This window comes from Leptonychotes weddellii, chromosome 13 (assembly GCF_054177405.1).
Source record: "Leptonychotes weddellii isolate Sample4059 chromosome 13, ASM5417740v2, whole genome shotgun sequence".
In the NCBI taxonomy this organism is placed as follows: domain Eukaryota; kingdom Metazoa; phylum Chordata; class Mammalia; order Carnivora; family Phocidae; genus Leptonychotes; species Leptonychotes weddellii.
In genome coordinates this window covers 4,186,885-4,308,856 of record NC_138381.1, presented here as the reverse complement: position 1 = coordinate 4,308,856, position 121,972 = coordinate 4,186,885, and the positions used below count along the sequence as shown (strand labels likewise).

At 45.2% G+C, this 121,972-nt stretch overlaps 2 protein-coding genes across 2 annotated transcripts; one reads left to right on the top strand and one right to left on the bottom strand.

The window, feature by feature from the left end:
• Positions 1-935: 935 nt before the first annotated feature.
• On the top strand, positions 936-74,528 carry C13H18orf63 (chromosome 13 C18orf63 homolog). Its single transcript, XM_081802509.1, has 14 exons — positions 936-1,069; positions 2,816-2,894; positions 5,141-5,197; positions 7,766-7,877; positions 8,478-8,519; positions 10,064-10,140; positions 15,834-15,943; positions 16,773-16,869; positions 16,983-17,068; positions 18,506-18,689; positions 26,619-27,638; positions 60,302-60,356; positions 64,305-64,409; positions 74,344-74,528. Exons 1-14 carry the CDS (start codon positions 936-938, stop codon positions 74,526-74,528), a joined length of 2,343 nt encoding a protein of 780 aa, XP_081658635.1.
• A 7,776-nt stretch (positions 74,529-82,304) lies between these two features.
• On the bottom strand, positions 82,305-101,670 carry DIPK1C (divergent protein kinase domain 1C). Its single transcript, XM_081800969.1, has 4 exons — positions 101,470-101,670; positions 93,206-93,889; positions 89,024-89,188; positions 82,305-86,205 (listed from the first exon to the last, which is right to left on the bottom strand). The coding sequence occupies exons 1-4, from the start codon at positions 101,668-101,670 to the stop codon at positions 85,987-85,989; spliced, it is 1,269 nt and encodes a 422-aa protein (XP_081657095.1). The 3' UTR covers positions 82,305-85,986.
• Positions 101,671-121,972: the final 20,302 nt, after the last annotated feature.

Below are 121,972 nucleotides of genomic sequence, written 5' to 3'. Positions count from 1 at the left end.
AAAAAAAAGAATAGCCAGGAACTTTAAAAGAGTTTATTAAATAAAGACAATGGAATAGAAATATATCTAGTATCTAGATCAGAGTAGGCATTTAATAAATAGTAGCTCATTTTTGTATTATTGTACTCAAATTATTTTACTTATGATATAGAACTTCAGGCTTGTAATTCTACATTATCTTTTTGGAATGATGAAAATTTTCTAATATGTATTGTGATGATTGCATAACTGTGATACTAAAAACCATTGAATTTGATAATATAAAAAAAGTGAATTGGGGCGCCCAGGTGGCTCAGTCGTTAAGCGTCTGCCTTCGGCTCAGGTCATGGTCCCAGGGTCTTGGGATCGAGCCCCACATTGGGCTCCCTGCTCGGGGGAAAGCCTGCTTCTCCCTCTCTCCCACTTGTGTTCCCTCTCTCACTATGTCTCTCTCAAATAAATAAATAAAATCTTAAAAAAAAAAAAGTGAATTGGAGGTTATTTGTATTACATCTTAATAAAATTTGTAACAAAAAGTTCTAGCAGGTTAAACAATTCTTTTTTAATTAAAGATTTTATTTATTTAGACAGAGTATGTGTAGGGGAGAAAGGGGGTCAGAGGGAGAGAGCGTCTCAAGCAGACTCCCCACTGAGTGCAGAGCCCGGCTTGGGCTAGATCTCACAACCCTAAGATCATGACCTGAGCCAAAATCAAGAGTCAGTCGCTCAACCAACTGAGCCACCCAGGCTAAACAAGTCTTAAGGGCAAAATGTTAGTGATATTTAAATGCTAAAGTCTGCTAATTTGTTTTTATTGTCTTATTCTAACACAATATCAAATATTCTGTGGTGGGTTGGTATTAAAACCCTTTTGATAAGATAGTTTACTACCATTTTATTGCTGTTTGTTTATTTTTAAAGGCCTGATAGCTGAGACATTCAGTCAACAGGAAAATATGAATGATTCTAGGCAGCAATCACTGTTCTTCATCACACCTCCAGATTTACACAAACTCTGTGCTGTCAGGATAATACTGAGTAATGAGGTGGCAGATACTGAGATTAGGAGTATACAAATGAAGATGTGCAGGTAAAAAATCCATTCTATAAGGCTTTCTAAGTTTTTGAGATCTTTAAGAGCTGTTTCAGAAGTAGCTCCTTTAAAACAAAATACTCTCATTTAATGTGTGTATATAATTTTAAATACAGGAATTCAGTTTTGTTCTGACCAGGTATATTGGATTATATTTAGGGAAGGACTTAAAATATTTGAGCTTGAATGTCACGTTATTCAGTTTTTATATTTGTGACTTCTTGTGTGATCTTTTTAATTTAAATTTTTTTACGGACATTGATAAATCAGGTTCGCAAAAACTTAGAGGTAGAAATTAATAAATACATATTTACTGAGTACCTACTGTTTATGGACACTTTAGGAGATACTGTAAACATTTTAGATTAACACAGTTTCTTATTTTGTGGGTCAACATAAGATGATTTCTGAAGAGTATTTCTCCAAGAGCTGTTTTGAAATGTCTGACCCAAGATACTCTTTGAAAAACAGCTTGATTGAAGCCTAAAGTATAACTCCATGATTGCTAAGAACCCACCATGTATTAGTCCCTTAAATTGTTTGAGTCACTCAAAGAAGGACTCTTAGAATACAGGTTATATCTGTAACTGAATTTCTTGGAGAGGAACAAACACAAGATTGCTAGGAGCCAGAAATAAGGAAAACACTCTTGGGGTGTCTTCCCATTTTGCTCTTATTTACAAAAGTTTTCTTCTCCCCAATGTATATTTTCCCAATAAAGTACATCCGGGAGCCTGTACCCTTTGTGTTAAGGTATCATTTGATACCTATTGGACATTTACCTGTGACTCCTTTTGGAAACAAGTGAGTGGAAAACCTGAGATTTTCTGCTGTTTACCCTCAATTTGAGGGTGGCCATAGCCACAGAGTGAGGTGTCTTGATTCACTGTCCCAGTAACTGACAGAGGCTGGAATAGATTGAGGAGAGGCTTAGCTATGTTAGACAAAAGCAGGCCTTGCAAAACCAAGTACCTGCTGCACCTGGTTCTGGACCAGTGTTCTGACCAGAAACAGACTGGCCCATCTTACTTTTTGAGGTAACCCCTCCCCGCCACACACACTCTTATTTTTTAAAGTTTGTTTTCTTGATATTAATTTTGAAATTTTTCATGTGTTTTATCCACCTTTTCCTTGATCTTTGAAACAAAATTCTTGATGATAATTTGAATTGTAAATTTTGTTGTGAGTTCATTTGGCTGTTGAATGCTAAAATGAAACCACCACTCACTTCATTTAGGTTTGGAAAAAATTTCCTTTTTGAAGGAAAAGCATCTAGTCAGTAGTTCTAACATTGAAGTAGTTGATAACTTCACTGATAGATGAATCCTTAGAGTCTTGCCTCCAGTACCTCCGGACTACCACTTAAAAAAAGGAAAACAGAAGTTAGAAGAGCTGGATTCTTAACAATATTTAGACATCTTCAAATCTCTATTTGGACAGAAATGGAGTTTTAAATGAAGAATTTAGGTTCACGGCTGAAAGAGATTGGGAAACTAAGATGCAGGGACAATATTCATATCAATATCTGAAAGCTTGAAACAGTCTTAAATCTTGGCTGAGTGGCTAAATGTTCAAGTTACCATGTTAAGCGTGGGGAGGGATACAGAAGTCTATATAACACAATCCTTCCCTAGAAAAAATGTAAACTTTTGAATAGAACTAAGTAATTTTCAAATTGTTCTGATAAAGTAAAATCAGACAGAGGGCAAGTCCACTTTAAAATTATACATTTCATCTCCACAGGCAATTGCTGTATTTACACCAAGATATTCTTACATCACCTGTGCCTGGAATATTAAGCCAAATTTGGGTAGTGATGGCGGTTAGTATTTTAAAATTTTATGAAGTATTATTACTTATTATTGGGAGCAATATTGATAAACAATAATTCAAGTTTTAATTTTAGCTCAAATTGAAGGTGGTTTCTGAAGCCAAATTACCTTATGTTGTAGTTTGAACCATTTATAGACTTTAACTTTGATACACCTGAGGTTTAAAATTCGTTTTTGTGGTTCTAATTTAATATTTAGCTTTTTGTCACAAAGGCTAAGATAAAGACTATTAATGAATAGTAAAATTATAGCATAATTTTAAGATAGCATGGGCTTAATCTTTTCTTAATATTTTATTCTTTAAAATTCCACTTAATATAAAGGAAGAAGTTTCCTATCCCAATGTATCTCCAATTGTTTTTAAAGAATTTAGATCAATGGTTTATTTATTTTAAACTTGGTATTTCTCTTCTTCTTTTTTTCCCCCAAATATTTATTTATCTATTTGAGAGAGGGAGCGTGCATGCACTTGCACATACACACACAGAGGGAGAAGGAGAAGCAGACTCCCCACTGAGTAGGGAGCCCAACATGGGGCTTGATCTCAGGACCCTGGGATCATGACCTGAGCCAAAGGCAGATCCTTAACTGACTGAGCCACCCAGGCCCCCTGACAGTTCTTTTTTTTTAATTTGGAAATTATATTTAAAAAAAATTTTAAGGGCATCTGCATGGCTCAGTCAGTTAAGCGTCTACCTCCGGCCCAGGTCATGATCCTGGGGTTGAGTCCCACATCGGGCTCCTTGCTCAGCAGGGAGCTGGCTTCTCCCTCTGCCTGCTGCTCCCACTGCTTGTGCATGTGTTCTCTCTCTCTCTCTAACAAATAAATAAATAGTCTTTAAAAAAAATTAAAAATTAAAAAAAACAAAATAAAAAAATTTACACATAATAAAATTACGAGAAACAAATTTCCCAGTGCTGTATGTCCCTGGGAATAATAATGAAATGCCAAAAATCTTTATAAAAATTATATTATCCTGAGATTTTTGTCAAAAATCTTTCTGAAAATCCTCATATTCTGAGAATTTAGATCTTCAGAATTCAGTGAAATGAACATTTATTAATACTAACAAGCCATCAAAAAATCTTTAGTTCCTTTATTTTTCTTCTATGTTATATGGTTATATATTCATCTTTTATTTTCTCATTCTTGATATCATTTTTAAGAAAGATAAGCTGTTGACGGACAAGTAAATACTACTACCTCTTATTTGTATTCTTCTCTACCTGCAAATCTTTATGGAACAAGGACATTGTTTCAGAGTTCTAGTAAATTCAAGCATCCTAATCTTAGCAAGAATATTAAAAGAAAAGTAGCCATCTAAAAATGTGTTTTGCTTTCTTACAAAGATATTACATACTATAAATTTTTTGAAAATATTTAAAGTAGAAAATTGGATTTTTATACATAGTATTTTGAAACTTGCCTTTCATTTCTCCTTGAACAGCCTCTCCTGGATGTTCTGTTTCAATACGTATATCTTATTCATTGTTAAGGCTGTCAAATATTTCATTGTATGGGTGTATAATAATTAATATTTTCTAATGCACATCTGAGTTTCTAGTTGTACTACTACAAGACTTCAGAAAGCATCATTGAAATTATATCATTTTTATTTGGTAGTTTCTATGATTTAAATTCCTAGAAGTGCGATTGCAGTACATTTTGAACTAAAATCTAGGTAATGCTAAATTATTCTCTGAAAAGCTTGTACTAGATAGCATTTTAATAGTGTACTGAGAGAATCTGTATTTCCACATTCTCATAAACACTGGGTATTAACAACCTTTACATATCTGCCAGTCTGTTAGGTTAAAAAATAATATCTTCTTTGATTTCTGTTTCTTTAATTGATTAGTTGAAGCACCTTGGTCTTTTGAACTTTCTCTTGAGGTTACATTTGTGTCCGTTTTCCTTATTCGTGTCTAGAAACTTATTATTAAGAAAGGTGTTAAATATTATATGAAATTTATTAGCCTTTTCCTTTTCTACATTCATGTCACTCTCAGAAAGGCTTTTCCTCATTTTGAGAATGTACCCACAGATTCTATTTTAGGGAGAGAATGATTATCACTTGCTTCTCCAAGGAATAGAAGCTGTTAGGATGATAGCCTGATGATGGGTTGGCTGCTGTATGTTTAAATGTTTAAATTCTTTATGTATTGCATTATTTAATAATATATTTGTGTTAAGTAATTTTTATAAATGTGGATTTTTGTTGATTTGTTGTTATAGATACCATTTTATAAAGCTGGAAAACTTAATGCCTGTATTGAAAAATATGGAGCTAAGGTAAGTTTTTAAAAGGATAATAACTGCAAATACTATTTATAATGATTTTGTATTCAACTTCTTTTGTCAGCAAACAAAAATTAAAATATCTTTCTCATATGATATTGCTTTGCATGTAAAAGAACCACCTTTTTAGTTTTTAGAGTTTGTATAGAATTTTTATTTCTTCCGTAAATACTTAGTAAAATTCACCAATCAAATTATCTGGGCCTGGCATTTTCCTTGTGGGAAGGTTTTTGACTACAATTTCAATGTCTTTAATAGATGATAGAACTATTCAAATTATCTATTTCAAGGAATTTGTCCATTTCACCTAACTTGTTATATTTATTGACATAAAGTTGCTTGTAATACTCCCTTAATTTCCTTTGCTGTAGAATCTGTAGTTATGTCACCTGTCTCATTCCTGATATTGGTAATGTGTCTTGTCTTTTTTTTTCCTCCCTAATCAGTCTTGCTAGAGGCTTAGCAAGCTTATTGATTGCAAAAAACAAGCTTTTGGTTTGGTAGATTTTCTCTGTTGTTTTACTATTTTGTATCTCATTGCTTTTCATTTTCGTCTTTATTATTTACTTATGCTTACTTTGGGTTTACTTTGCTCTTCTTTTTTTAGTTTCTTAAGGTGGAAACTGAAGTCATTGATTCAAGAACATTCCTTTCTAATATAGATACATTTAGTGCTATAAATTTCCTCCTATGTATGTGTTTTGTTCTCATTTTCCTCAGTTCAAAATGCTTTCTAATTCCCCTTTGATTTCCTTTCTAACTGTGGGTTAGTTAGAAGTGTGTTATGTAGTTTCCACATATCCAGGGATTTTCCAAGGATCCTTCTATTGTTTTCTAATTTAATTGTGGTTAGAGAACATGTTTTATATAACTTGAATGTTTTTTAATTTATTGAGACTTGTTTTATGGCCCAGAATATTGTCTTCCTTAGTAAATATTCCTTGTCTAATTAAAAACAATGTGTATTCTGCTGTTGTGTCAAGTAGTCTATATATGTTAATTGGGTCACAGCAGTTGATAGTGTTGTTAAGCTACTATATTCTTATTTTCTATCTACCTTTTGTATCAATTATTGAGAAAACATGGTACAAAAGTTGCCCCTGTCTTTAGCTGCAGTGGTCAATGACCCCATCTTTGCCCTGAAAGACATCCAGGTCATGAATCAGGATGGTTATGGATTACAGAATTGCCCTACATTTCCTCCTTGTATGCCAAGGCTGAATGTATGCTGATACATTCTACTGTATCTGGGTTAATGCCTCAGTCCAAGCCGAAAGTCAATACAGAATCAAGGAGAAAACAATTTGGCTTTCTAAGGAAGATCCTGATAGTTTATGGGATTTGTTCAGCTGTTTAGGCCTGGGGAGACCCTGGGTTCATGTTTGAGGTTAGTGTTACAGGTTGGCTTCATCCTGCTGCTTGAAGTCCTAGTGATAGCATCCTTAATTAAAATAGCTATGAAACAAATTGAACAGATTTGATCTTCTTCACTGCCAACAAATTAGTTACTTGTATCCTGGGAAAATTCACCAGAAACCAAAATAGTACAAAAATGAAGGGTGAATAATATTGGAAAACAATTCTCCTTGGCTCTCTCATTTCTCTGCATATCTTGCTAAAAGCAGCAATGGCAGCATTTTCTTTTGGACTATATTTGTAAGGATATTTGTATAGAAGAAAACCTTGTTCTTTCCCTAGCCCTGGGTATTTTCCGTACATGCATGTGGCTAATCCATACTCAGCTGAAGACTCAAGACGGACTCTGCTGATCTCAGAGTTCACTCTCTGTGCAGCTCTACCCCGTCTAATATTTTGCCCCCAAAACTAGCTCCCTTGGCCTCCTGGACTCTCAGCTGTCCCCTCAACTAAGGCAGCCCACTGACTCTTCCAGGGTTCTGCCTCCCTGCACCACAGCCTAGAAACCCTCTTTAATTGAGATGCTGGGGTGGGAGGTAATTGTAGGATTTCCATCTCTTAAGGATTGCTCTTCTTTCTTGCTAGATGTCCAGAGTCTTGTGAAATACCGTTTCATGTAACTTGCTCAGTTTTTTAGTTACCTCAAGTGGGAGGATAAATCTGGATCCTATTGCTTTTTATTAGTCAGAAGTAAAAGTCTTGATTTAAAAAAATTCTCTACCGGTAGAGATAGTGTGCTGGTTTCATGTGTGCACATGTAAGTAATTGTTTTCTGATGTTGAACTAGAGTGAACAACAATGAAAATTATAATACAGTTCTGGGCTGGTTTCCTCTGTGCAGAGCAGAATACAAAGTATAGTGTAGGGTCCTAGCACAGGAGCTCTAAAACTTCAGGCTTATTGGGACGGGATAAGGAGGAAGAATTTGGCCATTGTAGCATGATAGTCTTCATGGTTTCAAAGCGAGTATGTTTTAACAATAATTTAACTTTAGAACCAGATAGGATTAGCTGTAGTGATGACTATAACTGATATCCAAAATAACCCAGGTTTTTGGGTGGTGATCTAAACACACATTTTCTTTGAGTTTATAGGACATGCCAATTGCTGTAAATTTGTCTGTGTTTTGTTCTTTAATATGTTTAGGTAGAGGCTCCACAAAGAGTAATTCCTGTAATTCTTCAAAACTGCCTGTCATATTCACTCACAGCTAGACTTGCTCCAGCCTGGAATAAAACTGGCCATCTCTTGGTGCAAGGTGACTTTATATCTTTCAGTCATTGGGGGGTTTCTGAACTAGATTACTTCTATTCTGTGCATCTGTTTTAAATTTCAAGATACATTATTTTTAGGGAATAGTTTTTAAAGCATAGCCCCAGCTAAGCCTTCTCAGGCAAGTCCACAACAACATAAATGTCATCTTCTTACTTAGGATGATATCCAGAGGCCTGCTGATGTTTTTTCAAAGAATTTTTTAAAATTATGTAATACTTGATGTTTACAAAGGAATAAATATAAGTAATAGAGCATTATAATAAAAATGAATACAAATTACCAAAAATGGTTGGAACCAAAAGGCTATTCTGGATTTTGTGTTGAGGTCTGACGATTTTCTAAGTACTTGATGCCAGGAAATAAATGTTAGAAGGAAGAATTGGATATTTCTGTCCTTTTAATTGAAAAGATACTTTTTGAGTGGTTGTATTTTTTTCCCTGAACTGTCTTTAGATATTCCTTTGTGTAAAACTGCATTTTAAGGTATTTTCCTTAGCTTTGATAATTAAACATAAAAAGGTTGTATTTATTAAGCATGATTTATAAGTTATAATAATGTGGCATACCCTATGAATTTTTTAAGGGAGAGAATTTCTTTCTCAGATGGGAAAGCAAAGTGCTGTTGGTAAGTAAAAATGCATAAGTCAATAGATAAAACATTAATATGGTTAACAGTCATTAAAGAAAGCAATGTTACAAATTGTTGGGTTGTTACAATCTTGATGATTATCAGAATATAATCAGGTATTATTATAATCACAATTTTACCCAGGACATCATCTCTGGGTCACAATATATGTTCTTATTTATGAGAAAAAAAAATTTACTTCTCGTAATTGGAATAAAATCTATATTTTTAATTTCTCTACTTAATTGAAATTATTACTCTGAAGAAGTTAAATTCTGCAGGCATTTGTAATGTATAGCTTCCAGAGTCATTGAAAATTCTTTAGTACTGTTGTAAGTAAAAGATGTATTTCTTATGAGAACATAATTCTTCTTTTCCTTAAAAGAGAAAAAAAAAGATTGTCTAAAGAGACAAAGATGACCTAAAATACACAGTTTATAGTATGGTCTAATTCTTTTATTGATAAGCATGGCTATTCAAGTAGACCTGTTCCTAAACAGTAGTCCACAGATAGCAGACAAGTGGAAATCCTAAGACCAAGTAGACATTAATCAGTCATGGTAGCTTTCACCACAATTTGGGCATAGCCTTAAATCCTGAGCTAGCACTTATAATCCACAACTGTTTAATTTGAGTTGACTTTCAGGCTGAAGCCTATTTGCCCTCCTTGCACTAGTTTTAAGTTGGACACGGCAGTCACTGTGTTCTAGCTCTGGACAAATGGGTTGATTACAGAAATTCAGTTTCATCCCCAGACACTGTCAAGAGACTATAGCTGTCAGAGGTTAAAGATAAAAGTTTAGAAGAGAAAAATTCCTCACTCTTGTGTTAGAATTTTTCTTTTAGTTTTACCAAATGTAATATTCTATAGCAGAACTGATAAATTTTAAGTGTATAGCTCATTGGATTTTCACAGACTAAACATATCCTCATAACCAGTTCTCAAATCAAGAAACAGAACATTACCAGGACCCCAGGAATCCCCTCATGCTTTCTTTCAGGTACTACCCCTTCCCAAGATAACCACTCTCTGACTTATATAAGTAATTCTAATTATGAGAAAGCAAGGTAGAAGCCTTGGGGCTCTGTGAGATCTGTATTGTATCTGCTGGTATATTGATGAGCATTTGTTAGGAAAAGACTATGAAGTTAGGAGCTTGGCATGGCACCTCTCCCGATTTAAGAAGACAGTGTCCATTTTTCACATGTAAATAGAAATCAGGCTTGTAAAAGGTACTTGTTGAATTGTTCTAACTGTGGGATGTCTCATTGTTCTTATTGTAACCTTGCCCTGTGGCCCCCCAATACATACATGCCCATATATACATGTTGTTTCAGGCCTCTGTCTCATCTGCAGACTCTCAAACATTATATGGTGATTTTTTTTTTAAATTTACCATGTGAGGAAAAAATACATATTCTTAATTGAGTTTCTAATGTGAATAAATAAAGTTAAGGTTATTTTTTGTTACTTAAAATATTAACTTAATAAAATGGAGTAATAATTCCAGAAAATTCACAGTTAAATATTTTATTTTCAGTATTAGACATCAATGTAACTGAAAGTCAAGTTTGTCTAAGTATAGAAGCTTACACAATCAGACTGCCATTACCTGAGGTACCACATATTTTGATTTCTATAATTAACTTTGCTATATTTACTATATACTTTATTACCAACATGCTAGTAGGCTTTAATTTTTAACAAGAGTGGTAAGAAGGGTTTTTTATTATAAAAATCCATATTATTAAATGCTTGATATGTTGATACTGTTCCAAATCTGTTTACTCAAAGAAAACGTCAGTTTAACACAGTTTTTTTAAAATTTTTTAAAAGATTTTATTTATTTGAGAGAGAGCATGAGCAGAGGGGAGGGGCAGAAGGAGAGGGAGAAGCAGACTCCCCACTGAGCAGGGAACCTGACTCAGGGCTCCACCCTAGGACCCCAAGATCATGACCTGAGCTGAAGGCAGATGCTTAGCCAACTGAGCCACCCAGGTGCCCCTGACACAGATTTAATCATATTATTCTCTTGCTCAAAAATCTTTTTAAATGGCAGTGGAGAGTCTCCACAACCCTGCCCTGCCTCAGCACTTACTTCTGGCCTCTTTTCTTACCTCCAAATATTAAAAACACAATTTCAGCTCATACTAAATGTAATATCCCCTTGTTAACATTCTGGGAGCATTTCTTGTATTTGTAAAAAAAATACGTAACACTGTTTGCCTTCTTAGAAGGATATGTCTTTTATTTTACTAATTCCCATAGCACCCAGCATAGAAACTTACACATTAATAGTAACTCAATAAATATTGTTTTCCTTCTTCTGTGACAGTGGTTCTCAGTAGAGGGGGGTGGAGAAGGAAATGAATGACTTTGTTCCCCATGAGTCATTTGGTAAAGTCTGAGGAAAAATTTGGTTATGACAAAGGGGGAGGGGTATTTAGTGGTTTGAGGCTAGGTATGCTGCCTAAAAAAATCCTATAGCGCTCAGGACAGCAACCCCACCTCCACCCCAACAAAGAGTTATCCAGCCTGAAGTGTCAGTGGTGTCCGTGTTGAGACAGATGACTCCTCCTTTGCTTAGAGTGACCCTCTCATTAGCTATACATCCTGCCCATCCTTTAAGGGCCAGCTCCGATGCTATTCCATTCATATTTCTCTTTAATTTTTTTGATTCCCTGCTATGTTGAGGCAATAGACAAGTCAAAAATAAATAGGCTCTACTATCTGGCCCTCAGGAATTGTATAAGCCAGTAGGGAAAATGACCTGCATAAAAATAAATGGAATGGACAGCATGACATGAATATCTTGTACTGCTGAGGAACCTTTCTAAGGCTTGGACCCACTGTGACCTCCCAGCCTCTTTTAAACCTTCATTCTGTACTGCACCATGCTCATATACTTAGGTGTATGTTTAGAATTATACTCATTTTTATATCCCCAGTTTACCTTAGAATAAACTTCTTAAGGACTAATACCATGTCTTACTGTCCTTTGAATTTTCTGCAGTTGAGACTTGTGCTTTATATATCTGAGTTTTGAATCAATTAGAGATTGACAAAGAAGAATAAGACATATAGAGATCAGAATACCGTCTTTATTACTAGGATGAGAATATAATTTATGGTCCCAAATGGATACTTTTGAGAGTGAAAGGGACAGTAACCTAAGGGGATACTGGCCCAACATATATGAACTGGGGTATGATAAAAATAAAATCAATTAAAATTGTATTTATTGAATTTATTGTACATAAAAGAATAGTTTGTGAACCAAGAGTCTTCAAACTAACAGTGTAATGAAAGTTGGAAGGGTGTTGTTGCAGGACAGTTTATATAAAGAATATGTAGAAGCTATTTTATCTTTATAATGATTCATTATAGTAATGGGGTTTTCCAGATGACAGGGGATTAGTTAAAACTGATTGTCTTACTCTGTTTTGGAAAACAGTTTAAGCTTTATTTATGATTTTAAGAGGCATTTACAAGAAATAATCGAAGTTAAGTTTCAGTTGTGTTATAGAATGAGCTGGATTAGGTTTTACTTATGTGCTTAACTGGTTTTGTCTGCTTACGGGATTTTCAAGTTTGGTCTTCATTTTATTTATTTTAATAGATATATGGTCACACTGTTTATTATGGAAAAAAAAAACAGTTGTTAGAGAATGTGTCCTATCTGAACCGTAGAATTAGGTAGATTCCCCGCTACTTGTGGGAGTAATGGAAACCCACAGGCTCCCTTGAGAGATCAGGCACCGTTCCCCATATGACAGGATGCAGTACAGTACCTTGTGCCAGCAGGCCAGTTCCCAAGAGGAAGAAGGAATTGTCCCAGTTTTATCAGCCAGATAAGTCACCTGATCTACCCTAGGGAGGAATGAGTGGAAGGGCAGAGAGACATCAGGAGTATGTGTTAGAGCTTTCTCAACATGGAAGCAAACACCAGAAATGGAGAAGATGTACTCCTATCTTCTACTCAACATTATATACTCAGTACACACTTACTCTATTCATTTAAATTGATTTCCTAAATTATAATCGATAATCAGCTCCTCCAAATCTCACTTTACCTAAATTTTTGATATGGCATTTTTCATGTTCTGACTGTTATAAAAATTAATTTCATACATGTCTATGTTCCTATTAAGTTGTGATCTCTTTGAGAGTCTAGTTTTTGCCTTATTCATCTTTGTTCCCCAAATAGACTAAAAGATAATTGCATTGAATTTTCCCTTTATCAAAATCTAGTATTGGTTATAGGTCTGGTGGGGGGAATAAAAGTGAGGAGGAGGATGTTTACCCTTTCTCTCCTTTCCAGTTTATCTTCTACACTTTCATTCCCCTTAAGTAAGCTGGGACAGAGGTTAAGTAACTTGCTCTAGGTCATAAAGGTAGTAAGAAAGTGATTTAGGATTTAAAAGTTTTTCTTTTGACTCTGTTCTTTCTGCTACACTGCATTATACTTCCTTCACCTAGCCTTAGGTTTCTTGACTCAAATTTGTACATCCCACAGAGCCTGACAGGAGTAGATATTTATTATGTACTGAAAAAAGTAACAACAGTGTTCGATAATATAATACCAAACTAAGTATCATAAGAACCACATGACTTTAGGAGTTCAGAAAAAAAGGAGATGTTTGAGAGAATTCATATTTGAAACCTTGGAACTGTGACATTATTTTCTACCCTTTCCTTCTTGAAATCATATCCTTTTTTGATTTCTCTGAAACTGCTTTATCCAGAATTTCCTACCACTCATTCATGGTTTTTCCTCTCTTACTGCACCTTAAATGTTGCTGTTCCCTAGGGTTCCAACTCTTCCAGTGGTAAGCCTATACACTTACTTCCCAAATATTCTTGTATAATAGCAATTTGTCCTTTCTCAGGTATTTTCACATGAATGTACTGATGATACTCTGTCTCGGTTATGCCTGAAACTGAATTATTTGTCACCCTCACTAGCCCCAACTCTGTTCTTCCTTGTATTTGCTCTTGGTTACTGGCATCAATAGCCAATAAGTTAACCAGCTACCAATTGCGGAGTTATCCTTGGATCTCACTCCCTCCATCTAATCAGCCATTAATAGCCTACCTTGGTCTCTGAAATCTCTTCCTCTCTCTCCATTTCTGCTGCTCTAATTAAACTCTCTTCTTTTGCCTGAACTATTAAAATGGATTCCATATTGGCCTTCTTTTTATTTTTTTATTTTTTTTTAAAGATTTTTTTATTTATTTATCTGAGAGAGAGAATGGGAGACAGAGAGCATGAGACAGGGAGGATCAGAGGGAGAAGAAGACTCCCTGCTGAGCAGGGAGTCCGATGGGGGACTTGATTCCGGGACTCCAGGATCATGACCTGAGCCGAAGGCAGTTGCTTAACCAACTGGGCCACCCAGGCGCCCCTTGGCCTTCTTTTTTCCAGCCTTTCCCCTTATTTATTCTCTAATTCTTCTTCACAGTATCAACAGAGTTCTTGTTCTAAAACAGATGGCCCCAACCTAAATATCTCTAGTATCTCAACATTGCCTAGAGCAAATAAAATCCAAATTCTTTAGCTTGGCATTATAAAGAAGAAGGTATATTTACTGAGTACCTTGTTAGTGCAGGTCTGTTCAGGAAAGGACACATTATAAATATTTGTTAAGTAAATACATGTAGGAGGTTAACTTTCTCTTGGGGCATATGGTGAACACTTGGGTAGTTAGCCAGTCTTCAAAAAAATCTATGTTGAGAAAAACCAATATAGACATTAAGTGCTGGTACCATGGAGATCTCTGCAGCAATTTGCTTGAATCTCTGAATAGTGTTGAAAATAGCCAGAAGGATATAAACTCAAGCTATGTAAGTGACTGTATATGAGAACCCATAAACTGAATATTTGGACATACCTACTCTCTCTGAATTCAATTTTAGGTTCTGTTTTCCCTCAAATATTCTATTTATTCACCTGCAGTCAGTCTTTCCTGACATTCACAGCCATCCCAGCACTGACTATCCTTTTCTTTTTTTTAGATTTTATTTATTTATTTGACAGAGAGAGAGAGCACGCACACACAAGCAGAAGGAGCAGCAGAGGGAGAGGGAGAAGCATGCTCCCCACTGAGCAAACAGCCCAACATGGGGCTGGATCCCAAGACCCTGGGATCATGACCAGAGTCAAAGGCAGACACTTAACTGGCTGAACCACCCAGGCACCCCATGACCATCCTTTTTCTTAGGTCACAAATTAGACAACATAGCTCTTAAGTACAGTATACCACCAGGCAAATTTTCTCCAGTGCACAGGACAGTATGAATCTTATTCATTCTGTCTTTGCTTTCTTACCTCACAACATAACCAGCAGTTCTTATCTTCCTATTCCTGCATTCATGTTTTTCTGCTCTGCCCTGCTCCCTCATTTCCATTAGTCTTAATAAATGCTATTAGAATTCAGGGAAGGATCAGTCACTGAAAGTAGAGGAGATGGGTCTAGCTCTAGGCCTGTAAGGCTCTTATTGGTAGAACTCATAAATCAGGGTAAGGGCAGTGCTTTAAGCAAGTGTATTGTTATTTATGACTTGTCTAGGCAATAAAAAAAATGGCCAGTTTAGTTGGAGTTTGTTGAAAAACAGTAGTAGAGAATGAAGTTAGAACATTATTTCCCAAAAGCTGTATGATGATAGGTTAAAAAGGGGATGAGGGATTATGAACCATTCTCTCTGATCCTAACACAGTATCCTCTTAGGAGGACATTAATACTTCAAGTCTCTCCTTTTCTTTGATTCACTGTATTAAAATGCCCCACAGGGTAAGAAAACCATAAGTGGAAAAGGATTGGTAAACTATCAGCTTAAATACCCTGCAGATAGGGCACCTGAGGACCAGAGGAAAAGCATTCCAGGAGATGGAAAAGGGATACAGAAGGAGAGTATTGGCTCTGTGCTCTCCTTTCCAAAGACCAAATAGAGGAACAACTCCCTAACTCATCCTCCATTAAAAAAAAAAAAAAATTAAGATACTGTTCTTACAAAATGTAAATACCTTCCTTTAGAAGGAATTCAACTTCCTATAAGCATAATCAAAAAGTTGAAAACCAGTTGAAATAAGTATGAGAGAGGTTCAGGGTTGGAAAATGAGAGAAAGCATGAAATACTAGATATATTGTACAGAGAGAAATAAGGAGAGCTGAAACACTGATTATGTAAAGTGTTATGTATCTCCAACTTAAACTAAGCCTTTAAAACTACTTTGTGATCGACTATGTGTTTCTTTTTGTTTGACAAATTCTTTTGAGGACTTACACATTAAATCTTATTTCTATTAAAAGCTAAGAGAATTTGGTATTTCTCAGAGTATTATAAAGGATTTTGATACTGACAAGAATGCTGTCATTGAAGGACATTCAATTTTAAGCAACTGGTGCTACGTTTTGCCAAGGTGAGATTTCAATTTGTATCATCTGGGATGGGTCCAAGTTATAGTTAGTTCTCTCTCATTTTGCTTCAGCAACGATGTATACAGAAGTATAAAGGAATTTTTGAAACTGAATTTTTTGAAAGTGATTTGTAACTTAAAAAATGTCATACAGAAGCCATCAATTTCCTGTATCAAATTACTAAAACAATTTTATTATACACTTACACTTTTGTTAAATATAGTCTTTACAAAAGTAAAATTTCCAGATACCTCATTATGAACCATTATATAATAATATATAATATAATAATGTAATAATATCATTAAAACCTTTTAAATTGTGCATATAATTAATGCTTCATTATCATTTGATAGGAACAGTTTTAAGTTTGAACTGTCTTTAGGGGAAAAAAATGGCTTGTTATTAATATAAATAGGACTACTGGAATGAAATTTTGAAAGAACTTTAAGTAACAGAATGTGCATAATAATTCAAAGCAGAGAAGAGAGGTAGGTAGGGAACATAGATTTGACTCTGATTCATTTAACTCTTAACAGAATTTTCCTTAAAGTTTAACAGTTACTAGGCATACTTCTGTATGGCAACATTTACTAAACGTTATTTTGTGTTTATAACTGGCACATTGCATTAATTCAATTTAGTTTTTCCTAACAATTCTGGTTGTTAAGATTTAATAAAATGGTGTACTTGGAACTAGGAGCAAATGATTAGTTTATTACTTATGTATTGATGTGGCTAAATCTTTTTGAGTATTCTCTAAATTAAATTATATAGTTAAATTATATCCAAGCACTGGCTCATGATATTTTATCAACTCATTTTTCATAGTATGAAAAGGGGACAAATAATAAGAATTCTTCACACCATACCCCCTGACTGTCCTTTTCACTCATATGAAGATTTCCAGATGCACTGGAATGACCTGGTAAGGAATAGAAATGTATATTATGTTAGAAGCTATTTGATTTTTGCTTCTTATAATTTAACCTAAGTTTAGCTTTCTCTTAAGAGAATTTCAGCTTTGTTCTTAATTTTTAGTATGGCTATAAACTTCCAGAAGATTGTGGAAATACTAAAATATACTGCAGCATCTACTTCAAAATGATAGGAGGAAAGATCTTCACATATCCTTTTACACACAACTTATAACAGAAGCCCCTTCCAACCTCATGATCCAGTCTTACTCCTGGCTCTGATGTTGTCCTCATTTTCAAACTTCTCTATGTCTAAATGAAACTGCGTTCCCCTCTACTTTTTTCCCCAGCTTGAATGTTTTTTGTTTTCCTTAGAACTTTATTTTTATTTGAGAATGAGCTTAATAATGATTATTTTTTTCTCTTAAGCACTATTGCAACAATTTAGGCAACAAAAGGAAATTTAGAGTAGATAGAAAAATGTTCACATGATTGCTACTAGACAGTAAGAAAATCTTAGGATTCTCCTTAGCCAAGTGCTCCCTCCAGTGGTATTTTGGATATTATTGAAAGGGTAAAATTAAAAGAATTAGTCTTTTTACAAAGATTTTTGTCTTTGGAAGATTATTTAATTTTACAGGCAAAATTTAGAGGATCTGACTTGCACTTAATGCACCCCAATGATTTAAGAAAATATCTGTCTTACCATTATTTTAAATAAGTTAATAATATGAGTGTTCAGGTGAAACTTTTCAATTACAATTGGTACTGATTTCACATTCCTGTGTCTGTGTTCTGACCTGCTGGAGTTTCAGATTGCAAGAAGGAAGAGTCATAGTGTTCTCTTTCTCCATGCTACACTTCCTAACCCAAATCTTAATATAAAATTGAGGTTGACAGGGATCAGCTACTCCCTCTCATTAGATGCAAAGACGTTATTCCAAGTCCTCAGAATATTTTTCTTCAGAAAAAGTAACTGCTTTTCTAAAAGAATTGCTTTTGGAGCTTGAATGCACTCTATATGTGTTGTTTCTTTGTATTGAATTTTTACAGCTTTTGGAGATGCAACCTCTCTATTGTTTACTATCAACACTTATTTTTGTGATCTCTAAAGGTCATAGTGTCTTTCTTATAAATTAGTTTTGAAATATCTTAGTCTGCCAGTCTATATAGAAAGCTCTATAAGAAGGACACAATGAGCAGTCTTGATTTTGAGTGTTAAAAGAGAATGAAGCAAGATCTCTGATAAAACACATTTTGCTTTGGAAAATATGAGATAAGCAATAAATGAAATAGGATTTATTTATGTGTGCCTTTTTAACAGTTAATATTGTAATACTTTTTTAATTCCATAGAAATTGCTATCTTGGGGCACCTGGATGGTGCAGTCAGTTAAGCGTCCAACTCTTGGCTTCAGCTCAGGTCATGATCTGTGTTGTGAGATCAAGCCCAGAGTCAGGCTCTGCACTCAGCATGGAGTCTGCTTGAGATTCTCTCTCCCTCTGCTCCTCCCCAACGTGTGTGTGTGTGTGTGTGTGTGTGTGTGTATGCATATGCATGCATTCTCTCTCTCTCAAATAAATCTTAAAAAGAAATTGCTATCTCTTAAGTACAAAAACTGTTCTACTATTCTTTAACATTGTTCAGATACCCTCTCAGCTGCATCAGAAGTCAGCCCATACAGTTCTTTCCAAGGGTAGATTTGGAAGGTGTGTTGAGAAGTTTCATTTCAGACTTAAAATCTAAACTGCCTCACATCTGTGGCTTTCCCATTAAGATGACAACTAAACCATGCTACTACACACAAGAACTAATGAAACCTCATATACAGGTAAGAGATTTCATGCCCTACTGAGCTCTCTAAGACATAGCATGCACCTATCTTGGATCTCTTGCTTTCTGTGAGGGACTGTCTAACCCATTGTACTAGAATTCTTTTCTCTCAGTTCAGTGTTTCCTTTAATGTTACTTGTTATTGTACTTGACCATTTATCACTGCCGTTTGTTGTCTTTTTTGTATTTATTGTGGCATTGTAGTAATAGTTGTTTACTGGTCTCTTCTAATTTGGCATGAGCTCCTGGAGGGCAGAGATCATATTCATTTTCTTATGCCAACTGCCTGGTACAAAATAGGTGTTCATGAAAAGTTTTTTTCAATGAATATATGATCTTATAGGGCAGTTTGGGAACATTTGTTCATACAAATCCAAGTTTACTTTGAACTGCCACTTCATTTGAGTCTGCTTGATCCAAAAAGCCTTTGTATAGTTCCATTTACATAAATTGAATTAATTCAATAACATTTTCCTTGTAAGATGATATGCTAAGTAAAATCTTACCAAAAAAAAGAAGCAGCAATTAAGCAATACTGATGAAGAAAATATGCTGGCCTATCTTCACACTCACTAGAATAAGATTTCTTTGTCAACAGATAATAAAATTGGAAGGGAGGTTTTGGAGAAACAAATATAAGGAATTTAATTTAAAATTTTCAACAGTGACCTTTCTTGTAAATGACAATTGTGTGTTTTCATAAAAGGGAAAGATAAAAGTTTGAACAATTTGAGCAGTTTGACTTGTAATATGAATTATATGAATATTTCTGTGTCTGCTTAATCTTTTTTCTTGACTAGGTCCTCTGTTTATTTTAGTTTCCACTGCTCCAATGATTTCAGCTTTCACATGGTGTTGACTTGCTATGGATTATGGCATTTTTTTCAGCTTTTGCTTCTGTGCTAATTGTTTCATTCTCTTTTTGATCCTCAACTAATATTAACCAGAGCCAGGATCTGACAGGCCCCATTCATCTTTTCAGGCCAGGCTATATCATCTGTCACCCAGCTAGTATTTGGATTTGCTATCCTTGCATCAAGGACACCTCATGTAAATGATATAAAAACATGGCAGCCTAGACAGACATCAGGGCCAATAGGCAAGGCCATTTCCTAAGAACAGAATGCGAGAGGTGCCTGGGTGACTCAGTCTGGTAAGCATCCAACTCTTGATTTCGGCTTAGGTCATGATCTCAGAGTTGTGAGATCGAGCCCCACATCAGGCTCGGTGTTCATCAAGGAGTGTGCTTGAGATTCTCTCTTCCTCTGCCCCTGCCCCTTGCTCTCTCTCTCTCTCTTTCTCTCTCTGGAATAAATGAATCTTTAAAAAAAAAAAAGAAAGAAAGAAAAAGAATGTGAGTGGACAAATTCCAACTGGCATCCTTATGATAATGAATCTTAAAGTTTTGCCCAGACATAACATTTTTAGTAGTTACTGGCCAAGTCCAAATCTGAGAATTTAGAAGTAAATACATCATTATATAATGCACTTTTATTGGATATATTTATCGAATACTTATTATTTCCAGCCCATGTCTGTTTTAGAAATAGTGAATCTGGACAATATACTTGTGCAAATTTGCTTCTTAAAGGTAAAATAACACTTAGTTGGAAATTCTGGTCTTTGTATTGCTCCTGACAATAAGAACTTATCCTACTCAGTTTTATTGAGTGCCTCTGTGTGCCAGCTTCTTTTACATGTATTATTTCATCTTAATCATCTTGGAATAAAGAATTGTTTTCCCACTTTTTGCAGAAGAAACTGAAGTTCAGAGCATCCAAGTAATTTAACCAAAGCCACACAGTTAAATACATTGCACAATTAGAACTGAAACCCAGAGGAAGATTCTTAGTCATGAAATTGGGAAAAGTTTAGATTTGTGTTTAAGAGCTTTGGTTATAGGAACCTATACTGTGTACATAATCTTAGGCAAGTTATTTCATCTCCTTGTGCTTGTTTTCTTGTAAAACAGGGCATGGTAGTGGTGGTAATAATAACATTTGTCACAAATTGGGCTCTCTAGGAAGCTGACTCTGGAGTCTAGTGCACATGATGTTTATTGGGGACTGAATTTGGAACACCTGTGGAAGGTGAAGATGGAAGAAGATGGGGTAAAGGGAGAAGTCATTAGCAAAGCAGGTACCAGGTAGCTTTGGCCAATCTTCCCAGGAGCTCTAAGGCTAAAACATCTCATCATGGTGGTTTTGCATTGTCCAAATAGCCAGGCCTTTATAATCCCTCCTTCATCTGTCATTGGATTTGGGCCACCCAGGGATAGGCATGTCCATAGGTGAGGTAGGTTTCTGGAACTAGGGCATCCCTGCAAGGGCCAGCTCCCAGCAGTGGGGGCAGCAGCCCTTTTGTGAAGGGGATCTGAGCAGCATGTCACTGCGTCCTTCACAGTACTTCACAGGGTGTTTTGTTTTTTGTTTTAGGATTAGATAATACCCAGAACAGTTCCTAGTACTTAGCTCATAGTAAATGTTAGTTCCTATTATTGCTGCACCACATGTTAGCTTTAAGATTCATGCAGCCTAAAAAGCGTAAGTTTAAAAAGCGAAAAGCAAATTGATCAGACTATTTAATAAAACTCAACCGACTTTTTAAAAAATTAAATTAGCAAGAGTGCTTAACCAAACTAGTTTTCTTTTTTAATTGATGGAAGTTCTCAAAGGTAAATAAATTAGTATAATAAACTCTCATATGTCTGTCATCTAGCTCTTCTTTGATGTAGTTTTTGGGTGGGGAGTAAACTGGAGTATTTTAAAAGAAACCCAAGATACGATGTTGTTTCATCTGTAAAGACTTCAGTATGCATCTCTATCTGACAGGAACTTTTAAAAATTATTTACAATAATTCCTTAATATTATCTAATACCAGTCCATATTCCAATTCCCTGTTTATCTCAAAGATTTAGGGGGCTTTGTTTAAATCGTAATCCAAGCAAGGTCCACACATTTTCATTTGGTTGTTATATCTTTTAGGTCTCTTTTATCCTATAACATTCCAAACCCCCTTCCTTTTTTATTTATGTCAGTTATTTGCTGGAAAAAGTGGACCATTTTCCCTGGAGAACATCCCATATTCTGGATCTGACTGTTGCTTTCTTGTGTCATGTCATTTGCAGTTAACATATTCTAAACCTCCTCTTTCCTACAAGCCTGTGGTTAGATCTAAGCTTAACTGAATTCTGGTTCAACTTTAATCAAGAAACACTCAGGTGGTGCAATACACAGAACCAGATTTTAATAGATAAAACACATTTAATCAGTCATTTTGGTCAATCCTCAAGTTTCATTTAATCATTACCTTAATTCTAGGACTCCATTAAATGACATCCATTCATCTAAATACATGATAAGGCTTTTGGTTTTCTTCTACAGTTTATGTTAATGTGCCAAGTTATGTTAAGATGTTTGTAAAGTTCTAGAAATTAAAAGTCAACTTAGCCACATTTGCCAGTGACACCTGGAACAATAATGGTAATAATGTAGTAAAATATAAGATTTTTGTTGAGTTATGACTTCATAAAGCTTTGGTTTGTTGACCATTTAAGTATTTTAGTTCCATGAATTATTTATCATCTCATCTGCTGTTTACATTGTCCTTTTTGTAGTCTTTTTATAAATTTTGAATATAAACCTAGAGGTTTCACCCTTTGGCTATTTACTATATTTTAGAAGTTGAAAGAATGAGTAAATAATACATCGACAGGCTACAGGGCAAAACAAGCCCTTGGAAGTTATTCTCATCAGATGTATGTTTCTGAGATAGATGAAGATGAAACAGGGTGTGAATATAAACATATTTCAGACACATATTCTACATAAGTTTTATGTCAGAATGCAAGTAATTCTATTCTCATCTAAATCTACCTAGATTGAGTTTTTCTTTTGGAATCTCAAGTAGTGGATATGTTGTTTAAAAGTTACTACAGTTTATAAAATGCAGGAGTCAAAAAAATGGCTTAGTTCTTGAATCCTTTTTTCATCAAATGGAAAAAAATCTATCTAAATATTTTAAGATGACCTAGTCACTTCTGATAAAACATCTCTTTGAGGTAGAATTTCATTTAAATTTAAGAATTGTTCTTCTCCCCATGATAGCATCTATGTGCAGGAAAAGGCTGTGTGGGGTGAGGGCATTTGGTGTATTTACCTAAAATGATCCAGGAGAATGAATGCCTTAAGCTGTTTCTGGACACCTACAAAGGTGGTGAGCTGGATACGTGGCTTCTGTTAACTCTGCAACTGAAAAACCAAAGACCTTAATAATTGAACTTTTCAGCGGAAACTGCAGAAGTGTGGCTTTACCTTATTTCTTCCTTCCAAATAATGTATGAGTATGTCTGATTAGTTGATCCTAAATTGCATCCTGAACCCTAACTGCAAAGGAAAAAATGTCCATTTTAGATTTCCAGGCACCAGTTTAGGAAGGAACACTAGATGGAGGGAAGAATGGATGTTGAACTTCAGTCCACCAATATCCATCACACAGTCACAGCTGGGTAATGCAGGGGAGAGAGGGGCATTCGTTTCTTGACCTGGATTGGTCTGATGTTGGTGGTATCTTGACGAAGATGACGTATAAGGTTTTCTTCTAAGCTCCCTTGTTCAGAAAGTCTTCAGAAGAACAGCTGCATCCCCTCTTCATTGTCTTCAGAAGTATATGTCAAACCCTGTTTTGGGTTGAATTGTGTCCTCCTTGTCCCATATTCATGTGTTGAAGCCCTAACTCCAAATGTCAGGATTTGACCTTGTTTGAAAAAGGATCATTGCATATGTAATTAGTTAAGATCAGGTCATACTGAAATACAGTGGGCCTCTAATCCAAGATGACTGGTATTGTTTATATAAAGGGGAAATTTGGAGACAGACACACGTGCAGGGATACCATCATGTGAATTTGAAGATGACCATCTATCTACAAGCCAAGAAGAGAGGCTTAAAACAGATACTTTCTTCATGGCTGCAATCCTACCAACACCTTGATTTTGGACTTTCGGCCTCCAGAACTTTGAGGCAATACATTTCTGTTGCTTAAGCCCCTCAATTATGATACTTGTTACAATAGCCCTATCAAACTAATACAAACCCATTTTTGATGAATGCTTTTTCATTCAGGTTAGCAAATCTCCAGGGGTTATAAACCAGCTCTTATTCATTAGTCAACCTCTGTATCCCTTCATTCAGGGTCATGAAACCTGGCTGGGTCTTCTGTGCCCTCTGAAAATTATGGGGAAGTAAAGTAAGGTGACTTCTTGCTTTACTGTCATGGATAAGCCTCCAACTTGAGAAATCTACAGACGAGAAGTGAGCCCTCCTCATCTGTTTTCAGCATCAACTCAAACCTCACCCAAGATTTTTCTTGGAGTCTTCCCATTTCTCCCAAGAATAGCCAGGGTGGGAGAAAGAATATTGTTCTCTATGATGACTTTGTATTGTGTCAACTTAAGTATGCCAGAAGTATATTTTTCTGAATTCCTTTCTCTACACAGTTCAGGCTTAGGGTGGCACGTGACTGGAGAGGTGGAAGTGAAGCAAGAACCATGTTTACACTTGGAAAGTGTATGTGAAGACTGAAAGACAACTCAGACCCCTGGGGATGTGCTATGGCACCTTGTTAGTTGGTGTGGAGTAGGAATTAGGCCATAGTTCCTTCATCTCCCACTGTATCTCCTCTTTAAGTCTCTCTAAAGCCCACATCAGGTTTTTGTGCACCCTCATTGCATAGTGCACCAGCCCTTCAGTAGGCCACCTGTATTGTGACATTGGAGGCTTGAGGGTGGTAAGAGATGACGTGGGTTCTGGCTAGAGGCAGCATGCTTTCTGACATGTACTCCCATTTTTCAAGATGGTCACAAGATTGTCCATCCACATGCCCTCATGACCAGTGACAACACTCATGCTATAGCGAGGTGTAGGGGTCTTTGTTCTCTCCTCCTGTGTTTGGGCAGGACTGTGACAGAGGTGATGCTGCATGACTTCCAAGACTAGGTTAGGTGGAAGTTGTCTCTCTCGGGACTCTTGCTCTGGGATCCCAGACCACATGAGGGGGCTGCCTGAAGTTAGTCCAGTTTACAGCCAGCATCCAGCATCACACGTGAGTGAGGAAGTGACACCAGCCCCAGGGTCCTCTCACTGCAGTCCCATGAGAGACTCTGAACTAAACCAGATCAGCTCCCAGAATTGTGAGAGAAAAGACCTAATTATTGTTTTGAACCACTAAGTTTTAGTGTGACTTATTCTGCTTAATAACTGGATCACTCACTTTTTCTTTGCCTATTTATAACTCTTATCTCTGAAAACTCTCTCCAGCTCTCCTCTCAACTCCACTCAACAACTGAACCTCCAGCAGTGGAGAGAGGCAAACCAGTTCTGGTTTGCACATTATTCCTAGCAATTTTAAAATTTTATTTCAAGTTGTGACTCTGTTTTTGATGCCAGAGGATGAGAAAAGAACTCCCTATCCCATGTTTCAGATTATTGTCACATGTCACTTTTATGGACTCTAGGACTCAATAGATATGTATTTTAAAAGACTATAAACACCTCCCATCAACAGGTGAATGGATCAACAAAATGTGGGATTTCTATATAGTGTAATATTATTCAGGCATAGAAAGAAAGGAAATTTTGACCCCTGCTACAACATGGATGAACCTTGAAAACATGCTGAGTGAAATAAGCCAGACACAAAAAGACAAATATTGTATAATTCCACTTATACAGGATATGTAGAGAGGGCAAATTCATAGACCTAGAGAGTAGAATAGAGGTTCCCGGGGGCTGCAAGGAGAGAAAACTGGAATTGTTGTTGAAGACTACTGAGTTTCTGTTTGGAATGAAGAAAAGGTGGTGGAAATGGGGATGGTTACACAACAGGAGTGCGTGCAATAAGGAATGTACTCAATGTCCCTGTACTGTATACTGAAAAATGGTCAAAATGGTAACTTTATGTTTTATCTATATTACCACAATTTTTTTAAAAAGACTAAACACTTGGCTGTCTTTGAGCTGTCTGGCTCTTTGCCGGTCTGACAGATTCTTGTTGAATAGCTACCAGGTACCAGCACTCTTTTAGGCAGTGAGAATACAAAATGATCAAAACACAGACAGCCAATGTCCTATAGTCAAAATCTTACTTATTCTTAAAGGCCTGCTATAGATGCAACCACCTCTTCCATTTATTTAATTTCTTAGAACAAGAATTTTGTAGTAACTGTGAATGATTTAAGAATGTGAAATAGAGGGGCACCTGGGTGGCTCAGTAGGTTGAGCATCCGACTCTTGGTTTCAGCTCAGGTCATGGGATAGAGCCCTACCTTGGGCAGCAGAGAGTATGCTTGGAAGCCTCTCCTGCTCCCTCTGCCCCTGCCCCTTCTTGTGCACTCGTGAGCTCTCTCTAAAATAAATCTTTTTTAAAATGTCAAGTATATAAGAATAAATACATCATGGTTCCTACCCTCAAAGAATCTAGTATCTACATAAGGTGATGGAACATGCATGCTGAAAGATAAGAACACCACCTTTTACTACTATTTTTTTGGTGACAAATACTGATAGCATATTCTTAGGAAGTTGAGGGGGGAAGAATGTAAAGAAGAGGGAAAGACATTCTGAACGAGAGCAGCATGGACCTCTTTGGAGGACAATGGGTAGCTAATTGTAGTTTTCACAGTTGATTTATATAGAATGTAGAACATATCTTCATCTAAAATATCTTGAAAGGCTGGTATCTTAAAAAGGATGCAAACCATAGAAGCGTACATGTTTCCTCAAGAAAGCTCATTGGTTTTTTGTTGTTGTTTTTTTCTGTTTTATAGTAGTGTTACTTTATATTCTTATTTTGATATTTTATATGTTATTTCTTTTCCATTAAGAACATTTTTACATTTTAAAAATTTCCTAATCTCTATCCTTTCAGGAAAACAAAGTCAAGGCACCTAATCTGACCACTAAACAAATGTTCAAGTTCTCTCTGACTCAGGGCCCTTCCACACGACCTGCTCTGGCTGAGCGTCTTTTACCATGTTCAGTAGTCATGGACCACAAGGTGGAGCATTCCGGCAGCCATCTGAAGAAGCCCTGGGTGTCCTCAACTCTGCACCTCCAGCAAGAAGCTCTCCAGAACAGAAAGAAATCCCTGTCTGACAAGACACCCGAAGTACATTTGGAAGTACCAAAGCCCAGCAGAGAAAAGATTCGAGTTCAAAGCACAAATTTTAGTTCCCAGAATAATATTGCCCCTCAATTCATACCAGTTTTCAAAAATCAGTCATTACAAAGGAACAAAAATATCTTAGAACCTGGCAACCTGAAAAGAAAACAGCATGTTATTACAGAATCTAAATTGTTTTCACTTAAAACTAGCATGATGCAAAATGACAAACTGAATTTAGATCCAGCTATTAGAAAAAGACTTAATCATAACATTCAGATGAATGCTAGAAATTTAAATCAGAAGACTTCTAGACTACAAGAAAAAAACACTGGGTCCTGTGAAAATATGATAAAATATCCCCCTTTTAATGGAGAATCATCAACTGTGAGTTTAAATGAAAGTAAACACCTGTCTAATAGTTTAGCATTTCAGATGTCAAATAACGGTTTAGGTGTAATAAACAGTGCTGTTGACTTCCAAGTGAATGGAAAACAACATTTAACAAACAAATATATAACACAAATTTTAGGAAAAGGCCACAAGTCACTAAAAATAAAAAAACAACCGCACATTTTTGAATCAGACACAGAAACGGAAGATCCCCACCTACTACAGCAACAATCAATAAATCAAACTATGAAAGTTGATGTAAATGACCACAAATTGATAAGCAAAACAGGCCACAGGTCTAAAAGAAAATTGTGTCAGGAATCTTCAAAAACTTCAAAGAGACCTCATTCCAATACTATCCATTATGGACAGTCCAGTTTCTCTAGGAACAAGGTAAAAAAATCTGGGGTATTTATCATATGGTAGGCCTTTCAAACCCCTAAAGATTTAAATGATTTTCCCCAGATCATCTAGAAACAATGAGAAACAGAGTATCTACCCTAACACAAGTGCAAGTATATACAGTTAATTTTAACCAAGTGTGATTCTTTAATCTGATTACAGATACATGATGTGGACAAATCAAAAGCTCAGAAACCTCTCATCCCTAAAGCTTAGAACATGGATGTGAAGGAAGGAAATGTCCACCAGGTAACTTAGGTGATACATTTTGATTTATTTTTTGTTACATTATCTGAATTGGTATTGCCATGTTTAGAGATCCCCAACCTCTTGGTAAGAAGGAGCTACTTTTAAATTACCTGAAGCCTTATAATCAGCAAGGAAATAGGAAATACTGGGAACAGTGCAGCCCTTGAATAAGGACTGTACACAGAATCTGTTGCGTATAGTAAAGGCCCCCACAGAGGGATGAGGTGGAGAAAGGTCCCGCAGCTGGCTGTCTCCCACACTGCTCTGTGGTCTTTGCAGACTAAAAAGAAGGCATAGCAGTAACAGACCGCCTAAAGATACAAGATTCCGCATCCACTAGAACATGTACCTTTGGGACTTTTACCCAAGATAATTAACCTTATATGATGTTTCAAAGGTTAATCACGAAGTTAAAATTTACTCCACAAAATTGCAGTGCTGGCTAAAGTGAAACTTGAGATTTAGCTGATAATGCTGAGTCCAAGGCACTGAATTCACAAACCATGCGTTTGGAAATTGCATTGTATTCCATTCTGCCATCTGTTTTATTCTAAGAACAAACATATTACTAAAATATCCACAAATACTTTTTTTGCATAGAATTACTGGAATATTTTCAAATTCCTGTGAACAGACTAGAAACATTTTCTTCTTTTCTCCTATAAATGCTGTTTCTTTCTGTAATAGAGTTTCAGCCTGATTTCAATTAACCAAAAGGTACTTAATTCTGTTCCTATTTTTTTAACTATCTTGTATTTCATGTAGTTTTTGACTACATTTTAATGCACTCAGTAGGTGGTTAAGGAAAAAGTGTGTGTGCTAGAATGCCTTAAAATTTTTCATTTTCATTTTAAAAAATCTATTCCAGATTTCATAATTTTTTAGAAGTATAACACTTTCCCACTTTGAACTACTTAAGATCTAAGATAATTTTTAAATTAAAAAAAATTATTCCATCACCTAGAAAGAATAGCATAATGAGAAAAATTATGGATATCTTTATTGGAAATAATTTCTGCCAAATGTAAAGTTAGTATATACCCCTGTAAAAAAATTTGAGTAATTACAAAACAGTTTCAAGAAAAAGTAAAAAACAAAAACAAAAACAAAATGCCTGTAATTCCTCTTTGCAGAGATAACCACTCTGCATATGGATGGACATTCACACACTCCTGTGAGCATGGAATCAGGCTCCATACACTGCTGGCGAACCTCCTTTATCACTTGACAGTTGTTATTTTCATGGGTGCATAGTATTTATTCCATGGCTTGTGGGTATATTAACTGTCACTACTGATTGACACTTAAGTTGTTCCCAACTTTTCACTGTGGCAACAGTATTGTACAAATGGTTTTGAACAGATATTTTTAAAATATCCAAGTGTATAGTAGTTTTGTTAGTTGAAAATACCTTTATTTTGCCCTTACTATTTTTATGGAGATTTCTTTGAATATATTATTTTTATTATTGAAGATTTCAAGCTTTACAACATATAGACAATAGTGTAAAGATCTTCTAAGTAGCCATCACCTAGCTTTAACAATTATTAATATTTTACCACTCTGTCTCACCTATTTCTCACAGATCCATTTTTTTACTATACTATTTAAGACAAATTCAGTACATCAGACAGTTCACCCATAAACACTTTAATATAGCTCTCTACCAGGCAAGGGATAGCATATTTTTAAAGAAAAAAAGAATATGTGTATGAATATATTACAATTTTTGGCCTATCTACAGTATCTTTACTAACTCACTAAATTTTACTTTAACATGTAAACTGTCAGAAAGCTCTGTTTCATAGAACAGCTAGGGCCTTCGGTCATACAACCAAAATAATGGCGTGAAGATTTATTTGTTCAGCATACGTATGTGCTCTGTGCCAGGCAGTGGACCAAGCACTGTGCTAGTGAAGTAACAAAAGTGCCATTGGCTGTGTAGTCTAGCCTCCAGCCAGCCCATTCTGGGTTCCCAGCAAAAATGTAGAAGTGTATGTGCAGTGAAGCAAATGCAACAATGACGTTTTGGTCTATATTACAAATAAATTATTGAGCTTACAAAAAGGGAGAAACAGAAATAGAGTTTCTCACCTAATTAGTATTATTCTGGCTTTCAAACATTTTAGATGTTTAATTTGCAAAATGTGATAGAATTGTTGTGTAAGATATTTAAAAGAAATACAAAATCCTCATTAATATTCTACTGAAATAATTCTTCATTAAATTTTTAAAAACCCAGCAGAGAGCTGAGTGTAAGTTGAACCTTGATTTTTTTTAATGTGATTCACTGTTTTTCCTACTTCACTAAATCATTGCAATTAAAGGCAAAAGTGAATACAAACTCTGCTTCAAAACTGTAAATACAGTTCTTGCTCTTGAAGTTGCACCTGGTTGATTAATTTACTGTAAGCATTTCTTTTTCCCAGAGTATTTCTATTTTGAAATATTTTGTCATTTTCAGAGGGAAACACAGCTGGTTTAAAGCCCATTTTGAGTGGGCCTTGTTCATTCTAAAACTGGTATGATAGATAACTAGTAGACTGCAATAAAAAAAAATGGTATGTCATGTTTGTGAGGCTGTGGTGACAATATTTGTTAATGAAAATACTGTGAATATCTTCATTAACATATTCTGTGAATATAGTATATATATTTGGTCACTCAGTCGTCACAACATGTACTTCCTTGAAACCAGTCTTTCCCTCTGCTCCGTGCATTCCTAGCTGCCTTCCTGCTACTATCCTCATACTTTAGGTAATAAAAGACTTACTTTATTATAAGACTAAGCAAAATAATTAAAAAGATAAATCCACTGCTTAGTGTGTAATATCTTCCAACTCTTTATATAAATAACCTTGCTAGCTCCTCCTCCACTCCATTAGTGTCTAAAACTAATTTATAGGATAGTATTTCATTTAGATAAATGTTAATCTACATGGCAAGCCTGCTTATGTTAGGATCAGTCTATTTTCTGGTGTAAAGTAGGTTTCTTTTTCATCTTACAGTATTTACCTTAATGAAAACTTAACACACAAAATATTTGTAATGTGTATATTTGATATATGTATATATGATATGTATGTACATATAATATGTACATATTGTATATATGTTTATATATATGATTTACTATAGAGATACATGAACAGATTGATTGATTGATTATTTACTATTTCATGTTCAGAGAAGAGGTTCCAGGCCAAATTGCTGTGCTCAGACTCACTGAAAAAATTAGTGAAAATTTTGGTTCATTTTAAAGATTATAATTTTGAAAGCCAGGATAATTCCAAATCTAATTAGGGAAAACTAAATTGCACTTCCTTGTTTAAGTTTTTGTTGATTTATATGCATTGTGGACACCACCCCACCCTGCCCTCAAATCATTCTTCATATTCCAATTGTATGTTAGTTTTAGAACCATTACAGTTTTAAACCATAAATAATTTTATGTTTGCCTATATGCAGAACCTTAAAAGATTAGCCATTTCATTTAAAAACCTATGGCAATATGCCAGAATTTATGCTAAGAATCATCTTCATAGAAATGTAAAAATGTTTTTCATGTACTATTTGTATTTTCAATTTCCCCACAGTATTTTTTGCTTACTATATTTGAACTTTTTCTATTTATATTTTTATATATTACTAAAATTATACATTATTACATATTTTCTTTGTATTTTTTGCTTACCATATAAAATACGTAAAATATATGGGTTTGTCAATGATTACTAACCAGTTCACTAACCAGTTTTTGCTCTCTTTTTCAAATTGCACATTATCTGGTGTTAATGCTGGAATTGACAATATATTGTATTTACTGATACTTAAGAATGGTCAGTATTTATAGCTGTTTAAAGATGTCATGATCATTATTTATTGATGCTCAAAATGTTCATGTTGTATCCTACATAGTGTCTTATTTTAAATAAGAAAATAAAGGTATTCAGATAGGTGTATTTTCATGTTTTGGAGAGACTACCTATAGGAATAGAAAGGCTTGGATAAATTCCAAACTGTTTTACATTTATGGTTCCATTTCTTCACGTGCATTTGCTACTGGAGCCATGTAAAGTAGTTAGGTCATCACCACTTCCCAGAACTTCTATTCTCAAAAGTTTCTTTTTCGTTTCATTCAACAGATACTTATTTAGTATCTACTACATGCCAAGCACTATTGTAGGTACTTGAGATACATCAGTGAACACTAACCTTGGGATATATCAGTGAACACTGAGAAGGACAGGTGATAAACATGACAAATAAATAATATAATGTATTAGAAAGTGACAAGTATAAGAAAAAGAAAAATAGGAAAAAGTAAGGGAGATGGTTAAGGTAGGCTTCCTTGAGCAAAGACCTGAAGGAGGTGAGCTCTCCAGGCATAAAGAGCAGGCTATGTATGTTCAAGAGACATCAGGGAGCCCAAAGTGGCTAGAGTAAAAAGAGCCAGAGGGGGGAGACCAGGTCAGATCTGATGATATTGGGCCTGTCAGCCATGGCGAAGACAGTCAGTTTTACACTGAGTGAGATGGGTTTGGGATCAGAGGGGTGACATTGTCTGACTTGGGTTTCAACAGGCTCATTCTGACTGCTGCATTGAGAACAGACTGAGGCTAGAGGAGAGCATGAGAGAAGAAATAGGGGGATCAGCCCAGAGGCTGTGCAGTCATCCAGGGAAAGATGGAAGTGGTGTGCCACCATGGCAGCTGCGGAAGAGATGAGTGGTCGATTCTGCGCATCTTGTGAAGGATACCATACACTGGAGGATTAGGGATTGAGAGAAAGAGGTGCTGAGGATGACTCCAAGGTGTTTGGCTTGATCACATCTCACTTGAGATGAAAAGGAGCGGGCCTGGCATTTCACAATGTGGAGGCCATTGATGACGAGCAACTCTATGGAGTGATGGAAGCAAAAGCCTGACTGGGTGAAGGGAGAAGGGAGAATTAGAAATCATGAGTGTAGACAGCTCTTTCGAGAAGTATCATCAGTGGACTTCTCTGAATCCTTGTTAATTACCCTTAACAATATTATCCTTTGATTATCCCCTTCTTGAAACCATATTTTCCCACAGCCTCCATAATCTTACATCTCTGGACACAAAGTTTCTATTTCTCTTACTGACTGGCATTGAGTACCCAAGGACTTTGAAGGATGAACAGTAGTTATGCCAGACACATTGGGACACAGGAGGAATGGGAGGAAGGGCATTCCGAAGAGAAATCAAATGAGAAAAGGCATGAAGAGGTACACATGTTTAGGAGCAGCGAATGCTGGTTCTTGCGTGGTTAGCTTGTGTTTCATATGGGGACCAGAATGACTGCAGACCAGGCCACAGTAGTAAAGAAGAGTTTTAGGCTGGGTAATTAAATCATGTGGAAGCTATTCCAGAAACCTAGTCCAGGCAGCAGAGAAAAGAAAATAAGACAGTACTGACCTACAAGTGGCCATCAGGGAAACTGGCTCTAGAGGTAGGGTCAGAGGTGAAGCTGGATTTTCAGTCTTGAACCACTGTAAGAAGAATGCCACTTTTTAAAAATACAGAAAATAGAGGCGTGGTGGGGAAAATATAACAGAAGATGGCTGATTCAGTCCATCGTGAACTGAGTTAGTGGCATTAGCAGAAGATAAAGATAGACCATAGAGACAGACAATAGACCAACAATATTAAAGCTCAGGGAAGTGGAGTTTGGGGTATCATTCACATAGAACTACTGAAGATGCGTGTGAGCGTAGGGAGTGAAGAGAAGGACATGAATGACAATTTTGAGGACACAGTATCGGTGTGTAAGGAATGGGGAAAGGGAGAATGTGCAGAGAAGAGCGGTCAGGATAAGGTCAGAAAGAGAGGTGAGGAGTCCCAGAGCCAAGGAAAGGAGAGCGCGGAGATGGCAAGGGCAGCATCAGTGCACTGGCCAGGAGTAGACCTGAGAGACAGCTTTGGTCTACAGTTCAAAGGGGAGATGGTCAGGTGCACAGGAAGCAAGTGCTGGGGTCCCTGCAGGAAGTCTGGCTGTGGAGGGAGGACCCACACACCCTGGTTTGAAGGGATGGCAAGATCAAAGGGACATTTGTGAACTGAAACAAAAGGATAAAACACTTCAGCCAAGAACAGATACCTGGTGAGAATGAATCAAATGGATAAGATTTTTCCATCTTAAGCTTTTCCTCTATAATTTTTTAAAATTCTGGAACCTACTTGCCAATATTAACAGAAAAATTCATAAACAGTTCATCATCTTAGCTTATTAGCTTTGTGTTGAAAAGGAATGTTCGTGATTGATTTTCTTAATATTGCATGTATCTTTCATTCTGTTTTCTGCCAGAGAAAATTTTCCTAGTTGACACACACACACACAAAAGGCATCAGTATTTTATTGTCTTCTACAAAGATCATCCTGGCTGTTACTATATATTCATTATATTATTAAATTTCTGAATTTATTCAAAGAATGTTTTGCTATTGACATTTATCCATGAAAGAAATTACATATATGCATAATATTTTTAAATTTTGTTCCACTAGCTTTTTTCCAGAGCATCGATGGGAATTATTTCTAGTTGGTAGCCTGTATTACTATATAAAAGTAGTAGAAATCTGCAGTTATAATTAAGGAGAAACTTGGCAAAACGTAACTGGTTCTGTGGTTTATTATATATCTACTTATCTTACCACTAAAATAATTTAGGAATAAAATATTTAAATCTCTGAAAAGCATGAGTTAAGCTGCCTTAAAATCCTGGGTGTACACTTAGAGGGAACATACATTAACATAATCATTTAGCTAAAATGAGTAATACAATGGAATTTTATAAACATACTGTTTTAAACCATTAAAAGTTTTATTTAAAAACATTTTTTCCCAAATCCATTCCTAGTTTTGCTCCATACCAATGTTGCCGTACTGAAATAAATAGACATGGGACTACTTGTGTGAAGCAGAGAGCCTCCCCTACCCTCTTCTTTCAGCTCTGCACTTGGTGAACTTGTTTTGGTCTGAGTCAGAATTTGAAAACTAACTTCCTCGATGAGTTCCTGTTTTCAATAATGGCAGGCTAGGTTATTTAGACTAAACCTGTCACAAAAAACCAATAATGATGGATACATTTTTTAAAGTTCATAGCAACATTCAAGAACCAAAATGACAGAAGGAATACCAGTATAAATGCTAAGAGAAAACCAGAAAAGTAAACAGAGAATTCAAAATTACTTTTGCTCTTAAGATATTTGATAACCCAGACTGGAAATGGAGCTGTGTTTTGATGATGTTGAAGAGTGAGGGGAACAGAAAGGTAAACCCTCATTGCCTGTCAAAGGCGGGGAGCCTACTGGAGATGCCCACCTCACTCTGCAGTAGACATGTTTTGCTGGGAACCTGAAGACTGTGCCCAAGGTGAAGGTACCATCAGCCACCACCCCCAAGTGCCTGGGGGGGTGGGGGTGGGTACACCGCCTTAGTGTGAGAAAAATAGGGGGAAAACATGAGCCCCAGTGAATCTCTGCCCATATTCACCAAGGTGATCCAAGAAAATTCAAACCAAGAGTTTAAAATAATATCAGAACTATAAAGGTGCCAGAAATATCAAAAACTTTAGGGAGGAAACAATGTTTTTGAATGGTATTAAAGAATATCAAAGTAAATGGAGGGCTGTACCATATTCATAGACTGGAAACTGGATAATGGAAAGATTCAGTTATGATTTTGAGCCACATTTCAACATGTTTGTTTTTAGAACTTGGTAAGTTTATTCTAAAATTGATATGGGTTTGCAGAAGTCACAAATAAAGACTCTTAACAGAAAAGAAGAGAGAGAACTTGCTCTCCAGATAACAAGATTTATACAAAGCTATGATAATTAAAACAATGTGGTATTGGTGTTCAGATTGACAAACTGCTGAAACAGAAGAGCCCAGTAGACTGTATATAAATAAGATTTCACACTGTTATTGTTCATAATGGCTCAAAGGCAATCTAAATGGCCATTATGAATCTTACTACCATGATAGAAATGAGATGTGAATGAGCTTCCATCCATGTGAAGTTTAAAAACAGGAAAAATTCAACCATGTTGTTTAAGGATTTTTCGCTATAATTTTTTACTCTTCCTTTCAATGTTGTTTAAAGGCTGCAATATATTAGACAAAGAAATCTTTGCTAATATAAGTGTTAATTCTCTGCAGACAACCATATACTCCTTAAAAATCACATAAGCAATATAAAGGTTTCTGCAACCTACATATGCCTCTTTTGGGAAAGAAGAGAAAGCAATGTATTGACAATTATTTGGAGATTTTAAAAATGGTTTTCTTACCAAACTTTATAGTAAATGAACCTATCAGAGCAGTGAACTCAAGTCAGATCAAGCAAAAGAACCATGTAAAAATTATAAAGAAAATCAAGGGAATTATTATTTAAAAATTCAGCATATTGGCGATTCATGAGGGAGAGAAGGGAGTATGGCTGGGGCAGGTAAATGGTAGGGCAGTCCTTCTGGGATACTAGCAATATCTGTTCTGTTTCTTGTCCCTGGGTGGTAGTTATACAGGCATTGACTTATTACTCATTAAACTGTACCTATATGTTTATATACTTTTCAGTATGTGTGTTATATTACACAGGGTTTTGTTCTTTAAAGAGAAAAATAAAATGGGAAAAAATAACCTTCACATAGTGTAGAATACTGAAGGGGCTTTCCTTTAGGGCCATAAGAAAGTAAACTGGGGCTGTAGGTCATAAGGATTGCGTTCTGACTATTCTCTGAAGGATGGCAGGTGCCCAGGACTCTCAGAATGAGCTGCTTTACAGAAATATATGTATGCGAGGTTGCAAGATAGCATAGTAGGAGGACCCTAGGCTCAAAAAAAAAAATCCCAACAGAGGCATCTGGGTTGAGTGGTAAGGGCAGAGGGCAACAAATCTGCAGCACTATAGCATGGAAATAAGTGGTCAAATCAGGTCAGATGCTTTGAAAAGTTTTAACTAGAAATGGTTAGTGTGAAAAGAGTGAATTGACCTTAGGTCTACAGTCATATTGCATGGTTTTTACTTTGTGGACCTCAGTTTTAAGATCAAGTCATGTGAGTTCTGAAAACAAAACAAAACAAACGAAAAAAAAAAAAACAGCCTATAATCTCTGCTTCCAACTTAGTTTTATTCAACCCTTATCCATGTAATGAGGATGCTGAGGGATCGTCCTGAGGAAAAAAGCAGGGAGGGAGGTCCCATGGCAGCTACGTGTGAGCAATATGAGTCTAAGGTATTATTTTTTTTATTTCATGGATTTGCTTCAGGGTTCAATATAAAGAACAACAGTGCATTAGAAAACCATTCCTTTATTAACTTGAAAAGCAAATATAAGTAACCATACTGTGGAATATAGAAAGTGTTACTAAGAAATAGCCAAGTCCCAGCGCATCTCGTAAACTTTAAAGAGAAGAGGGAAATGCCCCCCCCCCCCGCCAAAAGAACCACAAAACCTAAATTGTTAGGGAATGGGGTTTGGGGGGACAGAATTCACAATTACTGTCACTATTGCAAGTTGGAGGGGGAGAGTCGATGGGAAATGGACTTCAAAATTTCAGGAGCCTTATTAGAAACTTGCAGGATGCCTCCCTGTGATGCTCCCCTTCTGCTACTTCTGGCGCCCGTGGTCTCTTCCCACTGCCGAGCCACTCTCGAATCCCAGACACACAGAAACCATGAGAGAGAGAGATTCACGGTGGTTTTAAACCACTGAGTTTCGGGGCTAATGTGCTACACAGCAGTAGACGAGCAGTACAACGGCACAGTGTAGAAACGAGGACGAACAGCAGCGCTCACAGGCAACAGTGCTAGGCAAGCCCCTGAGAACATGAGTATGGAAGACATGAGCGGATACCTGTGCTGTGCTGTTGGGCTCACTGGCGTGCTCTCCATTTGTGTAGGAGGACAACCGTTCAAAGTGGAGCTGGGAGGCCTCGCCACCGGAGTCCGCCACCTGGGACGTCAGGACGTCTGTGTTTCCCAGTCTACCGCACGGTGGGAAATACTGATCTTTCTGTGCTGGGAGGTGACAGAGCACCAGGTCTTGGTCCCTGGTTAGCGAGTGTTTCCCACAGATGCTAGTTCCTCCGGGAAGCCTGCTAACCCCCTACACCAGGGTTGGTGCCCCTCCCTGGTACCCCGCGTTTCCCTCTCAGGGCACTTGTCAGCGTCGTAATGGCCCTTCTCCTCTCCCTGCCTTCTGCGAGGGCCGCGTGGCATTTCTGCCTTGGAAGCACGTGGGGGACGGGCGACACAGAGGGACCTGATCAACTGGCTAGTGATAAATGGAACACGCATGCAGCATTCTTTCTGCCGAACTGCATTGCTTCACGATTTTCAAGATTTTTTAAATGTGTGATATAAGAGAAGGATTTAGAAGACATGTTCACATGATCATTTTCATGGGTATTGGTGACCTCTGAACACATACGACCCTTCAAAACCTTTCCTCAAGTGAGCAGTTCTTCATCTTCTCTCTGCTTCACTGCCCCCTTGTAAACTCGCTCCCTTTAGACACTTCTCACCCCACTCAGTGAATCTCTAGATGGAGGGAGGGTTTGGCAGTGGTGCATGGAGCTTAGACATTGGCAAAAGCCCTTCAAGAACTGAGGAGTGTAGGAGGGGAATCCTTCCCCTTTCTCCTCTGCTTCCCTTGAGACTCACTCTTGGGTTAGGCCAAAATGCCCAAAAGTCCTCCCAGCTTAGAGCACCGAGACCTATTTGAGAAACCAGTGTAAGCTTCTCTCAGTTATCGGCAGAAAGACCTGTTCCCTCAGAGATCATGCCTGAGGCTTCCAGAGTCCATTCGGTGTTACCTCACCCAGGCCGCAAGATTGCTGTGTAGCTGCTGAGGGTGCCACAGGCCTGCCAGGGCCATCGATGCCAGTGCTGCCCACACAGTGCACGGCTCAGAAGTGCCCGTGAACTTCAGCGAGCGTGCTCCGGCACTCGGTATAAATGGCAGTTAATGATTATGACCCAGACTTTCATGGCATAGCTATAAAACAAAGAGCTTCTATGTTATAAAATTGAGCAAGCTCTGTGTTTCCCACAGCAATAAATTCAGCTTGCCTTTTTCCTCCTAAGAACTAGTTTTGGGACTTTGTAAACTAAAGTAAGCCACACTATATATGGGGCTGCTGGGATGAAACAAAGTATTTTTAGTCCTATTTCTCTTTAACCATATTTACCACATTTCATTACTTCTCTGCCTACTATTGCTCTGTGGTCCCTAAGGAAATAACTAGATGAAATTGAGAATAAAAACAACATAAAGTAGGATATTCAATACGCCAGGTTGCATATGCCAGTCGGGTCACACAACGATTACATTTAGCTCTGCTTAACCTGATTTCCAGTGCAGTTCAATCTTGGGGGCTAGGAGAAACAGAACGCTTCTTCCACAGTGTCAGAAAATAGTTATATTGAAACACACAATTTTGCGTGTCCCTGCCATATAAGAACATTGACACGCATCAGGCAGGTTCTCCTTTGAGAGATTACTGAACATTGTATTTGTGCCATCAACTTGACAGAGATTTTATTTGGCCCAAGAGCACATTAGCCCCGCGTTCCTGTCCACACACACGTACTACCTGTTGCATCTCCATGCTGTTGTGCTCGAGGAGCAGGTATAGAGCTCCATCTGGGTGTGGGGAGCCATGACATTTCTGACGGACAGCCCCGTTTACTCTAAGTCTCCCCAAACTTTCCGACTTTGAATGTATTGTCCCATTGTTTGAAAGGAGGCCCCAAAGTGTAAACCAACTATATAAGTCAGAAGGAAGAATTTTCAGACGTTTAAAGTTAATTATGTAACAAGACTGTGTAATTTCTTCCTGGGGAGATGGAGAATGGGATTTCCAAATCAAACTGGTTCACTTTTGTCTGGACTGGTTTTAATTAACTGGCCATTCTTCTGGAACGTGTGGAGATAGACCAGATGTCCTCGCAAGGTCCCTTCAAACCAGCCTGCTCTGTGCTGAATGACAGAATGTAAGAACAGAAAGAGATCTTGGCTGAGGAGTCCAGTTCCTTCAACTCAACAGTGAGGGAACCAAGATACACAGAGTGAGCATAGTTCACATTATTATTTTAATCCTAAGGAAAAAAATAATTCTGTTGCTCTACAGTCCCATCTTTAAAAAAAAAAAACTTTTTATTGTAAAAAATACCATTAATTCAAAAGCACATATAAAGTATACATGTGCAACTTAAAGATTAAAAATGAAACAAATATCCTACTGTCCAAGTTAAGGGACAACCTTACCAAACTTCAGAGGCTCCCTATGCACCCCTTGCTGCCCCCACAGAAGGGAGGTCATCATCTCCCTGAATACTTTGTTAATCATTCTCTTGCTTTTCTTTATAGTTTTACCACGTATGTGGCTATATCCCCACACAATATATTTGAAGGTTGTGTAGGTTAACTCAATGCTGTGTGCATTCTTATGCGACTTCTTTCTCTCATTCATCATCATGACCTGAGGTCCAACCATGCTGATGCCCTTGCCCTTGTTCATTTCTTTTCCTTTGCTGTACTATCCCATTGTATGAATATACCGTATTTTATCCATTCCACTGCTGACGGACTTTGGATTATTTCCAGTTGGCATTTTTCTTTGTTTTCCACTTGTTTTGTGTGTGATTTGCATATGTGCAAGTTTCTCAGACTCTGGAGTTAATATATGAAGGGAGAGCCAACTTTAAATTGTAAAGTGACATTTGAGGTGAGTCCTGGGTGGTAGGAAGGAGGCAGTCATGTGAAGATTGGGAGCAGAATGTTCCAAGGAGAAAGAACAACAAACACAAAGGCTCTAGGGTGGAAAATGGTGGCGTGGGAGAGGAAGAGCAAGACGGCCCAGGTGGCTAGGGTGTTAGAGCCCATGGGAGAGTGGTAAGAGGTGAGATCAAAGAGACAGCAGAGGCCAGGTGGTGAAGCAGTGGGAGGCTGGTAAAGAGGCCACTCTGGGGGATGTGTGGAGAATGGGTCACACTCGGACAAGACCTAAAGCCTGGAGAGCACTGAAGGGGCTGCCAGGTCATCCAGGCAAGACATGGTGAAGGCTTTAGAAAAGAAGAGAACCAGTGGAGATGGAGAGACAGGCTGAACTCAAAAATATTATGGAGATAGACAAATGAACTTCATAGTGGGTTGGATGTGAAAGTGAGAAAAAGAAATCAACTTGAGTCCTATATTTTTGTCTTGAAATACCAGTGAATCATCATGGGAGTTCCTGAGTTTCAGAAGAGAGGGGAAGGACGGAGCCATTTTGAAGAGATGGGGGAACTAAATGTTTTTGTTTTAGCAGTGTTAGGCTTGAGTTACCTAACGGACACCCAAGGGAAGTATATCAGGTAGGCAGTTAATCTGTGAATCTAGAGAAAGGTCTGACCTGGAGAGACATGTTTGCAGTCATTAGCATATCACTGGTAGTTAAAGTCCAGGGAGAAAATAAGATTACCCAGACAAAGTATAGAAGGGAAGAGGTCCGAGATCTGACCCTAAGGTACCCCCAACAGTTTTTGGACAAGCCGAAGAAGAGCCAGCAAAGAATGTGGAAGTCAGAGAACCATAAAGGATGGTGTCGTGGGAGCCAGGAGCTGGGACTGTCTCTGGAAGGAAGGTAGGCTCTACTGAATGGTGCCAACAAGTCAGGGACAGTGAGGACAGAGAAATGCATGAACAAGCAGAGATGGAAAAAGCAGTTTTCCTGGAGGGGCAGGGCCATACCCAACCAGAGCAGATGGAAGTGAATATGAGGTGAGGCAGTGGAGCTGAAGTCAGGATCGGATAAAGGGAAAGCAGTCAGCAACTGGAGCAGGGAGGGTCTGGCAGCTGGAAAGGGCATGGGGTGATGGGGGCTTTGCTTTGTGCAAGATGGAAGATATTAGAGAAAGTGTGCACACCGATGGCAAGGATTCTCAAGCAGGGAACACTGAGGTAGGAGGAGTGTCCTTGAGAAAGGAAGAGAGGATCCAAACACAAGAGGAGAAGCTGACCTGTGATTTAAGCAGAGGTGTCCATGAAGATTAATATTCAATGTGCTCAACACCAAGTAATTTATAACAGTAAAAACTAAAAGCCCACATGTTCGACAATAGGAGAAGAGTTTCTTGTAAGTTATAGCGTATCTGCAAAATGGCAGGTTACACAGATTGCTTCTTAGAGTCACATACGTAGACGCAAGTGATACACAAAAATGTACATTTGAATTTTGAGAAGGAAAATGTACATCTGTATTACATGTATAAAAACTTATGAAAGGAAATGCATCAGAACATCACCAGTGGTTACTTTGCATCCTGATTTGAGTGATCTTTCTTTTTTCTGTACCTTTTAAAAAATGTCCCAAGTGTTTATAATGAGCATGAATTATTTATATTATCAGGAAGAAGACAATTCATTTATTTTGAAAAATAGATGGAACAAGACATAGCATTTTCTCTTTTGGCCAGACATCCATTTCCTTTTGCCTGATATATACAAAAATATTGAAGGAGTGATACTGTTTAAATTTAGATTAATTCCACATTGGTTTTCCTTTTTTATTCTTATTTGTTGCATCTCCTCATGGTGTTAGGCATGTTTCACTCCGACATGTGCCAAGTTGTTGCTTATACTCTTTCTAGAGTGCTGGGCAATCGCCCAGATACTTCTAAATAGTCCTGCCAGGAAAGATGACAGGAATACTGCCAGGGAAGTCACCCGGCACCTTCGTGATGGGAAGATGACGAAGCGGGAGGGCCCTGGAGCCTTTTAGGGAATCCCAATAACTCATTTAATTGAGAAATGTGACTTCAAGCAGTTGAAGCCACGAGCAGATCAGCTTTCTGAATGCTGAATATTTAAGTAATTGCTGGAGCCAGAGTAAGTATATGTGTCCCAGGAACCATGCAGATTCCCAAATCTGACTGCAAGCTGTGATCCAAAAATCCTGACCTCATTGACCTGTAACCATAGACGTAGTGGTCATATTTCCACTTGAGTAGGCTTTCATTCATTTTCAAATATTTACATAGCACCTACAAGGCACAGAAGTTATGCTAGAAGCCAGATATGCAATATCAAATATAAAAGGCCTGGTTGCTGCCCCCCCATCCAGTGGGGAAGAGACACAATGCAACATGCTTTGAGGATGTGTTAAATGCTACCACAAAGGAAGCACTATGAGCTATCACGGAAGCGATAGCAGGAGCATGGCTTCCGGAAAGAAGGGAAGTTTAAGCTAGGATATTTCTGAGGGTGGGAATTAGTGGTGTGAACTGGAGGAAAGGGTGATGGGGGGGGCGGGGAATGTGTGTGTGAGAAGACCCAGAGGAAGGCACGAGAACTCCAAGGAGCCAGGGAAGATAAACAGGGCTATTACGCAAGGTAGGAAGAGCAGTGAGAGCAGCTGTAGAGGAGGGTCTGGAGATTTGGGTTGGAGGAAGGCAAGACTGGAGACGGGAGATCACTTAAGGGTCTGCAGTCGCATGATGTGGAGAAATAAACTGGTTAAGAAATATCCAGGAAGTAGAGCTGCCAGGACTTAGTGGTTAACTGATATAATGGAAGCTTAGATCACAGGTGTCAGATCTTTCTCTTTTCTAATATAAGCATTCAGTGCTATCCATGTCCCTCTAAGCACTGCTTTAGCTGCATCCCACAATTTTGACATGTTGTGTTTTCATCCTCATTCAGCTTAAAATACTTACAAATTCTATTTAGAAGCTTGTTTAATTTCCAAATATTTGTGACTTTTGCAGATCTCTTTCTGTCATTGTTTTCTAGTTTAATGCTACTGTGGTCATTCGTTTTAAATTTATTTACTGAGACTTGTTTTTTTATAGCCCAGGATATAGTCTCTGTTACTGTGCCTCCCAAGACCAGTTGATTCCCTTCCCTTTTTAAGCTGACCTCACCTTGCCTTACTTGACTTCTTTGTCTTCTTCTTCTTCAACAATCTCTCTCTAATACATAGGAGTGAAGAGAAGGTCAGGCCTGCATGCATTTCCTTTAGTCTGCGGATTTTTTCTCGACACTGCCTGTGAAGAACTATGCACCAATTCCACAAAAATAAGCAATAAAATATTGGCACATCATAGTCTAAATCCATATTTGGAAAAGAAAATTACTCTAAAGAATCACAGTCTGCAGAAATGAGACACTGAGCACAATAATTACAACCTTTACATTATAATGCGGAGTTTAGCCTCCATGGGGCAGAGCCACACGGTGCCAAACATCTCCTTCCCAGAAGGTCTCTCCCCATTAGGAGTGGCTTCCCAGAAGAAAAAGACATTCGGCTTCAAAAGCCAATTCAACCTCCTATCTCTTAAGATATTGCAGGAACTTTAGAATTTTAATTACCATTCTCTCTTCAATGAGGATATATACATATAACTTGATACCTGGTCTCCCCCAGCGGCACTGCCTTTTATTACTATTGTTCAGTGAGGAAGAGAATCATGTGTTGGGCTGGGAACATGAGCTGGGAATTGTGGATTCTGCTTTACCCGCCGTGAGTAGCTAGAACGTAAGCTTCTGAATGCACGTGGGTGCCTACTGATGTCTAATACCAGCTCCCGACCCCTCTACCTTCTGCTCTCCTCTAACCGCAGTGGGCCCTGGAAAGTGCTTGTTCAACTTGGTTCTCACAGCACTGTAATTCTGCTAAGGTCTGATACACTGGTCTCTGCAGAGAACTTGTTGCCGAGATGGGATCCTCTTTGATCGCATCAAAGTTGTCCTCGGGGAACACGGTACAGGTCCCTGCCTGCTGACCTATCAAAGGAGCAACTGATAAAACTAAGTGAGGAAATTCTGGAGTTGGTAGTTTAATTTCTCTAAGTCCTTAAAGTCACCAATTCCAGGGAATTTGGTAGTATTTAAAGGGAAGAAAACAAGGAGTTGTTTGGGTTTTGTTTTTTTTTCCCTGTCGTTCAGAACGTTGTCCTTGGAAGGAGGAAGTGGGATAGAACTGGGGCTATAAATGGGGTTAAGAAGTCATGTGGTAGCCTGCAGCAACTTTAATCGAGACCAGCTTGAAGGCACTTTTTATTCTCTGTTGAAGGTTATTTCTTCTTGGGGGTCTTAAAAACCATGAAGTCTACTCACACTCCTTAACTGGAAATTTCTAGCCACATCTGAGGAGATCACATGTGTTTCTGTGGACATCTTGAGAAGCTCTGTTCGAACCCTCACGTTTTATTTGATTTCTCCATCAGGCTCTAGTTTTGAATTCCACAAGTCCTGACTCAACCACAGCCCTAATGAGAGAAGATGTCCTGCATTCTCGAGCGTCCTTAGTATCGGGAACCTCCATGTCCCATGAGGCCTGCCAAGCCAGGGCAGCAGCTCAGCTTCTCCGAGAGTGACTGTCTGTCCCTGTCCTTAGGCCACCGCCCTGCCCCTGTCACATCAGGACCCAGCAGTCGGCAGCTGTCCGAGGTCATCAGGGCCCCAGCTGTCGCCACAGGGGACTTCTACAGTAGGGTCGTGCTCTGAATGTCCCTGTCCACCACATCACAGTGCAGGCTTCTTCACTGCAGTCTGCGCTTGTACCCCAGAAGCTTCTACTGGCCTGTTGAGCAGCCCACATCTGTTCCCCAGGTGGATCTGGTAGGTTGCATTTGAGGTAAGATGTGGGAGCCTGCACGGTTTCTTCTAAGATGATTACGTAGGAGAAATCCAGAAAAGAATGTTTTTAAGAAAGCAGTGGTGGAAATTACTGGAGAGGTGTGCCGTGGAGGCTGTTCCCCTCAGCCTCTGAGAGCAGAGGCATCCACCCCAAACGGTGGCAGTGTTGAGGCTGAGCAACCCCAAGCCAGTGCGAGGCTCCCAGCAGTGAGAGCACTGCCAGAGTTAGGTTTTCCGTAACCCAGTCACAAGAAAACGGGGTCTCTTCTGCAGAGTGTGTTTATGTGGGGAAAATAGGTTTGACTCACGGTACACGTAGTAGAGCCTTGTGAGTGGGTGTAGACAGCGGCGCTCGAGGAGGGTTGGGGACGGACGTTCTTCCTGGGCTGGTTGGGGGAGACCTGAGGGACAGGCCAAGGAAGGATGCTGGTAGCTTACAGGTCTCTTTGGGCACAGACAGTTCCAGGCTGACCCGAGTGGATACGCTGTGGGAGAGAAGGTGTGAAGGTGGGTTGGGGTCCAATTAGGGGGCCCTAAAGGGCTCCAGACTTCACTCAAGGCCGGATGCTGAGTGGTGGGCACTCGGTAACTTTGTGAAGTAAGTGGCAAGGGTAGAAGGAAGACACGCACCTCAGGTCCCCCTCCCCCACAGTCGTGAGGCCTCTCAGGATGTCAGTTCATAGTCTGCGGCTTTCCCTCTGGCCACTGAGAAGTAGACTTGACCCCTTTGCCAGTAAGAGATGGCAGTGAGGAAAATACAGATGTTTTCAACAGTGGGAGCCACCAGAACCATGGTCCCTGCTATCCCATACTCGTTCATTCAACAGATAACTGATCGAGGGCCTTCTGTGTACAAGGTGCTCTCAACACTGGTTCCTTAGGGAATCAGATCTCAGGTGAGAATGAACCTGAGGTGCAATCCAGGACCTCAAAAAAGGCCCTCGATAAACCCATGACTCGAGTGAGCTCCCAAAGCCACAAGAGGAACAGATGGAGTCTGGTGCCTCCTGCCCGTGGATGGAGAACACAGACAAGCCCGTGTCAGAGGCCAGTGAGGACACGCTTCGAAGCCGTGTCACGCTGGTGGTTCCTGGGACGGGAAGACGGTCGCTATGCTACATGACTGTCTTCCTTTGTGTTTTCAAATCCCAGAAACAGCACTGAATGGAACTGTTGGTGTTTGTTCCGACACGGGATCCAAGTAATTCCAAAACCTAAATCTCAGCCCCAGCCTGTCTGCAATCCCGTAGGTCTGTCATGATGGCTGTTTGACTGCAGAGCATCAACCCCTGAAAAGTCACCACGGATCACCCTCCTGACGGAGAATCAGACCACACGGGCAGTGCATGGTGAGTGTGAGTTCCTGCCTCGGAACCGTGTTCACACAAGGGCTAGCTATTTACGCGAGGTCACAATGTAAGTCGAGGAGTGCCGCCTTCCTTATTTCGGTGAACTAACCCAGGGAAGAAGGAAGAAAGAAGAAATGCTGCCCAAAGGGTCCTGAAAGCTGCAGGTTCGGCTCCTGGGAATAAAGTACTAGGAGGTGCCAGCGCCCGATGGCCCGTGAGCCAGGGCTCTGGCTGGCTTGGGGAGGGAGCTTGCAGGTGGGCGGAGGCCAGCCTCCCGCAGGTGTGGTTAGGAGCCGCTGATGATCAAAAACACTAGCTTGTCCTTTCACTTCTGGAACCAGGCTGGTGGCAGATTGCTTTAGACACAAATGGTGTCTACCCACTGTGCTGTCCAGTCCCCTCCCCACGGCTTAGCAGACTCCCTACTGACAGCTCTTAGGTCACCACAAGGTTTTGGAAAGTTTCATTTGGGCTCTTTAAGATGCAGTCATATCCATTTGAAGATATAAATCTCCTGTTTGATTGGCAGCCCCATCCTCCCACAGTGCAGGCTAGCATCACAGCCCCAGGGGGGTGCAGGGGGTGTGCGTGCGTGTGCGTGTGTGCATGTGTGTATGTACGTGTATTGCGGAGGGGTAGTGAGGGAAGTCGGGGGCAGGTTCTGCTCTTCCCCCACCTTTCCCCCTCCTGGCTTACCCTCTGAGAGGGGGTCAGGGACAAAGAGAGAAAGAGACAAAGAGACAAAGCCTGTGCCCCATGCCTGTCCTGCAGAGTGGCACCCCCCGCCCACCTTGGCTGGTCATAACAGCGCTGCAGCCCCTCCGGGGGTGGGGAGCTAATGGGCAGGCGACTGGCCAGTAACCCTGTGTGCCTAGCAGAGCCTGCTGAGACCCTGCCTCCATATAAAGGCACCCTTCTGATGCCTGGTGCGGTGGGTCCAGGCAAATGTACAGCTTTCTCCAGCCCCACCGTCTCTGCCTTTAGGAACTGGGACCTCAGGCCAGGGTATGATATTGCATATGTTTTTATATACAATGTAAATTGTATATAATCTAATACACAAGCATATAGCTTTGTCTAGTTCTGTAACTATATTATATATACCTGCCTCTTCACTCCTGTACCTTTGAGAATCTTTCCTCTTCACCAGAAATGTGTTTCTCCACGTGGCACCACTAAAAGCCAGCCCCGACGCCTCCCCCTTTTCCTCCTGCATGTCCTCTCACTTCCGTGGAACGTAATACACTGTCCCTCCCAGGCCGTCAGCTCCTCAAGGGCTGACGCTGCTCATACTTGATCGTTTTTGCCCCCAGCACCTGAGGAAATATTGAAAGAACTTCAGAAATCCTATAACGAATTGCCTTTAGATGTGTCGTTTCCTATTTGTGTTCATTCCACTGGCTGCACCAACTACCCCTTCCCTTCCATTGTTAGCTCTGCAGCCAGCACAGGCCCACTCACGGAGCGAAGGAACATGGGAAGGGACCATAAATGTGGCCTAGGTGACGGGAGCTGGAGGTGTGTCGGATGAAGGAGCTGCAGAGCCATCCCAGTCATCCAGTCACTTCTCTGTGTTGCCGGTGCCCTATGTTTGTATCTTTCTTATTAATCGAGATTGCAAATAAGACCTAGATAAATATGTCAGCCTGCACAAGGCAATGCCCATAAACTGTTTATCGATGGCCAGATACAAATTGCTTAGGGAGGCATTCAAATTCCTGGATACGAGAGCCTTAGATGTCATCCGCCCTTGGGCCTGCCTGGGACCAGTTTGGACGGAGGGGACGTGCTGCTTGAGGTGGCAGGCGTGCCCATGGGAACAGCTCAGGTTTTGATAAACGGGAGTCAGATGCAAAAGCAGATTCAGAGCCTGGGAAATCCGAGCATGGTTGAGGGAAATGGTGTTTACACGTAGCTTTGTGGGACACACCATGTCTACATGAGCCGAGGGGCATTTCCGCTGTACTGCTCTATTCCAGGTGGCCGAGAGGCTGGATGCACAAAACTCAGATGTGTAGACTTATTGTGTGTCCAGGCAGAAGAGGCCAGAAAACACCTTTCAGTTGCTGCTGATGAATGAACGGTATCTGCCTAGGGAATGCTCATCGGAGCATTGGCGCACCCAACACGAAGGCCGTTCCCCAAACCGGGGTGTTTGCTCTTCTTCAGTCAGATACAGTTTGAGAATCCCCAACAGAATATAACGACGGACTCTGACCTTCAGTCTAAAGATGCCGATGTGCAGGTGGAGCTCTGTGCACAGAGTTTGGGGAGCACCGACCCCTGTCTGCCGGAAAAGCAGTTGAGGGAACACAGCTGGGCTCTCTATTCAGGAACATCATTTATGATTTTCAAATGGACGGCAAATGGCTCCTAATAAAGTGTTTACAGAGTAGCTGATTTACTCAAGTAGCCGTGTGGTTTTAAAATCTGGAAGGCCTCTGGACAGGTGACAGATGACTTTGCCTGCCTGGATGGAGTGGGGTGACGTGAGGCAATAAAATAGAGACGTTTGTCTACAAGCAAACCCATGTCTTTCCCTGTTCTGCCATCCAGATGTGCTGACCCCTGGCACCCCGGTGAGCCTGAGGTTCTCTGCAGGGTGTGAACAGGCTGTCCTGCGAGGTGTGCACACCTGAGAGCCGGGTACACACCAGAGTGAAGATGAAAGGCCAAGACCATAGACTAGCTGCTCAATAAATATTTATTGAATTAATTATTATTGATTGATGAATTAATTATAACTTAGATAAGAAGACTGATGATTCCTCTTAGGTGTCAACTTGGCTAGGCTGTAGTCTCCAGTTACTTAATGAAACACTAAGTGTTGCTGTGAAGGTGTTTCGTAGATGTGGTTAACACTGACAATCAGTTGACTTTCAGCACAGCAGATTACCTTTGATAATGTCGATGGGCCTCACCCAATCAGTTGGAGGCCTTAAGAGCAAGACCAAGTTTCCCAGAAAAAAAGAAATCCTGCCTGAAGATGGTAACAACAACCCTGCCTGCATTTGCAGCCTTCCAGCCTCCTGCTGGATTTCAGACCCACCAGCCCCACAATCGCATAGGCCAGTTCCTTAGAATAAATCTCTGAATCCATACGTATGTTCTGCTTCTCTGGAGAACCCCACAGGTACAGAGATCCTCAGCCTTCCTCCTCCATGTCGCTCCTAGAACTAAGTCCCTCAGGCAAGAGATTGAAAAACACTTTTCCAGAGAAGCTGAGCAGCTCAAAGAAATTCCTAAACACAAATACTAGCATCACAGGTTCCCTGGTTCCAGAGCTCAGCAGGTCTCCCCACAATGAACCCTACATCCATAGAACCCACCCAGATCCTCAGAGCTTACCATTAGCTTCTCAGTCCCCAATCCTTAAATCTGAGGATCACCAGACATCTTCCCTCTGACATGAAAGAGAGACCAACACAGGAGACAACCAGGTGGAGTGAACAGAGACTCCGAGGAAGAAGAAAACTTCAGAAGTACTATCACTGGTATTCTCAATGAGATGATTGAACAAGATACTATTTTTCAAAAAAGGAAAACTCAGAGAATAACAACAAAAAAAGAACTTTTGGATATTAAGATATGACAGCAAGATGGAAAACTCAGTAGAAGTATTAGGAGGTAAAAGGAAATCTCCAGGATATAGAGCAAAAGGAAAAATATGGGGAAAAGGAGAGAAAAGGTAAGAAAAGAGAATTCTAAGTTCAGGAGACCTAATAACTGAAAAGAAAATGCAAAGAATATGTATAAGAGAGGAAATCATCAGAGAAATAATTCAAGAAAACTTCTGGAAGTACAAGACATGAGTTACCTGACTAGAAGGACCCACCGAGCACCCAATATAATAATTGATTCTTTTGCAATATTGGAAGCAAAAAAAAAAAAGAAAGAAAACCTGAAAATGTCCAGAGAAAAAAAATAGGTGGCATACACACAAGCAAGAATCAGAAAAGTATCACAGCTCAGCAGTGGAAGTTAGAAGGCAATGAAATAAATTTTCCAATATTCTGAAGGAAAATTAAATTTCCAATTTAGATGTCTGTGTTCAGCCAAACTGTCAACCATGCATCAGAGAGATCAAGATATTTTAGACACCCAAGGTGTAAAATAAATTAATTCCCGTGCTCCATTTCTTGGAAAGCTACTAGAAAATGTGCTTCCCCAAAACAAGAAAGTGGAAGATGGGGGACACAGGAAGTAAGAGACCCAGGACGGAAAGGCGCTGAGGAGAGTCTGCAGCGTACCAGCGAAGGGCAGGGGTGTTCACCTGGCCCAGAGGCACAGGCTTCCATCAGTCCTGGGCAGAGTAGAGGGGTGTCAGACACGCTCCGAAAGTGAAATCAGTGCTTCCACATGTCTTGAGAGGAGATTTGGACAGATGCAGAACAGTTTGAGGCTGAATTCATAATAAAAACATGAAAACCAAATAAGTAAAAAAAAAAAATGATTATAAAGTTCAAGGAAAACAGAACTTTGGACAGCAAATTGCTCATGGCTCATGGATTAATAAATATTCTTTAGTCATAGTAACGTAAATATTACACACTGACCTGAACAATATCACGATAGGCCAGTATTGGGGAGGGACATGCCTGCTCAGGTGCACTGTTAAATCCCAGGGCACCACGCACTCAGCTCTAGATCAACGTGGGGCTCCAGCCCCCGCGGGCAGAGGAGGAGGGACAGATCCCAACCCCAGGAGAACACAAAGGAAAGAAAAACGCTTCAAGTCTCTAACACACATCATATTTTCTCGTTAGACTTGGAAAACATTAGCCCAGTTCCAGATCTCTGGACATATTCTCAAGAAACATTGCTACTTCCATCTATTATAAGAGTTCCCGGGGAGAGCGTGATTGAGTACTTAGGATTCCAATTTATATATTATGGTCTCGTGTTTCCCAACTTGAAATACCACAGCTAATGTGTCAACATTAAAAATGCAGCACTCAAGGTATCTGCTAATGTTTAATTTAATCTTGCATTTCTCTGGCACCTGGAGAAATTAAGAGCCTGGGGAAAATAATGATTAGCATTTGTGACTTAGATCACCCTGCAATTGCAAAAAGCACTTTTAAGGTATTTATTTCTCAGCACCCCTCCGTGAGAAGATGGCTCTGCTCCAGACAAGTTAAGCAAGGTGATTCCCACAAATCACAAGGAGTATGTGAGGGAGAGCGGAATTCTCGCAACCTTCCATTCAGGTTCATCTGTGTGTGTAAAATTTAGGGGGCACTTCCTCAGCCCAAAACTGAGTATAACCCAGCATCAAGTGGTTACACTCTGCAGCCGTCCACGCCACTAGCAAGAGAAGGAAAACCTTCACCCAGGTAGACTTTCCCAGGTAGAATGTGCAAAACTCTTGTATTATTTTCCTCTGACACGATAAATCCTGTCTTCCTCATACTTTTACATCTCATTCTATAATATTAAAACAGTATTGTTTAGAAGGCTGTATTCTTTTAAATGGTACAGAGTGCCCTGCGCCGGAGGTGTGACCCTTTCTCCTCAGTTGTGCAGTCAAAGTAGCTGCTGGTCCAAGGGATGCCCTGGCAGGTCCCCAAAAGAGCACAACATAAGCGACAGTGTTTCTCAATCTCTTCTATTTTAAAAAGGGGAGGTAATGCTTAATATAAAAGGAATGCACTGCTAATTGTGAGATTTAATGTATCCTGTCCTTGAATCTCGGAGCTCAACCCTGGGAGGTGGCCCTGAAGATGACATGGGCTCCGGCAGGCCAGACCCCCTGACTGTCCTGTGGGGACTTGTCTGCTGGGGCGGGGACCGCAGCTCTCCCCGTGCCCCGTGATGCCGTTGGGCTGGTGCGGGGACCAGGGCGCTCACAACCTCTGGGCAGGCAGGGCCTTTCTCAGGTGACCTCAGGCAGTTGTAGAAGCAGCTAAGGCTGGCTTCTACCCTTACTCACTGCTATTGTCAGGCTCGGGGTTTGAACCATGGCGTGTGTGGGATTTCCCACCCCCACCCCCATATTTCTGTTCACTGTATTTGAAGTGATTAAGCAGAATCATTTAAGAGGGGGAAAAAGCTTTTAAGGTTAAAAAAGGAGAGACTGTGAACCACTTTGGATTTTGTTTTTAAAGAAAATTACTAAGCTTTAAAACTGTCACCTTTAAGACAGAACAGTGTCCACATACATTCCTGTTGAGAATCTCAGCTACCCAAGCAACGTGTTCTTTTTGTTTGTTTGTTTGTTTCCTAATCTTAAAATTCACATTTCCTAAACAACCAATGGGCTTATCTTGTGTTTCCAGCCACAGAGTTATGTAAAGGCTATTATTTTTCCGGGGAGGGAAGAGAACTATTAAAGAAGCCAGCCTAAAAGGGGAAAAAGCCAGCAGATTGCAGCAATGATTTGAAGTTCTAGCACATTTCTGTGCTTAAAATAATCCAGTTCCTGACTGCCCCACTTGCCGTGGAACCGCCTCCTCACTCCTGCCCACAGCTGCATCTGGGGACCAGAGCCAGAAGAAACGGGGCTCCTCTGTGAACAGCCCTCCTCATCCCTTTCCTCTGTAAGCTCTGGAGCTTTGTCAGGCAATCAAAAGACATAAAAATGAGGTGGAAGTTGATAATAGAGAAATCAAGATAAAAAACGAAGGCAGAGGGAGGGATGTGGGCTCTCTCGACAATGCTGCCATCAATCTGTAAGGGGAAAATCAGTGGCCAAGAGAAGCTTTTTATCAAACTTGGTCAATCAACAACACCTGACCACTAGATGAAGTGCCTGTGTTGGACTTGGGGGTGGGAGGGGCCGAAATTAGAAGCCGCAACACAGGACATGCCTCCAGGGTCTCATAGTGCACAGGGAGGGGTGAGAGACAGAATGATGGCCCCACAGTCCTAATTCCCAGAAGCTATGATATGTTACCTTACATGGCATACTTCGCAGATGTGATTGAGTTAATCTTAGGTGGGGACATTATCTAGGACTAAGGGGAAGAGGGAGGCAGGAGAGTGAGAGAAGACGTGAGGATGGGGCAGAGGGGAGAGAGAGATTTGAAGATGGCATGTTTCTGGCTTAAGAAAGAGGAAGGAGCCATGAGCCAAGGAATTGAGTGGCCTCTAGAAGCTGGAGAAAGCAAGGAAACGGGTTCTCCCCTAGAGCCTCTAGCAGGAACACGATCCTGCCAGCACCTTGATTTTAGCCCATTGGACCCATATCAGACTTCTCCACAACTGTAAGACAATTAGTCTGGGTTGTCTTAAGTGTGTAAGTGTGTGGTAAGCCATTAAGTGTGTGGTTATTTGCTACAGCAGCAGTTGGAAATTATACAGAAAGAGATGAAATCAGAGAGAAAATGTGAAACATCCTGAGTCTCCCCCACCCAGCCCTCGGCTGGGGCACCCCCCCTGAATCCCCCAGACGCAGCCCCTGACCAGAGCACCAGCATGAATCCCCCACACCCAGCCTGAGTCCTCCACACCCACATGCTGATCAGAGCCTGGGCACAATAATCTCTCCTTACCTGTAGCAGGGGGTCACTGACCTGGGTTCCCATTTGCAGTGTGAGCAGCCCTGCCCAAGGGTTTTCTTTGCCCCCAGGATGTGTAGTTGGCCCCTTCACTTCTGTTGTTGACCACTGGTCTTTAGGGACTCCAAAGGCCTTATGCTGGTCTGGATAGATTGGATAGTGTGGAAATCCTAGTACAGTTTTTCAGTCCCTCCCCCTCTGTGGAAATGGGATGTAAGAAATAGCTCCTCCAGTGGAGAACCCGCTTAGAATTCTCTGACGGGGGGCAGGGTGGGGGGTGTGCCTGGAGGGCTCAGTCAGTTAAGTGTCCAACCCTTGTTTTTTTTTTTTTTTTTTAAGATTTTATTTATTCATTTGAGACAGATGCATAGAAAGAGAGAGAGAGAGAGCATGAGCAGGGGGAGAGGGAGAAGCAGACTTCCCGCTGAGCCAGGAGCCCAACGTGGGGCTCGATCCCAGGACCCTGGGATCATGACCTGAGCCAAAGATAGATGCTTAACCATCTGAGCCACCGAGGTGCCCCCAACTCTTGGTTTTGGCTCAGGTCATGATCTCATGGGTGGTGAAATCAGGCCCTGCATCAGGCTCTGCCCTCATCGGGGAGTCTGCTTGAGATTCTCTCTCTCCCTCTGCTTCTCTCCCCGCTCTTTCTCTCTCTCTAAAATAAATATTTTTAAAAAAAAGAATTCTCTGTCGGGCTAGGCAAATAGGGTGTATACTGCACCCACATGGAGGTAACTGATTAGGTACAGAAAGATTTACGTACAAGAGACACTTTCCAATAATACTATGAACACTACATGTGGACAAGCCCTATATTAAGCATTTGGAACAGAAAAAGTTGATTTAAAGCCATTCCCTGAATGAGCCAAAAATAATTGCCCAAGAGGCTTGGGATAAAGCCAATGAAAGCACAGAGCAAAGCCCACAAAAAACACATGAAGCCTAGACACACATTAGCTTCAAAATTTGTAGCTTACAGACCAATTGAAGTTGGTCCTCCTGTCCTGCACCCTATTTAGAAATAAACCAAAGAGGAGGTGATATATAGCCCCCCAAGTACAGGTCAAGAGGAGTGAAGAACTCCCAGTGGCTCAGGGCATAACCTTGGTACAGCCGATTCTTTATGTGGCAAATACGTAGCAGACTTATTTACTCTGCAGGCTGCAGTGGCAGGTGTGGCCACAAGGAAGGGGGCCAGGGGGATTGAGTAGAACTCTGCGCATCAGAGTGCTGTGCTGGGCAGTGGGGATACGCAGATGCATACAGCGTTCTGCATGAACACTGATGAACCCCACCATGTGAGCAGGAGGTAGGAAGTGAAGTGGCTACAAAGATAGAAGTAATTAATTATAATCTCAAATATGGAAGAGTGACTCGATGCCCCAGGGGACATACTTGGTGAGCAATGGGTGGTCTTGTCTTACTCAGCAGATGACTAAGCTAGAGTGTGCAGGTTGACAAAACTTTGAGTGGGTTGGGGAAGAGAAAGGTTGGTTAAGCTTAAGAGGAGATTTGGAGGGATTGGGGAAGAATAGGGATGAAACCACTGCTATAGGGAAAAGAATCTTGGAGAAAGAACAGAACTGTTCTAAAGGGATTTTACAAATTCATGTGATTTGCAATATAACATCCTTCTCCAGTGTTCAGTAAAATGAACATTATTCATCCATGCTTCTGGAATTTGTGGGAGAATTTTTGGGGCAAGGTTATGCAAGTGTACCACTTAACATTCAAATTGGGCTGCATATAATGGAAATATCCAAAATAATAGTGGCTTAACTGACATAATATGTATTCCTCTCTTATGTGAAGGAAGTCCATAAGCAGTCAAAGGCTGGCCCATGATGGCCCATGACAGGTCTATGACAATAAGTTCCAACCACCTTGAAGTTTTATGCTTCACTATCCAAGCAATGGCTTCCATACTCAAGAACACCTTATTATCCAGAATAGCTGCTGGACCTCCAGTCATCATGTAAGCTTTCCAGGCAGCTGGAACTAGGAAGGTGGGAAGGGCCAAAAATGTGCACCAACTTTCTTAATAAAATTAGGATTCTATTATTAAGGAAGAAGAGAATGGCCGTTGCAGACCAGCTGAGCGGTCTCTGATGGAGTGGAGTGAAGCAAAAGCAAGCATGGCTGTGAGTTACTAACCTAACAAAGCTGCAGTGAGGAGATACAGAAAGGTCTATGAACCATAGAGGCAAGTGGGGCGGATTCTGGCTGGGCAAGTGCTGAGGGGTTCCCAAGGAGCTCCTGCTGGAATTGAGTCTTAAGGCATGAACAAAAGTCTGCAGGCGAAAGAAGGGGCATTGCAACAGAGGAAACAGGACAACCACACTGTTCAGACTCACACGCCTCAGGCTGTGATTCCTCCTGGGCGCATCTCTGGAAGGGGAGACCCATCACTATAGCACACCAGCTCTACAGCAGGGCTCTCAGAAGTGACCAGCAGCCCTCTCCGCCCAGCTCTGCAGGGTCCGGAGCTCTCGCTGCCTGCCCCTCGTCCTCTCCTCACCTCCATCATTGCCGCCGCTCTTCTTCTGAAAAGGGGATAGCTCCCATTTTTCACTCCCAGCCACATCTGGAAGTTCTGCCCCCAAGTGATCATGGATTCGAACCAGCCTTCTCAGTGGAGCCCACAGACCCTGGCTACCAAAGGACCTTCAATTCCAAAAATTAGGCTCTATGTGTATGAAATAAATCTTTGTTTTTTGTTTTTGAATTTTGGGGGTGTATTTTTCTGTTTTGTTTGGCATGAGGCACAGCAGCAATATCTCTGCCCTCTGATTCAGACGTAGTCTTGTGTCCCAAGCCCAGCTAGAAGGCAACTGTCTCCGGGAGAAGCCTGTCCAGGAAACTGAGAAGTCCGTCTACCCTGAGTTGCGTGTTGGAAAAATACTGCATCTCTGCTTTCTGGTCTGCAATTCTTTTACTCTAGTAAAATACACATGACATAAAATTTACCCTTTGAACCACCTGGAGTGTATAATTCATTGGCATTCAGTATACTCACAATGTGCATCCCCGCTACCTAGTTCCAGAACTTTTTCATCACCCCCAAATAAAACCCCTACCCATTCAGCAGTCACTCCCCATCTCGCTCCCCCCCACACACCCACTGATGTGCTCTCTGTCCCCCTGGATTTGCCAGCTCTGGACATGTCCCATAGAGGCATCTTTATGACACGTGGCCTTTGGTACCTGGCTTCTGTCACACGGCACATTCTCAAGGTTCCTCCGAATGGTAGCATGTGCAGTGCCTCATTCCCTCTGATGGCCAAGTGACACTGCACTGTGTGGAGAGCCAGCTGGTGTTCATCTGTCCACCTGCTGATGGACATTTTGGTTGTTTCTGCCTCACGGCAATCATGAGTCTCACTGCTATGAACATCCGTGTGCAAGTATTTGTTTGAACGTCTGTTTCCAATTCTTTTCAGTATGTACCCCGGAGTGGAATTGCTGGGGCATCTGGTCACTCTGTCTAACGTGTTGAGGAGTTGCCAAACTCTTTTCCACAGCAGCTGCATGTCTGCATGCCCACCAGTGGCGTGTGAGCCGGGCCAGGGCTTCCGCATCCCTGCCAACACTTGTCAGTTTCCATCGTGTTTTATGACGGCCATCCTAGTGGCTGTAGAGTGGTGTCTCGCTGCGTGGCTTTTGTATTTTAAGGAGGCTTCACGCCCAACATGGGGTTCAAACTCACGACCCTGAGACTGAGTTGCGTGCCCCACCGGCTGAGCCAGCTGGGTGCCCCTCATTGTGGTTTTGACGTGCATTTCCTCATGGCCTAAGATGTTGAGCATCTCCTGAGCTTGTTGGCCCTTTGTATCAGCAATTTTTAAAAGCTGCTATATCATCACATTCAAAAGTCAACTGGAGAAGAATTAATTTGTGCCACCTTTTCTTTTCTCTATTTTTTTCTAAAAGATAGGAAGTTAAGTCCTCTCATGTTGAGGACTTTTTCATCACATCAAATATATATTTATTGTAACCGTGAAGGAATGGTCAGAGAATGACCTCCACTGAGAAATAGTCAATTTTGCAATAACCTCAGACACTTTATTACACAAACAATTGACTACACATTTTCTCAATTTCCAGAAAATGAGTGGAAAGACTTGCTTCTATCTGCAAGTTTTCCAGCCTTGTTCTGTGTAGTACCTTCCCCTCCAAGAGAGCAATCAGGAAACCCATACACCTATAATTAGCGTGCATGGAAGTTGTCACTCTCATTCTAGAAATGCCACCGTCATTTTCCCTGCGGTGGCTTATGATATCCATTCATATTGTCTGTTTTCCAAGGCAGGCAATAAATACACAGTTTTATCTTAAAAACTGAGCAAATCAAGAAGATAAATAGACTGCTTAGGTTTACAAAGCACAGACATCTACTCATGCTGAAGAGCGAGAGCGAAAAATGAAACCAAGCAATGGAGAGATTGCAGACAGCACCTGAGCCCCAGGGTACCAACCCCTCATCCCTGTGTACGTGAGTGTTATAAGCAGGACATTCTCTCTTGCTATCTAGGACCGCTTTGTTTTTCTTTGAACACTGTGGAAGGGATATTAGTAACAAGAATGTTCTTGCACCATGAAGACCACGAAGTTTCTACCTTGGGATCAGATAGTATCTGCACGCTCCTGCTCAGAACCTAGCGCAGCCATGAGAAGGCCAGGCCCTGACCAGACCACGTGCAGGGGCTCAGGGCCGTGCTCAGACCGGGCACCAGACCGCAAGGGAAGGAACCAGCTTGGAAGTGGGTCTTCCCGCCTCACAGGAGGAGCGGTTCAGTGCCTGCTGTGGCCTTTCCAGACCTTAATGCACAGAGTGAGAGCATAGAAAAATGTCTGGTTTTCATGCCACTAAGTTCAAGGAATTTTTTACACAGCAGTAGCAACTATGAGGGAAAATTGACATATTCATAATATGTCTGTGAATACGTGGTCTTTGTAGGTCTTTCCACTTAAGTCTTCTTTAGGTCCTTAGAATTGTATCATTTTCTTCATAAAGGGTGTACACGTCTCTTATTAAACTTATTGCTAAGTATTTTGTTGCTAGTTTCGCTATTATAAGCAACATCTCTACCAATTACATTTTGTAATCATTTGTGACTTCTTGCAAAATGGCTAAATTTTTTATTAATTAAAATTAGTTCTTGATTGATACTTTTTATTCTTTAATTCTCTTGAGTTTTCTAAATCCTAAAGTCTTTCCAGTTTTCTACATATGCGATCATATAAATAAAAAAGAATGACAGTTTTATTCCTTTTTCCCAATTTTTCTAATTTTTATCTGTTCTTCTTACATTACCGCACTGGCTCCAACGTGTGTCCAGTACCGCGTGGACTTCTTTCTGCCTGGCGTTTGGCTCCCTATTCGCCTTCCTTTTTATTTGGTTCCTTTTTTTCTGCCTTTCTATTTTCTGTTGATTTATCAATTTTTCTTTAGTTCCCCTCTTTTTTCTCTCCTGGTTGGGAAGTTACAGTTTCTATTTCTATTCTATTTTCACGTGCATTCTTAAAAAGCAGGTGCTTTTGAAAGCCCTGAGTGTTGACTCCTGATGTATCTGCCCCTCTGGGCTGGCTCCACCCTCCAGGGAACTCTGCCCGCATCCTCCTGAATCAAACTGTTCTGAAGGGCGAGCCCTCCGGAGGAGCTTCAGCCTTTTCCAGTCCAGCGGATTCTGGCTTCAGGGAGTTTTCCAAGTCGTAATGCTAAAGAAGGCAAATAGGACCATGCAGAGTTATGGTATATTGATTGATTGATTATCTAACGCTGATTCCACCCAAATCATTGATGGCAGCTGCCTGTCCCTTTCTTGCTTAGTGGTCACAGCTTCTTCCAGAAAATGGTTAGCACGGATTGGCCCTGGTGAGCCTCTGTGAGACTCCCCGTTTCAGGTGGCCTCCACCAAGAAGTCCATGACACATGCCCTGGTCTTCCACGAAAATCCTGGTGAGTGTGAACGCCGATGCTGCCATCCTCCTTAGCTGAGCTAAACAAACACAACCCACATTTCCCGTGAGCTGCATCCAGGTGGTCGGCATCTATTTGAATATTTATTACCCAGACAGAAGACTGGAATTCGAATTTTAATAAGAAGGTGAAGTTTGGCTTTTCTCCCCAGAAAGTCTGGTTGACTTGAACTTCCTGATTTAAGTCCTTTAAATTTCAGTATCTAAGGTAACTGCTTCTCTCTCTCTTTCTCTCTCTCTCCCCCTCTTTCCCCCTCCTCTCTCTTTCTCTCTTTCTCTTTCCCTCTCTCTCCTTGCACAGTAGGGTTCTCCATGAAATCATCCCGCAATTCATTCTTCACATTCAAAATTAAATTTAGTTAAAATTCCTGTCATTTTGTGGAACAAAACCACTCCCCTCAGAAGGTCTTCATTCCTCATTGCCTCCCATTTTCCACATTATTCTTAATTTATTATTTTAATCCTGCCTTGTTTTTAAGTTTCCCCAAATTTTCCTTTTTAACAAATCGTCCCATTGTCTTGCAGGAGTCCCATTCCCTTCTTGCTGGATACACCCTGTAGTGATTATTTCAGAAAGGGCTTAGCCTGGCAAATGTCTTAGACTGAAAGTGTTATTTCACCATCGTTCTTGACTGATAAGGCAGCTGAGGACAGAACCCCAAGCTGACAATGATTTTCTCTCAACATTATTTACTGGTATTTGTTATTACTGATGAGAAATCTGTTTTCAGTCAGATTGTCATCCCTTTATAAGGGACATTACTTCTTTCTAAAGTTTGTCTTTATTTTTAATAATCCACCATTTCATTATGGTGAATCTAAAAGTGGAATTGTTTTCATTTTCCCTGCAGGAACGTTGTGTGCTTCTTCACCCTGAAGACTTGTCTTCCTTAAATTCTAAAAACTCTCAGCCTCTGTTTCTTCAAATTCACCTTCCCCATTCTGCGCACTCCCTCCTTCTGAGGGAGCGTGCCGACATATCCCATAGGCCTGCACTGAACGTCTTCACTTGGTCTGACACGTTGCTCGGCTTCTCTGCCATGTTTTCCCCTCTCTGGCTGTCTGTGCTGAGAGTGGGCTTCTCCAGCATGTTCTTCCATTCATCAGCTCTCTCTTCAGTGGCATCTAGCTTACCCTGCTGCAGTCTACTGAGTTTTCTTTAGAATAACCATACTTCCTATCCTAGAATTTCTACTCATTCCTTCCTGGGTCTTCCTGTGCTTGTTCCTTGCCGCCTCGGTTTTGAGAGTTCGAGCATAGGTACCTGGACGTCTCTTCCAGACTGCTCTTTCCTGGTGCTTCCAGGGAGGTTCTTTGTCCTCGCCTCTGCAGCCGTTTGCTCTCAAGCAGCACCTTGTTTCTTTGCGTGATGCGCACTGCTTGGCCGTGAAGTCAACGCCAGTATGAACTATTTCCACATTAAGTCCCTGCATCTGCCCTGGGATATGGGGACATCCTGCAGGGCTCCCTGGGTTTCACCAGTGCTGGACCAGGTTCACAGGTGAATTTCTCAGCTCGGGGTTTCTGCACCTCACAGGTGGTGTGATTCAGACCCTGCACCTGCAAGTGTCCCAGACCTCTGCTGACTCTGTTTCCACCTGTGACCCGGAGGGAGAGGCGTGGTTCTGAGCCATAATCCCAGGCAGATGGGCAGAATTTTCTTAACCCTGCTCACAGATGGGACAGTCTTCCCTGGCTTCCTATGAATGTCAGATTCCAACTCTGTGCACAGTGGACGGGGCAGCGGTGAGAGGGTGCCTTTGGCCTCATCTCCTCCTTCCTGCAGGTGAGGCAGAGTTCTGAGAGCCTCTCAGCCCACTGAGTTTCCATTATGATTCTCAGCTGCAGCTTTGAGTTCCCTTCTCTTTGGCCCTGGAGAATTTTCAGCCTGGATCTGCATTTCCAAAAGTGTTGTTATTTTATCAAGCATTTTTCTGTGGTTGGACCAGGGTCAAACTATGATGGGGGGCGGGGGGTCTCCCATGTCAGCCCCACCCACCATGTCATGTTGACCAGAAGTCTGAGGTCACGGGGCAGAGTTGGAATTTTCAATTGATAAAACAACGAAGTCCAGCTAAAAAACAAAAACCCAAAGATGCTGTCCAAGCGCTAGCAGGCCGCTCCTCAAGACTGAAAGCTGTAGTGCTCTGCTGGGTGGGGAGCAGGGGCAGGCTCTGTGCCTCCTTTGGATCTCAGGATCCAACACCGTGCCAGGCCCCACCTGCGCGCTCAAGCAACGGGGCAGCTTCCCCTTGCACATGCCATGCAGATGTCTCCTGCAGTTCTCACAGCTTCTGGAAGGAAGTGTATCTTTAACCTTCACTTAAAAATGCACAGCCTTGCACTCAGTGACATTAAGTCACTTGCCCAGGGTCACTCACTGGAAAATGGCAAAGCGGGAAATTCTGCCTGACTTCTGTCCAAAGTCCCTGTTCTTGGCCACTAGGGCACTCTGGAACCTCCCAAATGTTTGCTGAACAAAGGAGTATGGAAGTGAAAGGAGAATTATTCTGCATGGCCTCAGGCGCAAAACAAGATTCACGGGTAGAAGCTAAAGGGAAACTGATTTTGACTCATCTGAGAAATTTTTATACAACTTAGAACAGGCTACCGGGCCCGCTTGCATGGGACTGAGTTCCTGGGCGCTTGAAAAGCTCAGGTATTGACAGAGCTGAGCGGACAGGAAACCTGCCAGAGGGAATTCCAGCAATTAGCTGATCTGAGCTATTAGACAGATGGCTTTAGGTCCTTTCCAACCCCGGGATTCTGGGACGCTGGGACTCCAGCAAAAGCTACTTACACATCTGTTCAGAGCCTGCCATTCACTGGACTATAATGCCTCGTTTGATCTCATTGATGACCCAAATAGCTTGAAGCTGCTCTCGGTGGGTGGCCCATCCCTGTGCAGGGTATCCGGTTCCCAGAGCTAGGTACCCTGGGTGTGTCTTCTCTCCACTGTGGGCACTGCAGGGCAGCCCATCCCCCCCCCTCCAAGCCAGGATAAAGGAGCTCTCTGGCGGGTGGGCCCCCATCCAGCCCCCCCTCCCCCACCCCATGACAGTCTCATGGCCTCGCTAGGGAGCAGAGGGGAGCAGAACTGAGAAGGGGAGGAAGAAGGAGAAGAAAGGAGAAAGGAGTTGGGTAGAGGGTGCAGGGGAGGTGGGGCAGAAGGAGGGAGAGACGGAGTCTTTTGAAATGTTTTCCTGCAATTGATTTTGATTATCTTCCGCCTTCATCACTGCAGAAAGGAGCTCATTATGCACATGCTGACTCAGGGGCTCAGGGGACTGGATGGATGCCCACTCGTTCCCCAATCCAAGCAGACTGATTAGCTCCCTGCTCTGGGGTCCACAAGGCAGGACGTGAGTCGCCAGGGTGAGTGGGGGCAAAGCCGAGAGCGTGAATGTCTGCGGGGCTCATCAGTGAGTAGGGTTGTTACATCAGATCCGGCAGCCCCTTTCAGCCCTCCGCAGATCTCTGTTCCCCGGGTCTCTGTCATACGGGAGCCTACAGCTGAGCCCCAGGGGACAGGGCCCTAGTGGGAGCGATGGAGCGGCCCCCCACTGTGCCCGTCACCCTGTGCTGGCTGGTGCCATCTTGGCTCTCCATGCAGTGCCTTCACCCAGACAGCCCTGCCTGTCTCCATCCCCACCCCACCCGCCGAGGGGCCTCAGCACTGGGAAAGTGCTTCTCCTGCCCTCTCTAGAACCCCCAGCTTCGTAGCCCAAGACTTGGGCCCCCTGCCGCACCCCCAGAGGGCAGTAGGTGAAGAACACACAAAATGTAGTAACAGCCACTAACAGGTAACAAACCACCAAAAAGGCCTCTTCTGCTGGTTATCTGTAAAGGGAGAGAAAGATGTAGAATGACTAATAAAGATCATTGCCATTGTTGTTCTCACGGTCATCCCGTCCCCCTGGCACAGCAGGAAAGCACCCGTGTTCATCCTACAAGCCTTCGGAGAAGCTGCTGGAGATCCCAGAAGCCGGGCCGCCTCCCAGCTCCCAGCACAGCCCGGTGTCCGAACAGGAAGGTACACCTGCTGCGTGGGAAAGGTGGTAAATGATGCCCTGGTTTCTGTCTCAGGAAGGAGATCTGCACAGGAACGAAGCTTCAAGGATTAGCATTTTCAAGAGGATATCGCTACTGTCTGAATGTTTGTCTCCCCTCAAAATTCATAACTTGAAGCCTAATCCCCAAGGCGATGGCACTAGGAACTGAGGCTCCCCATGAGTGCTTGTGTCCCGGGTTACATGCGCCCTCTAAGAGCATCCCGGACAGTGTGGGGACCCCGCTTGGGGGCCCTGGCTGGGTGATCATCAGGACGTCACAGACTTGTTCCCTTCGACTCCCCTCAAACAGACACAGTAATGTGAACTCACAACGTGCTCCGGGCAGAGCCATGCATGTGCGGGGGTGAGACTGCTTTGTCAGCCGAGGCGGCCTCACCCAAAGCTCTGCAGGCCACCTGACAGGGGCGCTGAGGGAGAAGATGCAGACGGGCTCGTCTGTCCTCACGTGTTTTCTCAGTCGGGTCCTAATGGCCCCGCGGCCTGGGCTCGACTTTCCCCTGATTTCTGCCGTTTGACTTGGACGAGGACCAGACCCCGAGCATCTCTCCACTGTTGTCACTGGTGTCCAGCCACAGGGCCACTCTCTAGAAAAAGCCTCCGGAGCACCCAGCCAGGACGCGGAAGGCTCTGGACACAAGAATCTGGGCTATGTCGGCCGTGGGGGCCACAGCGGCTTTTCCTCCTGCCACCGTGCGGCAGCCCCGCGGGCCAGACCCGGGGGGGCCCAGCACCAGGCAGCGGCCCGGCGACGAGAGGAAGGGGCCCCGGATGCAGGGCCCCATGCAGGAGTGATGACAGGATCCGAATCCACCTGTCAGTTTGGCACGGTGCTGGGTTCAGGCCCCGTGAAGTCCGGGAGCACGAGATTCAGTCAGGGTGTGGTTCAAGGTTAACCACAGTGGTGTGAGCGGCCCAGTCTGCGCCGTGGGCCTCTCGTGGGGACACCAGTGCGGGGCCCGGGCCCCAAGCTGGCACGCTCGTTCGGTTCTCCGTGTCACGGAGGGCGAATCTTCTGAGAGCAGCCGGAGGGGCGGGATTGAGCCAGCGGGGGCAGGGGTCTGTCCAGGGGCCCAGCTACACATGTCACCACTCCTGCATTTCCCTTTCCGACACGGACACGAGTGGCCCCTTGAGATCCTGCCCCACTCTCCAGAGGCCCTGGTGGCGATAACCTCCCTCGGGTTCTCCTCTTGGCTTCCTGCCGGTCGCACAGCTCATTTTCCTTTTGGAAAGCTCACAGAGAGAGAACACATTCCCACACACTCAGGGTAGGGGCTGTGGACACCCATTTTTAAGTCGCTTCCAAGCATTAGCAGCTCAGAGGAGTTTTTCATCTTAAGTGACTTTATTTGGTGTCCAAGACAAAAATATTATTTACTTATTGTTTTAAAGGAAAAATGTCTCTTTTTTAAATAGTTATTTAAGGTCAAAGACTTTCTGTTCATAATCTTGAGGTATTTTTAAAAAACACTGCCTTCCTTCCAACCTCACCATCAGGCCCTGTCGAAAGGCTCTTGGTGATTTGTAATCTGCTAGTCTCGCTTATGAACTCTCCTGTTCACCTTCATGAAATCTTGCTTTGCTGAAGAATGCAGTTTCTCAGAGCAGTGTGGCTTTAGGTTAACAGGGCGAAACACGTGAAGTGCAAATCGAGGATTTCCTTCTGGGAGCTTGGTAGCTGAGCAGAGAGCCGGCTTTTGGGGACGGGCTGAAGCACGATGTTCGTAGCTACTGTTGGCTGCACGCTTCTGCGCCCGCGGCGCTCACCGTCCGTGCCCACCAGCCTCACGGTCACACGCAGAGGTGGGCAGAGAAGTTAACACACTCGCCTCTCGCTTGGACACCTCCCTGCACAAGCAGGTGACACCGGCCTCCGGCGCTTTCCTGCCCCTTTCCCCCGCACTGCCGGCGCTGGGCTTTGTGTCCTCAGTCCCGGTGGCCTTTGCTTGCGTTCCCAATCCTGTCCCCGGCTCTGCAGCTCACTTTCCCGTCAAACAAAACGCTCACCCCTCGGAGCAGCTGATTTTAGTTACGCTTAGGAGGTGAGTGACCTTGTTAAATGCCCGCATTTGTTGGTTCATTTGGACTGGTGTGGTGGGGGGCTGGCCGGTGCCCCCTCAGATGTCCACGTCCTAACTCCTGGAACCTGTGAACGCTTCCTGATACGACGGAAGGGACTTCGCAGATGGAAGCAGACTAAGGATCGTGAGATGAAGAGATGACCCTGGGGTCCCGCGGGCCTACAGGGCAGCAAAGGTGTCTTTCCTTATGAGGGAGGCAGAGGGCGATCGGCGGAGGAAGAGGAGGAGGGAGTGCGACCGGGTGGACAGCAGTGGGTGTGGAGGGGCCACCAGAAGCCGGAGGCGGTGAGCAAGGGGGCCCTCTCCCCGGGAACCTCAGGAGGAACCAGCCCTGCCAGGACCCTGACTCCAGCCGAGTGAGACTGGTGTCGGGCTTCTGGCCTCCAGAAATGTAAGGAAATCAATGTGTGTTGTTTTAAGCCACTCAGTTGGTGGTACTTGGTTCAGAGGCTGCAGGAGACAAAGCAGGTGCATCAGGGGATAGGGTAACTCCCTGAAATGAGTGTTTGCCTCTCTGGAGGGCAGTGCTCCGGACCCGGAATTAATCTGCAGGTGGCGGAGGGTGGGAGATGCAGGGCGTGCTTGTGAGGGGGCACCCTCACCCACTCCAGCGGACCTGCCTCAGTTTACCAGCATGAAGTTGGCCCCATCCTCCAAAGAATATCTACATCACTTTAAATTGATGAGCATTAGTCTGTTTTTAAGGCGTCCTATTTGATGATTTTTCTATACCGGCCTTTGGCTGATCATCAGAATCATATGGGGAAGACTTGTTTTTTTTAAAAGCAGAGATTCTGCTTTGGGGGCGGGGGGCAGCCCACGTGCTTTCCCGGGAAGCCTCGTGCTCAGCCAGCCCATGGCGGGTCTGCTGCACACACCTCCACTGTTACTTCCCATCGTATTGCCTCCCTCTGTTTTTAAAGTGAACTGTGTATCTGCTGCTTTCTAGACTGGATAATATAAGAAACCAGTTGTTTACTGCCCAACACCCCGCATTTCTAACCCTCACAAAATCGGTGTTGAATCGGGCTCAGCTCCAGAGGCCTGATTTCCTCCAGAGAGAGGATTTCGTGATCAGTTCCAGGGGCTGATAACAATCATGGCCAGGGAAGCCTTCATCAGGCTCGACTTAAATTCCCTCTTCTCTAGGTTGAGTCTGGCTCATCACCTGACATACGTTTATTGAGCATCTAGTATGTGCCAGACCCTGGAATATAGAAGAGAAGAAAACAGACACAAAGCCCTGATCTTTGAATCTATGTATGGCCATGCCATCCTGTCACCCACCAGTTTTTCTGAAAGGTTCCCTTAAAGGTGGGGAACTCGAATCCAACCTCCAACCTCCAACCCAACCTCTGGTCATTTCCAGCAGGTCTCTGACCCTGACCCTCCTCTCTCTGCTCCCTGCAAGCTGCCCTCTTCCGACACGAACAGGCGGCTTGCGGACGGTCTCCGGGGCAGGGAAGCTGCTCTGTGGGTGCTCATTATACACCTGTCCAAACCCACGGAGGGGACCCTAATGCAAGCTACAGACTTCGATGATGTCGACACATGAGTGTCGGTCCCTCCGTTGTAACAAACGCATTGTCTGGGGTGGGGGGGTCGCGGATAGTGGTCCAGGCCGTGCATGGGTGGGGCCGGGAGTCTACGGAAACTCTGGACTTTGCTCAGCTTTGCTGTGAACCTAAAACCGCTCTAAAGAATAGTCTTTGCTTTCTTCTTCTTTTAACGACATGGTTGGTGCAGAGCTAGGATGAGTCCATTCAACTGAGACTAGCTCTAAAAGCTCACACTAACTTCTTCTATAGACAATGGGGATTTTAAAGCAGAAAGATGGTGAGATCATTGGTGGGTGTTAGGAAGACGGCTGCATGGGGCTTAATGGAGCCCGCACCGAATTGCGGGACCCATTGGGACTGTGTGGAAACAGCCCCTCCTGCCTCACTGCTCCCACAGCATCTCCCTGAGCATCATGCGGGACCAGCAGAATTCCTTCACAGACCTGCAGGAAGCACCAGTCCACCTTCTCTTATCACTAAGTTCTACTGTAACAGATTCCAGGCTCCCTCCTTCTGGGAGTGGAGAGAGCAGCTCACAAGCCCACCAGCTGCACCCACGAGGCCGGGAATTTATGGAGAAGTCTTCAGGGTAGAGCCCATGGCACCCACTCATGAAGGCTACTTTGCCATCCCTTATGAATGACTGATACGCTCCAGTCGCGTTACAGCAGACATCCCGACAGGGCCTCCCAGTGCTGGGAGCCTCTCTCCTTGACGTATTCTTGTCCACCCAACCATCCATCTGCACCACTTTTCATTTACTGGTTTAGCTTTTCTTTCCCAACCGGTTTCTTTTTTTAGCCCCCAATGAGCCTTCTTTTGATTCCCGTGTATTTCTTGCAAGGAACCAGAAGGCTTACTGTCAATTTCAATTTCCAAAGCTGGTAGCAATTGAGAAAAGTGCTTTCTTTGGATCAATACTTCCTCCCGCCTTGACATTGAGCTATTAATAATTAGTTGGTGTATGATTTCAGTGGGAAAAAAATAGGAGCCAATAGAACTACAATACATGGCTATAAAAGCAGCTGGTTTTCTCTGAGAGAGAAACCACAAATGCTCAAAAGAAGCAGAGAGATACTCTAGCTCACCGCATTCCCATTATCCCCTGAGCTGATTATCACGCCGCCAGAAATTAGGTCCAGTCTGCAAGAATCCCTTCAATGGCTCATTCTGCCAACAATACTCACTTTCCTCTCTGTGGTTTCACATGGGGGATTTTTCTGGCCTTCAACAATTTACCCAGCATTATAAGCTATTTGTGACCATTAATTGACTGTCGGGGTCCCCTCCTAGTCGACAAAAGGTTTTGGGTGGTTCCACTCCTTCTTTTTAAAAAAAAAGATTTTATTTATTTATTTGAAGGGGGAGGGTCAGAGGGAGAAGGAGAGAACCTCAAGCAGACTCTGTGCTGAGGGTGGAGCCCCATGTGGGGCTCGATCTCATGACCCCGATATCAAGACCTGAGCCAAAATCACAAGTCGGATGCTCAACCACCTGAGCCACCCAGGTGCCCCAGGGTGGTTTCACTCTTTATGTGAAATTCAGTTCATCGGCCAGGGGCTGCCCTGTTCCCTCCACAGCTGCTTCTCTGTTGGCCCCACCCCCATCAGGATTCTCCCTAGAACTCCAGTCCTAGCCTTGGGGACACCAAGCACTCCTCTTCCGGGCCTGCTCCCCTGCCTTTCTGCCTCAGCCCTCCATTTTCCACATTTTTCACCGCCACCTCGTGAAAGTGAAGCAGAGTCCCCCAAGGTTTTAGAACGACAACTAAGGGAAATTACCAGGTAGCGAGCGAGATTTGTCAACAGGGCAAGGTAGCGCAGCTGCCCCAAGTCCAAGGGGAAGCGAGTGCCCAAAAAACCACTAAGACCGTCAGTGCTCCCATCACAAAGTGGCTGGGCAGCAGGATGGCTTCTCACCCCAGTGGTTGGTGCCCATCCCCCTGCTGGGGTTTGCCTTCCAAATATGCCCTGAGGATACTCGAGAACAGACTAGGTGCGTGTGGGCTCCTCCTCATCCTTTTCCCCCAGTTATGGAGCCAGTACCAACATATACGTGTGCGCACACGTGCTCCCATTTCAGCCTCGACGAGCGGCAGCAAAGCCAAAGCCAGAGCCAAATGGAGGAACGCTAACATTTTCCCAAGAACCATTTACAAGGTCACGCCGCCTAGGAAGCTGTGAGTGCATCACGGCCCCGTGGGCATGGTGCACCTGCTCAGTCCTACCACCACCTCAGACATTCCCCGGTTCTGCTTCCTTGGGCCTGCCGAGAACAAGAACTGGACCCATTTCTGAGGCATCTCCCTCCTAAGCATGGCTGTCCTGACCTCACAAAGACCCAGGTAAAACTTCAAAACGGTGCTTACAAAAGCCTAGGAGGCTGGACCATCCTCTTCAGCTTGGGGGTGGGGGGAAGGGATGGTGGGACGTGGGAGAATGTGATCTGTCCTTTCAATTCCACACAAAACATCTGCATTTTCAAAGAAAATTCCCACGATGGGCAGAGGGGTCAGGGAGGACTCCACACCTGTTCCCCTGACTCTTGACTGTCTCACTCCCACACTGAATGTTCTGCAAGTTTTGGCTGATGGGCTCCACTCATGTGGCCATACAGACTTGGCACCCCACTGTGAATGGTCCCCCCCCCCAAATCCCGTGCGAGCCTGTCACTTATACTTGCAACGTCTCCATGGATGTCAGTCCCCCAAAATAATACCATCTTACTTAATATTGTTTTCTCAAACTCTACGCAAGCTATTTCTTTTGTAAGGAAATACTATCATTCATAGTTAGATAGGGATGGATGATATTTGGATCAATGGATGGATAAATGAATAGCTACGATTATAGCTTCCTTCTCCAAACCATACACGTTCCACCTATTTCCTTAGAGCAGGCACCTAAGCCGTCTGGTTTATTAGTTTATTATTTAAAAATGAGCCTCCTCTTTTAATCTTCAGACTCAGCCGTTCAGTCAAGCTGCATTGACAACGTGGTCAGGGATCTCGGGCCTAGATGTTCCAAGGAAAACCCACATTAGGATTTATTATGAGCCCACATGGACCCTGAGAAGCAACAGCAGAACAGCTGTCTTCTGACGCCCCTGCCGATGGACCTGAAAATTAGTTGCATCATTGACCTCAAGTAGAAAATTCCTCACCCACCGTACCATGAACTTTCCAAGTGACCATATGGTGCTTCCTGTCCTCGCATGAGCCCCTCCCATTATGGTCCCCCCTGTGGGGAGGTCACAGTCCCAGGAAGCTCTAGAGAACAGAGTCGTGAAGATGGATCCAAGAACAAAGGTATGGCCAAGACACAGATGTGCGTATGTACATTTCCAGCAAACTCCTGCACACCAGCTAATGTTGGACCCAAACACGTATGCTTAGTCATAACCTCTTCTCCGTCCAAAAAGGATTGCAAATCTATCACCACAGCCTTTGCCTGTGGTTTGCGTTAATGTATTTCTCAAGTATCCTCAAGCAGAAAAATCAAAAACCAAACCAAAGCGAAATAAAGTATCAAAGACCCAGAAGGTACTTTTGGTGAATTACTGTCATAAGTTTTACAAGCCTGCTTTCTTTCCTGCTTTTTTGTTTTTTGGTTTTTTTTCCTAACTGTATCTTGAAAGTCTTAAGAAAAAGCTTCACAACTCCAATGCCCTTGATCAATGACACTCTAATGATAGCCAGAAACTTGCCCTATGTTTGTGGAGAGAGAAAGGGATTTTAAAGACATATAATTAGTCTCTATTTATATATGTGTGTGTGTGTGTGTGTGTGTGTGTGTATATATATATGTATATGTCTATGTATATATACACACACACACATATATATACATATGATATTTAAGGTTTATAGCTTATTTAAAAAATAAAATAGGAGATTAAATACTTCAGAAAGCTACAAAACATAAAGAAGAAGCACTATCAAGAGTAAAATCAAATTTCACCTAGTCAACATATTGGAGTAAAGAGTGCCTTGAATTTTAAAGCATTTCAAGAACGAGCAGGGGGTTCAAACACAGTTTGACTCAAACAATGCTGGGGTTACAGGTGTCAACGTCCTGTGCAGCTGAAAATCTGTGTCTTACTTCTGACCCCTCTGAAACTTAACTACTAACAGCCCACTGTTGGCCAGAAGACCCCCCAAGGACATACAGCTGATGGACACACATTTGGTTTGTCCTATGTATCATATACTGCATTCTTAAATAAACTAAAGAAAAGAAAGTGTTATTAAAAATATCACAAGGAAGAGAAAATACATTTACAGTACTGTCTCTATTTATAGGAAAACATCCACATAGAAGTGGACCCATGCAGTTAAAACCAGTGTTGCTCAGGGGTCCACTGTACTGCAATTTTCTCTCCAGATGAGCAGTCTATCATAGAAGCTGTGTCCGCGTGGGGTCATGATTACAAGTACAATCTCAGTTTCAGAAAACATGAAATCAAGCCCCTTACGTGAAAATAAATAGCAATGTACCACTGATGTCATTTGAAGACCAGTAGCATGCATGTTGAATGTGAGAGCAGAATTACTTTGCTTCCCGACTCACGGAACTGCACCAAGGATTTGAGCAAAAATAACCTTGATTTTTATAGACTTGTATTTTTTCCCAAGGCCTTGGCCCATAATCTTATTAAATTTAATAGTTCAAAATAAGTTTCCCTGGGAAACTGAAAACTGACTCTTGGAAAACTTTGAAAACCTCTACTTTTACAATATATCATCATTTGTTTTCAATGGCCAAAATGATCATTATGAAAAATAAGAAATATACAATGTAGCAGAATATAATTTGTGAAGTAGATATCCATCCTTCCTACCCTCTTGCAGAGAGAGTTTTGTGTATATACTTTCAGTTTTGAATACATATCTTTGTGTACATACGTGTATGTATACACACACACACAACAGATGTGGGGTTTTTTTTCCCCCTTTAACAAAAAATTAAATTGGGTGCTAGAAGACTAGATCTTAACTGTTCCCACCACAAAAAAGAAATGGTAATTATGTAATACAACAGGGGTGTCAGCGACGTTGGGATGGTAACCATATTGCAATAGATACATGGAGTGTATCAACATATGGTTTACCTTAAACTGCACACTGTTACATGCCAATTATACTTCAATTTTTAGAAATGAAAACAAATTGAATTGTAGTAGACCATTTGTTCTGCAGCTTGCTGTTTTCACTGAAGGATTTATCAAGGACATCTCTCGGGGGTGGTGGAGTACAAGACACTGAGGCCATGAAGTGCAGGGTGAGCACCTGGGGTTCTGACCCCAGAGGGAACAGAGCAGTGGTGGTGGGGAGACCTGAGTCATTGCTGCAAATGCAGATCTGAGGATGCCCTTAACAGAGATGCTTCTGGAAGTGATCATGCCTTGAAGGAGGGAGAAAACCTCCCCCGGCTCAGAGCCCAGGAGTGTAGGCTGCTCCTGGATCCCAGCAGAACCAGCCAAGCAAGGTGCCCACTCTCGTCCCTAGCAAACTGGATTGTAAATACTCCGAAATGACCGGATTCCTCTACTTTTAAAGCTGTGTGTCGTTACGCTATTAAAGAAGATAATTTGGCCATTTTCCATCCAAGAGGCTGCGTGAATTTCTTTATTCTGGAAAGCAGAACATTGTAATAGTTTGTTTTCCCAGCTACAAAATGCTCTTAGTGAAGAGGTTGCATTTGTAACCTGCTCCTGCTTCGGGGGTGTTGGCAGCTCTCACAACTCAGGCAAACCATGCCCCAGGGTTTTATAAATAGCTTTGCCTCTTGCCCTTTCACTGCTATCTGTGGTAGCTGAAGCCTCGTGTTCTAAATGATTGTGATGCCCCTCACTAATGAGTTGGAGGGTACCCATTTTTTTCTTGCCAAGAAGGCATCCCCTCCAGAATTAGACAGAACCTCCCCTGCACTGGGTGTCCCCTCCTCCAGTTCCGTGACATTCCTCCAAACAGAGCCTGGGGAGAGGGGCGCCTTCAGAGAGGGTGGGGAGGCACCTGGGACCCCAGTCGCCATGGGAGGGGACGCAGAACGAATGTCACTGGACACGGTCACTCCAGTTGGCCACACTGCCTGGTTTCTTCCTGCCAACGGAGACGGGGGAGAGCCCGCCTTGCACAGACCGTGTCCTCAGTCTCTGAGGGACGCTCTGAACGCCTCCCTGCCGTCGTGCCCAGGGCACTTTCGGAGTCTGCCATTCCGCTGTTGGCTTGTGAGACGTTGCCCCCATGTGCTCAGGAGCAGCACCTGCTGATGACGGCCACTCGGGCTCCGAACGCCGGGCGGGCAGCCAGCAGGACCGCTCGGCAGAAGCAGGGGTGAGTCCGGGCGAGCTGCCGCCTGGCCCCGCCACAGCCTGCGGCTCTGGTTACGTGCACGCTAGCAATCCGCCCGTGTTGCGCCGTGATGGTGCCTCGGCGTAAACACGCGGGTGTCTACTGAACGCCTGACCCAAACCTGCGCCCCAACCGCGTTAGACCCTGCGGCCACTCTCACCGCTCTTCCCGTCTAGGAGCCCTGATGCTGGGACTGAGCTGCATGCAAACAGGGTAAAAAGCGCATGATTCTGCAAGTCTGGCAGGGAGCCTTGCCATCCTGCAGTCACGCCTCGGCCGGCGGTCACCTGGGTCATCCTGCGCTGCTCCGGGTCTACACTGTGTGCCAGCCCCTCGCTCCGGGCGCAGCCTGGACCCGCTGGGCGTTCGGGTTGGTGGGCGGGAGCACCGCGATGGCCGGCAGTCTGCGGAGGCCGCCTGCTAGCCGAGCGGGGAGCCGTGCGGCGGGGGCTTCCTGGGCGGGCAGCTCTGGATGAAGCATTTCATCTCGGCCCAGAGGAGGCCGAGGTCGAAGGCAGCTTGGGAACCAGGCTCGGACAGACGATTGGACCTAACGTGTTGTTTTCTCATCTCTAATAGGGGCTGGTTCCAGCCACGGGGTTGTGAGGCGAATTAAATAAGCTACTGTCTGCACAGCAAACCTACCGCGCGTGCTCCTGCACGACAGTAAGAATCAGGACACGGTGGCCGCGGTCACTAGTGTGCGTGGACACCCTCGTGCCGGGGTCTGCACTCGCTCAGCCCCACAACCTGAGAGAGAGCAGACGGGCAAACGGGGGCTTCTCACTCCAATTCACGTGTGTATCCCCGGGGGCCAGAGGTGACATGCGACACGGGACAGCCCTTCCTTTCCTCGCCAAACCGCCATTCCCCCAGGGTCCCCACCCCTCGTTCAGTGTGATCCTCACGTGGCTCCCAGACCAAGGCAACTTGACCGCTGGAAAGACTCGGGCGTTCCGTCTGTCGTTGCCTCTTTCCTGAGTTACTAATTATATGTGTTTGAAATAAATAAATACATAGGTGCAAATTAAATATCATACTGTCATAATTCAACCCACGTGGCCATGTGGCCAGGCCACGGACGCAGCAGAGCTGCAGGTCCCGAAGCCGGCCCCGGTTCTGTCCTCGCTCCAGGTGATACTAGCTGGAGACCTGGGACAATTTCCTTCCTTTGGGGGCACCCCCCCCCCCGCCTTCCCACCTGGAAAGTGGACACAATAAAATACTTCCCTCCCTAACTTCTTAATTCTTATGACGCTTCCGTGGCATCAACATCCAGTCCGCTTCACCGCAGACAGAAAAGGCAAGTTCCTTCCTTCCCCTTTCTCTTTCTGTTCTCAGGGAGACATCTCGGCACCCTGCACATGTGTGCGTGCGTGTGTGTGCGTGTGTATGCACGCACGTGTGCAGAGCGGGTCCTTGAGCTGCCCTCTGCCCTCTGCTTTTGACAGGCACTTATGGCTGGGTTGTTACACGTCCTTCCGGAACTTTCTGAGATACCTGACGGATGTCCCGCTTCTCACGATGGTGCTAGGTTCTCACGCAGTCGAAGCTTCTCTCCTGAAAGAGAACTGCCTTACGCACCTCGGGGAACACGCTCTGTCCCCGTCAACTCCTCGAGATTTCCCTTCCAAGATGACAGAGAGCTCACGCCGTTTTTTCCTTTGCCTTTTGCTCGCCGCATGCATCCACTCGGCCTGGATGCGCTCAGCCCACCAAGCTCAGTCTTCCAGCCCCTCGAGCACGGCCACCAGCTGCTCATCGTGGACCCCAGGACCCTCCCCCAGCTCCGTAGGTGTCCCCAAACACTGCCCTCAGCCCTGACCAAGCCGGCCACCAAATCCCATGCATTTCCCACTCCGTGTGGCTCAAGCAATCGCTCCTTTCTCCACCCGCAAGGCTACCACCAGGTCCAGGCGCCCAGGGGTCTCGTCCTGAATTGGCTCCGCGGGCTTGCACACAGTCAGACCTGGCAGGGACCCCCAAAGGCTTCAACCCTCAGGCCCCCAGCCACACCATCAGGCCCCCAGGCCCAGGGTCGGCCTCTCCTCCATCCTCATCTTCAAAGATGAAGGCCCGCGTACCTGTGCGAAGTGGGAATTAGAGCTTTTCCATATGTTGCCTTGTTCTACCTCAGGCGCGAGGACAGTGGGAAACCCCAGGACAAACTAGAGGCCCACCTTGGAGATCTTGCCGGTTAGGTTCCAGACCATGGCAATCAAGCAAATACCACAGTGAAGCAGGTCAAATGAATTTTGGGGTTTCTAAGTACATGTCAGACTTACATTAACACTATTCCACAGTCTAGTAAGTGTGCAATAGCATTTTGTCTAAAAATACAATGTACCTACCTTAATTTAAAAATATTTTATTGCTGGGTGCCTGGGTGGCTCAGTTGGTTAAGCATCTGCCTTCAGCTCAGGTCATGATCCTGGAGTCCCAGGATCGAGTCCACATCGGGCTCCCTGCTCAGTGGGGAGTCTGCTTCTTCCTCTGACCCTCCCCCCTCTCATTCTCTCTCTCTCTCAAATAGATAAATAAAATCTTTAAAAAATGTATTTTATTGCTAAAAAATGCTAACCATCATCTGAGTTTTCAGTGGGTGGTAAGCACTGGTCACAGGTCACCGTAAAAAATATAATAATAAAAAATTTTGAAATATTGAGAGAATTACCAAAATGTGACACAGAGACAGGAAGTGAACAAATGCTTTTGGAAAAATGGTACCAATAGCTTGGCTCGCTGCAGGGGTGGCCACAAACCTTCAGTTTGTAAAAAAATGCACCATCCGCGAAGTGCGATAAGACAGTGTGCCTGCACTGAGCTTGGGGTTCTGGAAGGGGAGCAGGGAGAACCCTTTGTGATCTTGTTCTTCCACCTTGCCCGACGCCGAGCTGGGATTATTACGCTGGGTTGACAGCGCAGGCTCAGGGACTTGCCCTAGCTCACACGCACTGGACCCACAGTGGAATCAAACTTCAACTCGGATCTGCGATCCCAAGCCCGGTGAAGTGAATCTGGAAACAAAAATCTGTGGGGTCGTGGTGCATCCCCACAGTGGAAAACTATGGTGCCATCAAAAGAGAATCCTGACACGCTACAACATGGATGAACCTCGAGGCCATTATGCCCAGTGAAGTACGCCAGACACAAAAAGACAAAAGTGTGGGAGTCCACTTCTGCAAGGTCCCTAGCACAGGCAGATCCGCAGAGACAGGAAGCGGTGCTGGTCGCCAGAGGCTGGGGGAGGGAGGGAGTGTTTAGTGGGTCCAGAGAGTCCGTTTGGGATGATACCAAAGGTCTGGAGCTGGATAGTGGCGACGGCCATACAACATGGTGAATGTGCATAATGCCACTGAATTGCACACTTAAAATGGTAAATCTTGGGTATATTGTGCCACAGGGGAAAAAACTTGGATCGCATCAACTTTACTCTTCAAGTACAAGCTCCATTTCTTTTGCTCTTTGCCCCTTTTTGCTCAACCCTTGCTGTAGAAATCCGCCCTGTTGTAGGAAACCATGTGGGTGTGAGACATGGTTCTGCAAACCGAGGGCTAAAGCACCACAATAAATCAGAATTGCTTTTAAAAGCCTCATAGTTTGCCTTCCCCGAATGAAAGCCTACGCATTAACACACTCAGAAAGAGACGCTCCCAGGAAAGGGAGACTCTGGAGGCCCATCCGAACCCTCAGCTGCTGCAGGCGGTGGCCTTGGCCTTCCGTGAGAAACGCTCTGGGCTTGAGGGATTCCCCCTCCCCCGAGGTGGCCACACCCCCTCACACACAGAGGCCCCCCACAACCCCCGTGACCCCACACAGAGAGGGTGCCGGCTTGTCCGGTGCCTGGGAGAGGCTGCAGCCAGAGTGAGGCCCCCCCATCCACACGCAACTTAGAGAATGCGGGGCTCCAGTCCTCCGGGTGTTTCAGCCCAATATTTTCAGAGAAAATGCCTACATTAAAAACGTGGCCAGAGAAGAAGTTAAGCAAGATTTTGTATAGTGAGTAGAAGCATTGACCAACAGCACTAATTTGGGGGATTTTGCAGCAGAATGATGCAACCCTTCTTCAGTGCACTCCCCAGGGCATGGCCCAGATTCATCTGCCTGCCTTCAAAGGCATGTCGGGGAGCTGGGGGGATAAATGCGAGAGGGATTAAGAAGAAGGAAAACAGCAGCAAAGAATGGAGGGTGGACGTGCTGAGCGAGTCTGAAGAATGGAGGGTTTGGGATTAATAGCCTGCCTTCCAGCGGGTGAGCTGGAGTCTCCGGAGCCCTGTCAATGGACAGAGCCTGGCCTGTGCTCTCAGGCTCCCCGAAGATTGGGGCGGCACCTTGAGGACTTGGTTTCAGGGAAGGTGAGGCGGTGGCCAGATCTCAGCCAGGCCAGCCAGGTCCTCTCCAGAAAGGCAACGCTTCCAGAGTTCCCACGGGCTGCCCCCGTCAGAAGCACAGACCGGAGGGCACGAGAGCCTCCAAGTCCCTCATCATCGCCACTGGAAAACCAGAGCAAAGCTCCAACATCTTCAGAAATATGAGGGGTCAGGTGTGGTCGTGCGAATAAGAAGAGGAGCAGAAGTATGCGCGGGAAACCCCTCTCTAGCTACTGCAAATGTGACCGCAGGAAATGTCCTAGAATTCAGCTTGCCCCAGACCAGAGATTTCTTCAGGGTACCTCCAGCTTTGGCACCAAAGGTGGAGTGGGAGAGACTCAATGAGTTGTTCCCTAAATCATACAGCTAATGTCCTTGTCACCAGCTTAGTGCATTCTCCTTAGACTCAGACTGAGGGAGCAAGGATCTGTCAGAGGGGCCACTGCCAAATACATGGGGACACATGGCACTCTGCTAAGCCAGGCAGCTGGAGGCTCAGGGCCGCAATGCCAGGGACTGCCAGCTGGGAATTTGGTAACCAGGGGGCGGTGACAGTTGATATTAAGTCATAGCAGGAATAGAAGCTGTAAGACCAGCAGTGGGGCCTCCATGCCTATCATGCAGATGTGATTGGTCACAAGCCATATTTTATTTAAAGGTGACCTTTTATATAAAAAGTAACCAACTGCCCTGCAGGTCAGAGAAGCACGCTTGAGCAAGGACTAGCTGTCAGTGTCAAACCCCCGCCCGAGTTCCCCCGGGGCCACCTGATAACAGCCTCCACAATTATGGTCATAAAATGAAGGGTGTCGCCAGATGTGGGGAGCGGCTATCCTCAAACTTTTGGGTGCACCAGAAATCTTGGGGACAGGCGGCAGCCTTGGCCCCAGAGACCCTGATTGCAGACCTTGGAATGTGCATTTTGAAGAAGCCTCCAGGGGATCCTGAAGCAGGTGTCATGGACAACTCAGGGAAAAACACTGTTGCCAGGTTTTCGGTATCAAGCAATCCTGTTCAGACAGAGCTACCCTGGTGTCACATCTTCACCATCGTACCTGCCGGCTCCAGCCTCTGTTACCCCTGCTTTGTGTGGCCCCGAGCCTTCTTCCCTTAGCCCTGGGTCTAGGGCCAACTCCCCATAGTAGTCACAGCCCATGCTGCTTGTGTAGAACTCGTAATCATAATCTTCATCGTGAACTGCTCAACTTTCCGGTGTGTTTTCTATGGGCCAGGCACATTGTTCTTGACCCAAGAGACGGCGTTCCTTCAGTGGTAGACTGAAGAGATGAGAGAAAAACTGCCTTTGGGGAGTTACAAATAAGTCGAGGTGCCTTCGATGCCTATCTTGGAATGCCTCCCTGCTCTCTGTTCTGGTCCCCGCCCCATACAGGGCCACGTCCCGCAGACCCCATCGGCCCCCCTTCGTCTTAGGGAGCTCCCTTCGGCAGCATGGGCCACGATGGGGCTGATTTAAATGCCTAATGTGGATGAAAATCCTGCATTTGAGAAGGAAACTTTTGATCTGTGCATTAACCCCTGCCAAGTTCCAGACTCTTTTAGCCTATTTATCTCATTCATTTCCCTGGAGAACATTTATATTCCATTTCGCAAGACAGAAGATGGAGGCAGACAGTAATTGCCTCCTAGAGTTATACAACCAGCTCGCATGAGAAGCAGAACCCTAACCAAGCTCAGGAGCCTTCCATGAGCACAGCTGACTTCAATTCAAAAGCCCGTCAGTTCGCTTGTCCTGACACACAGCAATAAAAGGAAGCTGGGCTACAGAGAGAAAATAATTGAAGGGGGCTATGAGAAAATTCACTCTTGTGAAAACCTACCCAGATGACAAGCTGCTTTGGAACAACATAAAGGGGAAGACTGGGGTGTTTCTCACGGTGCTTTTCTCCAGAAAGTTCTCTAAACATGTTTTGTTTCATTGTTACCCAGAACTGTGCAGACCAAACACCTTGCACTTGCCAAGGCGGTTGTAATTTCCAGTAAGTGTGCTTCTTCCCACAAAATGACTCCGTAAATGCTACAACTGTGTACTTTTCATGTTAATCAATTCTAAAACTCAGAACTGCTCATTTGTCCCGAGTCTTGCTTGATAGACAGCTACGGCAGCACGTTGCCCCTCTCCTGTTTCTATTACAGGGAAAGAGAGGACAGAGAAATCAGGCTGGGGCCGAGCCCCAGTGCCCCACTGTGGTTTTGAAGCACAGCTGAGGGCTGGCACCTCCCCGGTCCCTGCCTGCAGCCCCGGCTGAAACGCCCTCTTGAAGCACGAACAAGCTCAGGGCATTGAGAGCAAACAGACCCTTCGGGAGAAGGAGCATACACACATGGGGGCCTCTGCAGGGTCAGAGCCTCCCAACATGCGGTGGCCGGGGTGCTAGCTGGGTGTGTCATGTGCTGTCTTCTTGGGGGGCCAAGCAGGCGGGGGGGAGCTGTTCCTGCTTGCAAACCCTCCCGTCGTGCTCAGATTGACCGGGAGCAGCTAGCTCTTTTCTTCAGGACCAGTGATGCTGACCGCAAGCGAGCTGCTGCCGGCCCTGCTCAGGAGGCACCGTGGGTGCCCGGGGTTGGGTGGGAGGCAGCGACCGCAGCAGCGTGGCTTTGTTCAGCTGCCGACCTGGAGGGCTCGCCGGCAGGCACACCTGCCCTGCTGAGAATGCTTTCAGCAGCAACAAGAGCTGGGACCCTAACAAAATGCCCCAGCCTGGGTGTCTTAGGAACAACACACATCTGTTTCTCACGCCTGTGGGAGCTCAACGTCCAAAATCAAGGGGCAGGCCGGTTCGGTTCCTGGTGGGAGCTCTGTTCGGGGTTCGCAGTGGCTGCCTTCTCACTGTGTCCACGGGGCAGAGCGAGGGAGACCCACGGGACAGACAAGAAGAAGGGGGAAGGGGGGAGGGGAGGGCCCGGAGCCTAGGCCTCTGGGATCTCTTCTTATAAGGCCGCTAATCCCATGACTCGAGCTCCCCCCTCATGGCCTAATCATCTCCCACAGGCCCTGCCTCCCAGCACCAGCACCCCAGGGAATTCGATTTCAGCACAAGAATTCCGGGTGGGGCACAGTCCACAGCAGAAGCTCTCGACCAGCCTCCACACATGTGATGTGCATCAGCGTCTGCTGATGGCCTTTATGAAAGGACAGGTCACTGCCCTGGGCCCACCTGAGGTTCTGGGTCCCATGAACATGAGGCAGGGCCCAGGCCCCCTTGGCCGAGAAGCCCTGGGTTAGGATCAACCCTGTGTGACCAGGACCTAGGGGCTGTCCTCTCAGCTCACAGATAGTTAGACCAAGAGGGGGAGGAGCCTTTGCAGAGGAAGGAGACAGGGAGAAGGTGGGGAGAGAAGCAGGACGCATTATATCCCCCCCTCAAAGCCAGCCTTGTGGCTTCACGTGGCTGAAAATAACTAGGGGTTACAGAGCCCTGGAGGCGCGCCCACACTCCCATGCATGGCCTCATTCAGTCCGCGGCACCCCCGAGACAAGGGATTCCAACCTTTAATGCATTCAGATGGGGAAACTGAGGCAGAGAGCGGTGAACTACCCTGCCCGATGTCACAACACTGGTAAACGGTGTTACTCAGAGAAAACTTCAGATGGCCACACCCCAGCGTTCATGCCGCGCAAACGCTGGGGATGCGGGCACCTGCAGGAGCGGCAAGAGATGCAGGCAGGCCCAGCGCACCTCCCGAGGAAGCAGAGGGAAGGGCGGGCATGTTCCGAAGCTCGGAGACGTCTCCTAGAGACAGGAAGCAAAGTTCGTGGGACTCCAGACCGTGTTGGTGGCCCCATCAAGAAACTCAAAGCGGGGACCCCAGCAAAGGCGTCTGCTCTGCGGTTCACATCCTCCCGTAGGATTTCTCCGGAGGCTCGGCCTCAGCACGTTGCGGCAGAATGAAGTACCCTCCCCAGGAAAGACACATGCGCAGGGCCGGGGTCAACATCAGGATCGAAGACTTCTGCACAGCTTCCAGAGTCCGAAAGCTGGGACAATGCCCCTGTGTTACCATGCAGAGTGGCATCTGTCCACCCACTGCGAGTGCCCGTGGGTCCTTTATTGGGTCCTTGGCTTCCGAAAATTCCAGCCAAACTCCCCCACCCCCAGCTGCTCAAAGAACAGCTTCCAAATTAAAGTTAAAAAAAAAAAAATAGGGTGCCTGGCTGGCTCAGTTGGTTAAGCGACTGCCTTCGGCTCAGGTCATGATCCTGGAGTCCCGGGATCGAGTCCCGCATCGGGCTCCCTGCTCAGCAGGAGGTCTGCTTCTCCCTCTGACCCTCTTCCCTCTTGTGCTGTCTCTCATTCTCTCTCTCAAATAAATAAATAAAATCTTTAAAAAAAAATAGCTGCTCTTCCAATAATTTAACATCCTGGGCATTCATCATGGGCGGCTGGCAGGCTGGTGTTGAGCGTGGTGCCAAGGCAGGCTTGGAGGACTTCTTGGAGATGGCACATCTGTGAACTGCTTGTTCCCCTCCCTCTGAGGAGATGAGAACTGGGATGGTTTAGAAATGTCTGTAGCCATGTGACATTAGGGGGCTGTCCCACCCCTTCTTGACAGGTTTTTATCACATGCTCAGTAGCGCCTACAATTTCTGGGCAGATACAACGTGTCTCAACTATAACCCAACAGCTTACAATCTGGAATCACTTGATCAAAAGATAATTTTAACCATGATTTATCAAGATACATGGTAAAAACCGGCTTGTGATGCGGGACTAGAGATGAATGAAGCACCACTTGCATTAATTTGGGAAAGCTGAAAAAGGAGGAACCTGAACCTGCTGGACTTCCTCCTCTGAGCACACAGCTCGGGAGAGTTTTCTCTACTCTGCTCGATCAGATCAGCAAGAGACGATCTCACTTGCCACATTAAAAATATTAAATGCTGACAGCAGTGTTTGTTGATTGTATTATATAAAAGCATGGTTTTGCAAGGGTTTGAAATTGTTTAAAAAACAAAAACTACCACAGATAGTTTAGGAGTCTCTGCTGTTCCATGGAATTCTCCAGGTGGGATGGGAAAGGGGTGCTCCTGTGTGTGTATGTGTGTGTGTGTGTGTGAGAGAGAGAGAGAGAGAGACGGGGTGGTCAAACACAGGGGAAAGGGATAAAACTGCTCCTTTTCAGCAATAAGAGCACCACTGTGTTGGGTAGTTACATGTTGCATTATCTCCATGATAAACAAAAACACTTGCTTCCATTTTGGTCTAAATGAAAAGGAACATTTTCCCTTTCCTGAGCCAGCTTTGCCCCCGGCCAGTTGGCTCAGAGCCAAGGCTACTGAAGGGCTGCAATCCCAGGGTCAGCCCGCCGGAGACCCTCCGCTCTCCCCCTGCAAGCCAACAGTCGTAGGGACACAGACTGCAGAGCCCTGCCCCTCCCTCGCTCACTGGCCCTTCGTTTTACACCCAATTTCATGGAAACCTTGCTCCAGACAGAAGCTGACCAGCGGGTTCACGGGGCTCCAAGGGACCCCCCCCTACAGAAAACCACTGCACAGAGCACAGCCCTGGAGACACAAGAATCTCTGCTCAGTGGACAAGAGCCAGTTCTTTTTTCCTGTAGAATCTACTAGTCCAAGGGCTGTGCATCAGACTAGTTTCAATGTCCCTTCTGCCACAGAAGTGATTGCCGTGGCTTTTTCTTCCTGCCCAAGACTCCAGATGCAGAGTGAATCGTTCATATACATGGTTAGAGGGCCCTTGGGAAACTCTGCCCGTGGTGACAGGCGAGGGTGGGACTGTAGGTGACCGTGGGCACTCAAACAGGAGTGCTCGGGAGTCACAGAACCCAGAGCTGGCGGGGCCTTCGATTTTCTCTCCCTCGCAGACGTCCGAGTGAGCCCAGGTGAGGGCCCCGGACAGGGCCTGAAGAAATGCATCCAAATGAACACAAGTACGCAATTCCCCTTTGTCTGCACCGGGAAGGGACTGGGTGCTTAGAATTTGTCAATCTGTGATTTTTTTTTAAACTTCAGATCACTGGGCGCCTCGGTGGCTCAGATGGTTAAGCATCTGCCTTCGGCTCAGGTCATGATCCCAGAGTCCTGGGATTGAGCCCCGCATCGGGCTCCCTGCTCCTTGGGAGCCTGCTTCTCCCTCTCCCTCTCTCTCTCTTTGTCTCTCATGAATAAATAAATAAAAACTTAAAAAAAAGAAAAAAACTTCAGATCACTTTGTCTTCTTCAATTTGTAAGCCATCAATAATTTCCTTTTCCTCTCCTAGCATCTTTCTGGATTTACCTTTAGGGAGACCAGCCGGTTACCTGTGGCACCTGCTGCCCCCCGGGGTGTGCAGTAGAACCGAGTTCCCTCCCAGGGGCACCTGGCTGGCTCCCCGGGGCTTCGTCCGCCTGCCCGGGGAGGGACCGCAAGGAGCTTCCCTGGGACTCTGCTGTTGGCATCTGCCACCCGGGTGTGCTGCCCAGGGCTCCGTATTCGTGGACAGGAAGGTGCTGGCCTCTGACCCTGCCCGAAGTCAATGCTGCACCTCAGCACTCGCGCTGCTTCAAATCCTCCGGGGCAAGAAGGCAGGTGCGCTGAGCTAAGCGGTTAAGTGCTCCCTAAAACACAATCCATAAAATCGATGCGCTCCTCAAAACGAAAACTGCCATCTGCTGTCCTTACACATCCTCTCCTTACAAATTATGTTTCCTGAAGATGCAACTTTCGTTTTTTTATTGTATGTAATTCCAAATTCCAGCTAGGCAAGCTGACCCAGAAGCACGCTGGGGAAACCACCTTCCCTTACCCCAGAGCTTCACACACTCACCTGCTCACACGCACGTGGCATGCACACGCCGGTACAACTCACACTCACGCCCGCACTCACACTCATGCAAGTGTGCCTATGCAAACACCGACACTTGCTCGTGTGCACACGCTCACGCACGTGTGCAGAAAGGCGGTCACGTGGGCAGGGAGGCCCGCTGCAACTCTCCTGCCCTGAGCGCCAGCACGCTCCTCAGAGCAATGGCTCCTTGGGTCTGCGCCTTCTCCTGACTGAGAGGCTGCAAAAGTGAAAGCTCTGAGTCCACAGAGCATTAGCGACTCGCTCCACAGAAGAGCACAGGGACACCCGCGGGGGCGGTCGCTGGCCCGGAGGAATGTCTCCCCCACAACACCCAACCCGAGGGGACCCGCCCAAGGCCACAGCGGCGGCTACTTCTCTGCCTCCTGCAGTTCCCTCTGCGTGGCTCGGAGGAGGCGCCGAAGCTTCCAGAACACATCGGGGGCTGCTCTCCGGGGGCTGCGCGCGGTGCGCAGGGGGTCCGCGCATTCCTGCACCGCCTCCCGCAACTGCCGCTGCAGCGGGAAGGATAGGGCCGAGCTCCAGAGACTCGAGGAGAACCAGTGGCGGAATATCTTGTCACAGATGACCTGAGGGACGGCAGACGGGGCGGTTAGTGCAGGGCTGCAAACCCCCAGCGCCAGGGATGCTCCGGTCCCAAAGGTGCCTTCCCTCCCAGAACCTGAACCACTCAGCACCAGGAATGGAGTCCGGCATCCAGCCCTGGAGCAGACGGGGAGGGCCCGGCTCACTGAATACCCTCTGAAGACAGAGGGGAGCAGAGAGCGCTGGGCAGCCGCTGCCGCGGAAGGAGTGGCCCCTGAGCCGAGTCACCGCGTCGCTGAGGACTTGCTTGGCCATAAGCCGGTCACCGTAACTCGCGATGACCGCCGGACAGGGTTGTCCCGAGGGTCCAGTGACGTGCGGGGAGAAGTCGTGGGCAAACATGATCGCATGTTGAGACACCTGGAGAAAAGACTGTCCTGGAAGGGACTTTGAACCCTTTTATTTCAGGAGCAGAAGTGAAAAATTAAGCCACCATCTCGCAGCCTAGAATTCTAACAGGGTGCAAAACTCCCCTGAATCTGCAGATCTCCTTAAATCCTCCACCTAAACGCGTGGCCTGTTCCCACAGCTTTCCCAGGTCCCTCCTGCTGGGAGGGCTGCTCCCAGAGCTGCGGAATTAATGGGCTTTACTTTTCTGTGTTGCACTGTCTTGGGCTCACTGAACAGAGGCCTCAGTGTTTTAAAGCTACTTTTCGTAGAAGATAAGCAACTAACTTCTGTTTCCCCCTCCCTGCAAGGGTGAGGATTCTTTTTAAAAACAAATGACCTTAGTTCTGTTTTGAATTGATAATCCATGTGCAAAATTGTTCAATGTCCCCAAGGACAGACCACAGGTAAGTCCTAGGTCTCCATGCTGCTCCTGACCATCAGACACTCTGCTCCTGGCTCTCGGGAGGCCATCCCTTCCTTGAATGTCCTTCTAGACAGAGTACGTGTACACGCATCTCCTTTCCCTTCCACTTTGCACAAAAGGCAGGCTTTTGCACACTGTTCTTCAGCTTCCATTCCCATTTAACCGAATACCAGGGAAAGCCTCCCATGTCGATTCTTACAAGGATTTCCTGTTGCTTTCATGGCTGCACCTCAAATGTGTGGGTAGATCATAGATTATTTGACTCTTCCCTATTGGTGGAAATTGAGGCTTTTTACTAACTTTTGCTATTATGAACAATGCTGCAAGAAATGTCGTTCATGTATGTCATTTTCACTTTGCACATGTGACTTAATTTCTAGACTAGAAATTTCTGGGCCTAGAGGTATGTGCATTTTTTGTTTTAGTATCTATTGCCCAATCGACCCCATGAAAGTTGTCCTGAGATACGCTCTCACAGCAACGTATGATGAGAACACTTGTCTCCCCACTGCTCCACCAGGATCTGTGCTGTCTTTCATTTTTGCCAACTGATGGTTTAATTTGCATTGCTCTTAGCAGTCAGGGTGAAAGTTATTTGTGCTTCCTTTCCAGTGAATCGTCAAGTTGATATCCTTTGTTCACATTTCCATCAGATTGTTGGCCTTTTTCATATTAATTTGCAGATACTCTATATCGTAAGGACATCCCCTTGCTTTGGTTGGCTCCCTGGAGAGCGGACTCTAAGAGGGAGGTTTGCAGGCAGGGATTTATTGAGGCGCGCTCCTGGGAACCAAGCCTCCACGGACCTGAGGGAGAAGGAAATCTTCCGGTGTTCCTTACTGAGGCTGGAGACTGGGCTTCGCGTGTGCCCCAGCTCCCACTGACCCGTCCCTGGACGCTGCCCCTGGCACTTGGAGTAGCCACGGCAAAGAAGCTCCAGTGGGGAAGGACAATCCTGGGGGACACTCTCTGAGCCTTAGGCAGCAGCTGGTGCGTGAGGACCCCCTTTGTCCCCTGCTCTCCTGATCTGTACCAGCATTATGCAAACAGTTTGCCCATTTTCTCATTTAACTGTTAAATTTTGCTCGTATTTGGGGGGATTTTGTTTTGTTTTGTTTCCACTATATGGATTTTTTTCAAGATAGTGAAATCTGTCACGTGTTCTTCCTATGGCCTCTGAGCTGTGTTCCATACTCAGAAAGGCCTTCCTTACTCTCGGGTAGTATTTTAAACTCTCCCAGTTTTTCTCTGGTACATTTAGTATCCTATTTTTTTTTTTTTTTTGGTAAATACTTGAGCCCTCTGGAATTCAGTTTAGTCCGGGGTGAAATAGGAGCTACCCGGCTGACGGGTGCCATTCCTGCATACCCCAGCTACCTTCTGCCGGCCCGAGAGCTACCTGTCGTTACGTCTAGCTCTGAAATTTTTTTAAAAATTCTATTCCTGGGGCGCCTGGGTGGCTCAGTTGGTTAAGCGACTGCCTTCGGCTCAGGTCATGATCCTGGAGTCCCTGGATCGAGTCCCGCATCGGGCTCCCTGCTCAGCAGGGACCCTGCTTCTCCCTCTGACCCTCCCCACTCTCATGTGCTCTCTCTCTCATTCTCTCTCTGTCAAATAAATAAATAAAATCTTAAAAAAAAAAAAAACATTAAAAAAAAAATTCTATTCCTTTGCTCTGTCAATTGGGGCAGGGATTTTTTTTTTTTGAGTAAAATTTTAAGTTAGAAAAGGAATACATTAAGAGGAGATGAGAAGCCCAGCAATGGGGTCTGCTGGCCACTTCATCCAGGAGACCCCCATGGGGTCATTTGACCGACAACCCCATGGGCCAGACGACACTGCTTCCCGCTGTCCCTGTCCCCACTGAGCACATCGAGCCCAGGTGGCATGGAAGGGGTGACCTGGGCCACATGAGGGGGTGCACCGTGCAGAGGGCAGCGGCGGCCCCAGAGAACGACGTCCCCCCGCCCACGGGGGCAGCCGCCTACCTGCAGGTTACTGTTAACTCTTTCTGCTCCACACTTGTTGATGCGCAAATCACACTTTGAGAAACAGTCGAAGAAATTGCAGTCTTCATCTCCTGTGCAGTTCTGCTCGAGAATTTCCCTCATTTTAGGTTCAAAAAAGGCCATGTCCACGTCGATGGCCACCACCTGTAACCAACACAGCACGTGGCCATCAGAGGACACCGGGGCTCAGCGGACCGGCAGCCGGGGCACCTCCGTTCCCCGTTTGCAGTGCAGGTGCCTGCTGGTTGTGGGATCACAGAACTCTGCCTGCCGGGAAGAGGAGCCAGGCTGTGCTGGGGGGCGCCTGCTTTATTCACACAAGCACCAGGCATTGACCATATTGCGAGGCTTTCGCTGCAAAAAGGACCTTTGCTGTCACTGGCGAAAGCCTAGGATTTGGAACTATAACTAGAAGTATCATTTTTCAACTTTAAACACTTTTTCAGCTTTAAAAGTAGGATCTCTGAGGGGTGCCTGGGTGGCTCGGTCAGTTAAGGGTCCGACGCTTGGTCAGGTTGTGATCTCGGGGTCCTGGGATCAAGCCCTGGGTCCGGCTCCACACTCAGTGCAGTCTGCTTGAGGATTGTCTCTCCCTCTGCCCTTCCCCCCATACTCTCTCTCTCTCAAATGAATAAACAAACCTTTTAAAAAAAAAAAAGCAGCTTCTCTGAAATGTCTTAAAAATAAATGAATTCCCCTCCCATTGCTGTATCACTTTGGCCTCTGACTTTTAGGGACCAGCATTATAAATGCTGTGAGACCCAGATAGTTTATCCCCATGAATATCAACAACAAAGAAACCGAACTCCCGGGGCAGGTCTGTGGGTATGATGGTGAAATTGGGTGGGCATAACCTACGCTGTCTACTTATGGCATTATCTGTGACCCGAGTCAACTGGCTTCCTACTGATGCTTGGATGGACGTGTGGCTGGGAAAGGCAGCATCAACCCTCTCGCATTAGGGCTGATGCACATGGACCCCGATCCAACAGCACCAGATACTAAATGTCGCCGTCAGCAGGAGCCCACAATTGACCCCCTGCAATTTCAGATTTGTCTTCTTGGCTTCAAACCAAATGGGCTTCAAACCAGAAAAAAGGAAGAACATCTACATTATGCAGATTTTCCACCACCACCTGAATTTAAAAAATAAAAAAAGATGATCTCAAACTTGATAAAACCTGGAGTCTGCCCAAATCAAGCAGTTCATAGCTTCAAGGTATTAAAAAAGCTCTAGGAAGACTTGATGAATTTGATGGAGTCTGTGGCATCTCACAAGCCTTCACAGGCCATCCTCCGAACACGAGCCCTTCCTTCTGCCTTTGGTAGCATCTCAACAAGGCCTCACTGGCTGGGGTCCATTTCCTCTGCAACTCGCGGTGTTGGAAGCTACATTCCCTGGTTTGGGTTTTTGTTGTTCACTCAGGAGTGATCCCAGAGGCAGTAAACTTCCTTGGGGGATGATTAAGTAAAACAGAAGAGGGAAAATAGTTTCTTTCAAAATATATGGAGAATAATGAACATAAAGAACAGGGAACTTTTCCCTACTTAAGAGCTTTGCCTAATTACTAATTCAGGTGCAGCAAACAGAAATTACAATTTTAATCAATTTTTCCTATCTCATTATTTAGCCAAAAGAAATAGCTAATTTCGCTATTTAACCTAGCTAATACACTAAAAATATATTAGGCTGTGCTCATGAATCTATTGTCTTCATAATTTATTATCAGGACCAGAGGGCCTCCCTCCTTTCTATACTTTCTGGCAATCTCCCCAGCCTCCCCTGGGCTCCTACATACACTTTCAGCTCCTTGCAACTTCTCGCTCCCGTTCCTGATTGTTCCCTTCTCGTCTCCCAGGGAGAGCCAGATTTATTTTTTAATTTTTAGTGTATAGTGCAGAATAGATTACAGCTATTGTAAGCCTAACTCCACACACCTAAAATAAGAACAGCAACCAAGCCAACAGAAAGACCTGCATACGGCTTCTTTAATCGTATCAGGAGAATCCTAACACTCTTTCTGAATGGAATGACGTAACTCGCATCTTCATCAAACTTCATCCCAGCATCAGACTAGAAAGGGTTGAGAATTGTTTCATTCCCCACTGAACAGTGTGGCTCTCAAGTAGGACACATATCTGTTTGAAAGGAGCACTTGTTAGCAATGGTTTGGAGGTGTGAAACAATGGTGTTTCCCAGTTGTTCCTTTGCAACCGCTAGAGGAAGTCTCAGGACCTATAAGTGGGGCCCCGGAGAGAGGGAATGACTGCAAGTCACCACGTCCCACCCCCAGAGTGTCGGACCCAGCAGGTCTTGGGGGGAAGGCAGAAAATCAGAATTTCTAACAAGTTCTCTGGTGATGCTGACACTGCTGGGTCTCATTTAAAGTTGTGAAATCATAGGTAAAGTTAACAAACTCAGTGTCTGTAAGGAGGTCAGTAATGCCAGGGTTAGCCAAGGGGGACCCTCTGTCCTCCCTCCCCGTTCTCCCCCGAGAAGAGGAGAAGAGCTCAGGCAGAGGCAAGGGCCTGTGTGCCCCAGCACAGTCCAGAGGGCACAGTCTGGGACTAGGTCAAAAAGTGCAGCCCATTATTTCATTGAACAAATATTTCGTGCCTATCGTGCACAGGATGCTGGAAGGCACAACTCTAGTGCAGTGCACAATCCAGCAACGTGCCATGTTCCCCTTTCCCCGGGGAAGACCGGTCAGCTCCGCCTCCTTCCTACAGCCTTTCCTGGGAACCCAGCCCAGATAGCGCCGCAATTCCCTCGAGTGTTACTGCTCCTGTGGGGTTCCGCTTGCTGACACTCCGTAATACTTGCTGGATGGACACTCGGGTGTCAGATGAGCTCTGCCCCATAACCGCCAAAGCCAGTGTTGTGAGTGGACGCTCCACACCTCCTTTCCCAGGGCCGTGGGGCGCCTGGTTTCCCAGGACTTCTCTGAGAAAGAGAACCGTGGTCCTTCATGTCCATTACATAAACTTTCTGCTCATGAATTAGGGAAGCTTGGCCCAGGATTTCACCTCCAAAAAATATGCTGGCAGATTCCTGGGGTGTCCCTCCCCTTCACAGCTCAGACCATGTCTAGAGGTCTCGTGGAGCTCAGGATATTGCGGACGGAACCGACCGCCTCCAGAGCTCACCACCCAGAGTGCAGACCCTCCAGAAGCCTCCCAGAACCTTCTGGAACCTCTCAGCTCTTTCCCTTCCACACTTGGAGCCACCCCCAGCTTATCAATCCCTCTGGGGCAGCCAGGGACAAGGAAGGCATTAGGACAAAGTAGTTTGGGCAAGTTGCCACGGTGCTCCTCACAGTGACAAAGGCTTGATTGGAGAAGGGGTTTACATGGGGGCACATTTCGTTTTCTAGGTTTCAGGCTGTTTTAAGCAGGCATTCCTATGCTACCTGCCCTGGAAGCCCTTGGCTGGCAGTAAGAGAGCCCTCTTTTTGTCCCTTTATGTTTTTAACCAGGATGAAGAGCACCCTTCTGCCATGAGCCAGCACCCTCAATGAGCAGCCCCCTGGTGTGGCCGAAGTCAAGTTGGCCTCATTCGCCAGCTGACTTGTTGCAGCCTGGGAGGGGAGGACCAGGACACAGCCCCCCCACACACACACTCCACATGGGCAGGGCTTTCCCCTGGAGAAGGCACCGGAACTCCAGCTGTCCCTCTAGAAGTCTCACCCGCGGAGGGGAGACCAACTAGAACCGCTCCAAGAAGGAAGTATCAGGAAAAGCCTGACACTATCACACAGCATGGGCGGTGTAAAACAGCATCCTCGAACTAGCTATGGCACCAAAGCCCCCAAGGCCACCCTTCTTTGTCATCCGCTGTGGCTCCTCGTCTCCTGAGCATTGTTCTCTGCACTCAGCAAGAACTGGCTTTCTAATTAGGTCTAAGAAGCTGCTCAGCCGCTTTGGAGAAACCAGAAGAGCCATGAGGGAGGACAAACCCGCCGTGGGTGTCTTCGTTATCATTCCCCCTCCAGGGAGGTGCACGGGGCCTGTGTTCCTCAAATTCTCTCATTCACACCCCAAAGGAGGTGCTCCGGCAGGTCCGGCTTGCCCAGGCTGGAGGCTTGCATTTCAGAATCCCTCTCCTAGATTCTCTGCCCCCCCCGCCCGCCATGACACGCACGCCTTCCCCATGCCACTCACCGTGAAGTCACTCCTGATGGCAAAGTTTTCGGGCTTGACGTCGCAGAGGTGGAGGCGGTGAGAGAAGTCGTCCTCGAAATGGCTCACCATGTCCAGGAAGCTGAGCGCCATGTCGCTGATGGCCTTGGCCTGGCCCCGGCCGCCCCGGGGGGCCCCCGTGGCCCCGTCCAGGGGGAAGAGGGCCCGGTGGCGGGGGCTGCCGGCGGCCAGGTACTCCACCGCGTAGAAGTGGCCGCAGGAGCCCAGCACGGGCAGGGCGTGCCGGCTCAGGTCCTGCAGCAGGCTGAAGAGGACGAACTCCTCCTGCTGCAGCAGGGACCAGAGGCTGGCCAGCTGGCCCCGCCAGCGAGGGCCGCGCCTCCCCGGCCACAGCGGCCCCAGGCTGCCGCCCGACAGCTCCAGGCCCAGGGCGTTCTTGACCTCGCCGGCCACCAGCAGGAGCAGCTCTGCCTCGGGGAAGTCCTGGCCGCCCTCGTCGGCCGCGTCCTCCAGCAGAACGAGCGGCTGGAAGCTGGAGAAGGCCTCCTCCTTGGACTTGAGGATGATGGGCCGGCCGCGCCAGTCGGCCTGCAGCACCTTCTTGCCCCTCTCGAAGTACAGACAGCGCTGGTACAGCAGCTTCTCCCCGACGCACAGGTCCTCACAGAGGTCTCCCACCAGCACCCCGCCCTCGTACTCCCGGCACTGCAAGGAAGGGGACAGTCGGTCACAAGGCGGGAGCGGCCGTGCCGTCGCTGGGCGGGGCAGGGAAGGGGCCAGGGGGTCCCTGCGCGCAGACGCTTTGATCAGCTGTTGGGAGAAACCTCACGAATGTGAGCCACGCAGGCTATTTGGGTCAGTGGGTAATTCACTGAAAGAGCTAAACGAGTGTCTCGTATTTATTACATTATTCACCCAGGCCCAGGTCTTCAGAATCAGGACACCGGAGGCGAGACGCGGGTCCCCCCTCCACACCGCGCCCCCGTCCAGGCACGTGCTGCTGGGAAAAGCCTTCCACCCGCTGGTGACCGTTCCGTCAGCTGTCAGAGACAGGGCTGTCCGGGCCAGAGGTTCTCGACGCTGGCCACACGTGCAGGTCGCCGTGGGGAGCTTTGAACGCCACCATCCAAGAAGGGCTAAGTCAGATCTCGGAAGGGGGGTCCCCAGCGAGCGTCACCTGGTGCCAGGCCAGCCATAGTGACCACCCTCCCAGCAGTCCCCTCAGCCCGCTGTCTGTGACACCAAGTGGTGCCGCGTCTAAGGCCAGCAGGTCTGGAAGGGTGACAGGGGTTCGGAGGGGCACCCTCCGGAAAGAGGAGTCAGAGGAGGCCCCGTGGCTGGTCATGCCAGCAGGACTGGAGACAGGCGCATCAGAAACTGGCCCTCCAACGATGGCCAGGGGAGGCTCTTCAGAGCCTCGGGTCGTTTCATGCTGGTCAGCTTTGCATTACAAGCAGCTCAAAGCCAGACAATGGACTTCCAATGCCTGGATATAGGAACAATTCCAAAATCCCAAAAGCTCTGAAAACTACAACTTTTTTGTGACTCAATGAGCCTCACGTGGTACCAAACCCCAACTGAAGAGTTGTGGGGCTAATTGTAGTCTGAGTGTATTCGACTTGGTGTGAATTTCCATACATTGTGCTGCAGAATTATTCATTGGTTTGATTACTGGTTCTGCTTCATATGCAAAATACAAGATATATGATCCATATTATTTTTCTAATGCCCAAAAAAGTGTGACTTCAAAAACATGCCTGGCCCCAAGGTGTTAGATAAAGGACAGTGGACCTTTATAAATACTCTAGTTTAATTGTTCAAAGCACGTATTACCAGAATGCTTATTAAAAAGAAATATTCCCAGTTCTTAAAACGAGTATCTGGATTTTCGGGACCATTTCAGGCAGCAGCTGGACAAGAGCCTGAAAGACCCAGGCCACGCCGTCTGACCGGAGTCTGGGGCTTTCTGCTGAAGGAGGCTCCTGGGAGCCATTTCTCCTTTGTGGGCTTTCGATCTTAGTATATCAACCTTGGGTGGTGAGTGTGTCACACCCACCAAGCACAAGGACGCAAGTGACGGAGACCTGTATGTGGTCATGAATCCGCCCCAAGAGCTTGGGGGTGCCAAGCTGGGCTGCTTTTTTGTCTTTGGAAAACAGACACCCGTGATGACGTTGTGTTAACAAACTGTGCTAACAACTGTGTTAAACACACTTGATGCTGTGCTCATCTTGCAATTTAACACAACACACGCTGGTAAAATGCCATCCTCTTAATTCCATGGCTTGGGGTCAAGAAACAAGTGTTGAAAGGATCAGGACCCTTTGAGTCTCTCACTCTCTGCTGAGAATCGCTTCCATATCGCCCCTTGTAAGTCACAGCCGCTGACTCAGGCTGCCCCAGACCTCTCAGGATATTCTCAGAGGGGAGCTGGGGATGGAAGGGTGAAGTGTTCTAGACAACCAGGAGCAAAAAGGGGCCATTCATTTTACTTGTTGCTGGTTTTTTCCCTACGCTATCTGGTATTTACAGAGTTTCACATTTCTTTAGTAAATTTCCTTATAAAGTCCAAAAATTCCTTTAAGTATGATACCCAAAATTATTTGATTCAATTCCATAAACATCTTTGGAGTGTTGTCACATTTAGAATTGAATCAAAAGTGCTTCTGTATGAAGTACAGAACAGGAAAAGAAAAGCAGGTGACAGAACCAGTCTGGTGGGAGGGGGTTAGTCCTGAGCTGAGAGCTTCAGAATCCTGGGAGAAGCCAGAGAGAAGGGAGGAGGCAGACACTCTGCAGCTGAACCTGCCACTGGCCAGGAGAGACACCTGTGGGCCAAGGAGACTGCTCCACTCCTCTGGGACTGGGAACGGCCACGGGCAAGGCCTTGCTGCTTCAGCCACACGTGGCCACCTTCAAATCAATAATGCCACTCTCCCGACCTCACCCAGCTGCATGTGAGCTGAGCCCCTATCCAACTACAGGTACCAGGCTCAGGAGTTCACATTACAGAGGTGGCTGCCTTCAAAACTCATAAATGAGAGCAGAGGATGATCTGTGCAGGATAGGTACACTGCCTTGGCTCTGGGGCAGACTGGGTTTGCCTCCTGGCTCTGCCCCGTACGGGCTGGTGGCTTGTTTCCAAGTCTATAGCATGGGATGCTGATACAGTGTCACAGGAGACCTGTGAAGGTCAACCAAGGTCACAGGTGCAGAGGACCCATGGTCTTAGTGAATGCTACTTCTCTCCCACCCTCTCCAGCCCCGGTCATTGTGGTGGGGGTGGGGGGTAGAGAGGGAGGCTTCTTCCCGGAGAGATGTGTCTGAGCTCAATTTTGAAAGCCTAATTGCAGTGTGCCTAGCAGAGAAGGAGAAAGGGGGCAGTTCCATTGCAGGAAATAAGCTGTGCAAAGAGCCAGAGTTGCAAAGTAGTGTGTTCAGAGAACCAGATACAATTCAGGGGGGTTGGAGAGCAAAGTTAGTGCAAGCACCCGTGTGTCACGGACCGGGCTGTCCTATGAGAAGATGCCATGTCTCCACCACACAAAAATGCTTCTACCCTGCAAGGGCCAGATCAACCTTCCGCGGGTGGGGAGGGGGTGGGGAGGCAGCCCGGCTGCCCCTGGAAAGCCTCATCTCCGCCCTCTGCCCCCAGCTCCCAATCCACCAGACTCACTTGCACATCCTCTCTCCCACTGACTCCCCATAGCACAGTGTTTTCTACAAAACTATCCTGCACTGATGAAGTCTAGTTCAAATCAAATTAAAATCTATACAATTTTGCCCCTGCAAATTTGGACGGCCGTTCCAAACAGGAGTTGCAAGACATTTTGAACAATGGTATAATCATCGAATTGGGCATAGAGCCTATCAATTTTGGAGGGGAGCATTATTTGGGGCTGTTTTCCTGAGGCTTACCACATTGGGGTAGAAGTGTGCCTCCTGCAGGGCTGACAACTTCGGGGGCTGCAGTGTCGAGCATCAGAAAGGCCAGGAAAGTGGAGCGAGGTGCCCAGGACCCCAGGGGGCCTCCAGCTACCATAGGGGAGGTCTTGGGTTTGTGACCTAACTTCTGGTACCCCTATCACCTCGTTCATCATAAGAGATAGTCAACACTAGAACAGGGTGTGCACAGTGTGGTTATTACAGAGTTACTCTTCATCATCATCCTTTAGGATGATGTGCTTTTGGCATTTTGGGTCCTTACTGTCTTATAGAGACCGTAAAATTCATGCGCCAGGGCTCTGCTGGCAACCAGTGCTGGAGTGAGTCTGCACAATCCTTTGGCAGGTCTGTGCCTCCTAAACCCGGAGAAGAATTAACCTCGCATTTAAACACCAGTGAACTTAAAGGACAAATTACAAGTTTACGAGCTAATTAAAAACTGCCATCATGTGAGAGGAAATAGTGAAATTATTTTATGAGCAGCATGTCCTACTGAAGTAGCTGTGTTTTAACTCAATAAAAGTGGTTTGTTCACTTGAGCTCAGTGTTTAAAGTCACTTTTCTCTGAAAACGAGGGGGTGCTGCTGGCATGAACACAGGTAAGCTTCTGTGCCCAAATGTGCGTACATGCAAAATCCACAGGTATCACATTTTAAAATAAATTGAAAAAAAACAACAACAACCAAGTAAACAAAGTCTCCTTACCATGGATGGGCATTTTTTAATTACTTAAACTCACAGTGGATTTGTGTTTCTAGACTATGTGCATCCATACAAACGCACGCTCCCAGAATTCTCAGTTCTGGTAGGAATGTCTCAGCAGTTGTTGCTTAGAATCTCTCCAGCTCGTATCATGGTTCTCAGGCAAAAACAAAACCTGTCCACTGAGTCTGAGAAACTGCTGATGGGGTCTCAGAGGTCATGCCTGAAGGCTGGGTTTTCTTTTGTGTATTTGTTTTTGTTTTTAAGGAGCATGAAGTCTCTGCGTGGTTAGCAACAGAGCCCACGATAGAACTCCTTCCCTGAGCAGCCGGCTGTGCATTGCAGAATCTCAGAGCATTTAGCCTGTCCACTGCGCAACCCCTCTTGACCCCTGGATGGCTCAGAAGATACACATTACGCACACGGCCAGAGCACTCAGGAAAACAGAGACATTCCCTGCTATAAAATCTTTCTGGATGCTGTAGTCCCACTGGGACCATGGGTTTCTACCACAGCAAAGAAAGTTAAGCCCGCCCTATGAAAAAGCAATCTCTACTGGAGGCAACTAGATTAAGTCACATCAAGAGCCAAAGAGCCAAAAGGGAGTTAAGCCTTCTGCATAACAGAGCCCGTGGGAATATTTTTGAGATGCCTTGAAAATGATATGCTACAGAAGGATGAAGCATACCCAGTTGTTACTCAGGGCTTTCGTTATCGGGGAAGCCACCGATTGCCAGGGGGTCTCTACTATCACACTGCACAGGGTCGCATACTGTCTCCAGACGCCACGACTGCGTGAATCAGGATAAGTTACTGTCCGTCCCGGGGCTCAGTGTTGCCATCTGTGAAGTGAGGAGAGTATAAGCACATCCCCAGCACAGGTTATCGAAGGGCTGAAATGGGCTAATACGCAGACAGCTACTTAGCTCAGGGCCCGCCCAGAGCAAACACAGCGGGCACCCACAGCGCGCCTCCTCTGCTGCCGTGTGCAGTGCTCTGCCCTTGGAACGGGGAGCCAGGCTTGGTGACGCTCAGCAGCCTGGGATAGCCCGGGGCACAGCTCACTAGAAAAGAAGGGCTCTAGAAACCTCACAGAGAGGTTGAAGAGGGCTTACAGATGTCTTGATTATGAGATGTGCTGAAAAGCCATGGTCCAGAGGAGCACAGTGGTCTGACTCAAAAACCTCCAAAGCTAGAGGACCCAGGGCTCAACTCCTTGGAACAACTCCAGTTGGCTCTTCCAACTCTCCCCCCTTCCAGGGCCATGAAGTGCGCTGAGCTCCCTGGGCAGGAGGGGTGCCGCCTGCGGGAGCCGGCAAGCCCGACTCCCAGCTCCCTGAGCTCTGCACCTTTGTCTGCAGACTCCTCTGCAGACCAGCAATGGCACCTGGCACACTGGCGGCCTGGGACCCCAGCAGGGGTGCGGGCCTCCCGGGCTCTGCCAGGGAGGGAAAGGGCTCCCTCTTGCTCAGTGGCAGTGCGCTCCTTCTGTGCTTGGTATTCCGAGGGAAAGCTAATGAGGGTCTGGAGAGCAGTCAGAAAAATAACGGCCAGTTTTTTCATTAAGGACAAAAGCCAGGCAGAATGAATTGAAAGTGCCTGGGAGCCTAGAGACAGAGGGTCGATTCAGCCCGAGTCCTGGGTGGCCACCATGCCAAGCTCTGCATGGCAGCCAGGGCCCAGCAGAGTCTGGGTTGTGGAGACCGAGGGGCTGTTCAAGCCCCGTTCTAGTTCAGAGTATCCTGGGGCACAGGGAGCCAGGGTGCTGGGTGGGGCTGACACCCACAAATTCAGAACAGAGAAGGTAGAAGGGGACGAGGCAAGGAGAGAGGGAGAGAAAGGCAAGCCCTGAGCACAGGTGAGAAATAATGGCCCCTGGGAACGGGGTGCCCAGATGATGCTTCCCGAAAAATCAGTTCACGGAGACAACGTCAGATGAACTTCAGGAAGACAGACAAAGGCAGTATTTCAAATTGTTCTTTGGGCAGTAGGCAAGATGGGGAGCCTTCAGAAGCAGAGCCCACATCTTCAGCTTCATGTCAGACTAAAAACAACCCCCGCTGGCGGCCATTAGAGATATATTGGTAGAACCTCTAACCAGAATTGGTTTTAATTTATGAGCTGGCATGCTGCGAAAGTTATGATTAGCAATTACCTAAATTATATTAGGCCATATAATGTCCATTAGTCCTTTTCCCACTTAACCGAAGATAAATAAGTGAAAACAGCACTTTTATTTTAATGAAAAAGATTATTGTATTATTTTTGTAAACAGGTATTCCATCCTGGGAAAAAACCTCTTTTTGTTCCTTAAAATTAGCCAATCAGTCCCCCCAAAACAGAGGTGCAATAAGCCTTGTAGAAGGAATTTTTATATGGGTTACTGAGAAAGTTGATCAGTTTTTGTAAGTTAAAGAAAACTTGATAGAATTCAGTGTAACAGTCCATAGATGATTGATAATAGATAGGTGATTGAGAGACAGGATGGAGGGAATCGTTGATGAGGGTCTCACTCGCATTATGATCAATGCATGATCAGACTCAATTAAGGAATATGATTTGCGTTTGTATGTTTCAGTCCTTTAATTTTTCCAATCTCACTTAAAATTTTTTTTTAACTTTTAGGCTATGAAAATTTGAAAACCTACAATCTCAAAAACCCCACCCATATGTAAGCAATTGGACTGTAAACTTCCCATGCGTTTTTTGAAGATTTCTTAAAAAATAGATCATCTTTCACAGCAAATGCTCAACTAGATGATCACTGTTTTAGGAAGTGAATAATTGCGTAAGAAACCAAAGTGGCCGCTTTTGCCCGCTGTCTTCACCTTTTCGGCTTTCCTTTCGGGGATTCCTACCTCTTTCCAAGTCTTCCTAACCCCCATAACCTTCCGGACCAAACGGAGAGACTGAGAGCCACCAACGTTTGGAATGAACGGATGAGCATCTGGGGCCCAGTGCACACAACAGCCTGCCCAGCCCAGCTAGGACCACTCAGGCCCACGCCTGTTCGGAAACCGCTGTCTTGACCCCAGGACAGGGGTCTGCGGGGGTCCGCTCCCCTGAGCGCACTCTGCCTGGGGTCCCACAAACCGCGCCCGCGAGAGCCGCGGCGTTGGGGCGCAGGGAGTCAGGGGCCCTACCAGCCGTCTGCGTTGGGCTCAGCGAGATGCACCCAGGTTGGAATCACAGAACAGCCGCCGAGCGAGAGCACCCGAGAAGCAGAGGCGCGGTCCCCGCCGGCCCCGAGCCCCAACACCGGCCGCGCCGTCGCCAGCGCCCCGAGCCCGGCCGCCCCACACGGGACGCGGGCACGGAGGGGCTGTCGGGAGACTCGGCGCAGACCTGCAAACTTGCTGAGCGCGGGCTCAGGGGCGGCAGGAGAGCCGTTGGGCAGGAACTCTATCTTGGGACAAAGGACCAGTTTTGGCGAAAGGAGGGAGGCACCTCCGCGCACCCACAGACTACCGGGCAGAGACGGGTCGTACGCACCGGGCATTCCACGCACCGTGTCTGGACCCCCGCCCCCCCGGGTGCCACGGCCGCGCCCGACTCCCCCGCTCCCGGGGCCAGCGGAGGGTGTCCCACCCCGGGCCCCCGGGGAGCGCGGCGCGGGGCAGTGCGGCGGCGGGACCTACCAGCGCGGCCAGGATGCGCCGACTCTTCTCGTCGGTGCAGCGCTCCGAGAGGACGCCCGGGTGCGCGCGGAGCAGCAGCGCGGCCGCCAGCACCCAGCCCGCCGTCCACGCCGCGCAGGCCAGCAGCGCGCCCCGCCCGCACCGCCCGCGCCGCCCGCGCCGCCCGCACCGCCCGCACCAGCCGGGCCGGCTCCGCGCCATGCCCCGCCGCCCGCGCGCCGACCCGCCGCCCGCGCCCCGCGCTCTCCCAGCGGCTCCGCGGCTCGGCCCGGCTCGGCGGGGGAGGGGGCGCGGGGGAGAGGCCGCGCGAGGGGAGGGGGAGGCCCGGCGGCCCGACTGCCCGCGCCCGGCCGGTCCTGGGGGTGGGGTAGGGTGAAGTGTCCGCCGGCCACAGCCTGCGCGCCCGCCGCGGCGCCGGGGGAAGGGGGTGTCCGCTCGCCGCTCCCGGGGTCCGCGCGCTGCTCGCCCTGCTCCCCTCGCCGCACCCCGACACCTTTTCCACCTTTTTTTTGCACCTTTTTTCCAAGAAAAGATCCCTTTTCCCAAGAATTTGGGGGTCTGGGGCACCCTCTTAAACAGAATCCGCAGAACCCGCGTAGATTCAAACTCCCGCCGTTCAGACTCCTGGTTCCTCTGTTAACACATCTCTAATTCAGACAAGATCTCCCCCCTTCTCTCGGCGGCCGCTCAGTGCCCCGCACTCTTTTTACAGAGCCCCACCCCACCCCGCCAAATCCCTGGTTGCTCTCGGCTGTGGCTCTATCCCCCGCAGCCCGCATTCACCCGTCTGCTAGATTCCTCTCTCCCCTGTAACCAACGTGGGCTTCCAGGGGTCGGGACCGTCGGGACATCTTAGCGACCCCTGTCCGCCTTTCCCAGGCAGCGTCCTACATCCCACTGCTGTGGCCCAGGATGCCAAAGAAACCGCTAGGGCGTCCTCTCTGCGGGCAGAGAGTACCACACTCTTGAAACGTTTCCGCTTGCCCCTGGCTAGGAGAAAGCAAGCGTTCACCACATGTGTCTAAAAATGTATATTCGTAACATCATCTGGGGAGCGTGCTTCCACGTTCAAATCCCAGTCTTTATATAAAATAGGTGGGCGCCTCAACCAACAGAGCTGTCTCTGGTTCTTGCCAGCCCTCTCCACCCCTCCCTGAGCGGCTCCTCCATTCCCTGAAAGGCTTTCTCCCCTAAGGAGAGAGTCCTGGGTGGGTGGTGTCCTAAGAGGTGAACTGTCACAACTGAAGGCCTCTGAAAGCCGCCCCTCCCAGGGGCTCACACATTCACTTTAAAAAAGCTTATTCCAGGCCTCTTCTATGCCAGCCCAAAGCCATCACCCTCCTGCCTGCCTCCACCTGAATTTCCATTCGGGAGCTTAGGAATAACAGGATCCACTCCAGCCTGATAAAGCAGTCTGTGATTATCCCCAGGGAACTGGCTTCTTAACCTTGCCTATTCTGCAACTCACGGTTTAACCTTCACAGCTGGGTGGTAGAAGTCTCTAGGAATTGTGAAACATCAAATTAACAAATACCACTGAAGGAGCCTTTTAGGTACAGAGCCAGTATTCCCTGATGCAACAGACACTCCGACCTGGGATGGCTCTGTCAAAGGCAGTGATGGCTACTGGGGTCCTTTCCGAATGGCCAGTTCTCCCACTTCCCAGGGCACCCCCAAACAGAAGCACTGCTGGGAGTATTTTGGTAAGCTGGCTGTCTGGAAACTTGGTTGTCTCTTTTCAAAACAGTTGTGGAGCCCAGAAGGCATCGGAGGATATTGTTTTAAAATCTTGACTTGATGCTGTAAAATTGATCCCTTTTCCCAAGAATTTGGGGGTCTGGGGCAGGAATAGGAAGAAGAATGAGGTAAAGACATGTGAACACTTATCCTTTACAACCTAGGAATAAAAATCACAGAAGGGAAACAGAACTTGAAGTCAGAGTTAACAACATTAGGATTTGCAAGGCAGCTTTTACTTTGTAAGTTTTTAAAAATGTCAATCATACTTCTTTTGGCATTTTATAAAGAAAAAAAACAGAAGAACAAAATTTTAACCCCACAATAAAGAGATCCTTTAAGTATTCAGCATTGTTTTAACACAGAAGTTACAGTACTCTCTAGACCAAAATAAAATCCTCAGAATGCAGGACTATGCAGCCTGCCGTCCTGCTGTGCAGTTTGCACACTGCACAAAGCCGTGGAGCTGTGGATGGGGCTGAGGTCCACCAGAGCTCCGCTCACCAAACCCTTTTCCCCAGGGGGCCCCATGGAGGGGGCCTCTTTGAATTACCTGTCCAAAGGGGGCTTTTTTGGGTATTCACATGAAGGTGACTTACAGGCCAGCTGTACCCTTGATACTAAAAATAAGCCCCCAGAACTGCAAACAAACAAACAAACAACAAATACGTAATTGCATGAACAACAGAATGTGAAGCTTTGGCTTCACGAACAAAGAAAAACAAGTTAGGTCTCATCTCCCAGAGCCCTGCCTGCTGCACATTGGTACCATTAGCAGGGCTCCACAATCGTGCTGCATGATTCAGAATGACTGGCAGCCTTCAAGGGTCAGGAGGAAGGGGATGGGCAGAGCTAGGGAGGGGCTTGGCCCACTGCCTGCTTCACATCAGGTTGATTTCAATAGGCTTTGACTCCTTAAAAAAAACTGTATGAAACCCAAGAACTACTTCCCCCTACTCTCTTACCCAAACTCTGGAAATGAGTCATAGTATTAGAAATGGCTGGGCACAGGGATCCCTTCAGCCATGCTGCATTCATGCAGAAATTCACAGGGTAGTTTTCCTCCGTCTTGAAGGAGGTAAAAATTTTGCTCTGCATAGCCCCCAGGGCAAAAGTCTGCAAGCAGATGAGAGGCCCCCCGTGTTCTAGAGTCTGGGACCCAGGCCCCAGGCCCAGGCCTCAGGCACCCACGGATTGGAAGAATGTGATCAGGGTTAGCTTGATTTAATTAAGCACTCAGACTAGACTGTGTTTGTTCATTTATCTCTTCCATTAGACTAGAGGCTACTTGAGGGTAAGCACTGTTCTATTTTATGTTGTAATCCCAGCACCTGATCTGGTACCTGATACAAAGGAATATCTGCTGAAGAAATGAGTCAAAGGTCAGAAAACTTTGAGCCCCCTGTGGAATTTTTCTTGAGAAAGTGTTTTTAACACATAAATATTTCTTTCTGATTTCCTGAGGCTAAATTGAGCAATCCAGACACATCACAGTGTTAAGAATATGTTTGAACATATCCTTTGGGTTCTGAACTCATCTATTGACAGTTGAACTTGTCACCGAGAAAAGAGTATGAACGTTTCACTTAATAGGGCATTACTGGGGGAAAAAAGGTAAAATTCTACAGTTTTCCGACTTTGATTATACTAGATAGCTTTCTGAGTGCACGATTCTGCTACATTTCCACATGCATTGAGCTTATAAAAATATTTTTCTTCCTAAAAGGACTGGATAACGACAAATATGTCTGTTTTAAATATACTACTTGACGTATGCACATACATTAGCTCATACGATTCTCCAAGCAACCTGGCAGGTGGATTGAGTGAATGCCACTGTTTAACAGTTCATAGAAAAGGGCATGAGCTCCTTTAAAGGATCTGTCAGTGGCGATGGCAGTGTTAGAGGCTTCTAGACTTGATCTTCTAATTCCTGTTTCGATGTTGGAATAGCCCACTCTAGAAGTGAGAGCGTGAAGCGTTCTATATGTATCACAATCATTTGTTGACGGATCCTGCCACTGACCAAGAAAGTTTCAAACATTTGTTATCTTTACCAGTGATTTGCAAAAGTTTTCACTGGAACAAGATTTTAACTCATGCTTTCCTACCATCTGTTTCCCATCCCAGCAGTGGCTGCCATGTTGGCCCGATGGCGAACTACAGAAAAGGGGAGGCCACCTTTCAGAAGGTGGCGTGTTACCGGTCACTTGTTATCCTGTTGTGGGGTGAGGGAGGGTAAGCCTGAAGATAAGAATGGATAGTCAAACTTCCCACCCCACTCAAGAGAAATCTCTCTTCAAAGACATTGCACACTTCAGATGGGTTAACTACACCATCGTTTGGATTTTACCATATCTCCGTACTTATCCTGCTCTTGTCTGAAGTGAGATTGGCTCTACTTTTCAAATGTGAGCTGTGTTTGGAGAGGTAGGAGAAGCGATCCTGTGTCTGGGCCAGCCTGAGTCGGGGCTCAGGGTGTAGGTCTCTCTGGGAATCCTCTACAACCAGAGGCCAGGGTCCCAGGACGTGAGGGGACAGAAGTTAGGACGGTCAAAAAGAAAGCATGGCTTCTTTTGCAATCTTGCCTAGCATCCTCAGATTGTCTAGTTTATAAAGCTCAATAACCATTTAACCCTGACTTAGGAGAATCCAACATTCTTGAAGGAGCTGGGCAAAGCTGATGCGTCAGGATGTCCCTAATAACAAACTTTAGAACACCAACAACTTGGAAGTAACCCAGACATGTATGGTAGGGATTGGTTAGATAAACCTCCATCACCCCTAAGTGGACGATATATGCCGTCATCGGAAACTGGGTTGTGAAGTCTATTTGACAGGAGAGGGATCACAGGAGAATTTGTCATTTCCCCTCCCTTGTCATCACTCACCCCACGTTTCCTCGGGGAATCATTCCCTCTCCCACTCAGTCCCTGTGTTTGGTCTCCACTGACAGTGGGGGGTGTGCTTGAGACAAAGCCTGCTGATGAGAGCAGCACCTTCCCCAACCAGAGGGGTGAAGCCCCAACGGGCCACTCAGAGCCAAGGGGACTCAGTTCTTGTTGGAACCGGTGGGAAAGAGGGGGCTTCTTTCCCCCGAGATGCAGGCACCAGGGACCACTGCAGAAAGAATCTGCGGGAGAATAGGGCCAGCCTCCAGGAAGGATTGCTGAGGGCTGCATTTGAGCACCTGCCTTTTCAGTTACCCAGTCCATAAATTCCCTTTGTGGCTCAGCCAATGTGGGTTGGTTTTCTGTCATTGTGAGTGTACAGACACTCACAATATATCGCTGAGGTTTCAAAACATTATGTTCCACCTGAGGCTTTTTTTTTTTAGTGCATACCATATATTTTTGCATGTACACCAAAACTTATGGGAAGAGACATCAAATTGTTTACAGTGTTATCTCCGGATGGAGGAAGGACAGGTGATTGTATTTTATTTTTTTATGTCAAATTTCTAATTTGATTTTAGACAACCATACATTATTTAAAGATATAGTAAACAAGCATTGCTATTTATAGAGATAAATTACTGGAGGAGAGGCAAACCCCAGAGCTCTGGTATCCATAGCTTCTGGTCTCATCAGCTGCTGTGATGCTAGACATCTGAGAGATGTGGCCCTGGGCCACCCTGAACCACTTTATAAGTGCTAGTTCTTCGTCTTCTGTGATCTCACAGCCTTGCTCATTTTTCTGTAATAATTCTTAACATGGTAGGAGTTCATTCATTCATTCATTCATTCATTCATTCATTCATTCTATTAAGCACCTCTTCCCTGGTGTCAAAGATATAGAGGTGAAAGAACAGGGTCTCAGCCCTCCTTTGGTGGGAACAATTACTCTACCACATGGAATTCTCTGCAGGAGGATATGCTGCATCTCCGCCCCCTGCCCCGTGCCCCTCTGACCACCCAGGCCCCCAAGGGACCCCCTGACAGAAGATGGGTCGGCAGCTGTTGGTGCCAAACCTATGCTGATCCCAGGAGCACCTGCTAGGTGTTGCACTCCAAGCATACCCAGGGACCCTGAAAGGACTTGATTGTGAGGGGATGGAGGGGCAGCTGGCCAAGCCATGGAATTATACCATGTTTTCTCGCTTTCATTTTTGTCATCTTCCAGGGGCCAGAGAAAATCTCTCATCATCTGCCCAGAAACAGGAAGATCGCTCTTGCCCATATAAAGAGGGCACAGACTTTCCTCCATTCTCAGGGCAGGTGGCCTCCTAGACCAAACATCCTCCACCTCATGTGTTCTCAGATCGCTGGGCTCTAGTCAGCATCATTAGCTTTTAACAGATTTATTGAAGCATAATATACATGCCATAAAATTTCCTGAGTTTTAGGTATATAATTCAATGACTTCTGGCAAATTTACAGTCATGCAACCATCACCACATCGAGTGCCGACCATGTCTATCACCCCAGAAAGATCTCTCTTGCCCTGCCCCTCTCCGTTCACTGCCTGTACCCATCCCCAGCCCCAGGCGACCACAAATCTGCCTCCACATATTACGTTTTTTCCAAACATATCCTATAAATAGAATCGCATAATAGGTGTCTTTCTCACCTAGCTTCTTTCACTTAATTCAGTGTTTCTGAGGTTCATCTATGTTGTGAACATATCAGCATTTCATTCCCTTTGTATTCGTGGATGGTTTTCCATTCTACGGATCTTCGTCAATTGATGGACATCTGCATTGCTTCCACTTTTTGGCTATTGAGAACGATGCGGTTTTGAACATTTATGTACATGTCCTCATGTGGACATATGTTTTCGTTTTACTTGAATGCCTAGGCATGGCATTGGTGGGTCTTATGGAAAATTTATGTTTAGCTTAAGAAACTGCCAAATTGTTGTTTAAAGTGGTTGCATCACTTTATATTCCCATCAGCGATGAACAAGGGTTCCAGGTTCTCCCTGTCTTGCATTAGTGATAGGCATTATAGTGGATGTAATGCAGCACTTCGTTGTGATTTTAAAGTGCATTCCCCTAATCAAGACTCTTCATTTTTATTTTCAAGGACCAGAAGTGGCCTACAAGGCGGTGACTGTGCCTTCTTTGTCATGCAAGTAGGTCCTTTGATGATAGAATCACGTTTTGGAACCCGGAGTCCGGGTCCTCTCTTCTTTGTGGCACTGCCTGGCTTGGGGTCATGTAAAGAGCCTACATTAGAGAGGAAACCATGGCTTGTCGTGGAGCTGAAGAGAAAATGGAGCACCGTGTCCTTTGCAGGTGCTCCAGAAATTCAGCTCTGGGAACACAGGACCACAGTGTTGTTCTTTGGTCTTAGAACACTGGCCATGCTGGTCAAGGTCAGCGAACTGAAAACCTACAGACACTCAGCATTATTCTCTATACCGTTTTGAATGTACATCCGGAACCACTCACTGCAGTCTTTGCTGTGCTATGTTGCTGATGTCTTTGTTCTTTGTTAGGGTTGGCCAGAAATCCCTGCACAAAAGGAATCACTGCGTTCCTCCCAGGGCTCGCCTTGGTTTATAAGCCTCTGGGGTTCCCTAACCACCTCCAGTTGCGCCACATGGTTTGGGACAAACTAGGAAATGTCGAACCTTTTTTGGCCTCTCTTCTCGTATTTTCATTTCGACTCAAGACACAGCTGCTTGGTTGGGATTTCCCTCCAGTGGAAGAGGAGGGATGGGAGTAACCTTGCGGATGCCGGTCCTTCTCCGTCTTGCCCGGCGCCCTTTTTTGTTGGCACTTTATACGCAGCGCCGTCTTCATGTGAGCACGTGTGAGAGATCCCTATCGAGCCCATTCCATTCACATGGAAGCACCCCACAGGGAAAAAATGGATCATGCTCTTTGGCAGTGAGACGCTCACACAAGGGTCCTTAGCAAAGGGGGACATTCCAGAATTTGTTATTTCACTTTTGGCAAATGACATGCAACTCTTTGCAGAAGAGCAGTGTTCCACCGTAAAGCAAGCCCGGAATAGTCTGCGGCTTTAGCTGCTCGCCTAATTAAGTGGGTCTTTTTCACCGCCGATGAAAGGAGAAGGCTCTCAGCTCCCTGATGGGTCTGAGTTGCTAAAATCAGAGAAGCCGAAATGCCTTGGCTGAGGCTACTTTGCCAAATAAGTGTCCTGAAAATACTGGTAATCCTGGAATTAGATTCTGTTACACAAAATGTGTAACATTAGATTCTGTTACACAGAATATCAGCACAGAAGCCTGCGTGGCAAATCGCCCCAATTTCCCCTCACCCTCATTAATCCTGGCTCTCCAAAGTACCAGTGAAATCTAGCAGTGGCTTTCACATTATTACATAGAAAACGTTGTGCCATCTGAGCCCCGCTCCCCAGAAAGCATCTGATGGCCTGGCTCGTCTCAGGTAACTTCCACCTTCTCTGTTCAGGACACTCCTCTGGGAGCCTTAAATCCACCAATGATGTTACCACTGTCTATCCCGTAACCTCCTAGTCCAGAAACCCAGGGCGATCCGTGGTCCTGCCTCTCTCTCACACCCAACACTGGATTTTTTTTAAAACTAGACTAATTTTTAGAACTGCTTTAGGTTCACAGCAAAAATGAGAGATAGGTACAGAGGTTTCCCAAGCCTGCACAACCTCACTCATTGTCAACAACCTGCCCCCGCCCCAAGCGGTACATTTGTTACAATGGATGGACCTATGTGGACACTTCAAAGTCACCCAAAGCCCGTGGTCTACATGAGGGTTCACTCTCAGTGTTGTGCATTCTGTGGGTTTGGACAAATGGACAAATAATGACATGTATACACCCTTATGGTATCAACCAGGGTATTTACACTGCCCTAAAAATCCTCTGTGCTGCATCTCTTCATCCCTCCCTCTCCCCAACCCCTTGCAGCCACTGATGTTTTTACTGTCTCCATCGTTTTGCCTTTTCCAGAATGCCAAGAGTTGGAATCATACCTTATGGAGCCTTTTCTTATTGACTTTCACTTACTACTCTGCATTTAAAGTTCCACCATGTCTATTCATGGCTTGATAGCTCGTTTTTTTTAAACACTGATTAATATTCCATTGTCTGGATGGACCACAGTTTACTTATCCATTCACCTACTGATCCTCCTCCCCTCTCCCCACCCTGCCACTGTCTACACACCTTTCCGCGGCGCCTATGTGGTTGTGTGTGTATTTTACAAATCTGGTTCTTCCACAAACCCAGGGACTTCTTGAGGGAAAAGCAGTGTTGTGTATCCTGAATTCCTCAGCTTCCAGCCCATGGCTCTGAGCAGATCCTCAGATGTCAGCGGGGAGAGGTCCCACCAGCTCCTCTCATTGACCCCAACCTTGAGATTCAGAATCAGAAGAATTTCTATAGACAATAAACTTGTGGAAGACAGCATCCCAAAAGATGCTAAAGGGAAATGAAGCAGGTTCAGAAGTTGGCTAAAGAATTACAACATTGTTTCTACACTGTTCCCACGGATGCTTTTGCACAAACACGACAGAAACAGGAAACTGTCTCATTGTTTAAGGTCTCCTCTTCATATCTCACCACCAGCTACAATTTTTACAGAACTAAATAGAGCTTTTAAAGGGGCAATAAAGGGAGCCACAAGATGCCTCTCTAAATAAGCAGGCACTTTAATAAGTTTTCAAGATAATTCTGGCACTGAATCAGTGAAAAATGGAGAGAAATAGTTAAGGATAATCTATGAAATTGGCTCATAAATAGGTTGATGGTATTATGTATTTTTCTTTGGTGATACTATTTTTTAATGACAAAAGAAGTGCCTGAAATATATAGAATTCCCCATTAGAAAATACGCTTTTTTTATTGTGGTTAAATATATAACATAAAATTTGTCATCTTAGCCCTTTTTAAGCATGCAATTCAGTGGCATTAAGTACATTCACACTGTTGTGCAGCCAGTCTCAGCATCCGTCTCCAGAACTTTCTGTCTTCCCAAACTGAAACTCTGTGCCTGCCAGACACTAACTGCCCCCTCCCCCAGCCCCTGGCAACCACTAGCCTACATTCCGTCTCTGTTAAGTTTGACTAATTGAGGTACCCCATAAATAGAATCATACAATTTTTGTCCTTTCGTGTCTGTCTCATTTCACTTATGTCCTCGGGATTTATCCATCTTGTAGCACATGTCAGAATTTCCTTCCTTGTCACGGCGGAATGACATTCTGCTGTGCGGAATAGCCCACACTTTGCTAATCCATTCATCTCTCTATCGACACCTGGGCGGATTCCACCTCTTGGTTTTTATGAACGATGCTGCTATGAACATGGGTGTACAAAGATCTGCTTGAGTCTCTGCTAGAATACAGGGTTGTTAATAAAGAAAAATACTAAGCAATAATGAAAGAGAGCCTTCTGATAAAGCATGGTTGCCTTTGTGAAGTCAGAAAATCGACTCTCTACAAAGCAGAGTATGGCTGTTCTGAGTGCAACTAACATAGACCAGTGGTGTTTTCTTTAAAAGTAACAAAAACTATATTTTACACGTTTGCCAAGGTACAGGATTACTCAGGATGAAAATCTCCTAGGACAAATGCCAGTCAATGCAAGTAATCAAGTGCTTCTAGCCCAAATAAAAGCTGCCTTTCATCCCTGTGGGCCAATTAGCTCCACATGGTCTTCACCTCACTCCCTCGAGGCCAGCCTTCCTCCCACACTCCCCAGTCTCCCTTTCCAACCTCACTGCCAGGCTTTTCTCATTCCATCATGTAAGTTTTTCCCTTATTCGCTCCCTCCGCCTGCCAAATGCACTTATCCTTCTTCCTTTGCAGATTGCAGTCCTAACGGGAAAGGTTTGCTGAGTTGGTCTGTAAGCCTTCTGTGCCCTTTCACAACACTGTTGGTTGTAGATCATAAATTCCAAGAGGGTGGGGAAGGCACTGGTTTTATCTGCTCTGAGCTGGGGAGCTGCCCCCAGGTCCTGCTCCTCTGGAAGCAGGGAATGGAGGGGGACATCTTAGAGTGGGTCCTGGCCCCCCACGGCTTTGCTGCTTCTATCCTATCAGAGGTGAACATCTCACCAGGTAGTCACATCACAGATTTCCAGATTTCCAGGTGCTATCTTTTTGTTTTTTCACAGCATGCAGCCTTCTCAATACTCCTGGCTCCTGACATTTTTGGCAATTCTCACAGCTTAGTCACTTTCAGTGCTGAACAATAGCCTCCTTTCTAGGTGATAAAGAGTTCAGTCCTGTTTAACATCAGAATTCCAGAGTTCATTCAAGAAGTCTCTCCTTTCTTGGCTCAGGGCAGCCTCAGGCCAGAACATCTGCACTGAGGAGGGGCTGTGAGCTCTCCTCTCCGAATTTCTTAGAATCCATCCCTCCTCTCCAGCTTTCAAATCAGTGTGGTTTGATTTCCTCCTTTGCAATCCTTATGTCTTTCTTTTTCTTTCTCTGAAACTCCCTCACATTTATTTAGGAGTGGTCCTAGTAGGCATCCATGTCTTGTTCCCACATTATTTTATTTCCTGTGACCTAATCAAATGTTGTATTTGTGTAACTGGAGAAATTGCACAACTGTTATTGGGAGCTGTAAGAAATTCTGCTCTCATGAGGGACTTGCGGGTCTGTAGGGTTTCAACAGGACAGGGAATGTAGTCAATAATATTGTAACAACTTCGTATGGTGACAGATGGTAACAAGACTTATTGCGGCGACCATTTTGTAAATGTATGTAAATATTGAATCATTATGTGACACACCTGAAGCTAATACAATATTTATGTCAATTATTCTTCGATTAAAAAAATAAATTAAGAAAGCGCATGGTAATAATCATCTGTACAAGTCCTAACTGATAGTAGCTTCTACTGTGTTATTTTTAAGTGAACGGACAGTAGAATCGACTCTTGTGTGTATGTTCCATGTTATGGATTTTAGCACATGTATAGATCCATGCTGCCGTATGTACAGAATAGTCCTATCATCCAAATCCTCCCCACACCTCCCTTCCACATTCACCTCTCCCTCCACCCCATCCCCTGGTAGTCACAAAGTTTTGTTCTTTCCAGAATCACTGAATCTAGCAATATAGATTCATCACTAGAGATTTGACTTTTTGAGAATGTCGTAGAATGGAACGATACATTTTTGAGACTGGCCTCCTTCGCTCAATATTTTTTGAGATTCACGCAAGTCTTTGAAGGTATTAATAATTTATTCCTTTTTATTATTACTGAGTCGCATTCCATTATATAAATGTGCCACAGTTTGTTTATCCATTCACCTGTTGAAGAACATTTGAGTTGTTTCCAGTTTGGGGTGATTATGAACTGAGCTGCTGTGAATATTCGTGCCCAGGTTTTTGTGTGAACATACATTTTTATTTCTCCAGGAATTTCACACCCAGCGATGGGATCGCTTAACTTTTATTTTTTTTTTTAAGATTTTATTTATTTATTTGAGAGAGAGAGAATGAGAGACAGAGAGCACGAGAGGGAAGAGGGTCAGAGGGAGAAGCAGACCCCCGCTGAGCAGGGAGCCCGATGCGGGGCTCGATCCCAGGACTCCAGGATCATGACCTGAGCCGAAGGCAGTCGCCCAACCGACTGAGCCACCCAGGCGCCCCTGGGATCGCTTAACTTTATCAGAAACTGCCAAAGTGTCTGCACTATTTTACAATCCCACCAGCAACGTTGAGAGTTCCAGTTGCTCTGCGTCCTCACGAGGCACTGGTGTTGTAAATATTCTTTTATTCTAGCCATTCTGACGGAGAGTAAATTCCCTGCCTTCTTGGAATTTCCAATCTAAGACAACATTGGTATGAAGGGGCACATAAGGCTTATAGTCAACACACTGTGGGCTTAATTTGCATTTCCCTAACATCTAATGATGTTGAACATCTTTTTATGTGCTTATTTGTCATCCATATATCCTCTTTAGTAAAGTGTCTGTTCGAGTCTTTTGCACGTATTTTGTTTGATTTTCCTACTGTTACCATTGCCCTACTACCATCCCGAGCTCCATCCATATCTCTACCTGTAACAACCTGACTGTTCACCCAGCCTCCACCTTGCCTTCCTGCAGTTCATTCTCAAGAAAAGATGGATATTTCTCTGCTCAAGACCCTCAGTGGCTTTCCATCTTGCTTACACTAAAAACTAAAGCCTTACCTTAGTCTACATGATCTGCTCTTAATTACTTCTCTGACCCCATCTCTTGATTCTCTTCCCCTATTGTCTTCATGGTAGCCCTTCTGGTCTCTTGCTGCTCTCTGGATAAACCAGACTCACCTCCACCTACGGACCTTTGCACTTGCTGCTCCCCCTCATGAGTGCATGAGTTTTTTTCTGTTTTGTCATTGCCGTGTCCAGTGTCCAGATTAGTGCTTGGTGCATGGAGGACACCTGGTAAATATGTGTTGAGTCAACGAATGGATGCATTGACTCCTCACTCAGCATGGGCTTGGTTCCGCCCTGATTTTACTCCTGTGGACCCCTATGTCATTGGTCTTGGACAGTGATGATCCCAGGGCAATGACTGGGGCAAGAGCAGAGAGCTTATGTCACTTTTCCCTTCACTTGTACCCACCCCCAAGCCAACACCAGCCACCCTCTGTTTCAACTGAAGCCACACTCACCCTGCTCCACCCCACACCAGCCATCAGTCTCCCAGGGGATTTGCATTTGCTTATTTGTTGTTGTTTTGGGTCCGTGTTTCTCTCTATAACCCAAGGTTCATTTACGGAAAGAGAGCCAAAATTTCATGCTCATTCTCCATATTAGCAGGAACTGGGACCCCCTCCTCCACTTGCTAGCTGGTGTTTCGGGACCTTCCAGTTGTGGAACAGATGTGAGAAACAGTGCTGCAGACTAAGCACTACAAAACTCCACAGGGTGACTTGCACATGCATATGGCAGCCTCGGGAGGGAAAGGTCTTCCTTGAGGATGTTTGTGATTTGACACTGGGGTCCTCGAGATATGGCATATTTCAAATGCTGATTTCTTTCATCAAGAGATGCTTTTATGAGCTCTTCAGAGATAATGTTCCCAGGGCTGGGTGTCTCTTACCTCCAATTGACTTCATTGTCTGATGCTCCCTCTGACTGTTGGCACTTTATCCTCTGCCCTTGTTCTGGGATCCCCTTCTCCAGGTGGTTCTCCTGGGTAGGTTCTTACTCAAGATGATCCGGTCTGGTTCCCTTCTGCAGGATCCCCATCTGGCCCACAGGAAGCTCTGGAGGCAGACCCTTCCCCTCCCAGGCACTTCCTCTAGTCTGCAGGGCAGACAATGCTATAGTGAGTCAGCCGTAAGCTTTTCCAGCATAAATCAGACGCTCATGTCAATGGACTCACGACAAGCTTTTCAAGTGGCTCCAGGTTCGTCAAGCACCTCCTCTTCTCCCCAGTGGGGAACGGAGAGCAAATATCCAGCACCCGGACAATCTACTCTAAAGAACTTCTCATTGACTCCCTTTTCAATCTCTCTGAACAGTCTTGGCTTTGCCTGTGGAAGTGAGAGAGGAGAAAGGCTAAGCTTGGCAGGACCACTTTGGACATGTCCTGCTCAAGTCCTGCTTGGCTGGTGGAGCCCCCACACTAGGGTGTCAGAATATCTGCACCTGTTACATTGTGCTCATCTTAGAGGTTTCTGTTGCAACGACAAAGACTATAGGAAGAGTCACATTTAACGTTCGGTTACACACATAAAACAAGACAGTTATCAACAAAAGGAGGGCAGACAGGAAAGGCTGAGCATTTCTATTGATGTGAGCAAACTGAAAAGGAAGCCCATGGCTAAGCTGAAACTCACAGTGCAGGACATAGCCCCCCAAGTGTTCATCTGAGACACTGCAAAGTTGGACTTTCCAGATGGGTCTTTGATCGGGATTTGTTCATTTCCCAGGAGACTCGTCCACTAGTACCTCACACATGTGGGAAGCTGAATAATGACAACAACCAACAAAAAAGGCATCCATATCCTCGTCTCTGAAACCTGTCATATGTCACCCTATATAGCAAAGGGAACTCTGCTGGTGTGATTAAGGGAAGGATCTTGGAGAAAGAAGAAGGGCCCATGAGCCAAGGAGCACAGGGTGCCTCCAGAAGCTAGAAAAGGCAAAGATGTGGATTCTCCCCAGAAGCTCCCAGAAGAAACCGGCCTGCTGACACCTTTCTTGCAGACTTCTGACCTGAAGCCTGTAGGGAGTGAAGGGCTGATGCTTGAGCTCACTATGTCTTTGTTAGCTAGTTACAGAAGCCATGGGAAGAAATACGCATGCTTTTTACCTGCCTGAGGGTAGGAATACTCTCCAGGCATCCCAGGCAGTTCGAGAACGGACCGTGTGGATATGACGCTCCTTGCATGTGGGTGCTGAATGCAAGTCGGTCTTCAGCTGTGTCCTACAGATTCCCGGCGGACTTGGGAAACTGGAGCACTTGAGTGTTGAGCAGACACTCCACCTCAGGCTCACTTAAGGATGAGTTCCTCACGTCCCCAAAACCAGGCTCTGATCCCTTTTTGTTTCTCTTGAGAACACAATGAATAGTGACACTTGAACTGTGAGCGACAACAACTGTTTACAGTTGGAAAACCTGTGAAATAACCCATGAACAGATTGCGTCTTTGAACTCAGTGCCTCATTTATCTTGCCTGTGTTCGCCCAACAGGAGACCAGTGTTTTAAAGGTGAATAAAACTTTGTTCAGTGTTCCCGGTAGCATTTAACAACTGAACCCCATCTGTTCAATAAAAGCTTTAATTGGAAACTTTGTCTTGAGTTGTATTGAGGGAATTCTTGAATCCACCAGACTGAAGGAAGTTCCCATTAATGTCAGCCTGTGTCTCAGGTCTTAGCACACCAGGATTACAAAACAAGGACACACTTCCTCTTCGTATTTATTACTGTAGCACAATACCCTGCTCTGTTCGATGTTATAAACTTGCCTACCCTGTGGCATCATCAGTATCTCTGACAGGGCAACCTCGGGCCCCACACTGTCCACTGGCTGCAGACAGCACCCTGGGACCCTCAGCTCCAACACCTGCTGCCTGAAGAATCCCTCAGCAAACCCTTGCACATCATGAAGACACCAAGGTCCCCTCCGGGAGCTGACACTGGGGGTTGGGGTGCCAGGGTGCTGCTGGATTTAGGGTGCAGGCCTTAGGAGAGGCTCCCACCCCGCTCTGCCACAGCATCTGCAGAAAAGCAGTCCCCCGGGCTGGCCCTTGTTCATTCCCCACAGGTGCTCAGACCCCCCCCCATCCCCTCGCTCGAGTGCTCGCTGGATCCCTCCACAGGCATCTCATACACAGGGCCCGAAGGAAACGTGGCAGGGCCAAGAACACCCTGCTGCCCATCTTCCCACTGTGCCCCTGGCTCCTCATGGCCCATCACCCTACCGAAAGTGCCCAGAAGTCCCCTCGTGTCTTCCCCCTGACAGCTCCCCCCAGTGACACAGGAGCACTAGGTAGACAAACTTGGATCCTATCAGTGGCCCCCGACCCAGGGGCCTTGGGAGCTTCGGGAATCTTGAGGCTCAGGCTGCATCCCAGACCAGTTACATCAGAACCACTAGAATCCTACAGGGAGATGATGGGGTTTTTAAAGCTGCCCAGGGGATTTTTCCATGAGGAGACGTACTTCCTGAAGATAATCAGGAGCCTGAGCTGAAAATAATCATGAGATTGCTGATGCATACATGCTGATTGGTTTCTCCAATTTTATTTTCTGTAAAATTAAGTATGGTGAAAAGCGAAGTGGGTTTTTAAAATTAGGCAGCACACTATAAATCACAAGGAGAGAGCAGAAGCCTCTGGAATGAAACCCACATGTCTTCCAGAATGATCTGAGGCAGCAGCTGGGACCCAGCCTTGAAGGTTTTGCCTGGTGGTTCTGGGCAGCTCTAACCATCCTTCATTAGCCCAGGCTGGCCCCCAGTTTATGGGGCCTGAAGGATCTGGAATTTACAAGTTCTCTTGAAGAAAAGAGATACAAAATTATGAAAAAAAAAAAAAATCAGGTGCAGAAGTGGATACTTACAAACGTGGCAAAGGATCCGTGAACTGTACAGTTCATTAATTTCATGGTACAGAACTTCTCCGATTGGGCTGACAGGTTTCATCACAGGCGGGCTCTTGGGGCGCCGCTCAACGAGGCGCGTGCTGAACGTCCGGCCATCCTCGTGTCCTCGTTTGTGAATAGCGGGTATGGTGGTCTTAAACCCTCGAGGAAGGACTCGAGTGTTCTCCGTTCACTGGGTTCTAGAAAGCTTCCCCTGCACTCACAGCTCTTCCTGGGAGGGCCTGAGCTTGCCGCCCACGCTCAGGCGGGGGCGGTAAACGAGGGCTCTACGCCTCACTGCACAAGCACTGGGATCCCAGCCGAGTGAAGCCACTGGGAAGCCCGATCTCTGGCACTGCTCCACCTGCACTTTTGTGCTTCGGAGACGAGCCCGGAGACAGCGTCTAGATGGGCAAGTTGTGCCACTTCTCACTCTCAGGCCAGCAGGTGCTTTGAGCCTCCATGAGCCAGCCCGACAGCCAAGGGCTTGCTTCGTCCTCTCCTTCCTCAGTGTCTCGTCTCCGTCTGTATTCCTTTTCCACCCTTTTTTTCTTCTATTTTTCCTCCTCTTTCCTCCTTCTCTTTTTCTTCTTCCTTCTGGAAGTACTAGTAGATGCCAGAAACTGCTCTGGATGCTGATCATCAGGGTGTCTGTTTGGCTGAGTCCGTGGATTGATCTGCCAGAGTGAGGGGACCCATCGGGCATGAAGTCCGCAGCAGCTTCCTTGAGGAGGGGACCTGGAGAATGGCTTCGGTACTGTGCACACAGAAGGTGACTGCAAAATGCACATTTACCGGTGGCCTAGTGTCCCCCAAATTCATATCCACCTGGAATCTTGGGGTGGGGACTTATTTGGAAATCAGATTTTTGCAGCCAATTCACTAGGAGGAGTTCTTACCGAATGGGTGGGGGGTGTCCTCACGAGAGAGGAGAGGACGCTCAGGGGTACACGTGGAGACAGAAACACAAAGTGGAGCCGGGCAGCTGCAAGCCAAGGACTGCCAAGGAGCACGGGAGGAGGCAGGAAGGATCCTGCCCTGGAGCCTCCAGAGGGGTCACACTGCTGCTGAGGCCTTGACCTCAGACTTCTGGCCTCCAGACCCAGGGTGAGGAGCACTGTCCCGGTGTTTTTGAGCTACTCTGTGGCGTTTTGTCCCAGCAGCCCCAGGAAACTAATACACGTGTTAATTCAATTATTTGAAAACAAGCCCCAAGTGTGGCTGAGCCTACATGTACATATGGTTCTCAGAGAGGACAAATCCCTCACTTGAGCGTTCACGGCCCCACACTTTCTGCCATGGTCTTTGTTCCACAGTCAGAGGCAAGACCTGAAAGCAAACGGCGCAGGAGGGTAATACGCTGGGGTCCCTTAGACTACCTCCAAGGACGCTCCGAGCCAGCCACCATTTTGAAACCTTACCTGGGGCACCGGAGGTGATGACAGATATCCGAGGACAGACAGAAAGTGCCGTCACCCAGCTGAGCATTTTTCTGTGCATTTGGTTATTTTGCTACGTCCGAAGAAGAAACAGATTTTTCCAGTGCATATGCAGCTTTTGTGCGGTAAATACACAACGCACAGGACTGTGCCGTGCATTCCACTCCCTCCCGATCCTCCGCTCCTCCGGCCCGTGGACAGATTGCTATCACCTAAAACACACAGAACTCTTGATACGTGCTGGAACGTTCAGCGGTTTCAACTTTCCTTTGCTTCGCCAAGGGTTTTAACGCTGTTTATATTCTGAAACAGGATAGGTCCCCGTCCCTCCCCTCACATGAAAAACAAGCTGGGGAAAATAGCTTCAAACTACCAGTGAAATGTTAACAAATGATGAATTTTTAAAGTAAGTCCCCCGAATATACGCGATCCTTCTCAAAATAAGACAAGGAAAGGTAACAGGCGAGTCCGTTGATCACAAAAAAGGAAAACTGATACTCTTATCTCCTAGCCATCCTTACATCATAAGAATAAAGTGTACTGGCTTAAAAACAGGCGAAATGTAAAGATCACGGACCACTAAATACAACCCATGAGAGCTGTTTTGGCAGAAACACACTGTGAGTTATCAGTAAGTGCGTATAATTTTTGGTGAGCACACATGTTTCTGTTATGTTGTATACCCTTTATTTCAAATCTGAGGTAAGCTGCAGTAAGTGTCGTGTGCTTTTAATTAAACTCAGCATTTGGATCCTTTCTAAATAATCAGTGCAAGATGAGGAGTGGGGGCACAGGCTGAAACAATAAAAAGTTCTTTTTTGATTAATTAGTGAATATAAACCTTAAATATTTGGGTATTTTTAAGTATCAGTGAGAAATGGACAGTGGTATTCTCGCAGCCGAGGGAGGACGTAACCCCAGAAGGCTCATCACCAGCTCGGAGGGGAGTCCTGACACTCCGTCACCTTATAAAGGATGACAAATTCCAGTTAGCATTATTGGTTGCAAAGCTCCAAAATCAGTTTGAAATTCTTACAGCACTTGGAAATTTACATGGATTACAAGACTAAAATGAAAAATCGATCGTTTTTCTCCACGTCAGTGTTGTAATAAAGATATACGTGTAAGCAGAAACCCAGCAAGTGAGCTTGATAAGCAGTCCTCCCTGTCCCTTATTCCAGACCTTTCTACCGTGACATCATTGACCAAGAGCCACAGGTTCCCAAACCTCACCCCTATGCTGGTGTGGGGGCGGGCTGGCCCTGTCTATGGTGCATCTTGCAAGACTCTAAACCTTCTGCAGATTTCCCTCCATTTGGTAGGTCATCGTGTGACCTCAACTCTCTCTCCACTTTTTCAGACACACTCACAAAGGCAATGCCACAGTTTCTGTTTCTCGGACAAGTTAATGTTTTTCTCCGAAGTACAGAGAGTGAAGGACTTTGTGAGGTCTGCAGTTAAAAATGCCAAAGGTAATTGAAATACGTTTTGGATTGTTTCCACATCTTCGCTATTGTGAATAATGCTCCATTCAACCGAGGAACACAGATATTTTTTCAAGATCTTGATTTCAATTCTTTTGGATAAATACCCAGAAGTGGGATTGCTGGATCCTATGGTAATTCTAGTTTAAGTTTTTTGAAGCAACCAAAATATCCCCTGATGGATGAATGCATGAAGAGAAGGTGATATATACAATGGGATATTACTCAGCATTAAAAAAGGGTATCCTGGCGCACCTGGGTGTCTCAATTGGTTAGGCATCCAACTCCTGATTTCAGCTCAGGTCATGATCTCAGGGTTGTGAGATCAAGCCCCACATTGGGCTCCGGGCTCAGTGTGGAGTCTGCTGGGGATTCTGGGGATTCTGTCTCCCTCTCTGTGCACCCCTCCCACTCGTGCATGCTCTCTCTCTCTCAAATAAATAAATAAATAAATCTTAAAAATAAAGAAAGAAAGAAAAGGAAATCCTGCCGTTTGGGACGACGTGGATGAACCTGGAGGGCGTGACGTTGACTGAAATAAGCCAGACACAGCAGGACCAGTACTGCACAAATCCACTTACTGAAGTATCTAAAGTCGTCAAACGTACAGAAACAGAGGGTAGATTGGTGGACGCCAGGGGCTGGGGGAGAGGGAAATGGAAACTGCTGTTGGGTGGGTAGAAAGTTTCAGTCATGCCAGGTGAATCGGCTCTAGAGCTCTGCGCGCCCATAGTTAACTACGCTGCAGAGCACACTTAAGGATCTGCTAAGAGAGTGGATCTTGTGTTCAGTGTTCTTACCACAATAAAAAAGAAACTGGAAATTCTGTCAAAGTTAACTTTTCTGTATACTAAGAGA

Bases quoted from the DNA above. Each gene is read 5' to 3' on its own strand.
- C13H18orf63 (XM_081802509.1), top strand. From the start codon at position 936: ATGAATGATTCTAGGCAGCAATCACTGTTCTTCATCACACCTCCAGAT. The intron at 5,198-7,765 runs GTAAGTTTTTAA...TAATATGTTTAG, and splicing joins TTGAAAAATATGGAGCTAAG to GTAGAGGCTCCACAAAGAGT. The intron at 18,690-26,618 runs GTAAGAGATTTC...CTATCCTTTCAG, and splicing joins TAATGAAACCTCATATACAG to GAAAACAAAGTCAAGGCACC.
- DIPK1C (XM_081800969.1), bottom strand. From the start codon at position 101,670: ATGGCGCGGAGCCGGCCCGGCTGGTGCGGGCGGTGCGGGCGGCGCGGG. The intron at 93,890-101,469 runs GTAGGTCCCGCC...CCTTCCTTGCAG, and splicing joins GGCGCATCCTGGCCGCGCTG to TGCCGGGAGTACGAGGGCGG. The intron at 86,206-89,023 runs GTAGGCGGCTGC...GCCGTCCCTCAG, and splicing joins GAGTTAACAGTAACCTGCAG to GTCATCTGTGACAAGATATT.